Below are 144,179 nucleotides of genomic sequence, written 5' to 3'. Positions count from 1 at the left end.
AGCTGCCTGTCACTACGGCTAATTGGCCATCTCTCACTAAATTGAGATTGGCCTTTGAGGTGGAAACATTCACATCAATGAATTAAGGAGTTGATCAGAAGGACGAAGTGGAGGACACACTATATTTGGACCAGGATCAATTTGGGAGACCTTTAAGCTTTCCAAAGAAAGACAGAAATAAAAATAATTCTATTACCACCACTGAACTCTTGAAGGCACCATTTATTTTTATTTAGTACATTGCACCAGAAGTAATCTGGGTTTTACTCATGATATCACGTGACATCCACAATCCATCCCCTCAAAGGCAGCTGTGAACAAGTCAATACTTGCATCACTGGCAATTTCTCAACGTCCAGCGTTCAAATGAGGACATCAGGACGTTCAACTGATTGGCCGCCAAGGCAGCTGTCACCTGCCCTAAGTGAAAATGCTTTCATTCAAAAGTAACAAGCTGCAAGCACACGATGCCAGAAACATGATCAAGCCCATTTCTGTAACACTTTCAGCACTGCCAGCAAACAGAGCACGGACTGGATGATGAGACAGACATTAGTAGCAGTCTCATTGTATTTACGAAATGGCTTAAGAATGTTTCTTTTAAATTGCAATTCTTCTAATTGCTTAATTCAATTATGCTGATCATGATATGAGCCCTTGCAAAGGAATGCATAACAGATTTTCCAAATAATACTCAGCTGATTAAAGGGGAAGTTCTCTTTTGAAAAGTAATGATAGGTTTAAACTGTTTTCGGTCTCATTCCACACACCACGCAGTGGTACTGCAGCTCATTTCACCAAAGAGAGAAAAGAATAATGTAGGTGCACACTTTTCTTTCAGAAATTAGACACACATTTAAACAAATGGACTGAAAACCTAGGTGCCGTTCAGCTCGATTGGCGGTACTCTTCCCAAATGGAAAGACTTCAGGTTCAGACCCCTCTGGACTCAAACACACTTTAAGAAGTTGCATCAACAAAGAACAGCTGCAGAGGTATCTCTTGCAGAATATGCTAAACAGAAAGCACAAGTAACTGACCAGATGCACTTAAAACATCTGGTGATTTTTTTTCCAATAATTGTGGTTAACTTCTACTTACAGACAGAATCTCAGATCTACCATCTCAAAACAGATTCCTGACTTTTGCTATTTGTGCGATTTTGGTAAACAAAGGGGCTGGAGAAATTACTTCTCAAAAAAACCAATACTGCATATCTAAAGCAATCCATATGAAAGGATGGCCGAGGGCTATGAAGTGCACCACTTAAATGTACATGTTTTTTTAACAGCAGGACAAGAAGTCATTCACCCTACTGTGTCCTTACTGATTGAGAACCCTATCAAATCTCAACTCTAAAATTACTCTCCTTTACATGGAAAAATAAGATTTCCTTGTCGATCTCCTGTGAGCATAAATAACTTCACTCACCTCAACACTGAACTGATTCCATAACCTATGGACTCACTTTCAAGGACTCTACAACTCATCTTCTCAATATTATTTTTGACTTATTTTTATATTATTATAATTTTTTTGTATTTGAACAGTTTGTCTTTTTTTAAGCACATTTTGCTTGTGTGTATTTTCTCATTGATTCTGTTGTATTTCTTTCTTCTACTATGAGTGCCTGCAAGAAAATGATTCTCAGTGTATTTTGATTATAAATTTACTTTGCAATTTGTACTATACCCTCAACTGAAGTCCCTCATCCCTGTAACCATTCCAGTAAATCCTGTGGACTAGAGCATCCATTCTAGGACACTAATGCCAGTTTACAGACAGGACACAGTATTGAATTGGTGCTGAAGCAAAGATTTACATAGGTTCAACCTAACCTTCTAGATCTCATGCCCCAATCTTCTACGTATGAAACCTGAAAAGCCACAGGCATCTCTCATTCCCCTCCCCCAGTCACTTTATAATCTTACAAAGACGGACGGGTTAGGATTAGTAAATCATGGCCATGCTATGATAGTGCTGAAGTGTGGCTGCCCCCAAACAACACCTCAGACTGTGTTAGTCATCGATGCTAAAATGACTCATTCATTTCACTGTACATTTTGATGTTTTGATGTATACGTGACAAATAAAAGCTAATCGTTAACCTTTCAAAGATTTACCCGCGTATTCTTGGTCTTTCTATTCTTGCAGCTTCCTTGGAATCTTACTCTTTATATTATATTGCTTCCTTCAAAGTTCAAAGCTCAAAGTAAGTTCACAGTAAGTTTATTATCAAAATATGTATGTGTGACCTGAGATTCATTTTGTTGTGGGCATTAACAGTGGAACAAAGAAGTACAATAGAATCAATGAAAAACTACACACAAGGATTGACAAAAAAAAGCAAAAGAAGACGACTGTGTAAATACAAATAAAACCCTATGGATAAATAAAAAAATAATATTGAGAACATGAGTTGCAGAGTCCTTGAAAGTGAGTCCATAGGTTGTGAAATCAGTTCAGTGTTGAGCTGAGTGAAATTATTCACTTTGGTTCAGGAACCTGATGGTTGAAGGTTGATAACTATTCCTGAACCTGGTGGTGCAGGAACCCGAGCCTGCAACCTCCTTCCCGATGGCAGCTTTTTAATTTTCCAAACAAAATCTAGCATCAACCACTCATAAATTAAATCTTATATGCCATATATCTGTCTAATCCATTTGCTTATTTGTACCCTTTATAAGTTTATCACTATACTTCACTTATAAATTTTGTGTCATCTATCTATACTGAAAGGATCTCTTACTCTGGTCCAAGTGATCAAATGATAAGGATTTATTAGTCTATAGAATTCATACAGAGTAGAGGACAAATGTTGATTTGACCTTAAAACATCAACCAGGTGGCAATTCCTCTGATTTACTGAACAGACGATCCATTTACAACTCTGAAATTGGGCCCCACACTACAAAAAGATGTATGCATTCTTAAAAACATGCCTGAATGAGCAAGTTTGTGGTTTGACAATGAGGTGGAATTAAAACATTCTTTTCTACAAAATTCAGAGCAATGGTCCTTTAAATCTTGGTGATACTTCATGTGGAGCTTCAAGATGTGCATGACGAATTGTTAATAGATCTGCCAAAGTAATTAAGAACAATCAGTCCATTTTGACTTGCTTACAATGACTAGAAAGAGCAGATGTTTGCTTTAATCAACAAAATTGCTTTCAAAACCTGAAGCGTTCAAAACAGCATTGGCATCAGTGTGGTCAGCTACATACATTGCAAAGGAGCTGGGAATGCACTGGATTGTGGAGCCATGTGGCACACTGTTCTGCAATTATGACACGGAGCATACAGTTCACAAATTATCATCCGACATGGATAACATGTGGTTCAGAAGAAAATAGTTCAATCAACTAGGATTTCATTCCCAGGCAATATTAAATAGGGGATTTTCTTCCCACAGATGCTGGCTAACCTGTTGAGTATTTCCAGCATTTTTTGTTTTCATATTAGAGTGCAACCACCAGCATGCTTAGAATCTGGATTCTTTCAACTGATTCACAGAAAAACATTGCTTTCAGTGAAGTGTATTTGGTGAAGACACAGTTGAAGAATCATGGGGTGACCATTATCACAATGTAATATGTACCCATCTAACTTGCATCAGAATTTCTTCAACAGCTCACCAATCGTACCTAGAGAAAAAGCTTTTGCATTTGCTGATCAATTGTGGTAGAAGTCTTGGTGATCTGGTTGATTTCAAAGTTCAAAGTTCAAAATAAATGTATTATCAAACTACATATATGACACCATACACAATCCTGTGGTTCATTTTTCTGCAGGAATATTCAATAAAATCAATGAACAAGCACACCAACTTGCAAACAATGTGCAAACACACACCAACCAATGTGCCAAAAGGGCCTGTATTGTGCTGTGGGCTTTCTATTTATGCTTCTATGAACAAATAATAATAATATTGTTTTAAGTATTTTTATTATTCAGAAGTTTTCTGATAACTCTGCCATAGTTGGATGCATCAGCAGGGGAAATGAGGCTGAGTACAGGGCTACGGTGGGAAACTTTGTCACATGGTGTGAGCAGAATCACCTGCAGCTTAATGTGAAAAAGACTAAGGAGCTGGTGGTGGACCTGAGGAGGGCTAAGGCACCGGTGACCCCCGTTTCCATGCAAGGGGTCAGTGTGGACATGGTGGAGGATTACAAATACCTGGGGATACGAATAGACAATAAACTGGACTGGTCAAGGAACACTGAGGCTGTCTACAAGAGGGGTCAGAGCCGTCTCTATTTTCTGAGGAGACTGAGGTCCTTTAACATCTGCCGGACGATGCTGAGGATATTCTACGAGGCTGTGATGGCCAGTGCTATCATGTTTGCTGTTGTGTGCTGGGGCAGCAGGCTGAGGGTAGCAGACACCAACAGAATCAACAAACTCATTTGTAAGGCCAGTGATGTTGTGGGGGTGGAACTGGACTCTCTGACGATGGTGTCTGAAAAGAGGATGCTGTCCAAGTTGCATGCCATCTTGGACAATGACTCCCATCCACTCCATAATGTACTGGTTAGGCATAGGAGTACATTCAGCCAGAGACTCATTCCGCCGAGATGTAACACACTGAGCATCATAGGAAGTCATTCCTGCCTGTGGCCATCAAACTTTACAACTCTTCCCTAGGAGTATCAGACACCCTGAGCCAATAGGCTGGTCCTGGACTTATTTCCACTGGGCATGATTAACTTAATATTATTTAATTATTTATGGTTTTATATTGCTATATTTCTTCATATTCTTGGTTGGTGCGGCTGTAACAAAACCCAATTTCCTTCGGGATCAATAAAGTATGTCTGTCTGTCTGTCTGTTATTGTTGTTGTATTTTTAATTTTTCTCAGCTCAAGCTGATAAACCCGAGGTACGGGCATAGCCAACTAATTCATTTCTCAATTTCTAAGAACTTCCAGACTATTCTAGTGGTGTTTAGTATTGTGGCTTTCTGGAGATTTACCTAAATATTTCTGTGTAGGCCTAGTTGTTTAATGCTATTGTGTAGTGACTTTGGGATGATACCAGTTGTAGGTATTACTATTGGGACAAAGTATACCCTTTTCATGTTCCATATTCTTTCAATTTCCTTTTAATTCAGCATATTTCTAGTGTCTTTCACTTATTGATTTCTGTTAGTTATGTGTGTTTGGAATGGCTATATCGAGCCAATTACTGTGGATTGCCCTATCAGTAATAATGGTTCGGTTGTAGTATAATTTGTAAGACTCTGACTCTAAAACGGTATCAGACTTGTTTAGTGTCTTATATGAGTTTGTATTTTAAAGCAAGATTTTGGTGGATGATGATTGCCACTTGATTGTGCCTGAGTAAGTAATCAGATTGAATTAACCTGCTGTAGAACCCTGTAATGTGTTGGATCGTATCTGGTTTCTCTTGGCATTTTCTGCATTTATTGTCTTGAATTTGTTGGTCTTTTGTTATGTATTTTTGATATTTTTGCGCTAAACAGCTGGTCCTGTGTTGCCACAAGGACCAGTTTGTAAATGTTCTTTGTAAGTTGTCCAGATCGGTTTCAAACCGAGATAATATGCCAAAAGGATACGTTAATATGGTTTATGGCGGCCTATCGCTCACTGTTGCTGGGTGTAGGCCTCCACTTTCGAGTGGCGCCTCTTTCTATCAATGCTATCAAAGGATGTTACTGAGGTTCTGAGCAATTGGATTATGTACTGTGGAATTTTTCAGTCTTATGGTTTTTATACTCTGTGCTTTTGCCCACTCCTTCTCTGTTGCCGGAGGGTAGGCCCCTGCGTTCAAGAGGTATCTCTTTCTCTTGATGTCGTTGGATGACGTTACCGAGGGTTTTCTGTTTATGGATTGAACTGTGGAGTGTTGATCTTTTCAGTGGGCAATAAACGGTCGACCCTTCATCAGGACCGGAAAGGAAGGGGGGGGGGGGGAGAAGCCAGGATAAGAAGGTGGGGAGAAGGAGGAGGAGTACAAGCTGGCAGGTGATAGGTGAAGCCAGGTGAGGGGGAAGTTGGGTGGGTGGGGCAGCGGAATGAAGCTGGGAGGCAATAGTTTAGAAAGGTAAAGAGCTGAAGAAGAAGGGATCTGATAGGAGAGGAGAGTGGGCCACGTGTGAACAAGAAGCAGGGGGCCCATCAGATGGACGAGTGGGGAGCCAGAACGGGGAATAGAAGAAATAACCAGAAATTAGAGAATTGAATTCTACCCTCCTTTTTCACTCCATCTAGTCAGTCCATGACCTTCTCTACTGCCATGATGAGGCCACTCTCAGGTTGGAGGATTAACATCTCGTATTTCATCTGTGTAGCTTCCAACCTGATGGCATGAACATCGATTTCTCTAACTCGTATAGCTAAGGATAAAGCAAAAGGGATGGCTTTCTGTTTTATTGTGACCTGATCCAATGCTCGACAAGGCACAATAATTTCTGTTGTAAATTACTTGAATTGGATGAAAATTACCTTTGATGTAACTATCCAGGCAGCCAATAGAGCATGATAGGCTGTTAATAATTCATTCACTGAAGGCAGTAGGTTAAACAATGCCACAATGTTACTGTAGAAAGCCAGCACATAAGCACTTAAGCAATGCACACAAAATACTGTAGGAAATCAGGTCAGGAAGTAGGAAATGAATTGGAAGTAGCTGGAAAAAGTTGATGTTATTGGGCCAAGACCCTTCTTCAAGACTGAAAAGGAAGCGGGTAGCCAGAATAAAACAGTGGGGGATCGGGAAGGAGGATAGCTAGAAGGTGATAGGTAAATCCAGATGGGTAGGAAAGGTAAAGGGCTGGAGTTGAAGGAATCTGATAGGAGAGCAGAGTGGAGCATAGGAGAAAAGGAAGGAGGAGGTGACCCAGGGTAGGTGCTAGGCAGGTGAGAAAAGGTAAGAGACCAGATTGGGGAATAGAAGAAGAGGGCTGGGAGAGGGGAATGTTTCTTTACCGAAGGAGAAATTGATATTCATGCCATCAGGTTTGAGAGTACCCAGATGGATTAAGGTGTTGCTCCTCCACTCTGAAGATGGCCTCATCTTTGCACAAGAGGCGGCCATTTCACTCAATACCTCTTGCTGTTTCGGGAAGTAGGACACTTTTAAAAATGGACATTGCAGTGCGCTGTTCTCACATTCATGTCATTAATTTGTTGTGTTTTCTTGATTGTGTAAGAGAGCAGATAAATATTGAGCCAGTTCAATGAATGTTACAATGGTGTTACGATACGGCAACAATGAATATAGACTCCTGCGTTACAGCACAACTGAGTGAAGATGAACCCACTAAGGAAAATAAATCACTTAATGTCAAGTTTGCAAAAGACTTTTACAAAACTACCACAATCATAAAACATTTACTATATTGCAAGAATAAGCACAAAGTTAGCAGTTCACTATTTTAACTATTTTTGTTGACAAAATCTTTTACTAAACAAAATACCCGTTGAATTTCTGGTGGTTAATACTATTCATATTTTGCTATCTATCACATAATTAAAACTAGACCCGTAGCTAAATCAGATCATACACTAAAGCAGGGGTTCCCAAACTGAGGCTCGCAGACCCCTTGGTTAATGGTGGGGATCCGTTACATACAACAGCTTGGAAATTTCTGATCTAAAGCCAACCTGATGAATTCTCAGAATCTACATATATAAAAATAACCTGGTGGACGAAGGTAGGCAATAGTATACAAAGTAAATCATTATCAAAGAATGTATAAATTAAACAAGCTTGAGATTTGCTTGCTCACAGGTAGTTGCAAAGTGAGGAACCCGAAATAACCCAATTTTAAAAAAATACAGACCAACCCTCATTGCACACAGAGAAAGAGAGAAAAAAACAAATCACGCAAACAATAGAAGCAAGCAACAACAACAACATTGCAAACCAAAATGAGTTCTTAGATTCAAATCCCTGGAGTCGGTCCAAAGCCTCTGTATTCAGAATCAGAATCAGGTTTATTATCACCGGCGTGTGACATGAAATTTGTTAACTTAACTGCAGCAATTCAGTGCAATACATAATCTAGCAGAGAGAGAAACAAAATAATAATAAATAAAATAAAACATCATAAATAAACAGGTAAATTAATTATGTATATTGAATAGATTATTTAAAAATGTGCATAAGCAGAAATACTGTGTATTAAAAAAAAGTGAGGTAGTGTCCAAAGCTTCAAAGTCCATTTAGGAATCAGACAGCAGAGGGGAAGAAGCTGTTCCTGAATCGCTGAGTGTGTGCCTTCAGGCTTCTGCACCTCCTACCTGATGGTAACAGTGAGGAAAGGGCATGCCCTGGGTGCTGGAGGTCCTTAATAATAGACGCTACCCTCCTGAGACACCGCTCTCTGAAGATGTCCTGGGTACTTTGTAGGCTAGTACCCAAGATGGAGCTGACTAGATTTACAACCTTCTGCAGCTTCTTTTGGTCCTGTGCAGAAGTCCCCCCATACCAGACAGTGCTGCAGCCTGTCAGAATGCTCTCCATGGTACAACTATAGAAGTTTTTGAGTGTATTTGTTGACATGCCAAATCTCTTCAAACTCCTAATAAAGTATAGCCGCTGTCTTGCCTTCTTTATAACCATATCGATATGTTGGGACCAGGTTAGGTCCTCAGAGATCTTGACACCCAGGAACTTGAAGCCACTCATTCTTCATTTCATCATATTAGCAAGGCAAATTACCGCAAAGTTCGCAGTCACAAAGCACGGTAACCGGGGGCAATCTCACAGCTTCAATGTCACAGGGAGCGGAGCCCTCAGTGTGGTGAACTAGATATACCTGTCTGGACTGCTCCTGTGGCTCCTCCCACAGACCCCTGCTGACTGCTTCTGTGGCTCCTCCCACAGACCCCTGTATAAAGGCGATTGAGGCCTGATGCCCGGCCTCATTCTCCAGGATGTAGTGTTGTTCATTCTTCCAGTCAATAAAAGCCGATATCTCGCTTCTTACGTCTCAGAGTGAGTTATTGATGGTGCATCACTCAGTCTATCTCAGCCAGCGCTTAAATTGTCTGAACAGCCAATCGCACCTCATTAATTGTAGCATCTCTACAGTGGCAATGGTGTAACTTTATCCATTAGAACAAAGAGGTGATTATACCACACGGTTGTGCTGTTTGCTCCTCCATTGTTCAGCCCATGCATCTCAGGATCATGAAGGTAGCGGCTCTGATTCCCACATGTGGTAGTTATCTGTTTATGCTTCAGAGAACCAGAGACTTGCTTCCATCAGGGACAGGTGTCTTTAGAGAACTTTCAGCAATGACCTATAGGAAACTCCTTCCTGCAGCTCAAAAAACAGAATTGAGTGCAAGTACAGCATTTAGCTACTGTTAAAAGCAGCCATCGCTGTACATGGTGTCTAAACTGTCACAACAGGATAATGGGACAGCACATTTCCCATATCAACTTGCCTGCCAAAGGGGCATCAACTGAAAATGTTTCCATCGAAGATGAAGGAATTGGAGGTAAAACATACGCCACTAATGTATTTCCTTTTCAAAAGGAAACACCGTCTAGAAAGACACAAACCCTATGCTGCAAGCAAATTCTTGACAAACAGTTTAAGATCAGATGCTTAACCCATCCACACACAATGAATTCTTTGTCAGTATACAACATTGACATCTGCTAACAATCTACACAAGCCACTTGGAATTAATTTGACTAACCACTCGATTCCAGGCCACAGGAATTCTAGGCAATGGGTGGTATTCACTGAGTGCTCTGTTATTTCAGGTGAGATGAGGAGAAGTCTAGCAGAATGAAAACAGCAATGTGATAAATAGAAGTCAGGCTAATCTATTCTTGTACTTCCAGTGAATGCAACAGCCAAAAAATGCAGCATCCCAGCACATTATCAAAGGCTGCCTTATATTAGGTACAGTTCAGGTTACCATTGGACAGGAATTCTAAGCATCCACATTACCAAATACGTTTGTAAAAACCCCGGACTTGTTACACTGGCAGTACATGAAGAGAAAGCAGGCAAGTGCAGGTATCTTTTCAATCTTTGGAGTATTAATCACATTGCCAACTGCAGTTGTTGCATGAAAGAAACATTCCTGGCCCAGCAGAGAGTATTTTAAAAGATTAAAGATTAGTGTTATTTGTCAACATTCAAAATAAATGTTATTATCAGAGTACATATATGTCACCATATACAATCCTGAGACTCATTTTCCTGCAGGCATACTCAGCAAAACTATAGAATAGTAACAATAATAGGATCAATGAAAGATCACCCAGAGTGCAGAAGAAAACAAACTATACAAATGCAAATATAAATAAATAGTAATAAATAAGGAGAACTGGAGATAATGAGATAAAGAGGCCTTAAAGTGAGAACATTGGTTGTAGGAACGTTTCAATGATGGGGCAAGTGAGTTTTGTTATCACATTTGTATTTGTTACATGTGTATCGAAACATACAGTGAAATTAATCGTTTTTTTCTTCAACAATTCAGTCTTATAGGACGGGGTTGGGAGGGATAATAAATCAGCCATGATGGAATAGTGGACCAGACTGAATGGCTTGATTCTGTTCCTAGTTTTATATTCTTACAACCAACACAGTCCAAGGATTGCGCTAGCGGCAGCCCGTTAGCGTTGGCACACTTCTGGCATCAATGTAGCACCAACCCTAACCTGAGCTGTCCGTCTTTCGAATCTGGGAGGAAACCGGAGCATGTGGAAGAAAGCCATGCAGTTATGGGGAGAATTAACAAAGTCCTTATAGAGGCTGTGGCAGTTTCTGGCAGGTGCCATACGGCTACAGTTGGAGAAAAGTTAAAATGTGAGCAGAGAGCTGGCAATCAAGAACTTGAATCCACACTCTCAATCCTCCTCCTTTCTCCTAAAGGAATGTATGAGTACAGCCGCTCATTACAATAGAAGGGATGGGCAATTGACGACAACCAAAATATTCTTCAGGTTTTAAGCACCTGCAAAGCAATAAAGATGCTTAGCCTGAATCTAACACAGTAGGTGCAGTAGATATTAGAAAACCACAGATGCACAAAATCAGAGAATACTTTAGTCTGAAACATCAACTCTGCTTCTCTCTCCACAAGTGCTGCCAGTATCTTCTGTCTTTATTCCAGTAGGTGGAGCTATAGTGCAAGTTATATCAATGTTGATATGCAAGCTTTTTTCACTGCCCCTATCTTTTAATGTATAAGCTACATTTCTCAAGCAGCTAAACAGAGCATGTAGTTGCAGTAATTTAGAAATAAACAGCACTTCCATTTGCCGGATCACCTGTCCCAGTATCTGAACCATGACCTGAAGGGTCAACAGCAGCCTTTTCCTGTGGTGTATTTAATATTTCAGTAATATTGCAAATATATTGTTTGATTAAGCTTTCGTTGTTTGCATAATTCATTATGGTTTACGTGTAAGAACTACGGAATAGCGTACGTCATCACGCCACCGCATCATATGTGAGCGCCTCACTAAAGGAAAACTAAGTAGAGTACGAAGTAGAAAACTAAGTATAGTAGTCAAGGGATACGGGGAGAAGGCAGGAACAGGGTACTGATTGTGGGTGATCACATTGAATGGTGGTGCTGGCTCGAAGGGCCAAATGGCCTACTCCTGCACCTATTGTCTATTGTCTATAGACAGATATCTCGCTTCCTGTGTTATTCTTTCAATTAGTTTCTAGAGTTTCAAAACATAACAGTGGTGATGAGGAAGTTGTAAAACAAATCCAAGACAACCACCTAGCTGTTGAATCCTCAGTGCAATTTTCTCCAGAAGGGAGAGACTGTTGAGTTAAATAAAAGGCAGAAAGTAACAAGCAATGAGAACAGCCATGGGTTGATAAACAGTGTGTACCAGGTGATAATAATGATACATTTTAAAAAAGCAGAAATGGCTGGCTGTGCAGGGAAGATAGACGTACTTGACTGCACAAGAGACAAATTAATCCTGTATACTAAGCAAATTGAGCAGTATTTTAAAGCAAATTTAATAGTCAATAAAAAAATGAGCACCAGTGTTGCTGAGTGAAACAGGTGGAAAAGCATTTTAGAAGTTTGACTGCTCTAACCAAACCAGCCGAAATGAGCTTTGCTGATACATGGTTCTAAGTGGAAACAAAAGGAAGGGGGTCCAAGCATTCTTAGTTCAGTAATGGGTAGAATGAGAGATCTCTTAGTTTGCGGAACCTTACAAGGAAGCATTCAAAAATGCACAACTTACGTTTAAAAGAGTAGTTAAAATTACTGTATCAAAGATAATAGCAGCCTGAGACAAAAGTGAGTTTATTTATTTATTGAGATAAAGTGTGGGGATGCCCTTTCTGGCCCTTCGAGGTGTGCTGCCTACCAATCCCCCGATTTAATCCAAGCCTAATCAGGGGTCAATTTATAACATCCAATTAACTTACCAACCGATACATCTTTGGACTGTGAAAGGAAACTGGAGCATGTGGAGGAAACCTACGCGGTCACAGAGAGAAACTATAAACTCCTTATAGGCAGTGCTGGGAATTGAACCCAGGTCACCTGTACTGTAAAGCGTTGCGCTAACCACTATGCTACCGTGTTGCCCCAATTGTCGTTGTAGTCAGGAATGAAAATGAATGTGAACAAAATTGCAAAGTCTAAACAGAAACTGGCCTGGCCAAACAAATTTATGTTACTGTTATGGCAGGGGCTTATATAACCCACATCAATGCTGATTTAAAGATGAAACTTGTAGAAAATGCACCAAAGTAGAACAGGTACAAAGAGCATGTCAGGCGGACAAAAATAAATGGATTGCACAGGGGAGAGACATTGTGAAAACGAACAATAGACAAGCAATATGGCTTACACCAGGAATGAGCAGCAAATTAATTAAAATGGAATTGGACACTGGCTCAGCTGTTTCACTCATAAAGTGAATTTGAATGGGATTTCAAAGATACTGCACTGAAGCCTGCAGATATCTGACTGAGAAATTATACTGGAGAAAAGATAACTTCTGCAGAGTGACATTCATAACAGCGAAGTACAACAACCAACAAGCCACAATGGGCTTGTATGTGGTAACAACAGGAGGGCCAATATTGTGGGGCCACAATTGGCAGAGACATCTACAAACTGATGGAGATCCGTCCACCATTTGCATGCCACATCCCCTGCAATGAAACCAACTGAAAGCAAATTAAGAAGGATATTGGATGCTGCCACAGCAGTGTTCAAGGACAGTATTGGAAAACTGAAAACCTATATCAAGGGTAAAATTGTATTGAATGAAAATACTACACCCGAGTTTTGCAAAGACCTCCCAGTTGCTTATACCATCTGTAATAAAGTAGGCAGCGAGTTAAATCGCATGGGTGCTAAAGGAATTCTTTCCAAGGTTGAGTGGAGCCCAATGGCAATGCCAGTGGTCCTGGTAGCCAAGAAGGATGGGTCTGTCAGAATCTGTGGTGATTTAAAGGTCACTATCAACCCAGAACTGAAAGGAGATGAATACTCTCTGCCCAGGATACAGAATATCTTTGTAATCCTTTCTGGAGGAAGGCCTATTGACAGATGGAGATGGAAGAAGAGGTCGAAGTATTTCTCACCATAAACGCTCATAAAGGGCTTTATTGGTGTAATAAAGGCATGTTTTTGAGTACCATCCGCACCTGCACTCTGGTAGAAAGTTATGGACCAGGTGCTGCAAGACTGCCCAGGGTAACTTTATGGTTACCGGTGAGGATGACAAGAAACACCTCCAAAATCTCAGGACAGTGTTAAAAATATTAGAAGATTAATGGCGCAAATCATGATGCAACAAGTATCAATTCTTTGAATGAAGCATCACTTACTGTGGTCACACCCTTGACACACAAGCATTACACAAATATGCTGAGAAAATTCAAGCAGTGATGGATGCTCCAAAGTCCAGGGATGTGTCACAGTTGTGTTCCTTTTCAGGATTTGTCAATTACTTAAACAGCTTCCTGCCAAACATGACTAGAGTGCTCCACCCCTTGAACTCAACACTACCAGATTGGGAAGAAATGGCAATGGACAAAGTAGTGATGGTGGTTCTCCTAAAGGCAAAGAAAATGGTGACGTTGGACATTATACTCACATATTATGACCCACGTCTTCCAGCGAAGCTTGCCTGTGATGTTTCATCTTATGGTACAGGTGCAGTCATGTCACATGTATGATGGAAGTGAACATCCCACGGCTTTTGCATCATCTTCTTTTACATCTGCAGAGAAAAATCACACACGGATTGACAGAGTGGCTTTGAGTCTGGTTAGGCGGGTAAAACGTTTCAACCAGTACCAGTGTGGGAGAGAGTTTACCCTAATGACTGATCATCAACCACTGGTGTTCATTTTCAATCCACAGAAGGGTGTTCCACTAACCGCAGCCGGATAACTGCAGAGACGGGCTCTGTTTCTCGGAGGACGCAATTACAAGAGAGGACTGTTACTGTGAGTGAAACAGCCAATGCGCATTGGTCAGCTGACAAGCAAACTCAGGCTGGCTTTCACAAATTGATCATTGTTCTAATCAACATCTTGATTGTTATTTGTCTAAGCCATTTAATTAGTCGTGGTTGGGGTTTTGTAGATTTTGAGTTTTGAGATTTTGTACTTGCGTGAATGAAGGAGTATATTTTGTTCTGTCATTGTTCTATCAGCTGACTTCGAGTCTCGTCGGTAGTTGTAGGAGAGTGAACGCAACAAATTGGCGACAAGATGTTCTATTATATCAACATGGCAATTTCAGCAGAAGACTTGGGCACAATTCTGAAACACAGTGAGCTCAATCTGAGGCCGCCCGGCTGAAGTTAATTGAAACCTTGACCAGCAGCTTATGAGTGAGTCCAACGACATTGGTGCAAACACCAAACAGAAATCACGTGAGTAAGTTTTTGCATCTATTACCAATTTCCTGCTCGACGCTGCTACAGGCATTGTATTTAAATCATGGTTTAAAAGTTACAAAGATCTATTCTGAGTCGAATTCAACAGTAAAGACGGCAGCTGGAAGATATATATTTTGCTCCGAAAATTGGGTACTGCTGTACATGAGTGTTGATTCAACTTCATTCTGCTTAAGAACCTTTGTGACCTATAGTTTGACGAAACTGTCCTACAGCTAACCAGCATTTTGGAGAGCAATCATCGCTCTTCAGTGTTCATTACCAGTGTCTAAAATTCATTAAATACAATGCCAATTACTTCATCACAAATGCTGGTGTTGTCAATCGCGAATGTGAAAACGTTCAAGCTGGGTAATGTGACTGAATCACAGCTCAGATGTCTGATTTTATTTGCAGACTTCGGACACCTGGCGATGTAGACATTCGCAAATGGTCAGACTGGAGCAAGACCCTGATATGACTTTGCAAGCTATCACTCAAGAAAATCAGCATTTGATCAAACTGAAACATGATACCAACTTGGTTGAGCAGAACCATGTAAATGCCGTTTCCTATGGCCATATCGAATTACACCATATCCAGGCCTTGAGGGAAAGTCACCAGCTGAAGCACTTTTGCGAATCTGCAAAGGGAAAAAGACAGTGATGAAAGTTATATACAAGCCTTTGAACAGTAGCCAGGATGCGGGCTACAAATTACAATGGGAGATTAAAAAAGTCATATAAAAAGGGCAAATTATAATATGCAGGTAGATTGGGAAAATTGAGTTAGTGCTGGATCCCAAGAAAGGGAATTTGTATAACGCCTACAAGATGGCTTTTTAGAGCAGCTTGTGGATGAGCCCAGTAGGGGAAGGCTATTCTACAAACGTTTGTAGATTAGGTGTCGTGTAATGAACTGGATTTGATTCAGAAGTTTAAGCTAAAGGAACCCTTAGGAGGCAGTGGTCATAATATGATAGATTTCATTCTGTAATTTGGGAGGAGGAAGATAAAGTCAGTTGTATCAGTATTACAGTGGCGTAAAGGGTACGAGAGAGGAGCCGGCCAAAATACATTGGAAGGGGACACTAGCAGGGATGATGGCAGAACAGCAATGGCTGGAGTTTCTGGGAAAAATTCAGAAGGTGCAGGATAGATACAACCCAAAGAAGTACTGTAAAGACAGGATGATGCAACTGTGGCTGACAAGGGCAATCAAAGCCAACATAAAAGCAAAAGAGAGGGCATTTAAGAGAGCAAAAAATAGTGGGAAGTTAGAGGAATGGGAAGCTTTTAAAACCCAACAGAAATTAACTAAAGAGTCATAAGGAGGGAAAAAAATGAAACATGGAGATAAGGTAGCCAATAATATCAAAGAGGAAACCAATTTTTTTTTCAGATTTATAAAAAGAAAAGCAACAATAGATATCAGACCGCTGGAAAATGACACTAGAGAGGCAGTACTTGGGGACAGGGAATGGCGGAAGACACCAGACAGTATGTCAGAAGTTTGAGAGTGTCAGGAGGCAGTAGTGAGTGCAAGTGCTATTACTAGGGAAAATTTGCTTGGGAAGCTGAAGGATCAGAAGCCAAATAATTCACCTGGACCAGATGGACTGCACTCCAGGGTTCTGAAAGAGATAGCTGAAGAGATACTTGGAGACATTAGTAATAATCTTTCTAGAATCACTGGATTTTGGCATGGTTCCAGAGGACTGGAAAATTGCAAATGTTACTCTACTCTTCAAGAAGGGAGGGAAGCAAAAGAAAAGAAATACAGGCCAGCTAGCCTGACCTCAGTGGCTGGGAAGTTGTTGGAGCTGATTGTTGAGGATAAGGTCTCAATGTACTAGGAGGCACATGATAAAATGGGCCAAAGTCAGCATGGTTTCCTTAAGTGAAAATCTTGCTTGACAACCTGTTGCAATTCTTTGAGAAAGTAACAAGCAGGATAGAAAATCAGTAGATGTTGTATACTTGGATTTCCAGAAGGCTTTTGACAAGGTGCCACACTTGAGGCTTCTTAACAAGATAAGAGCCCATGGTATTACAGGAACGATACTGGCATGAGTAGAAAATTAGCTGATTAGCAGGAGGTGAAGTGTGAGAATATAGGGAGCCTTTTCTGATTGGCTGCCAGTGACTGGTGGAGTTCCACAGGGGTCAGTGTTGAGACCGCTTCATTTTACATTACATGTCAATGATTTTGATGATGGTATTGATGGCTTTGTGGCCAGATTTGCGGATGATATGAAAATAGTTGAAGGGGTAGGCAGTGTTGAGGAGTCAGGGAGGCTGCAGAAGAACATAAGCAGATTAGGAGAATGGGAAAAAAGTGGCAGATGGAATACAGTGTTGGTCATGCACTTAGGTAGAAGGAACAAAAGTGTAGACTATTTTCTAAATGGGCAGAAAATTCAAAAATCTGAGGTGCAAAGGGATTTGGGAGCCCTTGTGCAGGATTCTCTAAAGGTTAACTTGCAGGTTGAGTTGATGGTAAGGAAGGCAAGTGTAATGTTAGCATTCCCTTTGAGTGGACTAGAATATATAAGCAAGGATGTAATGCTGAGGCTTTTAAAAACATTGCTTGGACTTCACTTGCAATTCTGTGAGCAGTTTTAGGCCCCTTATTTAAGAAAGGATATGCTGACATTGGAGAGGGTTCAGAGGAGGTCCACGACAATGATTCTAGGAATGAAAGTGTTACCTTATAAGGCGTGTTTGATGGATCTGGGCCTGTACTTGTTGGAATTTAGAAGAATGCGGGGGATCTCTTTGAAACCCATCGGATGTTGAAAGGCTGAGATAGAGTGGATGTGGAGAGGATGTTTCCTTAAGTGGGGGAATCTAGGACCAGAGGGTACAGTCTCAGAATAGAGGGATATCCATTTACAATGGAGGTGAGGAGGTGCAGGAGGATCTGTGGAAATTGTTGCCACAGGTGGCCGTGGAGGGCAGATCATTGGGTATATTTGTGTCAGGGGTTGAGAGGTTCTTGATTAGCCAGGGTGTGAAATGTTACGGGGAGAAAGGATGAGAAAGGGGTTGAGAGGGAAAATGGATCAGCCATTCTGCTCATAAGGAAAGAAACCAACACACAGTGTTGGATGCAATGCTGCCACAGTGCCCAGTATCAAAGACAGCAGATGGTCAGGTGCACAAAGGCAGCACACAGATCTTGGTCGATGGGTGAAATCAGTCAAGCCTGGAGCTACAGTATGTGTCAGACAGTCTCCTGAGTGCCAGGTCAGATTATCAAAGAAAGGGGAAAGTGCTCTACGAAATTATCATAGATGGACATCACTAGCGTTGCCACATCAACCAAGTTACAACCACGTGTTCCCAAAGGCAAAGCAAGTTCATCAAAGACAGAGGTGGACCTTCACCTCCTCCTGGAAGAGTTCAATCTACCCTGATTGAACCGACCACCAGTGCCAGCTCGGCTATAAGCAACATTGTGACAAGAAAGTGACAGTGTGAAGGCACTAAGAAGGACTGATAGGTAGCGTAAGCCGGCTGTTCCAATATAAATCAACCCTCGGCTCAAAGCCCAGAGGCAATCTTTTTCAAGATGGAGGTGTTAAGGTGAGCTGATAGTCAATGACTTTTGGTCAGCTGGCATCTAATCCCATGCTGACTTTTACTAATTGAACATTGTTCTATCAATGTCTTAAATCAGAATCAGGTTTATTATCACCGGCATATGTCATGAAATGTGTTAACTTAGCAGCGGCAGTTCAATGCAATACAGAATAATATAGAAAGAAAAAAAGAAAATATGTAACTAAATGAATTACCGTAGATATATATATGTATGTTGAATAGATCAAAAATAGTGCAAAAACAGAAATTATGTATTTTAAAAAGTGAGGCAGTGTATATCGGTACATTAGACCATAAGACCAGAAGATATAGGAGCAGAAGTAGGCCATTTGGCCCATAGAGTCTGCTCCACCATTCAATCATGGGCTGATTCAATTCTTTCAGTCATCCCCTCTCCCCTGCCTTCTCCCCATACCCTTTGATGCCCTGGCTAATCAAGAACCTAGCTATCTCTGTCTTCTAATGCCCTTCCCTTGGATAACATTGGTGGCGTGGAGAGGGGAGACTTGCAGCTTGAGCAACTGCTGATCTTCCTTAAAAAGAAACCTTGCCCAGGCTTGCGCCCTGGAAACTTTCCAAGGCACAAATCCATAGTCTATCGTGACTAACGGAGGCCTATCTATCGCTGCCTTAAACGTATATATATAGCCTCTTTCTGTACTGCTGTTCTATGATTATTATTTCCTGATATAACAATCTTCAGTTTATAAGCAAATCAATCTTTCAGACTTGATAAGTTGAGATGAACAGAATTATAGCATATATATTATCATTTCTAAAAAAATCTTGTGCAAAATTAATTCTTCACATTAACTTTTTCAGTTGAACAGAAAAACAAAAATGGTACTTATATGTCAACTAATTTTGATGTGAATGAAGATCAGTTTACCAACACGTAAGCACACAAATCCTATGCTGAGATTCGGAACTGGACACTCACGTGATTCTGGACAAAAGGAATGGCAAGAAGTTTTCCTGCTCATGTGATCCAGTTTGGAATTTGAAGTGAAATTTAAGACCTTGAAATACACAAAAGGTTTCCTGCGCAGCTGAAGAAATTAAAACGAGGGACAGAAGTTTAAACAGTGAAAGTTGATGGAGAACTAATTGTTTCTCCCATTTTCATTTTATATTCAAACAGAAATTATGTATTAGCTAAACTGAAATACTGCTGCTCTTTGTTGATGGGATAAAATAATTACATTTTGCACTTGGAGTTGCTATTTTAACATGGCATTGAAAATGCAAAATTAAAACATCTGGTTGTGGTCTAATTGCAGACATGCCTCAATTCTTCCTTTCTCCCCTCAGGCCACATGATGATAGAGGTTTTTAATAGGCTAATAAATAAACTAAAGGCTAGAATAACACATGGAAAATCGAGGAGTGACTCAGCAGGGCAGGCAACATCCGTGGAAAGGAATACACAGTTGACGCATTGGACCGAGACCCTTCATGAGGGCTGAAAAACGTCCTGATGAGAGGTCTTGGCCTGAATGTCAACTCTTTGTTCCTTTCCAAGAACACTGCTGGGAACGCTGAGTTCCTCCAGCATTTTGCGTGTGCAGCTCTGGATTTCCAGCATCTACAGAACTGATTATGTTAACAAACAGCCAACTCTGGGCATTCATGTCTCACATCTGTTCTGCCCTCTTTCTAACCTCTGTCTCCACTGAAGTTCAATGTAACTAAAGGAACCACACTAAGCACATTATTATCCTTCTATACTGAACACAGAATTCAACGATTTCAGGTCATCTTCATCTTGACTTGCTCATAGTACAAATCTCTCTCTTCTCCTTTAATATCATTAAGGACCTCACCCTCACAGCTTTCGCAAGGATCACAAGTGTTTACAGAATTCAGAAAGAATAAACTCCCCCTTATCAGTTTTAACTGGCAATTGCTTATTCTGAATGGGTGCAACCAGTTCTGAATAATCCCACTGGTTTTAGTTTTAGTAACGGTTAATTGGTTTATTTTTTATCACATGTACTGTGAAAAACTTCTGTTTGCTTGCCATTCTGTACATAATTACATTGAGGTAGTACAAAAAAAAACCCAGAATGCAGAAGATTGTGTTGTAGTCATAACGAGAGAGTGCAGTGCAGGTAGACAAAGCTCAAGGCCTTCAATGATCGATTAAGACCTCTTCTTTACTGTATGAGAATAGACAATTCTGCTTAAGAGTTTAATAAGACCAGGGTAGAAGCTGTCCTTGAACCTGATGGTACGTGCTCCCAAGTTTCAAAACCTGCCTGATGGTCGGTGAAGAAGAGAGTATAACCTTTGAGTTAATAAGTCTGCTGGACTTTCATTCCCAATGATTAAACAAATCAGTTGGCACAAGAGTTGCATGATTTTCAGTCAGATGGTAAATTGTTAAACTAAATTGGTAAATTGTTTGATAATCGTCATGTGTAATGAGGTATAGTGAAAAAGTTTGTTCTACATGCTATTTATACAGATTATTTCATTACAACAGCAGAATGCACAATGAAGCATTACAGTTGCAGAAGAAGTGCACGTCAGGTGGACAATAAAATGCAAGAACATGGTGGACTGTGAGGTCCAGAGTCCATCTCACCTACGTTGTAGGCTGCTGGGGTGGCAGGGTGCGAGCAGCTGATGGCAAGAAGATCAATAAGCTCGTCAGGAAGGCAGGGTCTGTTCTGGGGGTGGAACTGGATCCCTGCTGGTTGTGCTTGAGAGGAGATGCTACAGAAGCTACAGAGCATGATGGACAATCCCTCTCACCCCTCCATGACATACTGGACAAATAGAGGAGCACCTTTAATAACAGACTGATTCCACTGAGCTGCATTACTGAATGCCACAGGAGATCCTTCCTTCCCGTGGCCATAAGGATCTACTCTATTTTGCACCCTTGCTTTTTAATGCACGTTTTTTTTGTATCAGAATGTTTACATTTTGTATTTTAAAGTATATATTTCTGACTGGACAACCTTGCAACAATAATTTCTTTTGGAATAAATAAAGATTTATCTTATCTCATCGTACTAGGGGACAGTTCAACAGCCATATTACGGCAGATAGAAGATGGTGTTACATGTTTTCAGGCTTTTGTATCTTCTGCCTGATGGAGGGGAGAAGACAAAGAGCCCAAGGTGGGTGCGTTCTTTATTGAAGTAGTGAGATGTATAGGCGGAGTCCATGAGAGAAGGTTGGTTTCCATAAGGCATCGACTTGTGTTCACAACTCTCCGTGGTTTCTTGCAGTTCTGAATAAAGCAGGTCATATCAAGCCGTGATGGATGAGTTGGCATATTTTCTATGGTGCATCGATACAAGTTGTTGAGGGTCAATGGGCAACATACTGAATTTCTTTGCCTCCTGAGGAAGTAGAGGTGCTGGTGAGCTTTCTTAGCTGTGGTATTTACATGGTTAGACCATGGTAAGCTATTGGTGAGGTCCACTCCTCAGAACTTGTGGCCTTCAACCCTTCCATCCACAGTGCCATTGATGTTAATAGGAGTATATTCACCACCTCTTCCAAACTGTGCTGACATTGAGGGAATGGATTTTGTCATGACTCAAGTCCAGTGACTCTCTATCCCCTTTGTGTACTCCAATTCAACATTATTTGAAATATGGCCCGCCTGCAAACTTGTAGGTGGAGCTAGGATAGAATCTAGCCATGCAGTTTTCAGTGCTCAGGGAGTAAAATAGGGCTGAGGGCACAGCCTAGTACCAACAATTGCTGAGGATAATTGTGGCAGGTTCTTCCTAGCAGGTAAAGAACCGCTGAACATTTCATAACACAGTTGAGCAAGATGTCATAACCAAAGGATCACAGAGGCTAGTAGGGCCAGAGGTTACAAAGAATCCTGAAGTGATTCACTGATGTGCGGACTTCGAAAAGTGCCTTATAAAATGATCCCCCATTGGTTCACGATCAGTGATGCTGAGAACAGACTTGACATTGACAACTGGAAGTTCCACCTTTTATTCCACCATATAGCTTACAAGACGAGTCAATGGAATTTATTTAATGATAAACTTAGTCTGAGATCCGAGCAACATTCCATCTAATTTTTTTTTTTTTTTACAGCTGTGCAGACCAGTCGTTGCTCTGGGCAAGACATTTTTTACGCAGCCTGAAATCCACGCAGCACTTCAAATGTTTTTCTTTGTAATATGCATATCAAACAAACATAGACCACAACTTACAAGTAAACGATAAAAATAAAATGTTTTGTCTAGACGGCGTCGGCGCTCAGCAGGCTGGCAGTTTATTAACAATGAGCTATCGACTTCCATTCTGTTATTTGTAATGAATTGTAATAGTGTTGTAAATTAAAACACTATGTAAATACACTGAAGCGCTAAAATGTTTCAAAGTAAATATTATGGTACGTTCATTATTTAGTAAAATTATGGATTCATATTCATTAACATAATTAACTTCATAATTATATTAACATATATTTCAAATTATATTCACATAATTTCAAAAATATATTAACGTTATATAAAATACCAGCTGTGTGGCAACAAAGGCTATGTGTGTGGATGATTTCAGTTACTGCACGGCCGTGCACCCACGCAATAGACAATAAGTGCAGGAGTAGGCCATTCAGCCCTTTGAGCCAGCCCCGCCATTCAATGTGATCATGGCTGATCATCCACAAGTTCCTGCCTTCTCCCCATATCCCTTGACTTCGCTATCTTTAAGAGCTCTATCTAACTCTTTCAGAATTGGGCGCCACTGCCTTCTGAGGCAGAACATTCCATAGATCCACCATTCTCTGGGTGAAAAAGTTTTTCCTGAACTCCATTCTAAATGGCCTACCCCTTATTCTTAAACTGTGGCCTCTGGTTCTGGACTCCCCCAACATCGGGAACACACAGATTACAGGGAACAGTGAATTCGAGCATCAGTGATGAGGCCAACATTTAGTTTCCATTTCTAATTACACTTTTGAGAAGCTGTACAATTTTAGAGGGTATTTAAGATCTAACCTCATGGGTTGGAGTCACCCACAAGTTGGAGCACACAGGGAGGCAGATTTCATTCCCTGAAGTATGTCAGTGAGGCAACAGGTTTTAAGACAATCCTTAACTTTAGTAGGCAGCATTACTAATGATTTGCATTTTACAATTCCAGATTATTAATGGAATTAAAATATCACAGCAGCCTTAATGGGGCTGGGATTTGGATTTTTGGAATGTTGGTTTAGCTTGCCAGCCTGTTAATTTAACTGTTGTGTCACCAGCATATCTTTACAGTAAATAAGTTTTCAAGAATTAGGAACATACTACTCTCAAATTTAGGCATGTCCCGGAATTTGAGATCGGTTGTACGTGAGAGAGGACACATGGTAAGGAGGAAAAGGGACTTGTTTTGCTGATGAAGGGTCTCTGCCCAAAACTTTAACTGTTTTTTCACTTCCATAGATGCTGCCTGAGTTTGTTCCTCCAGCATTGTGAGTGTTGCTCTGGATCTCCATCATCTGCACTTCCTTGTGCTTTTGTTTTGCTATTGTTGATTGTATTGTTCTGTGGACGTGATGGGCACGCTGGTGCCTGACGTGCAATGGCTCTTGTGGGCCGCCCCCAGCGTGTGATTAGGCTGTTCGTTAATAATGCAAACAGCGCATTTCACCGTATGTTTTGATGTACGTGATAAAGAAACTAATCTGAATCTGCATCAGTTAAATAAATAACAGAGAGCACTTCCAATGAATAGCAAAGTTTAGAATACAAATATTAGTCAAGGTTTTGAGATCAAGAATAAGGAAGTTTCAGCTTTAAGAAGCAACATAACTTCCTACTCTTGACCTCGAAACCCGAATAGCATCTGGAGTATGGTATTCAATTCTGGTTGCTCCATTATAGGAAGGGTATGGAGGCTTTGGAGAGTAGTTCACCAGCATGCTGCTTGGATTAGAGGGCACGTGCTACAAGGAGAGAATGGGCAAATGTGCTTATTCTGTGTGTGGCGGAGGCTGAGAAGAGACCAGGCGCAAGTTTCTCAGATTATGAGAGGCATAGACAGAGTAAAGCAGTAGTATTTTTCTCTCAGGGTCATAATGTTTAATACCAGAGGACGTGCATTTAAGATTGGGGGGAGGAGATGGCTGGGTCAAGACATCTAGGGGCTCATAAGACGAGCACATGAATATACAAAATATGGACAGATATGGACAAGTAGGCAGTTTGGTAGGCTTTTAATTATTAAATTAGTTTGCACATCATGGGCTGAAGGGGCTGTCCTGAGCTAAACTGTTCCATGTGGGATCTCCATTCTCCACCACCTTCATGTTCTGGTTTTCCAGATTAACATCTAACAAAACATTTAGGCCCACAGCACCTGACTAAATTCAGCCTCGATGCAAAGAGTTTGGGAAGAGAGTGCTGGTTAAGCTCAGCAGTTTCCTCATTTCATTTTTTTTTGTGGTTCTAATGCAGGGTCTTGGCCTGAAACATCAGCTGTTTATTTCCCTACATTGATGCTGCCTGACCTGCGGAGTTCCTCCAGCATTTTGTGTGTGTTGTGTTTTGTTTGCAGCTTACCTTGTTCAGCTGTCTTGCATCTCCAGTTTGATGGAAAAACATATTAACCTGCTCTGGCGTAACAACAGCAAATGAACAGAACGCCGGTGACAGCAGCCAGAGCACACTTTAGCAATACCTGGCTTTCATACAAGCACAAGTAATAGTTCCCTCGATCTGGATACAACATAAGTACATTGTGTTCCACAGTCAAAACAGTAATGGACAATTGTGATTTTTTTGGCTAAGCTGCAGCAAAATCTTGGACTCACAACATTTCACTGAGTCTCCAACATCTCAAGGACAAGGCAGAGAGTTTAAATTCTGCTGAACGGATCAGTGGGAAATGAACAGCCAGAACCAAATATAAACCAGAACTACATGAAGTGTTCAGATGCATAACTTCTACCTGAGAAATCTTTCCCAGAATACAAAATAATATGCTGATCATAAATATAGCCCTTAATCAATTCTCAGGTAAAAATTAATGCAGAACTGACAAAGAATGGAAACACTTGCAATTTACAATATAAGTAGCCTTTATTTCACATAAATTAATGTAAATAGCAGGCATTTTTGATAGTAAAACCCATTTATACAATTTCTGTTTATTAAAGCAACTATTGTTCGCCATCTCAACAGAAAACCATTATTTTGTAACGTAGTTTGTTATTTTAATCACTGAATATTTAGAATATGAAAACTGTAATGCCTTATTTAAGTAAATACATTATCTAGTCACATCAATTTATCAGCAATTGAGTAAAGATAAATGCTATTACTTTGTAAATTGATTAAGGCCTTTGCTTTGCATTTTTTAAAAATCGTGCCGGATATGACATCCTGCACACAATTCCAGGAAGCTGAGTTCAATCCTGTGCTATCTGTGTGGAATTTGCAATTATCAGCCAAGGTGTGCATTTCCTCCAGTTTCTTCCCATATCCACAATGATGTGTTGGGAGGCAGATTAATTGACTGCTGTTAATTGCCCCTAGTGAGTGGTAGAACTTGAGGAAAGAGTTGTGGAGTATGGGTGAAGAATCTAATATCAGTTGGGGAGATGGTATTGCTCTGCAAACTAGGACACACTCGATGGGCCAGAAGGACTCCTTCTCTATTCTATAGAATTACAAGAATATGAGTCAGTGCATGGGATTCTGGGCTTTCCAGGGAAATCCTCACTGCTGATCATCAGAAACTTCTCCAAATACTCACTGAGTGCTGCTAAATCCACCAGGCCCCGGTGATAGCTACTTACCACACGCTCAGAGACTGATATTGAAACAGGTTATTGCAATGTCAAAAGATTGCAACGTCCATGTACCCTAGTTTCAAAGGGCGAGTGGCCAACGAAGGAAACTGATCACAAGGAAAAGCTGCTGGCAGAGGTTTTACAAGGACACAAGGCAGCACAGGAAAATCTATTTATCCAGATCAGTAGTTAGCAACCTAGACTTCAGGGTGATGGAGATAGATTCATTTGTGGAGTTTGAACGAGAAAAATAAAAGCACAGGAATGGGGAAAGGGCACAGGGCTGGGTTTGATTGCACTGTTCTCACAGGGGGCTGTCTTGCCCCATAGGACCAATGGTCTTTAGATTTCCATGTAGGGAGCGGGAAGGGAATGGAGGGGAGGGTGGTGGAGAATGACAGTGCTGACATTGGTTCCGTCGGACAAAAACCTCAACTTCCAGTATCATTCAGTGCCCTTACTAGAATGATGAGGAGTTGTCTAAATTCTACTCATGAAAATGACACCATTAGAGAGAATGGCCTAGCTGACAAGAGGTTGACGGCCCACATGTCTGCACTGAAAATCTTCAAATGGAAAGTGTGAAGTCAGAAAAAGATAAATCAGCATAGCTGCTTAAACTGCCACAAGCAAAATAAGAAGCATACATTTCCCAGACAGAATAACTTGAAAGTTCTGAATGTACACAGATCCTGATCACCAACCTAGAAATTATACTTCTATATGTGAAGGTGCTACACTGGTCTGTCAAACCGACTGAGATGTAACAAACACCAACCTAGAAATTATACTCCTATATGTGAAGGTGCTACACTGGTCTGTCAAACCGAATGAAATGTAACGAGAGTCATACGATATAAAATGGGTCTTTGACTCAGAGTCCACGTTGACCATCAAGTACTCCATTATACGTTTCCCATTTTGTTCTCTCTACATTCCCATCAACTTCCCATCTACCATTCATCCACATCCTCTGAATAATGTACAAAGAGCCAAATATACTCCTAGCCCACGTCTTTGATATGTGGAAGGAAACCCACACAGAGGAAGAATGTGTAAACGTGACAGAGCTTACAACGAAGGTCAGGATGAGACTTGGGTCACTGTAGCTGTAAGTCGACAGCCCCACTGTGTTGGCCTTGTGGAACAGAGAGGTGAGTGAATGGGATTGTTCCGAGAGCTGACATCAACTCAATGGATTGAATGACCTACATTTATGTCATAAAGAAATATTTAAAAAATCTAATTAGCTTAGAGCCCTTACAATGAATGAAGAATTGATAGTATTTAATGTTTTTAAATTTTAAGTTTTCATTCCAGAGTTTGTGTATTTTCCAGGTTGGATTGCCCCAATGTCCGTCAGTGCAGTTTGCTGTTTGCAGATTAAAGAGAAAGGGGAGAGTGGACTTTCTGAAAAATAGTTTGAAAACTGATCGACACAACAGATTCTGTAGACACTGGAAATCCTGAGCAACACACACAACATTCTAGAGGAACTCAGCAAGTCAGGCAGCATCTAAGGAGGGAAATAAACAGCTGATATGTCAGGCCACCTGATGAAGGGTCTCCATCCGAAACGACGATTTTTTATTCCTCTCTAAAAATGCTGCATGACTTGAAAACTGACCATGCTTTTAATTTAGTTAGTATTACAACTTAAAGACCAGTTATAAAACTGAAAGAAAGCTGCAAATATTCAGTTGTTTTCACATATAAATTTTATAAAGTTGCTCACAAGAGTTTAGAAATTAGCTGCGGTTTCTTCCTCTGTTAATGTCTGCAGAGTCCAGCCATCCTTTCACTGACTTCCCAGAGTTTCCTGGCCACTGCGTCATCACGTGCATGAGGAAAGACCTTCCGAACCTTACAATCAGCAAAATACCTGCCACTGAATTTCTCGATCCCTTCTTGCACAGCGCAGTAAATGGTCGTCTGAGCCCCATCCATTGGAGTTCGAAAGAAAAGGAAAGCAACAGGGACAAACACTAATTTAATCAAGAGTCTGAAGTCACGAAATGCATCAGTGAACGCAAAACCTGTGAAAGGGAAAGAGAAAGAATGCATTAAATCCAGATTTTGTGATGAAATGTTCTTAACTTAGAATCAATGCATGTACAATTAAGAATGATTGCTAATTATTCATCAATTTACAAATTGCCATGTAGTAAAGGAATAGGGAGAGCTATGTAATCCCTCCACAGACAGACATTATGACAAACCAATTTGAAAAATACATTTTATATGAACTCCTGAATGAAAACTTCCCCATATGTAATATATTACCCTGTCCCACCTTTGTTAGGCTCGTCAGACTAACGCGATGCTTCCATCCAAAAATTTGAGGGCTAATCTATCACATTTTCACATATCCACTTTCTCCCCCATTTAGCTTATACCTCAAACATTTTGTTAGCTTCATCTCAGAGTTGCTTGTTTTATGAAAGAGTGCTCCAAATTTTTAATATTCCATGTCCACAGAAATCTTTCCCATCTTCATTCCTGATAGGGTTGGCTCTAAGCTATAGACTAAAAGATATAGGAGCAGAATCAGGCCATTTACTACCTCATTCAATTGTGGCTGTTTTTTTCCCCTCAACCTCATTCTTCCACTTTTCCCTAAAACCCTTAACCCCCTTATCAATCATGAAATTACTTGTGTCTTAAATGCACTCAATGAATGCTGTAGATTCACTGTCCTCTGACTGAAAAAATCCTCATCTCAGTTCTAAAGGGACACCTCCTTATTCTGATGCTGTGCCCTTAGATCCTAGACTACTAATGGAAACATACTCTCCATTTCTACTCTATACAGGTCTTTCAGTATTCGGTAGTTTTCACTGAGATTCCCACTCATTCTCCTGAACTCCATTGATTACGGGCCCAAAGACATCAAACTTCCCTCATACATTAAACCTTTCATTCCTGGGATTATTCTCATAAATCTCGTCCAGACCCTCCAGTTTGATTTGCGCCTTGGAAGGTTTCCAGGGTGCAGGCCTGGGCAGGGTTGTATGGGAGACCGGCAGTCGCCCATGCTGCAAGCCTTCCCCTCTCCACGCCACCGATGTTGTCCAAGGGAAGGGCACTAGGACCCAAGCAGCTTGGCACCGGTGTTGTCGCAGAGCAATGTGTTGTTAAGTGCCTTGCTCAAGGATACAATGCGCCGCCTCAGCTGAAGCTCGAACCAGTGACCTTCTGATCACTAGCCTGATGCCTTATCCATTAGGCCACGCACCAACTCCAAAGGATAAGCACATCACTTTTAGATACATGGCCAAAAGTTTCTCATAACATTTCAGATCTATTTAGGCTCTTGAACCAAAGCGGATAACTTCACTTGCCCCTTTGAAATGATTGTTGAAATGTTCCCACAACTATTGGATTCACTTTCAGGATTCCATCTCGTGTTCTTGATATTTGTTGCTTATTTATTGTTTTTAATTCTTTCTTTTCATATTTGCACAGTTTGTTGTCTTTTGCACACTGATTGAATGCCCAAGTTGCTGTGGTCTTTCAAAGATTATATTATGGATTTATAAAGTATATCTGCAAGAAGATAATTCTCAGGGTTGCATATATGTACTTTGATAATAAATTTACTTCAAACTTTTTAAAACTTTACAGACCATGTGATCTCTTCAACCTACGGATCTGGTTAAAATTTCAGGAACACAGCTCCAGGTCCCAATCCTTTCCTTTCCCCTTTCATTGAGCTGATGCTTGCTATTGGATATTGTTATTCAGCATTTCCCATTCCTCTTGAATTAACCACAGGGGTTCATAGGATTTGCTTGTGGTGGTGGTGGGGCAGGTGAGCAATGAAAAGAGATCAGCCTAAACTCACAAGAGTTTCAAAGAAGGGGAGGTCTAGTTGAATCATTCTAGATTTGGAGAGATGGGCAGGGTGCTTGTAGTCCTCTTCTTGGTCAATGGTCCTACAAGGGACCAAGCTGAGAAGAAATTTCTTTTTAGAAGATTACAAGCTTTTGGGACTTATTGTTCTGCATCATGGTGGATGCTTAGCTGTTGAGGAGATGCAGTGGATTTCTGCAGACAAAAGGTAACGGTCAAGAGGTAGAAGTGTGGACAAAGCACCATGATTGGTCATTGTGTTACTGAACAGTAACATCTGCTCACAGGATCTTATGGCAAGGTTCAGCCTCCATTGCTCATATTGTGCCCTTGTAGGAGATGAATCACATACATCAACAACTTGTACAGACCATTTAATAGTTACACCGTATCTCTTGGCCCAACTGGTCCAGGCCAACCCAGATGCTCCATCTAAGCTCACCCCATTTGTCAGTGTTTGGCCCATAACCTGTAACTGCCCAACTGTCTTCTAAAAGGACAGTGAAAACTAACCTGGATCTATGCACCAACCACAGAAGACACAGATTAACAAGAGGATTAATGATTTCAGCCACTTGCCCCCACCCTACATTCCTAGATCATAGTGAAGATTGACACATAACATCAGCATAAAACTATAAGACATGGGAGGATTAGGCCATGCGGCCCATCTAGTTTGCTCTGCCATTCCATTATGGCCGATGCATTTTCTCACTCAACCCCATTCCCCTGCCTGATCCCCATATCTTTTCACGCCTTTACTAATCAAGATCCCTTCAACCACGGCTTTAAATATACACAATAATTTGGCCTCCACAGCCACCTGTGGTAATGAATTCCACAGATTCTCCACCCTCTGGCTAAAGAAATTCCTCATCATCTTGGTACCTGGATGCACAACGTAGCTTGTGACATTTGTTCCCTCCAGACGATTGGCAAGTTCCCTGGCAAAGAGTATGTTGCAGAGCTTGCTGAGGCTGTAATTGCTGAGTTCTCTGAAAAAGCCTCCACCAGCAATGCTCAGGTTACTGAAATCTATTCTGCTTATGCAGTAAGTCAAAGAGGAGAGGACAACAATGCGGCTCGGGGCGCACTGTTTCAGCCGCTCCAGCAGCAGGTTAGTGAGAAGGAAGTGGCCCAAATGGTTTACTCCCCAAGCCATGTTGAATCCATCAACTGTCTGGCCACTGGATCCAGTGCCTGCAAGTGAAAACATTACCATTAATTCCCAATTAGCTTTTGTGGGGTAGCCAGATGTTTAGGTGGAACCCTGGTCCACTTTGTACTGATAGGAATGGTGGAACATTTAGATGGAACTTCGGTCTACTCTGTACTGACTGGTGGCCAGCAGTACCCCGGAAACCACCAAGTTGCAGAGCACAGGTCAGCACGGTCCCAAACAAAACCACATCATTAAGCGTCGGACTAACCCCAGCGCACTACGACCCCCTGGCCCATTACAACCTGCTGGAAATCTGAAATATAGGCTAGGCAGTATTTGAAACAGAGTTACTGTTTCAGGCTAATGACTCTGCAGCGGTTTTGATACTGCAATCCCAAAATTTACTGAATACTTTGGATTTTCAAATAGCATTTTGTTATACAACGACGTAACTTGTGTATTTTGGAGGTATGGTTAGTGATCATCAACTTCTTGAACAAACCCGAGAAACCCCAACACTATATTGGTCTGTATTTCTCTTTATCTCACACAACTTACTTTAGTTTATTTTGTCATGTAAATTATGCATACTTTATGTTAATTCATGTTTTATGTTAATTTATGTAAAATGCTAACTTTCATGCCATTTATTCCCTAAGGATGGACCTGCTTGAATTTTCAGTGTCTGATTCATTTCATGGCTATTCATGTTTTAATTACATAATCTCTGTTCGAGTGTTGCGAATATGTTGACCTTTGCAAATATGCCAGGCCTGTGGGCTAGAAGTTGCCAACTTCATCTATTTCTTCAGCGGCATAGGTGGGGATAATGGGGAGGGAGAAGGGGTTTTCCCACCCTGGTCTTAGCTTCTGAGCAACCAATGCATGCCCTTTCTTTAGTGGAAGACCTGTAAGCTGCTTTCAATCATCTGCATTTCCTGTGGGTAACCATGCTCTGTTGTTTTCAGAGGTGATGAATGTAAACATGAGTTTTCATGTGCTGTGACCTCCAACGGGGACAAACATCAGACCTGAACTTCCGATCCTGTTCAGTTTCATAGGCTGACAGAGCGATATACCTTAAAGGCACGCTCTTCCGCCTAACAGGACCTCTTCAATTATCGGGCACTCACTTCACGCTAGTGCAATTTCAATAGGCCCACCAGGCCCTAACACATGAGGTAATTTAGTGGCCAATTAGTTTATCAAGTTTGGGAAGTGGCAGGAAATCAAAGCACCTGGAGAAAACCCACGCAAATGCCACGAAGACAGTTCTGGAAATCGGGATTGAACCGAAGCTGCCGGAAGAGTGAGTCAGCAGCTCCACTGTGTAACCTGATGAATGAGCTGAACGTCTTTACAGAAATGATGAATCACACCAAATCTCAGGAGGCTAAATAGAGGCAAAAATGTGAAGCATTTTACACAATGACCCCATCTCTTAACTGCTCTGGGACAAAAACACTGACGGTTTTGAGATTTACTAATTAGGCTTTTAACTTACTTACTGCCCGTTACACTGCTGGCATTTAGGACAGCAATGAAGGCACTTCATCTCCGCTTGTCCGTATCGTCACACACTGATACAGAAGGATTCTTCATTGCTGTTTCTGTAACAATTATGTTTTACCAGTCAGGGTTGTAAGCCCTGAGCTGAAGCCCCGAAAGTGGGGCACTAGTAGACCACTTCCAGTCTGGCCTCTACCCTTTGACCTGTTTGGCATGGGTGACCCGACCAAGAGCCAAAGAACAAGGCCCTGAACCTAGCCAACATAGCTCCAGAGCAATGAGATATGCAAGCCTTCAGACCCTACAACAACGTTGTGGTCCTCTTGGAGGCTAGGTTTTAAGTATTAATCAATCTCTCAGAACACAGGGAGTAACCACCTTGCATAGAAGGCCATAAAAGGCCCAGATCAAGAGAAAAGCCAGACACTTTTTCCTAGGGCAGGAATGGCTATCAGAAGGGGGCTTAATTTTAAGATAACACATAAAACATCGGAGGTCAGACAGCATCTATGGAGAGGAATAAAAAGTTGACATTTCAGACCGAGACCTTTCATCAGGACTAGAAAGGAAGGGGGAAGATGCCAGAATAAAAAAGATGGGGGGGGGTGGGGAAAGGGGAAGGAGGACAGGCTAGACGGTGACAGGTAGAGTCAGGTGGGCTAGGGAAGGGGTATGAAGTAAGAAGCTGGGATGTGATTGATGGAAAAGGCAAAAGGGCCAGAGAAGAAGGAATCTGATAGGAGATGAGATTCAACCAATGGGAGAAAGGGAGGAGGAGGAGGGAGCACTCAGGGGGAGTTGATAGGCAGGTGAGGAGAAGAGGTAAGAGGCCAGAGTGAGGAATAGAAGAAGGAAGGGGGAGGGTGGCAGGAAAATACCTGAAGGCAAATTTGAAGTTCATGCCGTCAGGTTGGAGGCTACCTAGACGGAATATGGACGGCCCATTTGAGGCAGATGAGGAGGTAATGGACTGACATGTTGGAACGGGAATGGGGATAGGAATTAAAATGGCTGGCCACCGGGAAATTCCACTTTTGGTGATTGGAACAGTGGTGCTTTACAAAGCACTCCCCCTCTCCCCCCCCCCCCCCCAATTATGTCGGGTCTCACCAACGTAGAGGCTGCAGTGGGAGCCCCGGATGCAGTAGATGACCCCAACAGGCTCACAAGTGAAGTGTCGCCTCACTAGGAAGGACTGTTTAGGCCTCCGAGGGAGGAGGTGAATGGGCAGTGGTAGCACTTCTGTCACTTGCAGGGATAGGTACTAGGTGGGAGACAATTGGGAAAGGATGAATGGACTAGGGAATCACGTTAGGAGCGATCCCAGAAGTAAGTGGAGAGTGGGAGGACGGTGAGCGGGAAGAGGCAAGGATGGGTTTGGCGGTAGGATCCCATTGGAGTTGGTGGAAGTGGCAGAGAATAATGTGCTGTGTACAGCAGCTAATGGGGAGGTAAGTGAACAGTATCCTTGTTAAGGCGGCAGGAAGATGGGATGAGCGCAGATGTCTGGGAAGTGGAGGAGATGCAGGTGAGGGCAGCATCAATGTGGAGGAAGGGAAAAACCGTTCTTTGAAGGGGAAGGACATCTCTGATGTTCGAGAAAGGAAAGCCTCAATCTGGGAACAGATGTGGTGCAGACGAAGGAACTAAGAAAAGGGAATAGCATTTTTACAGGAGACAGGGTGAGAAGAGGTACGGTCAAGATATCTGTGGGAATTGAAAAGTTTATAAAAGCTATCAGTACAGTTTGTATCCAGAGATGGAGACAGAGAGATTGAGAATGCGAAGAGAGGTGTCAGACATGGACCAAGTGAATTTAAGGGCAGGGTGGAAACTGGCGGAAAAGTTGAGGAAATTGATGAGCTCAGCATGGGTGCATGAAGCAGCACCGATACAGTCGTTAATGTAGCACAGAAAGATTTGAGGAGCATTACCAGAGAATATTTGCAACATGGACTGTTCCACATAGCCAACAAAACGGCAGATATAGCTGGGGCCCATGGTTACCCCTTGAGTCTGGAGAAAGTGGGAGGAGCTGAAGGAGAAATTGTTGAAAGTGAGGACCAGTTCCGCCTGAGGGAGGAGGTTGGCGGTGGAGAAATGGATTGTCAAGAAAGAAGCAGAGAGCTTTAAGGTCTACTTGGGGGGAGGGGGGATAGAAGTGTGCAGTGAGTGGACATCCAGTGAAAATAGGGCAGTTGGGCCAGGGAACTGAAAGTTGTTGAGGAGATTGAGAGCATGTGAAATGTCACAGATATTGGTGTGGAGGGATTGAACCAAGGGGGGATAGAATGGAGCTGAAGTGTGCAGATGCAAGCTCACTGGGGCAGGAGCAGCCACAGACAACGGGCCTTCCTGCACAGTCAGGTTTGTGGATCTTGGGTAGGAGGTAGAAGCAAGCAGCATGGGGTAAGGGGACTATGAAGTTTATGACAGTAGACAGATCATCTCCAGAGTTAATGAGGTTAGTGATGGTCTAGACTGGGGTCCTTTTCAAGGGGCAAGTTAAGAGGAGATGTCTGAGGGTTGCCATCTGGCCTCAGCAAGGTAAAGGACAGTCTGTCCCACTATAACAGCACCCACTTTGTCTGCTGGTTTGATGGTGAGGTTAGGATTGGTGAGGACAAGAGTAAAGGACAGTGCATTCAGAGGACGGTTGGGGGAAAGGTCCGAGGAGGAGACAGGAGTGCTGAAATTGAGCCGGTTGATGTTTTGTTGATGTCCTGAGATGGGAGAAGGCATCATCAGTGCAGGGCGGGGAATCCTTGCCAAAGAAGAGTACCCAAAGAGCCTGGCGTCGTAGTGGGCACAGAGCTCACTGAGGTGTGGGCAAGAGAGGACAAAGGTAAGGCTCTTGCTGAGGACACACAGTTTTGCCTCGGGGAGGGGAGGGTTGGAGGGAATGGTGATGACACAGCTGGGAGGAGAGTGCTGGCGTCAGAAGAGCGGGGAGAAACATAGAAAACCTACAGCACAATACAGGCCCTTTGGCCTGCTGTGCCGAACATGTCCTTACCTTAGAACTACCTAGGCTTACCCAAAGCCCTCCACTTTTCTGAGCTCCACGTACCTATTGAGGAGTCTCTTAAAAGACCCTATCATTTCCGCCTCCACCAGCCCATTCCACAGGGTTGAGGGAAGGTAGGGTGGGAGGAGGAGAGTCTCTGAGGACCTAGGAGGTGATGGAGGACCCTGAGAGATCCGGGATTGGGGAACGATGGTGGGGGAAGGGGAATGCAGGGGCCCAGCAGGAGCAAGGAAGGTGTCAGTCTGGAGTGGAGGTGGCCAAGTTCGGGGTGAGAGCCGGAGCTACAGGCAACGTCAATCTTGTTCTGGAGATGCCCGGGGCCATTTGAACCGGAGATGGAGACAGCAGGATATGCAGTTGAGCTGAATCGAGTTCTGAGCGGGAGGCAGCTGTGTCGCAGTCTGGAACAGGCCACCCAAGTCGTTGTCCGAGTGGGAAGTGGCCGGGGCCTTCGAGCTTGTCCTCCTTCCCCTCCCCATCTTTTCACTCTGGAATCTTCCCCTGTTCCCTTCTGGCCCTGATGCAGAGCCTTGGCCCAAAATTCTGACAGTTTATTCCAGTCCATGGATGCTGCCAAACTTGCTTGAGAGCTCCTCCAGCAAGCGTGTGTTGCTCTGGATTTCCAGCATCTGCAAAACCTCTTGTGTTTATAATTTGAAGGTGATTGGAGGAAAGTAATAAGAGGGCAAATTAATGTTTGCTTTTAAACACGGAGAGTGGGAGGTGCATGGAAAGCCCAGCCAGAGGTGGTGGTAGAAACAGGTACATTAGGGGCATTTAAGTAACTCTTAGATGGGCAGATGGATGATAGAAAAATGGAGGGAAGGGTTAGCTTGATCTCAGAGCAGGTTAAAAGGTTGGCACAACCAAAGGAGGTACACTATGCTGCACTGTTCTATGTTGTTTACGCAAATATGTGATCATTAAAACTTGAATTACAATTACAGTTTAATAATACAATCAGAAGTACTGAAAATACTCAAAAGGTCAGGCTGCTGCTGTGGAGCTAGAAATAGATGCCTTCTATTTTCTGCACTGTATTTTATTTCAAATTTCCTGCAAGGTTTTCCTTCAACTTGAGACACAACTACATCATCAGTAATTTAAAGTCACAATTTCTGTCCAGCCGATATTGCCTTGAGAATTTGCCTTCTTTGTACACGTAGTGGAAATTGTCCAGGTGATTTGCCACAGCATGGCTGTACCTGGCTGATGCAGTGGTGCCCCTGCTAGGAATAGGTCTAAACACACCACAAGATGTTTACACAGACAGTTTCCAGCAACACAGTCCACAGGGGAATTTGTAATGGGCAAAACAAACAGAGGTGCTTGAAATACAGTAATCTTCCTAGTTTATTTTCTGATCAATTTTCACCACAGCTATTACTTCTGAGATACTGGCAGTATCTTCTTCCTCTGAGCAAGAGGCAATGACAACGCAATCTATGAGTATTTCAAACACTCCAACATACCTTTTTATTGGTCTTTTCCCTGAAATAGGAACCTTAGACACAAGTGGTACAGAAGATGCTGGAAATTCCATCACCTCCCTCTGGTGCTCCTTCCTCTTCCCTTTCTTCCATGGTCTTCTGTCCTCTCCAATCAGACTCCCCCTTCTCCAGCCCTTTATCTCAACTTCCCAGCTCTTTACTTCACCTCTTCAACCAGTTTCACCTTCCACCTGCCACCTTGAAATTCTTCCTCTCACCCCCCTCCCCTTATTGTGACTTCTTCCTCCTTCCTTTCCAATCCTGATGAAGGGCCTCGGTTCAAAATGTCGACTGTTTATTCCCGTCCGTAGACGCGGCCTGACCCGATGAGCTCCTCCAGCACATTGTGTGTATTGCTGCCAGAATCTCACTAGCAGCAGAGGTTGAAAAGGGAATGGATTTTTTTTTTGTGAGAACATAGAAGGCCATTTGGCCGACTGTGTCAGCTCTCCCTGCAATCCCATGCCCCCACTTGTTCCCCTACTCTCTCTCACAGACCAACAACTCTATCCTCCTACACCCTAGAGGTGTGTGGCCAATCACATGCATGTGGGAACACAAAGCACAGTACAGGCCCTTCAGTTGTGCAATTAACACCCAACTTACCAAGAGGATGTTAGAAGAAGCCAGAAAATCTGGAAGAAATTCATGCAGTTCCAGAGAAACCCTTCAAACTACACACTGTCAGCACCAGGCTCAAGGACACCTTCTAGTGCTTTGACATAACACTCTTGACGGACTTTTACGTTGAATATGAACTGTTGACATCACAATCTACCTCATCAAAGCCCTTGCATCATTTTTGACTCCCTGCACCGCAGTTTCACTGTACCCATAACACAATATAAACACATGTGACTCTGTAGATGCTGGAAATCCAGAGCAACACACACAAAACGCTGGAGGAACTCAGCAGGTCAGACAGCATCCATGGGAGTGGACAGATTGTTGACGTTTCAGGCCGAGATCCCTCCTCAGGACTGGAACGGAAGGGGGAAAAATGTCAGAATAAAAAGGTGTGGAAGGGGAAGGAGGATATTTGGAAGGTGACAGGTGAAGCCAGGTAGGCGGGAAAAGTAAAGGGCTGGAGAGGAAGGAATCTGATAGGAGAGGAGAGTGGACCAGGGGAGAAAGGGAAGGAGGAGGGGGCACTAGGGAGAAATAATGGGTAGGTGAGAAGAGGTGACGGGCCGGAGTGGGGAATAGAAGAGGGGAGGGTGAGTGAGTTTCTTTTAAGTCGGAAGGAGAAATCGATGTTCATGCCATCAGGTTGGAGGCTGCCCAGATGGAATAGAAGGTGTCGCTCGTCCACCCTGAGGGTGGCCTCATCGTGGCACAGGAGGCGGCCATGGGCTGACATGTCAGAATGGGAATGAGAAGCTCTGCTCTTCTGCATTCTGTAACTGGTTTTCCTTGTAGAACTTCAAAGTACTTGCGTGTGTTTTATAAAAAATCATCTCTGTGCAGAGCTTGCAAATCTGATTTTTTTCACTGTATTTTGGCACCCGCGGCAATAGGAAACCAAAACCCAAGGTCAGGGCTGAACCCGTTCCACTGGAGCTGAGAGTCATCAGCACTAACTGCTGCACCACTGCGCAGCAGATTATTCCGACAAATAGCTAGGCAAGTCTTAGAAGCTGGTAAGGTAGTTTATACATCAGCTGCTGGAAATCTGGCGTTAGGCAACTAATTATGCTGAACACATCCCAGCACAATGGTTAGGGTTTGTGCAATGGGCTGTAAATTCATAATTATTTATTAAAAATAAATGAGCCAGTTAGTTCGGATAGAATATGGATGCTCAGTGATTTTAGTTCATTAACATGAACATGGGCAAGTGTTGGCGTTCGAGATTGGTTACAATATACTTTCCTGCATTATTGATGAGCAAGTTTAACTGGGGCTCTGATCGTAGAAAGGTCTCTGCAAAAGCCCGCACCGATTTAAGACTCGCAAGATCAAGGTGCATATAGATCACCTGGTTGTTGCCGCTCTTCTGTAAATGACAAATACACAGTGTTAAACCATCTTGGATATCATGACATTACACAGGGATTAAAAAAAAACTTTTTCAAACCCCCCCTCCCAACACACAGCCACAAGAAGCCATCTCTCCACAAATGGTTCCCTTTCTCATCTCCTTTACCCATCAGAGTTCAGCATTGCTCCTTGCGTTTCTTCTTGTAAAGTTTAAATGGCGGAGGGCAGACCAACAGAAGGTGCATTACCGTCACTAAGTTGGAGTGTGGAGCAAAGAGACACAAAGTACATCCCCTCTCCCCCAAGAAACTCAAATATCAAAAAGTCTAATGCTTTTCAGAAAGTTAAACACCTACTGATATATGTTACAATGACAGTGATAGTCTAACAAACTTTCCATGTGGAACCATGTCTGTCCCAACAATCTCAATTTAGCAATGTTTCTGTTCACCTCATAGGAACTGCATTCAAATGTGCCACACTGCTTCTCGGCAAGAGCACTCCCTATAGGTGCCGTATCATGCATATTAATTCTGAACACTTACACTCATTGGCCACTTTATTAGCTACACCTGCTTGTTAATGCAAATATCTAATCAGCCAATCAAGTGGCAGCAACTCAATGCATAAAAGCAGGTGGACCTGGTCAAGAGGTTCAGTTATTGTTCAGACCCAAACATCACAATGGGGAACAAACGTGACTGACTGTTCGTGCCAGACAGCGCTTGAGCATCTCAGAAACTGCTGATCTCCAGGAATTTTCACGCACAGTTTAGAGTTTACAGAGAACGGTGCAAAAAACCAAAAAAAAAAGGCCAGTGAGTGGCAGTCCACTCAATTCCATTTTGCTGATTAAAGTGTCGAGGAAGACTGAGACCAACTCGGAAGGTGAGCGAGAGTTCAGCATGGACTGCCTTCCTTTTGATCACTGCTGAGGAGGAGTCTGATCGCTGTGTTGTTTGCTGTGGCAGGCGGGTAGGCCTCGTGTGGTGCCTCTCTCTTTCGATGAATGCCGGTGATATTGTAGGATGGTATCATGGTCCTGCGTTTATGGATTGGACTGCTTATGGACTGCAGACTTTTTCCAGACTTGTAGCTTTTATATTGTGTTTTTAAAAAAAAATAAATCGCCAGTTCCTATTCTGTGTTGTCGTGCGAGGGGAGGGGAGTTTGGGGGTTGATGTTCTGTTAGTTTTAGTGCAGGGAGGGGTGGTTTCTTGGGGGGGGGGTCAGTGCTTCCGTTTTGATTTGTGCAGGGGAGGGGAGTTTTGGGGGTTGATGTTCTGTTAGTTTTAGTGCAGGGAGGGGTGGTTTCTTGAGGGGGGTCAGTGCTTCCGTTTTGATTTGGGGAGGGGAGTTTGGGGGTTGACGATCAGGATGCCATTCTTTTTTTGTGTGCGTGTAGGGGGTGGGTGGGTTTGATGTTTCTCCCTGAACGACACTCATGTTCTTTCCTTGTTCCATGGCTATCTGGAAAAGACGAATTTCAGAGTTGTGTACGGAAACGTGCTTTGATAATAAATGAACTGTTAAACCAAAAGAGTTGTGTAAATTACGGCTCACACCAGCCTGAGAATGCTGGTAATACAAGGCTTTATCAGGGCCAGAGAGAATTCCAAACTGTGATCTCCCCCAAACATTACTTTCTGAGAGCTGACTTGGACATTTCTTAAGTAGTGGCTTCATTTGACTATTTGGAAGCACATCGTCTGAACTCAGCTTCCACCACAGCACAGAGTTGTCATCCAAAGAAGATGACAAACCCAGACCCAATCCGGTGAACCAGGGTAAACTATTCCCACTACATTAATGTAACAGACAAAGGAGTTTCCTCTAGTGTCCTGACCAATATTTAGGCATCATTTATGACAAAAAAATGTTGATTATTTGGCCATTGTCATATTACAATCATGTGATCTTGTTATGCACATATTCAAGAGTATTTTGTAATGACAACACTGACTGCAACAGAAATTTGTAACATTGGCCCCAGTGTGTCTCAAGAGAGCTCGAGGTTGCAAAAAGAATTAGTTTTGTTTACCTTGTAGAATGTAATACAGAAACTTACCACCCAGAAGAAATTAAACCTCTTTCAGTTCAAACGTCCAATTCAATCAAATATTTTCTTTTAATTCATGGAAACAGCTTCCATTTCGAAAGCCACATTTACATCGTTTAAAAATCATGGTTCAAATACCGCACTAAAATACTGTATCACAGAATAGACCAAGCGAATCCCGCCTTCATACAGCGCCTTTCACGTCCCTATCAGGAGACTCGATAACGCAGATAAAAGTGCGTTTGAGACGTAGTCACTGCGCATTGGAAACTCAATTCAAAATTCTTGTAAATTTTTTAAAAAATTGTGCACTAATGCCAGCTGTAAAAGAATACATTTACATGGCGCCTTTTATATCATTTCAATGGCGCCAGCTGAAGTTCTTGCAATATGAGCAATCTATTGACCAAAATAAAAGTCTGAAATCTTTTTCAAATTAAAATTCCTCCTTACGCAGACATTACTTAAATTCTTTTGGGTCTCCAATTTAAGTTCTCTCAACTCAAAGCTTCTGCGAAAGAAACCAGGACTTTTAAACATGCGTTGCTATTGCTCGGGACAGTTTGTACCGGGAGTTGGATCGTTACCTTCCTGATGTCGAAGACCGCCGGCTCCGCTCGCTCTTTGCTCCTGCAAGCCAGTATTACCCGGGCACCTCGGCGAGCAAGATCGAGCGCCGTGGCCTTCCCCAAGCCCGTGTTTGCACCTGATACACACAGACAGAAGTTCAATCAATACAAGAGTTTAACCGCACCGGAAAAGTCGAGGTGAAAAAAAAACAAACAATGCTTCCAGTGAAAGAAACACGAAGCCTTTTGCCTGGCCACGATGTTTAATCTTAGTACATGTACAAATAAAACAGAGTTTACACAGATAGATAGGATAGCCTGGCAGATAGTCGGCTCTGTTCACAAGAAAGCGATGTGTACCTGTGACTATCGCCGTCTTTCCTTTCAGCGAGGTGTCACTCCGACATGGAACCCCCTTCAGGAAATTGTAGTAGATTAAAATATACAAGGCTGTGGCTATTGCTGAAGCTATGATCCATGAAACCATGGCTGCTCCTGTAATCTAATTTTTCTTTAAAAGTTGCACGCTTGTTTACTGAGCTGCACTTGAAATTTGCTACAGAAAAGACAGTAATCCAGTTTAACAAAAGGAACCAAAGCTTTCCTGTTAAACATCTGACGCCTCCTCTGCAAATTGCTCTCTCTCCGCTCAGTGGCAAGGAAAAACAAACAGCCGCCCCCTTCCGGTTATGTGTGAAAATAAACTGCTTCATTGACATCTTTCGTTCCAATGGTAAATGAATGCCAATTTATTATGGAAATAGTTTATTTTACACATTCTTTTGCTATGATACAATAAACAATATTACATTTTCCTTTCAATCTGTAGACCATTTCTCCCTTGTGTATTTCTTTTTCACTCGCACTCCAATCCCTTTAATCTAATTTAATTTATTCTTTGCAATATATTTAGAGCATTCAAAATCAAGATACCAATTTTAATCACCCAGATGGATGGATTTGGATTGGGTGAAATTGCAGTTTACCATATTTTAGCACATGGCAAGGGCTTTTGTAGTCTTTTCCAATTCCCCATAAGCAGTTGGCAAAAGTCTGCAGATGCTGGAATCTTTAGCAGCAAACAAACTGTCTGAAGACCTCAGCGGATTGGGCACCTGTGGAGGGAAATCGTGTTAATGCTTTGGTGCCTGAGGCTTCATCTTGACTCCCACGCGAAGTACAGGGCAGTATAGGCCCTTTGGTTTCATGATGTTGAGACACAGAACCGAATAGGTCCTTCCGGTCCTTCGAACGACGCTTCTCAGCAACTCCAAATCATGGTACAATTTACAATGGCCAACCAACTGGTACATTTATGGACTGTGGGAGGAAACCCACACGGTCACAGGGAGAACATGCAAATTCCGCACAGGCAGTGCCATGAATTGAACCGTGTCGCCTGTACTGTAAAGCTACCCTGCCACCCTAAAATATATAAACTTAATAAACAAACAATCTAACCGTCCCTTCCTATATAGTCCATAAACCTCCATTTTCCCTGCACCATCTGTTAAATGTCCTTATGGGCATCACCCTATAACACCATCCCAACAGTGTTGAGTGAATACTAAATTTAGTATACTAAAAACCATAGCCACACATCTGCAATTCATCCTTGCACCCCGCAGGGGAGAAGCTGCAAAGTCACACACACAAATACTGGAGGAACTAACCAAGTTGGGCAGCATCTCTGGAGCAAAATAAACAGGTGAGGTTTTGGGCCATGACCTCTCATCAGCACTGCCACTGGGAATGTTGGCCTGGTATAGCAGGCCTGCATTTGGTTAGCTTATCTTGTCGAACTGGAAATAGCCAGTCTTGGTGTATTTGCCCAGTAGTTTGAGATGGCTGATTTTTAAAATTGGTACAATATAGAAATTATCCATGGTCTGGCACCCTGCTCTGCCTTGGACCTTATGATCCTAACCAATGGGTCCACTGTGGAACTAATCAATGATGTAGGAAGAATGAGTGAGGAGGTTCTGAAGAGTGAGTATCGAGAGCTTGGTAGGAAGTTAAAAAGCAGGACCTCAAGGGTGATAATCTCGGGGGGGGGGCAGGGTTTCAGATTTCAGGATCATTAGGACCTCTTCTGGGGCAGGTGGGACCTGTACAAGAGAGACGGGTTACACCTGAACTACAGGGGGACCAATATCCTTGCAGAGAGGTTTGTTAGTACTATTGGGGGGAGGGTTTTAAACTAGATTTACAGGGGGTTGGGAATCAAAGTGCCACAGTAGATAGTGGAGTGGGGGTGAAAATATAATGATGTTAAAGTTTCATGCAAGGTCACAAATAGAAGGGTTGTGTGTGGTGGTAATAATCTTCTGAGGAGTGTCTATTTCAATGCGAGGAGTATTGTGGGAATGTTGACCAGCTGAGAGGGTGGATTGACACGTGGAATTATGACATTGTAGCCATTAGTGAAACTTGGCTACAGGAGGGGCAGGACCGGCAGCTTAATGTTCCAGGGTTCCGATGTTTCAGACATGATAGCAGCAGAGGGATGAAGGGTGGGGGGGGGGGGGTGGTGGCATTCCTAGTCAGGGAAAATGTTACAGCAGTGCTCAGGCAGGACAGATTAGAGGGCTTGTCTACCGAGGCCATATGGGTGGAGTGAGAAACAGGAAGGTATGACCACATTAATGGGGTTGTATTATAGACCACCCAATAGTCAGCGAGAATTGGAGGAGCAAATCTGCAGAGAAATAGCAGACAACTGCAGGAAACGTAAAGTTGTGATAGTAGGGGATTTTAATTTTCCACATATTGAAGGGATAAAATTGGTCCTCTTGAAGATCAGAGTGGTCGGCTATGTATGGAACCAAAAGAAACGGGGGAGATCTTAAATGGGTTAGATCTTAAATGGGATTTTTGCTTCTGTATTTACTAAGGAAACTGGCATGGAGTCAATGGAAATAAGGCAAACAAGTAGTGAGGTCATGGAATCTATACAGAATGAAGAGGAGGAGGTGCTTGCTATCTTGGGGCAAATCAGAGTAGATATATCCCCAGGACCTGACAGGGTATTCTCTCGGACTTTGAAGGAGACTAGTGTTGAAACTGCAGGGGCCCTGGCAGATATATTTAAAATGTCAGTATCTACGGGTGAGGTGCCAGAGGATCGGAGGATAGCTCATGTTGTTCTGTTATTTAAAAAAGGCTCTGAAAGTAATCTGGGAAATTATAGGCCACTAAGTTTGATGTCGGTAGTAGGTAAATTATTGAAAGGAGTACTAAGAGATAGGATCTACAAGTATTTAGATAGACAGGGAGTTATTAGGGAGAGTCAACACGGCTTTGTGCGTGGTAGGTCATGTTTAACAAATCTATTAGAGTTTTTCGAGGAGGTTACCAGGAAAGTGGATGAAGGGAAGGCAGTGGATGTTGTCTATGTGGACTTCAGTAAGGCCTTTGACAAGGTCCCACATGGGAGGTTATTTAGGAAGATTCAGTCGCTAGGTATACATGGTGAAGTAGTAAATTGGATTAGACATTGGCTCAATGGGAGAAGTCAGAGAGTGGTGGTGGAGGATTGCTTCTCTGAGTGGAAGCCTGTGACTAGTGGTGTTCCACCAGGATCAGTGCTGGGTCCATGGTATTTGTCATCTATATCAATGATCTGGATGATAATGTGGTAAATTGGATCAGCAAATTTGCTGATGATACAAAGATTGGAGATGTAGTGGACAGTGAGGAAGGTTTTCAAAGCTTGCAGAGGGATTTGGACCAGCTGTAAAAATGGGCTGGAAAAAATGGCAGATGGAGTTTAATAGAGACAATTGTGAGGTATTGCACTTTGGAAGGAAAAACCAAGGTAGAACATACAAGGTAAATGGTAGGGCACTGAAGAGTGCAGTAGAGCAGAGGTATCTGGGAATACAGATACAAAATACCCTAAAAATGGCGTCACAGGTAGACAGGGTCGTAAAGAGAGCTTTTGGTACATTGGCCTTTATAAATCAAAGTATTGAGTATAAGAGTTGGAATGTTATGGTGAGGTTGTATAAGGTATTGGTGAGGCCGAATTTGGAGTATTGTGTGCAGTTTTGGTCACCTAATTACAGGAAGGATATTAATAAAGTTGAAAGAGTGCAGAGAAGGTTTACAAGGATGTTGCCGGGACTTGAGAAACTGAGTTACAGAGAAAGGTTGAATAGGTTAGGACTTTATTCACTGAAGCGTAGAAGAATGAGGGGAGATTTGATAGAGATATATAAAATTATGATGGGTATAGAGTGAATGCAAGCAGGTTTTTTCCACTGAGGCTAGGGGAGAAAAAAAAGAGGACGTGGATTAAGGGTGAAGGGGGAAAAGTTTAAGGGAACATGGGGGAGGGGTTCTTCACACAGAGAGTGGTGGGAGTGTGGAACGAGCTGCCAGATGAAGTGGTAAATGCGGGCTCACTTTTAACATTTAAGAAAAACTTGGGACAGGTACATGGATGAGAGGTGTATGGAGGAATATGGCCCAGGTGCAGGTCAGTGGGACTAGGCAGAAAAATGGTTCGGCACAGCCAAGGAGGGCCAAAAGGCCTGTTTCTGTGCTGTAATGTTCTACGGTTCTAATCCTGGTACAGGCTGGATCAAGCAAGGTTGAGTTATCAATCCAGCTTTTCGCAGTCTTTCTTAAAAGCTTGAAAAGGGCAGCACAGTAGTATGCTGTTTAGATTAACACCATTATAGTGCCAGTAACCCAAGTGAATTCTGCAACTGCAAGTCAGGATTTTATAATTTCTCACTATGACCGCCGGGGTCTCCTCTGGATACTCGTGTTTTCTCTTGCATTTCAAAGATGTATGGATTAGTAGGTTAATTGGTCACGTGGGTGTAATTGGGATGAGCTTGTTGAGCCAGAAGCTAAAATTATCACATCTTGGCAGTCCTCGTCCTTATGTGTCAGGCTTAGAAGAATTAGAGTGAAGTTAATCATCAAGACAGATGGAAAATGTTTGATGGTCACTCCTTCTGAAGAGCGCCCATTGTCAGTCATTAAATTACAATCCACAAATTATGTTTGTGTACGCTCATACTGAGACCAAGTTCTAGACCACTGGTGATTCTTAAATATTACAGTAAACATCTGGAAGACAAGCTCCTCCAACAACCTAACCCTGTTACACAGAAACACCCCACAATCAAAATCTGTGGCAAGACCCTGGAAATAGGATCACTTTTCAACCGCCTCAGTAAAGGTAAACATCAATGATAAACTCACCAGTGTAGCAGCATAGCCTTGTGCTGTCTGAGGGTAACAGTGCTTGACTATCTTGAGACATCTTGGATGAGTGGCCAAATGGTCTGTGTCCATGCTGTATAACTCTATGACAAAGCCTGTAGCAATATTTTGGACTAGAGAGCACCTCTGTTGATAAACCAGTTGGTACACAGCATTATACCAAAAGCCTACTGGAAGTCTATTGATTTCATCTCCCTGACCAACTCTTCCTGTGACCTCAGCAAAATCTTCTATCAAATTAGTTAAGAACAATTTACTCTTTACAAATCTGTGCTGGCTTGCCTTAATTAATTCAATTATCTCAAGATGATTGTCAATCCTGTCACAATTTAATGTTTCTAGAAGTTATCTAGTACTGAGTTTAGATTGACTTCTCTGATAGCTGGGTTTATCCTTACTCCTTGTTGTTGAATAAGGGAATAACATTTACCCATCTTTTCTAAGGGTCACTCTTGTATCAAAGATCATTGAAGATTTAATGATTAATTTACACAATCTTCACTATTTCTAGAGTCACCTTCATCCTTATTAGTAAATATGGAATGTTCATTTAGTATCTTAATGGAGCCTGCACAATCTATTTTGGCCTTAAAGAAATCCCTCATTTGTGTACCATAACTTTACTATTTACACATCTAAAGAATATTTGAATTCCTATTTATGTTGACTACTATATATCTGATATGGTCACTTAACCCATTTTAATTTTCATTTTTGCTCTGATTCTTTATAGTATTAAGGTAAATTAACTTTGAAGTGAATATTACTTGCTTGCCCTCTAGTCACTAGATCTGTTCATGACTTAACCCTGTTCAGCAAAGATTTCTTTTCATTTTGGTGAAAAAACACCAAGAATTTTGCTTTAAGGCATGCAATATGACGAACTATTTTCCATTATATTTTCATTTGCATGTGGTTAGTAGTAAATAAAGCAGGTAATATGTCCCTTTATAGTGTTCATAGTGAAGCTAGACAAGTCACAAACAGATCCAACGACTAGAGAGAAAGCAAGAAATATTCACTTAAATTGGGTTACAAAAGCAGCAATTCTAACCATCTTTCCCATCAGATTCATTAATGATAGCCCTAACCACGAGGAAGAGTGTGGGAGATTTCAAGTGTCTGTTGCTGTTAGCTTCAGAAGCAAATAAAAAGGAGATAGACTCTCATGGTGTGGACATTTTGAGAAGTGCTGTTTTAAGGTCAGTGATACTGCTGGTTGAAGTAGAGGCTTCTGTGAACTTTGGTGAGGAGGCCAAATGGTAAAAAATGCAAGGGAAAGGCAGGGCTTTTCCTCTCCTCCTCCCACTAAGTTTATTAATGGGGTAGACTGTCAGTCAGTGGAGTGGTATACCCTTCCTGGTCAGATACTAGAGATCAGGGAGCAGTCTAGTGACCCTAACAACTGTTTGCATGGTGTGTCCAGTTATACTTGATAAGGAGCATACAGGAGGCAATGTCAGAGATAGTACTTTCAGGGAAGTGGTTACAATATAGATTCAGTCAGTTAGGTGTATGACTGCCAGGAGGTGCAAGAGTCTCCAGCAGTTATACCCTCTCAAACAGGTACACCAGATGGGGGCTGGGGAGACTGGTGGGTGGGGGAATGGCTTCCCTGGGGAGAATATGTACCACAACTGGCTCTACTGTAATGCAGGGTAGTGCAATGTCTATGCAAACACAGATAGCTTCTTCTGTGGCTATGAATGGGTCTCCAGGAATGATGCATTGTCTTCCTGGTGTCAAGGTCAAGGGAGTCTTTGTACGTTGAGGTCACAGGCCATATGGGTGCACAACATAACCATGAAGAGAGAGTGGAAGTTGTGCAAAGGAAATTTAGGGAGTTAGTAAATTAAAGCACAGTACCCTCTAGGATTGTAATCTCAGGATTAATCACCATGCCACAAACAGTGGAAAGATGGTATAGTTAAACGAGTGGCAAAGGAGCTGGTGCAGGAGGGAAGGCTTCCAGTACATGGATCAATGGGCTCTCTCTCAGAACAAGTAGGACCTGTACCAGAGGGATGGATAGCATCTAAACTAGAGGAAATCTGATGAGATTTGCTCATGCTACTTGGGTGGATTTAAATTAGACCGGCAGGACTGTAGAACCCAAAGCAGTAGTGTGGCAGTTGGAAATTGTAATTAAAGTGAGCAGCTTTTAATTTGATCAGCATATCTGCTCTTGCTGGCAATCATAAGATTTCTATATCTGTAAGTTATTATTGAAATGAGGACAGATTTCAGCGTAATCAATATTTTTCAAAGATCCCCATCTTAGAATTAGTCCCAACAACTGGTATTGTACTGCCTAACTACACGAAGAATGGAAATCTCATTAAAATGCTTCAATCTACTTTTCTTCTTGCTCTGGAATATTTTTCCACAACTTGAACCAGCTCTACAGTAACCAAGTACTTTTATAGCCAAAAGACACAAAAGACATCATCAGTGCAGCTCAGATTTTCGGATCGTTTCCTTTATAATGGCTTTTTAACTTCCATGAAATCGGAAGAATAACTGCAAGACATAATCACAATGGCCTTCCGGGCAGCAACATCCACGGCCATTAAAATCTGATGACAAGACCATCCTCTGTATTAAAAAGTATAAGATAACTAAAAGTTAAAGATAATACCCAAAGTAATTTTGCAAGTTAATTGAGGTAGTATCAGGGAAATCAAACAATAACATTGATCAGAAAAACCAAAGACATCACAAAGACATATGGATCACACATGTTAGGAAGATAAATACTGAAAAGCTGTGCCTTTCATTTTATGGAAGAAAATGGGTGATAATGACTCACAATAGTAAAATGATGTTAAAATATTCAACTACAACAAAAGTTTCTTTAAAAAAATCTGATGTATTTACAGTCATAATAGACAGGCAGAGACAGGAACTTGGAGTCAAATTTTTATATACAGAATACATGAAAGTGTCTGTTGTAAAATCTGAAACAATACATTAACTATTTACATTTAAACTACTGTGTGAAAAAGGACCTTAACAAGCTTACGACAAACTTTTACACTACAATACAACACAACGGCAGCAGGTGCCATACCACAAGTTTTTAGCGTGTTACACATTTAAAAACCACTGGCACCATTAAAAGGTGCATTGACACAGACTCTACTTTAATACTTCTCCTTTCTCAGTCAAATAAAATACCATTGATATTTGAAAGATTTTTTTCCTCTTTAATCAGTACACAGCAGCTACTTGTAGTGCAAAAGTAGCAGAAAACATCTGGGTCATAGGATTCCAGATACATTAAATAAAACAATGATCAGAGTAGATAAACATATCCTTTTATGAAAACTTTGCACATATTTATAAAAACTATTGTCACTGGCACAAAATATAACAAGTCTTTGATTATTTGTACATGTTTAGGGATGCAGTCTGAACGTATCCTAGGCTTTTCCAGTTTGTTCTACTTAGGGCTTTGCCATGACCTTCAAACAGAACTTTTCTGCCTCTTCCCATTCAGTCAACATTTACAACTATGACAAGTTACATATTTAAAAGAGAAGTCATTATACAAATTCTATGTGCAACTGCCCACAAAATCTGAGCAAAAAAAAGGAAAAAAATGCTGAAGATATTTCATTCCATGCAATATAAAGACAGCTTCTTCGGTTCATGGTTCCCTGTTTAGTCCTATGTACACTTCAGAAACCCTCATGGAACAGAGTTGGATCGTAACACTGGAACTTGATGAAGTTTCATCAAATGCTTCTGTTCTAAGTCAGCTTCGTGTACCAGGGTTTCCTCTTCTTTTGGCTGCTTCAACGCAAATTCCGTGATACTGAAAACAAACTGCAGGCAACCAAGCTTGATATAACTCCCATGATGCAACAACGCTGTCCCTTCCCAGCCTGCTCCACTGCCACCTATTAGACTCGAGCTGCTGGCCTTACAGTTACAGGTTTTGCCATGCAGTCCCTGGCCTTGTGAACTCATGACCATCTCTTCCTGTTCCTCCTCTTCCTTTCTGCTCTTACAATATTCTGCAGAGAAATCAGAAAATAGTTACAGTAAATAAAGTTGCTCAGCGTGTTCACAATGTAGGAATATACAAGTATGCAAGAAAATTCCATTTGAAAATCACCTTTAATCCACAAATCATTATGGTACAAATCTGTTTGAGTCAATTCCATGTGCATGAAAAAATCTGCACATCATCCAAGTAAGGCTTTGCTGGCAATATCTATAGTGAGCAATCCTGTAGTTTATTCTCTGCTGCAATAACATTTTGGAGTAGAACAGAACAGGAGGAGATGGCAATCACTCTATAGGAGGTTCCTTTGTCTTTGTTTCAACAGGGGCTTCAACTAAGCTGAAATGGGCTACATTCCATCTTAACAGTTTGAACTCAATACTTCTGCAACTGTTCGCCAACATAATTAATCTTCTGTTGCCTAGAGCACAGCAGTATACTTCATACTTCCATTTCTTTATCACTTCCATGGTTTAAAAGGCTTAATTAAAGGGCTGACTGGCAATCAAAAATGTTGTTCACAGTTTCAATTTTCATTTATTGGTCCAAAGGGAAATGAACTGCCTTAATAACCTCTAAAGTACACAAGTTAAATTCCTCACCGCGCTCAAAACAGTGAACCTATCCCAAGTCCTGTATCCTCCTCTAGTCATGTTGGCACAAACAGGACTGCCTTCACCTGTGCGGAGGCTGCTGGGAGGAGACCAACAATGCTGCTCAATTCAGTGAGTGTGGAGACTGGGGTAGAGAATGTGTTTCTTTTGGTGTGCCATTGCCATGTTGACATGGGGGTGGACCTATCCAAGATTTAAGAGCATGCTAGTACTTGGTAAAGAAGGGGCGGCCTTTGGTCTACAACATGTGTTCCCGCAGTCATATTTCTGTAAACATCTATTTAATCTTGCTTCATTCACTATTAAAACATTTAAAACATTTGTGACCACATTAACATTTCCACAGCCCTACCTGATTATATTGCAAAACTGCTCAACAATAAATATGGATATTTTGTTTACAGGGACAGTTTTGCAGCTCGTCTGTCCCATATTTCCAGAGAGCTGGGCTGCTCAATCCTGACATCTGGTGGTATAGTGTGGAGTTTACACATTTTCCCTGTGACTGGATGGTTTTCCTTCGGTTTCTCTCATTTTCTCCCACATCCCAAACATGTGGATTGGTAGATTAACTGGCCCCTAAATTTCTCCCAATAGGTGGGTGATAGAATCTTGGAATGGATGTTGGGTGAACAGGGGGAGAGAAGTTGATGGGATTATGGGGAAATAGGAAGAATAGGTCACAGGGAAAATTTGAATTGATAGACTGAATGGCCTCCTTTATAACATAACAAAATCAAAGCCCAAAGTAAATTTATCAAAGTACATACTATATGTCACCATATACAACCCTGTGATTAATTTTCTTGAGGGCATACTCAACAAATCCAATAACCATAGTAGAATCATTGAAAGACTGCACCAACAGGGCAGACAAGCAGTGTGAAAAAGAGTCCATAGGTTGTGGGAACAGGTCAGAGATGGAGCAAATGAAATTAGGTAAAGCGAACTCTCTGGTTCATGTGCCTGATGATGATCGAAGCATAATAACCATTCCTGAACCTGGTGGTTCAAATCCTGTACCTTCTTCTTGATGGCAGCAGTGAGAAGAGAGCATGACCAGGTCCTTGATGATGGATGTTGCTTTCCTGTAACAACACTCCATGTAGATTGCCTAATGGTGGGGAGGGCTTTACCCAAAATGGACTGGGCCACATCCACTACTTTTTGTAGGATTCCTGTTCAATGGGATTGTGTTTCCATAATAGACTGTGATTCAGCCAGTCAAACTCTCCACCACACATATATAGTTTTAGATGTCATGCTGAATCTTCGCAAACTCCTAAGGAAGTAAGGTGCTGCCATGGTTTCTTCTTAATTGCTCAGGACAGGTCCACTGAAATTGTAAAAGAACTTAAGGTTGCTAAACCTCCCTACTTCTGATTCCCTGATGAGGACTGGCTCATGGACCTCCAATTTCCTCCTCCTGAAGCCAATAATCAACATCTTGGTCTTGCTGATATTTATTTAGAGGTTGTTGCTGTGGCACCACTCAGCCAAGACTTTCAATCTCGTGTCTACGTGCTGATTTGTCACTACTATTGATTCAGCCTATGTGAGTTGTGTCATCAGCAAATTTAAATATGGCATTAGAGTTGTGCTTAGTCAGTCATAAGTGTAAAGCAAAAAGCACAGGGGGCTAAGGACACAGCCCTGTGGTGCACCTGTGCTGATAAGAGTTTGTGGTGGTGATGTTGTTGCCAATCCAAACTGACTGGGGTCTGCAACTGAGAAAATTGAGGATCTAATTCCACAAGGAAGTATTGAGGCCAAGGTCTTGCAAGACTTTTGGTTAGTTTTGATGGGATAATAGTATTGAACGCTGAGCTGTAGACAATAAAGAGCACCCTGAAGTATGCACCTTTGCTCTCCAGATGTTCCAGGGCTGAGTGAAGACCCAATGAAATGGCATCTGTTATGGACCTGTTGTGCCAGTAGGCAAATTGGAGCAGATCCAAGTCACTTCTCAGGCAGGAGTTGATGTGTTTCATCACCAACTTCTCAAAACACTTCTTCACTGTGCTACTGGATGGTAGTCATTGAGGCAAGTTACCATGTTCTTTGTAGGCACCAGTATAACTGAAACCTGTTTGAAGCAGGTGGGTACGTCAGACTCAAAGCCACACACACAAAAGACTGGAGTAACTCAGTAGGCCAGGCAGCATCTATGGAAAAGAGTTAACAGTCAATGTTTTGGGCTGGAGACTCGTGTTTGGGGGTACCTCAGACTGCCAAAGCCAGAGGTTAAAGACATTGGTGAACACTCCAACCACTTGAACAGCTCAGGTCTGAGCTGGATGCTTTTCATGTTTTCATTTTCCTGAAGAATGCACTTACATTGGCTTCAGAGATCAAAATCATTGGATCATTCGAGGGCTATGGGAACTTGTGTGACGATTCCACCATGCTTTTACAGCACTGAGTTCACTTAGAAGCGAAACCCTGTTGTCACCAATGCCATTTGATTTCACTTTGTATGAGGTGACAGTATCTAAGGCCTGCCACAAATATCAAGCATCTTTCATTGATTCAAGTTTAAATAAGTAGCAGTAATTATTGTATATTAATTTAAATTACCTTTGGGAAATACAAAAAGAAAATGCTTACTTATTACACTTTGTACTTTGGCAACAATACTGCTTGGTGGAGTGGGAGTAGTTTTCTCAGAGAAGTCGCATGAATAGAGTACGTTGTCAACAGTTGTCCCATGTTCACTGTAGTTCAACAATTCATAGTGTTTTGTGTTCTAAAATCAGATAATATAACAAAAGTTTAAAATGTCAGTAATTCTTTGTTTTAAACATTACATATTGTAACTCTGATATTAGTAATTCAAAATAAATTTATTATCAAGGTACACGTATGTGACCATAGCACCACCATTTAGTTAAAGGGTTCAATGGTTTTTGGAGTTTTGTACCCAAAGTCTCCCTTCGATTTTTATGGATTAGTCCATATTTAACTCCAGTGTGAGCTCATAAAAAGCAAAAAGGAGAAACTTCAGATAAACTAATGCAAACAAGAATTGTTTTACTTATCTATAACTTATAAATGGTGTATTGAGAGCTTTAACTTGCTCTGACCAAACAGAAGTGATATTTATACACAATAAGTTACTGAGTGGAACTTTGTCAAATATTTCTCAACCTCTTTACTGCTTCAACAGCAATTTCACTTATCAGTTGAAGTGCAACACCAGGAAAAAGGTAAATGCTTATATTTTCTGCCCCTTAAAACTTACTTCCTGACTAAATTCAGAGTCATACAGTTTAAAACAGGCCCTTTGGCAAAGTTAGTCTGTGTTGATCATCAAGCACCCATCTAAACCAATCCCATTTTTAGTCTTTATAAATACACCCAAACAAAATCAGAGCATTCTCATGCAATCACACCATTTGTTTCACACTGCCATGAAAACAAATAGATACTGGGAAGTCTTAGTAGAAATTTTGATTTAAAAAATTCAAGACTAAGGTTCCTGATTAATCTAGGAAAATTGTGGTCACTTCTTAAAAAATGAACTTCACTTGACTCCACAGAATCTAATAGCTTTAAGCCTTTTTCCTTTTTAAAGTAGGTCAACTTATTACTAGAATTAGATCTTTTAAGCTGCATCAGTTCAGCTGCTCACATTTACTTGAACTTTGAAAGATTACTGTAAATCAAAATTAACCATATTCTTCACTCAGCCAATGACAATCTAATTTAATTTAATTTAATCTAATTTAATTTATATAGCTCTGCAAATATAACATAATAAATAATTTATTTTTTTCATCACCAATCAATCTTCACTAGACAGAAGGGAGGGTTATTCATTAGTTTAAATAACTTATGTAGGCTCCCTCAATCTGAGAAGTAGTTAACAATCTATTTACTAGGATATAAAACTAATTCAGCATAAGAGACCATTCTATTCAGCATACCTGTGCAAGAGTCAGTTTCTCAGTGAGATAAAAGAGAGACTGAAGGCTCTCAGCTCAAAATGTCGACTGTTCAATTCCCTTCATAGATGCTGCCTGAACTGCTGAGTTCCGTCAGCATTTTATGTTATTTTCAATGGAGTAATTTTCTTTTAAATTTCTTCTAGAGTTACTGCTTAGTTTTCTTCACTTCAACAGGCAATAGAGCAAAATATATTTCATATTCTATTCTAATATATTACATTAAAATTCTACTTCTGTCCTTTACTATTTAATCTTCACTGGCCTCAAGGTAACCCTTCTTTATCAAATCTACCACAACGATATACAGTGGCATGCAAAAGTTTGGGCACCCCTGGTCAAAATTTCTGTTACTGTGAATAGCTAAGCGAGAAAAAGATGACCTGATTTCTGAAAGGCATAATGACACATTTCTTTAATATTTTAAGCAAGATTACTTTTTTATTTCCATCTTTTACAGTTTCAAAATAAGAAAAAAGGAAAAGAGCCCAAAGCAAAAGTTTGGGCACCCTGCATGGTCAGTACTTAGTAACACCCCCTTTGGCAAGTTTTAGAGCTTGTATACGCTTTCTGTAGCCAGCTAAGAGTCTTTCAATTCTTGTTTGGGGGATTTTCGCCCATTCTTCCTTGCAAAAATCTTCTATTTACGTGAGATTCTTGGGCTGTCTTGCATGCACTGGTCTTTTGAGGTCTATCCACAGATTTTCAATGATGTTTAGGTCAGGGGACTGTGAGGGCCATAGCAAAAGCTTCAGCTTGCACCTCTCGAGGTAGTCCATTGTGGATTTTCAGGTGTGTTTAGGATCATTATCCTGTTGTAGAAGCCACCCTCTTCTCATCTTCAGCTTTTTTACAGATGCTGTGACATTTGCTTCCAGAATTTGCTGGTATTTAATTGAATTCATTCTTCCCTCTACTAGTGAAATATTTCCCGTGCCACTGGCTGCAACACAAGCCCAAAGCATGATCGATCCACCCCCATGCTTAACAGTTGGAGAGGTATTTTTCATGAAATTCTGCACCCTTTTTTCTCCAAATATACTTCTGCTCATTGCAGCCAAAAAGTTCTATTTTAACTTCATCAGTCCACAGGACTTGTTTCCAAAATGCATCAGGCTTGTTTAGATGTTCCTTTGCAAACTTCTGATGCTGAATTTTGTGATGAGACACAGGGAAGGTTTTCTTCTGATGACTCTTCCATGAAGGTCATATTTGTGCAGGTGTTGCTAAACAGTAGAACAGTGCACCACCACTCCAGAGTCTGCTAAATCTTTCTGAAGGTCTTTTGCAGTCAAACAGGGGTTTTGATTTGCCTTTCTAGGAATCCTACGAGCAGTTCTCTCAGTAAGTTTTCTTGGTCTTCCAGACCTCAACTTGACCTCCACCGTTCCTGTTAACTGCCATTTCTTAATTACATTATGAACTGAGGAAACGGCTACTTGAAAACACTTTGCTATCTTCTTATAGCCTTCTCCTGCTTTGTGGGTATCATTTATTTTAATTTTCAGAGTGCTAGGCAGCTGCTTAGAGGAGCCCATGGCTGCTGACTGTTGGGACAAGGTTTGAGGAGTCAGGGTATTTATTATGCTTTGAAATTTGCATCACCTGGCCTTTCCTAATAACGACTGTGAACAAGCTAATTAAGATCTGAGACCTTGGTAAAAGTTTTATCAGAGCTCAAATCTCTTGGGGTGCCCAAACTTTTGCATGGTGCTCCTTTCCTCCCCCCCACTCTAAAATTATACAAAACAAAAATAATACACTAATCTTGCTTAAAATGTTGAAAAGAATGTTTCATCTTTAAGACTTTTGGAGATCAGTTCATCTTCTACTCGCTTAACTATTCACAGTACCAGAAATTTTGACCGGGGTGCCCAAACTTTTGCATGCCACTGTATATTTTTAAAATCATGGTCTACCATCTAACCTCTTGCCAAGGATAAGAAACCACAAAATGAGCTACATTTGGATGTAAAGAACATTGCCTGCAATAACAATTTACAAGAATCAGAAATACTAATGTTAATCACCTCCAAAAGAAGTTTCAAATGTTGAATGGATATGATTACATTCACCAACAGCACTTATTTTTTGTGCCGAGAAATATGCAAAACTTAACATTTACTTTCTGCACTATTTAGTGTTTCTTCTCATGATAAACTACACTTCATTATTCTAGTAGTCAGCTGCATGTGGTGACTATTTAGTGCAGGGCTTAACAGTTATGTAGCTTCATTCCACTGATGAGTCAAACCACAAATATTTCTGTTTTTTCTTTATCACTACACAATCATTTACCTTGTTTACCAATATTTTGCCATTAATTCTCATTTTCCTTAAGATGACTGCTATCAGGCAGCTTGGAGAATGTCCAGTTGAAAAGCATCAGTTATGGCTAGGTACATCAGCATTATACTTATGTTCTGCAAGATTTACAAGCTGAGTGGAGCAATCTTCAAGCTTTTGAACAACCCAGTAAGCACTTCAGCGGTATGAAACTTCTAGGTAATTTGGGGTATTTTTTCAGAGAGAGAATTGCAAAATTAAGTATTTCTTTTTTGGGATAGGGTACGAACCTTACCTCATCATAGAATATGCAGGCATGTTTGCCTGAAACATAATTACAATAACCATAATTTGTAAGGCACACATCCATGTCAGCACCTGAAATGAAAAAGAAAAGCAAATTTTCAGTTGCAATAACCAGCTTGTATTTTACCATCTGCCCTCAAATTATTTGGAGCACTAAAGGTTAAAAGTTCCCAGGAAAAGGAGAACATTTACCTGAAGATTGGAAAACAGAATAAAAAAGAGCTAGATTACCACAAAATGATGGCAAGTTGCATACATACCAAATAAATGGAACAGAAAATATAAAAGGAGAGCACAAAGAAGAAAAAAGGGAGGAATAATGACAGAGAGACTACAAGTAGACAGCTGTAGACCAGGAAAGGAAAACTGAGAAACAGCTGCTGGCATTAGGGAATCAGTATGTCAGCCAATTATGGTGTGAAAGGGGTTGGGGAGACAGTAAGAAAGCTTGAGGCAGCTACGAGCAGAGAGGGAGACTGAAAATGTGAAAACACTGCAGACAGCAGCTAAAAACAGTTGATGTCTCAGTCAAACTGAAAAGATCAGAATTCAGAAAGGAAGATTTAAAGGGAGGCACAAGCAGAAAGATAGATATTTTACTTTTCTTTTGCATGCCACGGGTGATCATTTAGTCAACAATAAAATACATGCTGGATGTGCTGTATTTAGCTGAATTTGATAAATCAGGCTTAAACTAAATCAGTGTAAAAAGTGACCGATATGATAGGTTATCAGTTTCTCCAGTGATCTCTTTGCTTCATATCAGTCAAATAACATCAAAGAAAGATGTGTCTCCAAGCTCCAGAGGAATTGTATGCAGCTCACTGTTTTTGGCTTTAGCAAGTGGAGGAAATGCTTTGAATGCCCAATAAATCAGCAAAAGTTTTCAGTTGAATGCAAATATTACCTCAAAATATATTCATCTGTTAAAACATTCACCTCTCCAAATTAAACCAGGTGCAACAATTAAACATTTCTACATTTCAAAGAGATTTAAGCAATGGATTTCAAATAACACTTGTAAATGGGAGAAGTCAGCACAATGTTGCACAGCCGTATTCATCTACTTGCAAAGATTATTATTAGTGAACCATTAACAGATGGTTTTCGCTCACCTGTTCCTATATAAAGTGTTCTGTAGCACATATTAACAGCTTGACCTTTACCCGTTAGAGGATAAAACACAGCTCGTGCCTGAACTTCTTTCACTGGAACTGGAAAACAAAATATTTTAATGTTAGAACCTGCAACGCTTGTCCTTTGTATCAAACAGGAAATACACCTTAAATTCAAGGTTATTTGAAAGCTAACAATTTTATTATTTAATGATTGAAAAGTAACTAAAAAAGGTGACAATACTATGTTCACCAAGTATATGACAAGCTGTAATTGCTGTGTGCATTCTGGACAGGTTACACTTATAACTCAACCTCATCTTCACTGACATGTGCTGTCAAAACAAAGACCAACAGAACCTTTTATATGAGCATTAAGAATCAATCACATATTTCAACTAGGGGCTAACATAAGCCAGATCAGGTTGGAGTGAAAATTCCCAAAAGGATATACGGTGGACTTACTTTGTAGTCATCCCAAAAATTACCACATTCATTGGCAACTAGGTTCATAACTTGCTGAAACAGAATTTGAATACAAAGCTCTGGCCTATAGTACCTTTCTAAGGTGTGTCATGGAATCAGAATGCACCTAAAAGGCAACCACCTAAGAATTCTCTAGAGATCTTATCTCTTCATCACTGCCGTTCCAATCAATCACGAATGCTGTTTCTCTTTCCACAGATGTTGCTCGACTTGCTGAGTGTTTCCAGCAATTTTTAAATCTCACACTTCCAGCATTTGCAGATTTTTGATTTTCTATCACATTCTAATCCTGACCAACAGCAGGAACTTGCACCAATTACTTGTAACATGCTGTAAGGTTTCACTGCTAATGTAATGGCCTCTATGTAATGCTACGGCAATGGTTTCTCTGTAGCAACAATATTTGGGCTAACGGGGGCTTTGGAACGTGTGCTATCCAATGAGAGGCATGTTGTTCTTTCTTGTGGGTCTGGGAGCAGGGGTTTTGTGGTCTTTTGTCGGCGAGAGATATAGAGAAAAGACGTGAATGGAACGAGTTGGTAGACTGCCGGACAGAGTGGACTTGGAGCGAGGGTCTGACGGTCAGCGACGCTTGGAGGTCGATGGGGAACGAATGGACAAATCCGTGAGCTCCAACATTCACATTAGACTGTTTCAATAAAATGGGCACTTTTTCTTTTAATTTTCTTTACTAACCCTATAGTATTATATATTTATAATAGATATATATAGATTTATAAAGTTCAATTGTTCAAACTGCATATGGTGTAACTGTGATATTTTGCGGTTCAAATCTGTAACCAGGCAACACATCAGGCAACATCCACACAAACGAGATTGCTCAATTTGGCCGGGCAAGAGGATGTCTTCCCCTAGACAAACGCGTGCTGGCCGAACCTGAGGGTTACATACTTGAATGTAAGAATTGCCAAATAATGTACAAAAGTCTCAGACAAATGTAAATTCTGTAAAGCAAAGATGGTTTCAAAAATAATGAAAGGTTTCTAAATATCAAAAAAATTACTATAAAGCATAGTAAACAGTAAAAAACTAAGATCTATATACACCAGGTGACACACACAAAACGCTGGTGGAATGCAGCAGGCCAGGCAGCATCTATAGGGAGAAGCACAGTTGACGTTTCGGGCCGAGACCTGAGGAGTCCTGACGAAGGGTCATTGTCCTGCTGCAGAATGAAGTTGGGACTGATCAGATACCCCCCTGATGGTATTGCATGATGGACAAGAGTAGGTCTTGTACGTCTTAGTATTGAGGATTCCATTAATTCTGACCAGGTCACCAACTTCATTTGTAGAAATGCAGCCCCAAACTTGCAGGGACCCTTCACCGTGCTTCACTGTTGGCTGCAGATACTCATGCATGCAGCGCTCTCTAGCTCTTCTACGGACAAACTGCCTCCTGTTTGAGCCAAAATCTTCTAATGTTGATTTGCCAGTCCAGAACACTTGCTACCACTGTTCAGCACCCCAGTCTTTATGTTTTTGTGCACAGTTGAGTCTCTCGGCTTTGTTTCCACTACAAAGGACTGGCTTTTTGGCAGCAACTCTTCCATAAAGATCACTTCTGACAATTCTTCTGGACTGCTGAGGGATATACTTGGGTTCCAGTGGTTTCTGAGAGTTTAGAGCTGATTACGGTGCAGGACTTCTTCCGATTTAGAAGGGACGTTAGTTAGATGAATCTCTCGCCTGTTATGCTCAGTTTCTGTGGCCAACCACTGTGTTTCCGGTCATCAACCTTGACTGCTTCTTTGCGCTTCTTCAGAAGATTGGACAGTAGATATTGAAACTCCTGTCTGCTGCAAAATTTCTGCTTGGCAGAGACCTTGCTGATGCAGGATGACCACATTGTGTATTGTGGCTATGCTTACTCTTGCCATGGTGTAAGAATTGATGATTTGAAGGTTAAACGGTCACATCTGCCACACCCTCACCTTCTAGTTTGGTTGCCTTTTGCCCATTCCTTCTACTGTACACCCATTTCTGTTTCAGTTAATCAGTTTAGTTTACTCAACTCATTTTGTCATTGATCACTGGAAGCTGTTTGATATTTCCTTAATCATGCACTAGGTTATAAACCTACAAAGTAAACAAGCTCTTATTTAAAAAGTGGTCTATTACTTAAATATACTACTTTCTTTAACAAAATACAAAAATTTCCCTGTCATTTAATTTTTTGGAAAACGAAAGTTTGAAAACCTAAAATTTGCTCTTTTCTACTGATACACTAAAACAGAAGATGAAATAAAAATCTAATATAATATTTATATTAAAAAAATCTAGGGTGCCTAAGACTTTTGTAAGTTTAGCTTTGAAAGAAGTGAAACACACAATCAAGGAGATGCTGTGGAGTATCTTAAAGTTGGAGAAGAGGCATTCCGCTGGAAATTCCAGAACACGGTAGACTTGCGACCAATTTCTGAGGAGAAATTAGGGCATGGGGTTGGAGAAAATGAAGAGAGGGAGCAATAAGACTTATTGTGCAATAAGACACAAAGATAAGAATTTTGAGCCCAGGAACTACTTCAGTTCAATGAGCAGAGGGAATGCGGTAGAATGGGAATTGGTGCAGAATAAGTTACAAGCAATGTACTTTGGGCAAGCTGATGTTTATGAAGATCTGAGGATTATAAGGTGACCAAAAGAGCACCTGAACCTGAAATGATAAAAGGTACGACCAGGACGAGATGCGCTGAAACAGTGACAGAAATGAAAGCGCGGCAAAATAAATACATACCTTCAGTCTGTGTTGTTGCAGCACTTGTCTGGGTTTTTGAGTTGCTAAGTACTGATGGTAAAGAAGATGCTTTGGGAGGAAACAGCTGTTGAATTCTCTGCCAAGCTAGTAGCTGGATCAACTTTTCATCAAGCTTACTAAGTTCAATCTCTAGAAAAGACAAAAAAGAAAAAAAAATCGACGTTTCACCAAAAAACTTTCTAACATATTTTACAGTTAAAAATACAAACGACATGGAGAAAAATAGTAGTGCGAAGACAAAAGGTAATTAATTGGAGATATTAAATGTTTCTCACTTAGTGATAGCTGACCTGCTGAGCACTTCCAGCAATTTTGTTTGCATTCCAACTTTAAACTCAAACCGATTATCACTACTGATATCCTTGAGTCATTCAAAGTAAATAACTCTGCAAACATATTTGATAGAACTTTCCCCTTCCCACCCAACATGGTGTCCCGTCACCTTCACTGACAATTATCAATTTAAAACAAAAAATAAGTTTTCATTACAACTTTTCACTATCACTGAGCTGCCATCAAATGCAATGTGAAATTTAGTTTCAGTACCCTGTTGCACATAAATATTTGTGTATGCATCTCATAATTTAAAATACAATGAAGATTGTTTGTGGAGCTGATGAATACCTCACTTTTGTTACGTGTACAATTAAATTAATTGTGTTTTCAAATTAAAATAGGAAACTAAAACAAGTCAATTGAGATCAGTAGAACAATGACTTCCCAGAAGTAGAACTTCAGATCAAATGGAATTGGCCTGGATCTCAAGTTTTACAGCAATAATTGATATTATTTTAACATAATAGCAGCTTAACAATAAGCACCATCAGAATAAAATCATAAGTTGAACAAAATTATCAGCTATGTTCAGCTGGGTATTCCATAGACCAAGTGTAAATAATTGCCAACACAGAATCTATGCATGTCGCAATTTCTGAATAGAATGAGACCTGACATTCAAACCAGGTTAAATGAAGTGCAAGGGCAAAGCTCAAAATTCAACCCTCAGAAATTAATACATTGATGAATGGCCTCAGAAGTCTATTTATTAGTCCCAGTTACTTGTGCCAACAATTTCTAAGGACTGCTAGTCCTTTCTGTTGAATAATGCAAGCACTTGAGAACCAAGGAGCTGAAGACACAGATGAAGAGTTTTGATATTAAATGTTGACTGCCAATTTTCCTTTAGAGGCACTGCCTGACTTGGTGAGTTCCCCCAGCACCTGGTTTTTCCTTCCAAATTTTAGCATTTCTACTCTCTTATTTCCTCTAAGGAACTTCTCTTACTTCTGGCTTCTTTCAATTTAACATACACATATTTTAGCTCTTCATTGAGATCAGAGGCATGAAGCACCTGGCAAAGAATAATTCCTCGATAATTCAATGGTGGAACAGGTAACTTGCATAGGTACTCTGAATCCTAAAGGCAGGCTGAAGAAAACAAACCCAACAGATTTTAAGTTTCTGGTGAAATACATCACTAAAGTACAATCTTCAGACAACCATGAATCAAAAATGGAATGCATGCAATGCAATCTCAAAGTTCAAAGTAAATGTATTATCCAAGTGCATATATGTCATAATAACCATAATGGAATCAATGAAAGACCGCACCAACTTGGGCGTTCAAACAGTGTGCAAAAGACACAAATTGTGCAAACACAAAAATAAATAATAATAATAAATCAATAAATATTGAGAACATGAGATGAAGTCCTTGGAAGTGAGTTCAAAGTTTACGGAAACATTTCAACAAAGAATTGAAGTTATCCCCTTTGGTTCAAGAGCCTGATGGTTGAGAGGTATTAACTATTCCTGAACCTGGTAGTGACAGTCCTGAGGGTCCTGTACCTTCTTCCTGATGGCAGCAGAGAGCGTATTGTAGGTGGTTCTCAATGATGGATGCTGCTTTCCTGTGACAACGATGTGCTCAATGGTGAGGACGGCTTACCTATGATGGACTGAGCCGTATCCACTACTCTTTTCTAGGATTTTCAATTTATAGGCATTGGAGTTTCCATACCAGGCTGTGATGCAGCCAATCAATATACTCTCCACTACACATAAAAAAATTGTCAAAGTTTTAAATGTCATGCAAACCTTTGCAAACTCCGAAGAAAGTAGAGGTGCTGCCAGGCTATTTTCGTATTTGCACATACATGCTGGGCCCAGGATGCGTTCTCTGAAATAGTAACACTGAGGAATTTAAAGTTGCTGACCCTCTCCACCTCTGATCCCCTGATGAGGACTGGCTTATGGACCTGTTTCCTCTTCCCAAAAGCAATAATTAGCTTCTTGGTTGTGCTGATACTGAGTAAGAGATTGTTGTTGCACCATTCAGCTAGATTTTCAATCTTCCTCCTATACTCCGAATCATCACCACCTTTGATTCGGCCAGCAGGAACATCAGCAAACTTAAATATGGTATTGGAGCTGTATTTAGCCTCACAGTGGGGGGTGGGTTAAGTATACAGCCAATCTGAACTGACCAGAGTATAGAGGCCAAAAGGTCTTAAGCTTCTTGATTAGTTTTGAGTGGATGATGGTACTGAATGTTGAGCTGTATTTGATAAAGAGCATCCTGGCGTCCTGGCGAAGGGTCTCGGCCCAAAACGTCAACAGTGCTTCACCTTATAGATGCTGCCTGGCCTCCTGTGTTCCGCCAGCATTTTGTGTGTTGTTTGAATTTCCAGCATCTGCAGATTTCCTCGTGTTCATCCTGGCGTGTGTATCTTTGCTGCCCAGTTGTTCCAGGGTTGAGTAAGAGCCAGTGAAATGGCACCTGCTGTGGACCTGTTGCTCCCGTGGGCAAAATGGAGTGGATCCAGGTCCTTTTGCAGGCAGGAGGTGATATGTTTTATCATCAGCCTCTCAAAACACTTCATCACTGGGAATGCAAGTGCTACTGGACGACAGTCATTGATGCAGGTTACTATGTTCTTCTTGGGCACCGGTATATTGAGGCCTGCTTGAAGCACGTGGGTACCTCAGACTGCCAAAGCGAGATGTTAAAGATCTCAGTGAAGACTCCAGCCAGTTGACCAGCACAGGTTTTTAGTACTTGGCCAGGTACCCCATCTGGGCCGGATGCTTTTTGTAGGTTCACCCTTCTGAAGGCACGCTGGTCTCGGAGACTGAAATCACAGGATCGACGGCTGTGGGAGTTTCTAGTATGGCTCCTCCATACTTCCACGGTCAAAGCAAGCATTGAAACTCTGCAACAAACTTAAAGATCAATTGGTAGGAATGATATGCACAAAAAAACCCTCAAAACTTTTCATCAAACAGAAGGCAAAACAACTGGAGAATAATGTGTTCAGACAGAGGAATTTTCAAAACATTTACCTCCACTTCCTTCCATAGCTGCCTGGAGAGAGTTGGCAAGGTCAAACATAACTGAAGTATTTAATGGAGAAGTTAAGGTAACTGGTTTGTTTCCCATTGACACACCTGTAGACAGCACAGTTGGACTCACTTTACCTTATGAAAAAGAGATATATATTGGTTATAACCATTTTGGAACACAAACTGTTCAAGTTCAGTCACAATCAACACAGCTGGCACTGCACATCTCTATTTTTGAGTAAAATTATTAACTATAGTTGTACCCAGATAAGAAAAATAAACCAAAGTTCAACCTTCCATATTTGGTGTCCAAATCCATTTTCAACTCCTCTTGCTTCTACAGATGACAATTGAGAGCAATAGCTCTCACATTGACCATGTATCAAATCGTCGACTCTTAAAGTCAAATTCAGTGAACAACTTTCAATAAAGGATGAATGCCCAGCGCAAGACTCAGAAAAAAAAGATCATGTTTGCTCTATCATTCACCCAAAACCTACTTCACAGCTCTGAAAATAATACCAGCAGGCTGAGTAAATGATTGAAGTTCAATACTATGAATACCTGCACAGAGGATTTAACTAAAAAAAAAGGCAACTTCAGTCTACTTCACCATTTTCATCACATTTGGGAAACCAAATTAAGGAATTGGGATACAGACGAATGTCCACTTTTTAATGTTCTAAAATTTGTACACTGTAAAATGTAAAACTATATTGTATTACAAAGCCAAACTCACAAATGATTTGGGAAACCACCAAATCTAATTTGAAGCAACATTAAACCTGAACACCACAATTCTGTAACACACATTGCTAGCAATATGTTTTGCTCTGATAGGATAGCCTCCAATTAGCTTCACTACCTTCCAACGGAAAGAGAATGGCACTAATCTGAGGCAAACAGCTGAAGCTTCCCTGAGTGCACAGGAGCTCCTAACAGACAAATTAACAATTCATCAAGGTAGAACAGCAGTTAATGCTGCTGTCTCATTACTTCAGGTACTGAGGCTTGATCTGACTTTGCACAATTCCATTGTGACTATGTATTTTGTTGGGTGCTCCCGTTTCATCCCACATTTGAAATATATGCTGGCAATTTATAACAGCTGATTGATGTACTACTCAGTGAAGGTATGTGGCAAAAACAAAAGGGGAAATGCATGAATATTTGAGGGAGAACACAGGCTAAAAGGGGACATAGGTTTACCCTGTTGAAAGGTGGGATGAACCCAATAACCCGCGTGACACAAAATACTTGTGTGGGTATCGTTAAAGAAGAGTAATCATTGCAGATTTTCAGCTTTTAGCAAATAAAGTCTCTAATGACTGGTCAAATGTCATGAAATTAACTGATCACCACAAAAATAATTTCATTGTAATTGTTAGCTTGTAAACAGCTGCTAAACATATAATTTACAAACAAACTGGATAAAGAACATGATATCCACCTGTAGTTGCTGGTGAAATTAAGTTCCTCGAAGGTCCCAACAGTGTTGATACACTATCTACCACTGCTCTCGGTGGTGTAATAGCCCTGGCTATAGCAGAGGATGTCGTAACAACCTTTGCCATGAACGTGGTGGGTCGTCCAGCTATCTGCACAGAGGCGATGTTTTTAAGCTGCGAGCTGCTGGTGATCTCAGAACTGGCACACAAAGTAGATAGAGAAGCGGGAACACTTGTCACACTGACAGGAATTCGCTGCAAGCATGAAACAGGTCCTCCTGGATTCTCTGTCTTGACTACTGTGCCCACAAAATGGTTTTGAAGGTTGCTGGCTGCTGGTGGCGTAGCTGGTCTCAGCTGAGAATGCAGCCATGCTTGTCCAGATACCTGGCTTGGCACCTGTGTTAAGTGTCCCTTTGGTCTCTGTGTATCTGCCAGCTGTCTGGACGGTTCTGATGAAAGTGTGCATGGGAAAGGTCTGTTTACTTTCACCTCTGCTGACAAAGGTCCATTTGAAGTTCCACTGCTAGAAGACTTGCACGAGGTCTCAGGATATAAAGTACGGGCATTTTCTTCCTGTGCAATTGCAGCACCAGGCTGCTGTGATACAGAGGAACCTGAAGAATTCTGGCTATTGGTCCATGAGGTGCACGTAACATTGCACGATGTCAGAGAAGGGGATGATGGTTTCTTTCCAGCTGTCTGATGCGCACTGCTTAAAGAGCTGTCTGCTGAACACTGGGCTGCGATGCATGGCTTAATATCCGCTTTCTCAGTGTGTTCAGTGTCCCAAAATAATGGCATCTGCTTAGCAGATAAATGTCTGAAAATGCTGCATTGAAGTGCAACAACACTACGAAGCCACTGCAGGAAATGGGAGAAAAAGATTTTATTAAAAGGAAGGGTAATTAGTTTAAGAAAGGTATTTTAAAAGTAAGCATATCATCGTTTCTGAACAGCAAAAATAAACCTATTCTAATACAGGGTTCAAAGTATATTTATTATCAAAGTACATATATGTCACCATATTCTAACTTGAGATTCATTTTCTTGCAGGCATTCACAACAGAACAAAGAAATACAATAGTCAATGAAACAGACTGACTAGCAACCAATGTGCCAAAGACAAACTGTGCAAATAAAAGTAAATAAATAACACTGAGAACATGAGTTGTAGAACCCATAGGTTATTATGTGTCATTTGTCAAGCACTTCAAGTGAAATCTCTTCAAATTCAGAGTCAGCTATATGATGTAGAGATAGGTTTTCATCCCAATTCATTCACGTTGAGCAAATTCCCATTTCCCTGTGTTTGGACCATATCCTTCTAAACATTTTCTATCTATCTAACTGTCTAAATGTCTTTTAATAGTATCTGCCTCTATCACTTTTTTGGTAGCTTATTCCAGATACTCACAGCACCATGTGAGTATCTTTAAGATTTAATATTTAAGAGTTCTTAAATCTTCTCCTCAACTTGAACTTATGTCTTTTAGTTTTAGACTCCTCTATCCTGGGGAAAAGACTGATCATTTGCTTTACCTATGCCTTCATAACTTTATATATTTCTGTAAAGTCACCTTTCAGCCTCCTACACTCAGTTACCAACAAGAAAATCTGATAACTGACCAAAGAGATTTATTTTGATTTTTTCAGCATGAGCCATTTTAGCCATTTACTTGCTAAAATATTTCCAAAAGTACTTTCATGACCCATTCACACTCTATTTTCCCTTATTACCTCCTGTTGTTCTTCTTCAGTAGCAAAGTGCTCATAGTTGGAAAGGTGCTTTTGTGACTCAGAAGGAGTCTCATTACATATCAGCTCTCCATCACGGATGCCTGCCGGTGGAAGGAGAGGTGGTGGATACTGGTACTGGGCCTTAATTGCTTCAGGAACCTTCAGAAAACGTAAATAAAAACAGTTATCTATTGGAACTTAAAGATTAACCAAATTAGAACTATAAAATTCAGATTTATAACATCAGCTGTTTTTAAGTTAGCCATGAGCATGTTGGCACTGGAAACTATATAGGCAAACCATTCGAGTATCTCTAAAATAATTAATTCAACTTTGTAGAAACACAAAATCCACTTCAGGCAATTCAAGTCAAACACCGTGCCAAGATATTTACATTTATACAACCATTTAAAGAGTACTTAATTTACACCAGAATTCTTAGTTATCTACCACTTTAGGAATAACACATTCACTGATCTTCAATCTAAACATACCCCAAAGATAGCATGAAGCTCTTCTCTAAAAATAAGGAGGCAAGAAGGCAGCTTCTATTACCAATGTGCATGATCAAATGCACAATTTTGGGCAACATTGATTTTTCAAGCTAATCAATATTAGATTTGGTCTAGTGAATCTTCAAATGTAAGTTTCTATCATGAGCACTTCATGCATAACACACATGGCACAAGTTTCACAGCTAATTTTCACTGTGGATTAACAATCACACTTCAAAAATTATGATTAATTGATCATGAATGAGGGAGGAGTACTCTTCAGAGGGAATCAAGTCTTATTAATTAAAATATTGCAATTTTGCTCCATCTTTAAGCAATACAAATTCAATTATTTCCCACACATCTAACCAATATCTGGCAAAAAGACCAACTAGCAGAAGAGATTAATATTCCAATTTCAGAAAAATCTTAATAGCCTCATGTAAATTCACTATATGCCAATAAGTTAATTGGAAAATTAGAGTTAAAACTTTCAAATGAAAATGATATTTGGAGATAAACTACATGTCAGAGAAACCTACTCACTCCTTTTTCGTTCCTCTGGTAAAAGCACTCACTTGGTTAGGCAACCTAACTTGGAGTATCTACCCTTGCTAAGAATCATTGCTAGACCAATTACACACAGCTCAGAATTAATATGTAAATTCTTCCTCTTGTGACTGACATCCTAATCTAACTAATTATTTGAGGGGGAGGAAGAGAAGGGGACTTACACAGGACTTTTTGTCCTTGATCACTTACCCATAATTCTTAGCAGGAAAAATGTCATGGCAACCTGGTAGCCTAAATAAATGATCATAGAGTGCTTAGATCAGAGGAACAATAATTAAACATTCACAGTAACTGAATGGAGAAAATATTAACTGCAACAAAAGGAATTCCACTCAGGCATTTAGTTCCTCTGCCAATGTTAGGATCCTTAAAATGATAAATAACACTGAAGAATCCAGTATTTGCTTAACATCAACAGAAGTTTCTAGCCGACTCTATTCTACTTGAAAATTATAGGTGATTTCTCACAAAAAAATGGCTGATCCTACATTATTAAAGCTAAAATACACATTTTATAAACATTCAGCAGGCACAGAATTATCAATTGGAAATAGTGCAACTGAATCTTAAAAAAAATCTGAGAAGTGTAATGCTAAATCTGAAAGAAACCTAGCTTCCGCCTTTTAAGTGTACTGGCCAATCGATATTGAACAGTATGGGACAAGAAGCCACAAACAAGAATGGTCCACAGATTCTTGCTTTAACTAGGGAATCCATACTTCAATTTTTCTTTTGCATAAAGCACTTCAAAAATAAAGCAGATCTAAAGGAAATGCAGTCTTACTGCATTTATCGAGCAAATAAAATATTAGCTTCCAGATGTTTCCAGCTGTTGAAGCCAATGGGTAGAAGTGCCATGCTGACTAGACAGTCCCAGACTAAACTGCTGGTCAGTGCAGAGTCTGAGCTTATATGTATTAAAAAAAAAAATTCAGTGTTCATTGCATAAATTACTCCTCTACATTTACTGCACTTTAAGGGTATGAATTAAACTTTTTCACATACTCTTAGAAGAAATCAATCAGTTTTCAAATGGCACCAATCATGCCAAAATGAATGTAAAATAACTCAAAACAGAACTTTAACATCTCTATTGAACAAGGCAATTCAACCTAGATGGGCACAATATGGATTGTTTAATTTTATAACATTCATTACAAAGTACACTATAAAAGATTCCTATCACAATATCACATACCTTCATGTTTTTCCTCTTTACTGCTTTTGAAAGTCTGCGATTGGGTGGATGCTTTCTGTGGATCTTGTTTAGAAAGTCAATCTTAATTGCATGCTGTGATATTCGGTCTTGAAACTTGTCAAATATCCTGCACCTGTTGCTCAACGTCATGTTCTTTTGATTAAGCTGAATGATTAAGAAAACAAAATTGAAGCAGATCCTTTACATAATTTATCAAACATCTACATTTTTCCAATGCATTTGTCATCCACTATTAAAGTACATGAAGTGCATACACAAATTGACAAGAATACTTTGATAACACAAGTAGAACAATCCTGCTCTTGGTTAGTCCCTGTATATATTAGGAAGGACAGTGTCATAGCATCAGCTATTATTGAACTGTACTTCAAAGTTTCCTACTCCTAAAATGCCAGGAAAATAAACTAATGGACTGAAACGTTCTCTGTTTAAGAATTAAATCATGAACGATAAATTTGGCACAATGCATAGCATCATCCACTGGGAATATATTTTGAATCTTATCATTAAATGAAATCAACACATCATAGTACTACAAAGCAAAGTGAAGGATGTTGAAAAAAAAACTTTCTCTAATCACACTGTCCTGAACTGAATCAGAGTGCGATAATGGCCAACAAAAGAGGAGGACTGGAAGAATTATTAGCTCAGAGAAAATCAATTGTACCAGCGTTATAAGCTCTCCAATTTGTAGATTTTTCGGTGAGACTAATTTGTCTCAAGTAATTTATCAGAAGTGCACCTATAGTAGGGTGTTGGAATGCAAATATAATGGGACTGCAAAAATAATGTAACAAAGCTAAAACATTAGGCTGAATTTTAATAACTGACAAGGTTTAAGCTTTGTTTTAAATATAATGTAACTACTCGTCTTTAAAATAAATCTATTACTTCCTTTATTCCATTGTGGAATACAGACAATTCACACCGCAAATAACAAATAATCATTGCACTCTATACAACATGGTGGAATATTAGATTAACATAAAGACAATTCTGGTGAGAACAGTTTCTTGAATACAAAATTACTTACCACCACATGTTCAATGTGATTTGGACACATCCACCTTCCCATTGGCATTGCAGTAAGAGGTGGGTCCAGGCAGTCCATGTGAAACAATAATGGGCAGTAATCACACTGGACAAGAGGCGCCACTCTGCAACTCCTAGAAAGCAGTATTATATCGCTATTGTCATTTCTTCATTGTAAACAGAAACAAACAAATAAAAAGGTATACGTTCTCCTCCTCTTGTACTTGCAGTGAGAGATTATTGGTCAAGGTTGAAGCATATATACAACCAAATCAAAGTCAGAAAAAAGTGGTACTGTAACTTTTTTTGTCTACAGCTTTAAAATCTATTTTCTTAGAAGTTTGTGTAGTTTCTGCATGTCACCAAAAACTGATAAAACTTCTAGAGATGTACAGAGGTGAGTACGCTAACTGGTTGCATCTAGTCAGGGTGAAGAAGCACCAATGCCCAGAAGCGAAAAAGGCTACAGAAAATGGTGGGCATAGCACAGTCCATCACAGGGAAAGCCGTCCCCACCATTGAGTAAATTTACACGGAGCACTGCCACAAGAAAACAGCATCTATCAACAAAGACCCCCGCCATGCAAGATCATGCTCTCTTCTTGCTACTACCATTGGGGCAGGAGGTACAAAAGAATTAGATCCCACAGCAACAGGTTCAGGAACAGTTATTCCCCTACAACCATCAGGCTCCTGAATTGGCGTGGATAACTTCACTCAACTCAAGTCTGAACTGATTCTACTATCTGCAGACTCACTTGCAAGGACTTTTTACATGTTTTCAGTGTTTTTTTGCACAGTTTGCATTCATTTGCACAATAGTTATGGTTGTTTATCAGTCTTTATGCATAGTTTTCATAAATTCTAAGGTATTTCTTTATTTTTCCTGTAAATGCCTGCAAGAAAATGAAATTCAAGGTAGTATTAGGTAACATATGTACTTAGATAATAAATTTACTTCGAACTATTTGAACTTTGAAAATTGTTCCTGATCTTGAAGAGTGAACTTTTTTTTTGCATGCTTCAATCAAATGACAAAGAAGAACATCTGCTCCCAATTATATGGCAAATATTTCGTGAAGTTATCGTCCGGAAATTATCTAGATACTTCGAAATTAATTCAAGTCACATACTTATTTTGTTGCATGACCAAGACTGCATCTAGAAACAAATAAATAAAAGGAAATCTTTTGCAACAAGTGGCTTAAGTAGTCTGATTGTAACCCAATTTATAAATACAGTGCACCTCTCAAAGTTTAACCATTGCATAAGAATCTAAGAGGAAAAAATTCATAAATCATGTATTCATCAGTTATTGAATATTAAATACTATACTCAGTTTTTCTGCTTCAGTTTGGATCTGTTAGAAAACATTTCAAATATAATTTTTGGTTTTGCTCCCCTAACATGCATTTACCAAGCTACTGACATTTCTTAAAGCTGTTTTAAATAGTTGGTATAGATTGCAAAGCAGGCATAAATGAAGATGACACTTTGGTTTATGAAAAGTTACTTTTAACAAGATACTGATTTTGTCTTATGATTTAGCACGCAGCCATTTTTAAAAGAAGTTGTCTATCTCAAATAACCTGTCATCTCTAATATTTCATCCACTGGTCGTATTTCACCATGAGAAAAATCTCCTACACTAAAACTGCTCTTTGTAACACAGGCACTGCCACCTGTTTCAATTTTTTAAATATTAACTTTTGCACAACAAGGTACTGCACAATGTTGAGCACTTTCAGATGCAGAATTCCAGATCACAGTGCAACAGAAAGATATTTCCCAAAAGTCAAGCACTCAGATCAATTATTCCAAAAAGTGACGGATAAGCATAACAGAGGCAAATTAAAAGTAGCAACATTCACCCCACTTGAAGAAAATGGCATAGAGATGCAACTGCCTGGGATATTATTTTCAAACCTGGGTTGTATAGGGTCTCGGCTCAAAACACCGACTGTTTACTCTTTTCCATAGATAGTGCCTGGCTTGCTGAGCTCTAGCATTTTGTGTGTGTGTTGCTTTGGATTTCCAGCATCTGTAGATTTTGTCTTCATGTATTTTTAAGCAAGTTAGATTAATAGTAAAGGATTCATGAACATGTTACCGCTTAAGAACTGGTGGAGCCTGTAGCTATGCATCAAAACTAGAAATTAAATAATTTCCATCATCTACAACTTTTAGCCTGTACTCAGCCACAAGACAGCAAATAAAAATAAAGGCACATCAGTGTTCCTTACAGTTAGTAGTTTCAGCTCCATCGATTTATTTGATAAATTGCACCATTGTTACCCAAGTAATTAACCACTAATCAAACATCCTCAAAGAGTAGCTACTATTGGAATAAAGGGGCAGAACAGATAATTTAAACGGCAAGGGACCCAAATACAGGGATGCAATTATGATGAGTGTTTTTAGTGATGGTGGCAGTGATGAATATTGGCCAGAATACAAGGAAGAGTTTCTGGGAAATAATGCAGAAATCCCATGTGGGTGGATTTTGAAATTAATATGTTTTGTGTAAATACTGGTAAAATTGCTTTTAGATAATACTGATTGAAAGAAAAATTGCTCAGAGCAATAATATTACTTGATCTCCAAATTCATCTGATCAGAATTTAATTATTTCTGAGTTGAAATAACAAACAACCCAGTTCTCCTTTTAAAATTACTTCATTTGTTGGGAAGAGAATGCCATTTAGCAGAAAATCCTACAAAAGGTAGTAGATTCGGCCCAGTACCTCACAGGTAAAGCCATCTTCCCTCCCCAATCACTGAGCACATCTACATGAAATGTTGCTGTAGAAAAGCAGCATCTATCATCAAAGATCCTCACCACCCAGGCCATGCACTTTTATCGCTGCTGCCATCAGGTAGAAGGTACAGGTGCCTCAGGACTTGAACCACCAGATTCAAGAACAGTTACTATCCCTCAAATATCAGGATCTTGAACAGAAGGGGAGAGCTACACATTTAAGGACTGTCATATTGTTACAGATGGATGTTGTATTGTTATTTCATGCTCATTATTTATTGCTATTTATTTATATCTGCATTTGCAGTTTATAGTTCCTGATGTTTACAGTTTACCATTACTGTTCTATAGATTCGCTTAGTATGCCTGCAGGAAAGAATCTCAGGGTTGTATGTGGTGACCTATACTCTGATAATAAATTTTACTTTGAACTTTGAAACCCAAATATTTACCTACTGGGCAGAAAAGAAAATACTGTGGTAGGCCACGAAGCACTTCAAATCTTCAGCACCATTTAGTACAATCACAGACCATCCTCTATCTCAATATTGTACTTCAGATACTTCCTGATGCTCTTTGTACCTAGAAATGCATCCATCTCCCTCACCTTGACCTCCACCAAAATATAAACATTTTACAGGCTTAACACGAAGTACAAAAATGCAGACAAGTATTCAAAGTATTTGTCACCTTAGCTGCTTGCTTTCATTGATTGGTGTACACTGACATCAAGGTCCCTTTGTACATTATAATTCCTCATTCTATCACAATTTAAATATTATTCTTTGTTCTTCCTATTAATGTGAATAACTTTACACTTACCTTTGTTCACTGTATCTAACACATACTACATCTGTCCAGTCAACATATCTCACTTTGAAGCCTGCACGTTTTTTTCACAATGCTCAGAAAAGTTTGCGTCATTTGCTGTCCTTGTCAAAATCACCAATATTTGTTGGGAATAGCTGGGGCCAAGCATCGATCCCTGCAGCTCCTCACCAAACACCAATGCCTCCCGAGAAAATTCCATTTCATTTTTCCAAGCTTCCCACTAGTCAACTGATTTTCAACTCCTGCCAGTCTCCAATCCCCATCTGCTTTTATTTTGTAAACTAACCTCTTGCAATGGACTTTATTTAAAAAAAGTCCTGACAATCAGAATGTATTTGATCCACTAGCTCCTCCCTTTAATATTTTGTAACATTCTCAAATAATTTCCAGAGGTTTATCAGTTTTCTTTTCCACAAATCCACACGGATAATTTCCAAGTGTCTGATCACATTTTAATACTGTTGTTGGACTGGTCAATCCATAGTTCCCTGTTTTTGCTACACTCCAACCTATTTAGGAGTGAGGTTACATTTGCTGCACTCCAACCTGCACGATATGTTCCATTATCTACAGAATTTGGAAGAGGATAACCATTTTCGAGGCTACATCTTAGTACTCCAGGATGTAGTTTAAACAGGGTCTGCGCATTTATCAACTTTTGCACCATTGTAATTTCCCCATCATATTTTTAAAAAATTTATTACTTTTTATTAGTGTCCTTGTTCCCCAGAATTTCTAGGACCTTCTTTTTTAGGTGAGTTTCTCATTTACTTGCAGGTGTCCTATATTGGTGGCCTATGATTGAAAGCAATACACTTCTCCGCAAAGTTTCCAAAGATCAAGAACTTTGGGGTTTGTGTGGAGAATGAGTGCAAAATATGTGGGAATTCTATAGGAATTCTATAGGAATGCTAGTGTAACTCAAGAACTGGATATCCATAGTTTAATTTTCTAAGTGTGTGATTTGATTTGCACATTGAAAATAGATTTAACACAGATAAAAGTCAAAGGCACAATACTGAAAAAGAACATAAGCGATGTGACTGAATATCTGGGGTACAAGTTTGTAAGCTTATATCTCTACAAAGCACCAGATCAAGTACCTGCATGCAACTGAATTGGGCAAATGGACAAATTGGAATAACTGCATAAAAGTTGATCTGTACTGTACAAATAATCACTGAAGTTACTTCATAGCCCAAATTGAAATTACACTGTATTCTCAAAGATATCAAGGACCAGACCAATTGTTCAATGCCCTTTATTCATGTAAGAATATCTAAATTTTAAATGAATGTAATGAAATTTATTGATGGTTGTGAGAAAAATATAAAAGCATCATAAAGATTGACAATATTTACAATATATTAGAAAGCCAAAATGTAGATTTTACTATTTTCATGTTTGAATATTGATGTGGACACTCAGTTTTTTCCTCTCACTGCTCCAACTTCACATATTCAACTGAGGAAAAGAGCAATACAATTCCTCAGAAAAAAAGCAAACTAGGTGAATAAGGATCACAAAGTTTACTTTTAAAATTGCAAGCTTTGTTCATTGCAAAAATTACTTGAGACCTCTTACCAAGGCATTTTCAAATTTTTGCTGATACCAATCAGCAGTTCTGGGAAGCTAAAACTAACGTTCCGTATAATGTTGACATATATCTTTTAACTTTACTAAGGGAATGTGTGGTGCAATTCTGCCTAAACAGCGCAGCAAAACAAATGGTGTCATGGAGTTTACATGCCCTTCCTTTGGCTACTTTAGGTTTTCCCTGGGTACCCTGGTTTCCTCCCCAATCCAAAGATACTGTATATTGGTTGGTAGGTCAACATTCCACTAAATAGCCAAGTGTATGTGGGTCGCATAAGAACCAGGGCAATTTAGAGAACAGAGTACAGGAATACAAGGAGAAATGGAACTGCCATCAGATTTCTGAATGGACTGCAAATGCATGAATGCTACCTCAATATTTTTTGCTCTCTTCTTTGCACTACATATTTCTTTTTGTAATTTATTGCCTATTTTATGTATTCCCTGTACTGCTGTCACAAAACAACAAATTTCAAAATGTATGTCAATAATAATAAACCTGATTCTGGGATTGTTTTGTGAGCTGGCATAGACTCAAAGGGTGAAAAATCCATCTTCCACCTGGTAAGGAACAAGAACAATTTTCAGCAACTAAACAATATAATTATTCTTACTTTACTACTTCTCAGCTTTCAAATTTGAAGTTTAAGCATTTTCCTTTAACTTGCATTTATAAATTTGCAGAGTTAAGATGGCACCAAGTGGCTGCCTCTTCGAGCTCATTGGCAGAAACAGCATAAATTCCTCTCTTTAATGTCTTTTTTTTCCCCCTTTCAAGGTGGGTGGGCTTCTATTGAAGTCCTGATCTGCAAATGGCACTCGAACTGCAATTTTTTAAAGTATAAAACAGCAGATGAGTTCCGTTTCAGGAGTTCTCCAGCCGACCGTTTTCCAACATACTCCAGCGTGGCTTGGAATATGGCACCTTCAGAGTACGGCAAGAGATGGAACATCAGGATTTTGCTGTGTGTGGACATATGGATGGTCTCTGTCACTGAGCAGTTGCGCTCTCTCGATGGTGGAAGAGTTTGCTACTAATTCTCAAGTCTGAGAATTTCAGAATAAAAAGCGACACTGCAGACTGTAATATCATAACAGCAACTGTCAGACTCTCTTTTTGCTGTGAAAATGAGTGATATCCCTCTGTCCCTTGTTAGTAAGAGAGTGAGTCCCTGTGATACGTAAACAATAGTTTTTGTTGAATGTGGTGCTTGCTTGGCTACTGTTTGTTGGGTGGAGGGCACTGACACTTTTTACTGAAACAGGTGGGGGGGGGGGGAAGAAGGTTGATGCTTGCTGCTGATTGTGCAGGGAGGGGGGAAGGGGGGCTTTGAGGTTCTAACATTTTTCTGTCTTTCTTTGTTTTGGGGTTCTTCTGTTTTTCGTGGATGAAACTGCAGGTTGTACACTGCATACGTTCTCTGATAATAATGGAACCATTTGAAATTTTTTGCCAATCTACCGGCAACACATTGGTACCATTTTACTTTTTACAATGCAATCTCAAAGTCACACAGTGAGCACGGAAACAATTCATTTAGCCCATCGAGTGTGAGCTAAACACCCATTTGCACTAATCCCACATTAATTCTATTGGGTGCTTTTTTTTTTATTCTCCCCAGATTTTACCAGTTCCCCACACATTAGGGAGAACTTAAATTGGCCAATTAAGCTCTCAAAGAACACTGAACAGTATCGCACAAGAATGAGCCTTCTGGCTCAAGATGCCTGTGCTGAATACAATGCCAAATTAAACCAAGTCCCTTCTGCCTGCACATGATCTGTATCCCTCCGTTCGCTGCACAAACAGCACAACTGCATCTGATTTCAAAGTGGCACAGTAGCAAGGCGGCTAGCTTAACACTTTACAGCGACAGCTGTAAGATTGGTATTCAATGCCCACCGCTGTCTGTAAGGTGTTCATACATTCTCCTGGTGACCATGTGGGTTTCCTCTAAGTGCTTTGGTTTCCCCCCACATTCTAAAAAGACATACAGGCCAGTGTTAGTTAGTTGTGAGAATGATATATTGACGCCCAGAAGTATAGCAGTGCTTGTGGGCTCCCCCCAGCACAGCCACATACTGTGTTGGTTGTTGACACAAACGATGTACATATGACATATGCTCACTTCAGAACAAATGGCTCAGTACGACTCCTCCTCTACTTGTTTCCATACATATACTGTTTCACGGAACCATCCCCAATGCACTGAAAAAGATCAGCCCCATCCAAGTCCCTCACACTAAGGAAGTTCTAGCTAATTCCGGGGAAGTCAGCCACCATGACAAACTTGTTACAACCAACCATCACATCTTTGGGATGTGGGAAGAAACTGGAGTACGAAAGGAAATGTATGCAGTTACAGAAAGAATGTGGAAACCCCATAAAGACAATGCCCAAAGTCAGGAAGGTACCTTGCTTCTAGCACTGAGAGGTGGTGACTCTACCAGCCATGCAACCTGCTCTCACTGGCCTGTAGCTTATAAAGGCAACACGTTTTGAAAATCTACCCGTTGAAATAGTTAGACTAACATGCACACATGTGTGCAATCCTTGTAATTTAAGACAGCCATGAAACTTTATCCAAAGCCAGTCTGACCTTAAGCATGAAGAAGGCAAATTAATCATTCTGTTTTGTATGCTTCACATTATTTTCATTTATCTGCCAAAGCATTTCAGCCCAAAACATCGACTGTACTTTTTTCCATAGATGCTGCTTGGCCTGCTGAGTTCCTCCAGCATTGTGTGTGTGTTGCTCGGATTTCCAGCATCTGCAGATTTTCTCTTGTTTGTGATTTTTATTTAGCTATTTAGAAAGTGGCAACCAAATTTTCTCCATCTTTCATTACCCAAGGTTGCCACCAGCAAAGATGCTTTACTTCCAGTATGACATAAAAAGCCTTTCAAATTTAAAACTAAATGATACTTGTCATGGCCTTGGAGGGGATGCAGAGGAACAAAGGAAAGCAGGTGAAGTAATGCATATTCATAGCAATGATGAAGAGGATCTTCAAACTATATAAAGGATCCCAGGAGCAAGAGATATCGTGAAATTATAAATATATACCACAAGAATCTTGCAGAATCAGTCTCATTTAGTCAGTGCACAAGGAAAATCATAGAATTCTCTATATTTTTCAGACACCACTATCATCCAATTTACCTTGCTGTTCAATTTAGACCAACTTTATCAATGAAAAAAATGTATTGACTAGTGTCGAAACACCAGAACGATGAGAATGTGTAGTTTAAAGGGTTTGACCTAGATAGAATATATAAAACGAAGGTCCATACTGGAGAGTTAAAGGGAAGCACGTGCTGTAGTAGAACTCAAAATAAAGCAAATTAACAACAATGTTTTAAGATATCTAACTTATAAATAAGTTGATATAATACTGCAACTGAAAGGATGTTCCAGATAAAGATAAAAGTCAACCCAAAATGATACACAGTTCAATCCTTTTATGTTCAATCATGTTCCAGATTTTCAGCCAGTCTTATGTTACAGTATATAGTCTACTTCTTCAAATAAAGAATTCTCAAGTGTTGAATGTCCTGACAATGGACTAGATTGTACAATTTGGTAATGTCATTTACCTTTATTACTTTTGATACAAGAAAAAAAAATCTAGAGTTCAAAGATACAGGAATGGGCACCAAATCTAAGGGAAACTTGATGTTGGTCTTTATTAAAGGTAGGTCTTAGGTGGAGAAGTTGGTGGAGTGGATTCAGGAAGAAATTCAAGGAATGAAATTTTGATAATTAAAGCAGCTACAGTGGGACTTAAGAGTAATGTATTCTTGGCTAGGCCAACTAACTGTATCCAGTCAACTGATATATCTGGCCCGAAACATCGACATTGCTTCTCCCTATAGATGCTGCCTGGCCTGCTGCGTTCCACCAGCATTTTGTGTGTGTTGCTTGAATTTCCAGCATCTGCAGATTTCCTCGTGTTGAACTGATATATCTGTAGCTACGACACCAAAAATATAATTAAAGCATGGTTTATAGACATTAGGTGTAGGAGTAGGCTGTTCGGCCCTTCGAGCCAGCACCGCTGTTCAATGTGATCATGGCTGATCATCCACAAGTTCCTGCCTTCTCTCCATATCCCTTGACTTTGCTATCTTTAAGAGCTCTACCTAACTCTTTCTTTAAAGCATCCAGAGAATTGGCCTCCACTGCCTTCTGAGGCAGAGCATTCCATAGATCCACAAGTCTCTGGGTGAAAAAGTTTTTCCTCAACTCTATTCTAAATGGCCTACCTCGTATTCTTAAACTGTGGCCTCTGGTTCTGGACTCCCCCAACATTGGGAACATGTTTCCTGCCTCTAGCGTGTCCAATCCCTTAATAATCTTGTATGTTTCAATCAGATCCCCTCTCATCCTTCTAAATTCCAGTGTACGCAAGCCCAGTCGCTCCAATCTTTTAACATATGACGGTCCTGCCATCCCCGGGAATCAACCTTGTGAACCTACACTGCACTCCCTCAATAGCAAGAATGTCTTTCCTCAAATTTGGAGACCAAAACTGAACACAATACTCCAGCTGAGGTCTCACCAGGGCCCTGTATAACTGCAGAAGGACCTCTCTGCTCCTATACTCAACTCCCCTTGTTATGAAGGCCAACATGCCATTAGCTTTCTTCACTGCCAGCTGTACCTGCATGCTTACTTTCAGTGACTGATGAACAAGGACACCTAGATCTTGTTGTACTTCCACTTTTCTCAACTTGACACCATTCAGATAGTAATCTGCCTTCCTGTTCTTGCCACCAAAGTGGATAACCTCACATTTATCCACATTAAACTGCATCTGCCATGCATTTGCCCACTCACCCAACCTGTCCAAGTCACCCTGCATTCTCCTAACATCATCCTCATATTTCACACTACCACCCAGCTTTGTGTCATCTGCAAATTTGCTGTTACTTTTAATCCCTTCATCTAAATCATTAATGTACATTGTAAATAGCTGTGGTCCCAGCACCGAGCCTTGCTGTACCCCACTAGTCACTGCCTGCTATTCTGAAAAGGACCCGTTAATTCCTACTCTGTGTCTCCTGTCTGCCAACCAATTTTCTATCCATGTCAGTACCCTACCCCCAATACCATGTGCTCTAATTTTGCCCACTAATCTCCTATGTGGGACCTTATCAAAGGTTTTCTGAAAGTCCAGGTACACTACATCCACTGGCTCTCCCTTGTCCATTTTCAAAGTTACATCCTCAAAAAATTCCAGAAGAATAGTTAAGCATGATTTCCCCTTCATAAATCCATACTGACTCGGACCGATCCTGTTACTACTATCCAAATGTGCCGTTATTTCATCTTTTATAATTGACTCCAATTGAGTTTATTACTATTCTTTCATTTTTGTACTTTAGTAAACAAAATTTCCAATTTAAATTTGGCATTCTCTCATCTCCCAAACTTTCTCATTACTAAATTCTCTCTAGATGGCTGAACATAGTTCTTGTTGGAAACTAGTCCTAATGGATGAAACTGGCCTGTTAATTTACTTAACCTAATGGAGTAAAATCCATGTAAAAATGGAACAGTCGAGGCATAGACTTGGTACAGCCAATTAACCTTTGAATGCCATTGCTTAAGTGAGAACAAAGAAGTAACTCAAAGTCAACCTTATCCACATTAAGTCATTCTTTAAATATCCTTTGAAAGTTTCATGAGCTAATTACTTAGTATTGAGTAAATTGTATATCCAGGCATTTGCACTTTAGAAGGAGTACAATACCTAAAATCACCCATAATTTAAACAATTAAGGCAGCTTAGAAGGTGAATTATCCAGTGAAAGGAAATAATCATTCCTTTCACGCAAGTTATTTATCAATAAATCAACTTAAGACTAAAGCAGCAAAAGCTCACGTTCAATACAAAGTTACTAATTTATCTGCACCTAGAGATCAAACAGATTTCACTAAGTAAAATTAGCAACAGTGGTTAGTTAGAGAATACGAACAGTTTATATTAGGCACAAGATGCCTGCTGTAATCTCACACCAGCAATCCTGAAGAAAGCAAGGTTTCAAGGACGATGTGGAGGTTCACAAGAATGGGTGCGTGTTCTTTTTAAAAAAATATATATATGAAAGCATTTAGTTTAATCATCTTCTAGCAGTTTGTAAAGCCAAGTTTATTTCTCATCCTATCAGTACAGTGAAAAGTCTACTTTGAGGTTATAATGGGATGGGGCAAGAGTAAAACCTGGCATTTGTCTCACATTATAAAAGAGCAATCAATCAGATTGATTCTCTGAACATTACTTCATGGACACAATCTTGAACTGGTGAGCTATTATCATGCAACTGAATTTAATTCAGTTACAGTTGACAAGGGATCATAGAAATTTTGCACACAACTTCAAAATATCCAAAGCATCATGGCCACCAAGGTTAGATGTCTGGTTTAAGGGCTCAAAGCAAAATGATTTGACACCTATTTTACTTATGTGGTCAATTTTGTACCTGGAGAGTCACCTGCTAATATGCAAGCAAAGATGTAGAAATGAAATCCCCACCTGTTACAAGTGAAGCAAACTTTGACAGGCAATGGGACTAGGCCATTGTGATCTAGTTCATGCTGTGCCCTCTTCACATTCTTCCCCGTTGTTTCTTCCTTTCTTCTCCTTTTACTGGTACCTGCATGATATAGTTTGTGTCATTATCTGCAGCAAAAATTGGCTTTATTAACACGTCTACTTCTAATCCTATGGTTGAATTTCCTTTAACTCTTACTCTAACATTACAAAATGAGTTGAGACAAGCAAATAGAAACAGGTACTCATTTCTATAGATTGTACTGTTCCTTAAAAAGGTAGCAGAAATCTTCCATTGACATACAGCTGATGATTTAGTAGTCAGTACCCCTGGAATGCACATTTACTATCAAAATAGGATACTTATCTTCGCTGCCACCTTAACATGAAACTACAGAAATAAACCAGCATCCTTTCTATTTCATTATTGAACACACACTACTCCAAACTTTCAATGCAAGTTAAACTTAAAGGTTCAATTTAGACATCTCCATTCCAGAATCACTGACAGATTCCAAAAGGAAAATATCTACATTTAAATTCATTGTTAATGTTGATATTGTTAACATTGCATTTAATGAATTGGAATGAAAAAATAATTCAAAACATGCATTTTTTTTCCCCAATGAGTTCCCATAACCAGCACTAACAAATTAAAACAGATCATGGGTCACTGCTTCCTGACACAGACGTGCATCACTAAACGCAGTAAAGTTTTTACCCTAGATCTTCAGATAAGGACTTGCTCCATTAATAACTAATGATGCATAGAGTCAAAGGAAACTTGTCTGCTGACAATTGTCAAATATAAACAAAATTGTTATCAAAATGACTCGAACGCAATCCCCAATGAAAAATGTTAAGCAACTGCTGGCTGCTGTGTTGCAGCTACTTTTTGAGAACAACAACATAAAATAATTATGTTGTGGCCAGATATTTCAGTTCTCTTCAATGATTATATTGCAATACTTCAACTTATATCAAAAAAGCTCCCCTAGTTTTAAAATGTAATTGTACAAAATGAATCAAACTTAAAATTCATTTATATTGAATTTAAGTGATTTGGTATACATACTATTGAAAGGAACATATGGGGTAGATAGTCAAAATCTTTTTCTCCTCCATGTAGAGGTTTCAAAAACAAGAGGGCAGAGTTTTAAATTGAAAGGTGCGAGCCTTAAATGGATTTTAAGGTCAAGTCCCCCCATCCCTCCAACACACATAGTGGTTGATATCCGGAACAGACTGCTAGAAGAGATGATGGAATAAAATTACAATAATTAGATATACATTTAAGTAAAGCACAGAAGGATTTTCTTCTTATGTAGATAAATGGGATTAGTGTAAATGGTCAAAAGGGACCAGTTCTGTTCTGTACAGCTCTGTGAGAATGAACAAGAGCATAATGCGTTCTAGATATTGTCATGGGTTCTAAATGCCCTTAAGAACTGTCTTCAATTTCAGTCGCATCTTTAATAGTTTTTCTCCCGCCTACAGTTCAGACCTCAGGAATAACCACAATTTGTTTTGGCACTTATGGTTAAGGCAGCACATGCAGAGTTGACATTGGTGCAGTTTGCCTTTTAGAAACAAACTTTTCATACTCTTTGACAGAGAATGGACAATCAGGTGAAGTACAAATATGTACTTTTGCCCAGTGTTTTTAGGAAGTGGAAAGCAAAGCAATATAATCAAAACACCGATCTCTAACTTGAAGTAATTCTCCCCTCGATCCCTTCCCTCTTCCTCCATTATTCACCCTGGCCACCCTCATATTTCTTCTCGTCCTCACCTGCCTATCACCTCCCCAAGTGCTTCTTCCATGGTCCACTCTCCTCTATCAGATTCCTTCTTCTCCAGCCCTTAGCCTTTTCCACTTAACCCCTCCCAGCTTCTTACTTCACCCCCAACCCACCTGGATTCATCTACCAACTTATACTCCTTCCCTTACCCCCATCTTCTTATTCTGGCTTCGTCCTCCTTCCTTTCCAGTTCTGATGAAGGGTCTTGGCATGAAACGTCAACCGTTTATTCCTTTCCATAGATGCTGCCTGACCTGCTGAGTTCCTCCACAATTTTGTATGTGTTACTCAAGAAAATCAAATGTGCTAAATGGGCTGAAAAAGAACAAGTCCACTGTTTTGTTACAATTATTGCCAAAGCAATTTTTTTTCCTACAGGTGTAATATTTGTTATGTAATTACTTTTAGTATTTTGATTTTCAAAAGAGAAAGCAGAAATAATGCAGTGTGACATACAAATTGAAAGAGAATTAAATGTTTAGGAATGCTCCAAAGTAGTCTTTCCAGTCTGCCCCTTTTCAAACTTACACTAGGTTTTGATTCAACTCTACACCCAATGTTCTATTATCATGTATTAATAAGCTATTTCTCAAAACACAAGGTCTACAATAGTCACATGTTATTATATGCCTTTCAACACAAAAGTCTACTGGATGTTATGCATGGTCTGTGTCTAATATTTAGAAATTACCAAGGCAGCAAAGTTATCACCTCAGGCAAAAACACATAACAGCACATTGTTGAGTTTTATGCTTCCATCTGGTACCTCACACAAATTGCCATACAAGAGACATGTCAAGTACTGGTTGGTTGCTAAGGGCAGAGTCATGCAAGAATTCCTATCATCAATGGGTAGTCAAATGCACGTGTACCTTTGGCATTCATAAGCAATCTGGAACACATGAGTTTCCTCCATCATCCCACCCAACATAAAATTTGGCACCAGCACAACTAAGCAGCGCCAATTTAGCATATCAGGACATCCTTCTGTCTTTTCAAATTGAGGGGGCCAATAGGATAATTTTGCACATCAATCATAATCATATAATTCATGAAATTAAACAATCAACCACCCAAGGTTTCAAAATCAAAGAGGTAGGCAAAAAAGTTGAGTAAAAATGTATTGACAACTAAGCATGCCTGAAAACTGAATTAAAGGAAGGGAGAGTAGTTAAAGGTAAAACTCCACAAGATATAATACAGTGTAACATTTCTGATTGAGAATGTAGGACAAGATTACCTCCCATGATTTTAAACTAGTGATTAGGGCTTAACAACTGAAGACTATTGAGAAAGATGTCTGGTTACAGAGATGGCCTGTCCTGGGTTTGGAAGTGCACTTGTGTCTGTGTGGGTTTGAAGATGGAGGAGGAAAGAGGCTTATTCAGTTAAACACTATGAGCATGCTGTATTGGCACCAGAATGCATGGCAACACTTGTGAGCTGCCATCATGACATCCTTTGGTTGTGCTGGTTGCTAATGCAAACAATGAACTTCACTGTACTGGTGATAAATAAATCAATCTGAATCTTATTTTGTGCGCTGCACTTGCACTGATGGAAGACAAATAGTTCTCTGATATCAGGTAGAATGCATTCCAACATCTCATTAACTAACAAAGTATTTAATCTCATTCATCAATGACAGACAACTGCTGCTAAACCCCAAAGACATCAAATAGGCTAAGAGTCTATTTCCTCCCTTTGTATCAGTTACTATTTAATAACAAACTAGTCGATAGCTTTAATTTGATGCAAAGCAAGCCCACACTTGGGTTCCTTCCTGACCATCAATGCAAAGATGTGGCAAACAGACAATTATAGCTCACCACGCAGTTGATTACATGGAAAATTTACATTTCCTCTTTACAAGGAATTATAATCAGTGGAACAATAGTCAATTCAACATTTTAAAGTTTGTGCTGCTTCAGAGCTGTGTGTCAGATATGGCTATAAGCAACACTGGGGTCCCACAGGGAACAGTACTGGTGCCCTTCCTGTTTACCACGTATACCTTAGACTTCAGATACAACATCGAGTTATGTCATCTGCAGAAATTCTCTGATGACTGAGAAGGGACGTCAAGAGGATGAATACAGGGCCCTGGTGGAGGACTTTGTTAAATGGTGCAAGCTGAATCATCTGCAGCTCAATCGTAAGATAAAGGATTTGATGATGGACTTCAGGAAGTCCAAGCCTGCACTGCTCTGTTATTATTAATGGTGAGGACCTACAAGTACTTGAGGGTGCACCTGGACAACAGAATTGAGTGGAGCACCAATATGGAGGCTGTGTACAAGAAGGGCCGGAGTCACCTCTACTTCCTGAGGAGATTGAAGTCCTTTGGAGTATACAGGCCTCTCCTTCACATGTTCTATCAGTCTCCTCTTTTATTGCTGCTGTTTCAAATACTTATACTACTGTCTGTTTTATTATAATAGTGCCAGTAACATTATTTGTCTTACATAAACATGCGCCTTGGACTTTATGTCAGCCTGTCAATCAGGGATTTAGGGGCTTCTGCTAAATTATAAATTTGGATGTTACTATTTTCTGTTATTTAGAACACCTTTTTATTCTAATGAAGAAAATTTGCTAAGCAAATTTAAAATGTTGAGCACCTGGCTGACTTGTTATTCTAATCCAAATACAGAACCAATGCTGAATACAGAAAGATTCACCATTTTCACTGCCTTGCAGCTGTGGAGTAAGCAGTCCTTTCTTGACAGGAAATATTGAGAAACAAGATGGAAAATACAATAAAATCACAATGAAGTTCTCATGACAGGTGTCAGATTTTAATAAATTTCCAAGGTGTTGAAATGTTTTAATCTGGTCCACAACACTGATAAAAAGCAGGAGCCTTTCATTTAACGGTATTTTAGCAGAAGCTATGGCTGGGAGCCTGGGGAGGCACATGGGAAGATAATTTGGAAGTACAGATGGAGGGTGAGACAACGAAGAAAATGGACAGTCTAAGTTGAATAACAAGTGGCAAGTTGAGTAACAAATAGAAATCTAGAGGTCTGATTCAATTAACCTCATTAATAATACATCTCTTTACAAACTATGGATGATACTGACCTATTGAATATATGCAGAAACCAATGAATCTAAACAAGCTTTCCATGTTTACTATTGTCTACTGCCCAGCTGCAAAAATTCAAGCTAATTAGTTTCAAATTATATAAATTGAAGGAAACAAGGTGCCCATAACCTAATCACAATACTTAAGGATGCACCCAAGGTTTAATAGTTGTGGCCTTGCACACTTCAACTCAAATCCAAATCTGCAAAACCATAAGACATTGGTACAGAATTAGGCCATTCAGCCCACTGAGTCTGCACCGTCATTTGATCATGGCTGATCCATTGCCTCTCAATCCCATTCTCCTGTCTCCTCCTGTAACATTTCACACCCTGACTTATCAAGAATTTATATACCTCCAGCTTAAATATACTCAATGATCTGGTCTCCACAGATTTACCACCTTCTGGCTAAAGAAATTCCTCATCTCTGTTCTAAATGGATGCCCCTTTATTGTGCCCTCTGGTCCAAGACACCCCAACTACAGGAAACCTCGCCACATTCACTCTATCTAAGCCTTTCAACATTTGATTGGTCTCAATTAGACCACCTGTGGCGACCCACTTCCTAGCGCACTCGAACCGGCTCACAAATAGCCAGCGCGCAGGCACAAAGGCCAGGTCCGCAACAAAGGGAAAAAAACCTGCGGGGGTTTGTGAGTACGTGTCCCTTAGAGCATCCGCGCCCGGGGAGGGTGGGATGAGGGAGGCTTTAAAGCAAGGCTGTGAAGTTTGAACAAAATCATCTTTAATTGCAGTTTACCGACTCCGTGTCGTTATTTTAGCGCTGCGTGTAGCACACCGCTACACCTGGTGACCCCGATGGTCCAAACGATTTTTGGACCGAAGATGACCAACGCCGCATCTGTTCATGCGGTTTCGTTGAAACTGCCAAGCTTCTGGATGCTGCAACCTCACCTATGATTCCAGCAAGCAGAAGCCCAATTCCACATTCAGCAGATAACCTCAGAGGACACACGTTACTACTACGTGGTGAGCTCCCTCGACCAGGACACAGCGGCCCAGGTTGCGAAGTTTGTACAGTCTCCCCCGGCAGACGGCAAATACACGGAATTCAAAGCCCTGCTCCGAAGGACTTTCGGACTCTCACAGCGCGAGCGGGCTGCCCGCTTACTGCACCTGGATGGCTTGGGAGACAGACCTCCATCGGCTTTAATGAATGAGATGTTGTCTTTGGCCGGCGGACACACACCCTGCCTCATGTTTGAGCAGGCATTCCTGGAGCAGCTGCCCGAGGACATACGCCTGCTGCTGTCTGACGCGGATTTCAGCGACCCCCGGAAGGTGGCAACCCGGGCGGACTTGCTGTGGAACGCCAAGAAGGTGAGTGGAGCGTCCATCGCACAGATCAACAGGCCATGCTCCCAGCAGCAAACCAGTCCAGGCCCGGCTACAGAGCCCGCTAGCCCCAGAGGCAGGGGTGGGGAGCCCAATGAACACTGGTGTTTCTACCACCAGTGGTGGAGCGCAGAAGCCCGCCGTTGTCGCCCGCCCTGCCAGTTCCTGGGAAATGCCAGGGCCAGCCGCCGCTGATGGCTACGGCGGCTGGCCTTCGGGATAGCCTCCTGTATGTGTGGGACAAGAGGTCAGGACGCCGTTTTTTGGTCGACACTGGTGCCGAGATCAGCGTCTTACCTCCGACGAGTTACGACACCAGCAACAGGGCACCGGGTCCCCCCCGAGGGCAGTGAACGGCAGCACGGTAAGGACCTACTGCACCCATACGGTGCAGCTACAGTTCGGCTCCAGCCGGTTCACGTGGGACTTCACACTGGCCGCCGTAGCCCAACCGCTTCTGGGCGCGGATTTTTTGCGGGCTCACAGCCTGCTGGTCGACCTGCCGAGACCTTTCAGACGTTCTCCCTGGGAGAAGCCCAGTTGCCAGCCCCACACCTCGGCTCCATCACGCTGTCTGACAATGACTTCACCAGAGTCCTGGCGGATTTCCCATCGGTTCTGGCACCGCAGTTCACGGCAGCCATGCTCCGACACGGCGTACAACACCACATCCCGGCCCAGGGACCACCCCTCCACGCCCGTGCTCGGCGGCTTCCCCCGGACAAGCTCCGACTGGCGAAGGAGGAGTTCGAGGATAGAGGAATTGGGGATGATCCGGCGGTCCGATAGCCCATGGGCCTCCCCCCTGCACATGGTGCCCAAAGCGACAGGGGGCTGGAGACCGTGCGGCGACTACCGCAGGCTGAACGAGGCTACCACACCGGACCGCTACCCTGTGCCGCACATTCAGGACTTTGCGGCAAACCTGCACGGCGCACGGATCTTCTCCAAGGTAGACCATACCATCAAATCCCGATGCATCTGGACGACGTCCCCAAAACGGCTCTCATCACCCCGTTCGGCCTTTTCGAGTTCCTCCGCATGCCGTTCGGCCTGAAAAATGCCGCACAGACGTTCCAGCGGTTAATGGACGCGGTGGGACGCGACCTGGATTTCGCATTCATCTATTTGGACGACATCCTCATAGCCAGCAGCAGTCGTCAGGAGCATCTGTCCCACCTCCGTCAACTCTACGCCCGACTGAGTGAATACGGTCGAACAATCAACCCGGCCAAATGCCAGTTCGGGCTCGACACCATTGACTTCCTGGGCCACAGGATTACTAAAGACGGGGCAACCCCTCTGCCCGCTAAGGTAGATGCGGTCCGCCATTTCCCCCAACCCACCACGATCAAAGGCCTTCAGGAGTTCGTAGGTATGGTCAATTTCTACCACCGCTTCCTCCCTTCAGCTGCCCGAATCATCGCCCTGCTGTCGGGTCCGGGCAAGGACATTGCCTGGGACGAGGAGTCCGCCGCCGCTTTCATTCAAACCAAGGAAGCCTTGGTGAACGCCGCGATGCTAGTGCACCCCAGAATGGACGTCCCTACCGCCCTCACAGTGGACGCATCTAACACGGCAGTCGGTGGGGTGCTGGAACAACTCATCGAGGGGCGCTGGCAACCCCTGGCGTTTTTCAGCAAACACATGCGGCCACCCGAGCTCAAATACAGTGCTTTCGACCGGGAACTGTTGGCGCTATACCTGGCAATCCGGCATTTCAGGTACTTCTTAGAAGGTAGGCCCTTCATCGCGTTCACGGACCACAAGCCGCTTACCTTTACGTTCACGAAGATATCCGATCCTGGCCAGCAGCGCCATCTGTCCTACATCTCTGAATACACAACGGATGTCCGGCACATCTCGGGTAAGGACAATGTCGTGGCGGACGCGCTCTCTCGCCCTAACATTCATGCCCTTTCCCAAGGGGTAGACTTTGAGGCGCTGGCAGAGGCGCAGTAGGCAGACGAGGAGATCCCGAGTTACAGAACCGCAGTCTCCGGCTTGCAGCTCCAGAACCTCCCCGTAGGCCCAGGTGAGAGGACCCTACTCTGTGATGTCGCCACCGGCCAGCCCCTTCCTGTTGTCTCGGCAAACTGGCAGTGCCGTGTTTTCGACTCCATTCATAACTTAGCGCACCCCTCCATCAGGGCAACTGTCCAGCTGGTAGCCAACTGGTTCGTTTGGCACGGACTCCGCAAGCAGGTCAGTGAATGGGCCAGAACGTGCATGCAGTGCCAGACGGCCAAGGTGCAGCGGCACACCAAAGCTCTGCCGCAGCAGTTCCACCTCACCCACCGGCATTTCGACCACATTCACGTGGATATTGTGGGCCCCCTGCCAGTGTTGTGAGGAGCGCAGCACCTCCTGACTATCGTGGACCGGTTCACAAGATGGCCAGAGGCGATCCCGCTCACGGACACCACCTCCGAATCTTGCGCCCGGGCACTGATCGCCACCTGGGTGTCCCACTTTGGTGTACCGGCCCACATTACCTCCGACAGAGGTGCCCAGTTCACCTCCAGCCTGTGGTCAGCTATGGCCAGCCTTTTGGGGACACAGCTGCACCACACCACTGCCTACCACCCACAGTCGAACGGTCTAGTGGAGTGTTTCCACCGTCACCTAAAGTCGGCTCTCATGGCCCGCCTGCGAGGAGCTAACTGGGCTGACGAGCTTCCCTGGGTCCTACTTGACATCCGCACGGCGCCCAAAGACGATCTACACGCCTCGTCGGCCGAGCTGGTGTACAGCGCACCCCTGGTCGTCCCCGGGGAGTTCATACCAGCCCCAAGGGGGCAAGAGGAAGAACCCGCAGCAGTCCTGGGCAGACTACGCGACAGGCTCGGTGACCTGGCCCCCATACCCACTTCGCAGCATGGGCAGAACCCGACCTGCGTACCCAAAGACCTGCAGAACTGTAAGTTTGTGTTTGTACGACGGGGCAGGCATTGGCCACCGCTGCAACGGCCCTACGAGGGGCCGTTCACGGTGCTCAGGAACAACGGGTCCACGTTCGTGCTGGATGTTGGGGGGAGAGAGGAGGTTTTCACGGTGGACCGACTCAAACCGGCCCACGTGGACCTGGCGCAACCGGTTGAGTTTCCGGCACCGCGGTGCAGAGGCCGACCTCCCAAACAGGGTCCGGCCCAGACTGTGGACATTGGGGGGGTGTATCGCCGGTTCTGGGGGGGGGGGGGGGTGGGGTTATGTGGCGACCCACTTCCTAGCGCACTCGAACCGGCTCACAAATAGCCAGCGCGCAGGCACAAAGGCCAGGTCCGCAACAAAGGGAAAAAAGCCTGTGGGGGTTTGTGAGTATGTGTCTCTTAAAGCATCCGCGTCCGGGGAGGGCGGGATGAGGGAGGCTTTAAAGCAAGGCTGTGAAGTTCGAATAAAATCATCTTTAATTGCAGTTTACCAACTTGTGTCATTATTTTAGCGCTGCGTGTAGCACACCGCTACACACCCATCATTTCTCTAAATTCCAGCAAGTACAGGCCCAGAGCCATCAAATGCTCCTCATATGTCTTTTTATCTCAGAATAATTTTTGTGAACCTCCTTTGGATCCCCTCTATCTTCAGTACATCCTTTCTTATACAAGGGGCCCAAAAACTGCTCGCAATACTCCTAAGTGTGACCTCACCAGTGCCTTATGCAGACTCACCATTAAATCCTTTCTCTTATATTCTAGTTCTCTTGAAATGTATGCTAACACTGCATTTGTCTTCACTACCACCAACTCAACCTGCAAGTTAACCTTCTCCAGACACTGTATTCCATCTGTCACCTCTTTGCCCATTCTCCCAATTTGCAGCCTCCCTGCTTACTTAACACTACCTGCTCATTGACCAGTCTTTGTACTGTCTGCAAACTTGCCCACAAAGCCATCAATACATAAAAAGCGGTCCCAACATCGATCCCTGTAAACACCACTGTTCACCAGCAGCCAATCAGAAAAGGTTCCCTTTATTCCCAATTCAACCAATACTCTAGCCATGCTGGTATCTTTCCTGTAATGCCATGGGCGCTTATCTTGCTAAGCAGCCTCATGTGAGGCACCCTGTCAAAGGCTTTCTGAAAATCCAAGTACAAAATATCCATCGATTATTCTTTGTCTATACTGCTTGTTATTTCCTCAAAGAATTAACAGATTTATCTGGAAAGATTTTCCATTAAGGAAACCATGCTGTCTCTGGCACATTTTATCATCTGTCTCTAAGTACCCCAAAAACCACATCCTTAATAATTGACTCCAACATCTTCCCAACCACTGAAGTCAGGCTAACTATTCTCCACAACTTCTGCCATCTCCAACGGGATCCCACCACCAAGCACCTCTTCCCGACCCCCCCACTTTCTGCTTTCCACAAGGATCGCTCCCTACACGACTCCCTTGTCCATTCATCCATCGCCACTGATCTCCCTCCTGGCACGTATCCTTGCAAGCAGAACAAGTGCTACACCTGCCCCTACACCTAGTCCCTCACTACAATTCAGCATCCAAAACAGTCCTTCCAGGTGAGGTGACACTTCACCTGTGAGTCTATTGGGGTCATATACTGTGTCCGCCACTCCCTGTGTGACCTCCTGTATATCAGTGAGACCCAATGTGGATTGGGAGACCTTTTCACCAAGCACCTACCAGATAAAGTGGATCTCCCAGTGGCCACCCATTTTAATTCCACTTCCCATTCCCATGTCTATTCTGATGGTATGAACATTGTTTTCTCAAACATCAGGTAATGCCCCCCACTTCACCATTCCCCATCCCCTTTTCCCCCTCTCACTTTATCTCCATGCCTGCCTATCACCTCCTTCTAGTGCTCCTCCCCCCTTTCTTTCTTTCATGGTCTTCTACCCTGTATTAGATTTCCCCTTCTACAGCCCTGCATCTCCTTCACCAATCAACTTGCCAGCGCTTTACTTCACCCCTCCCGGTTTACCTATCACCTCATGTTTCTCCTTCCCCTCCTCCCACCTTTTAAATCTACTGATCTTTTTCTCTTCAGTCCTGCTGAAAGGTTTCAGCCCAAAATGTCATCTGTTCTCTATTCCATAGATGCTGCCTGGCTTGCTGGCTTCCTCCAGCATTTTGTGCGTCACTTGGACTTTCAGCATCTGCAGATTTTCTCTCGTTAGTAATTGGCCTATAATTTCCTTTGTTCTGCCTCCCTCCCTTCTTGAAGAGTGGAGTGACAATTGCAATTTTCCAGTCCTCCAAAACCATGCCAGAATCTAGTGATTTCTGAAAGATCATTACTAATGCCTCCACAACCTCTTCAGCTATCTCTTTCAGAACCCTTGGGTATATAGTCCATCTGCTCCAAGTGACTTATCTACCTTCAGACCTTTCAGTTTCCCAAGTACCTTTTCCTTTTCCCTAGCAATAGTAACAGCACTCATTTCTGTGCCCAGACATTCTTGGACTTCCAGTATATTGCTCCCCCCACCCCCCCAAATACCTGTTCAGCAGTCTGATATTTACTCATTTGCTCTCGCCTCTCTTTTACTCTTTACACATCTGAAAAAGTATTTGGTATCCTCCTTTTGATATTATTGGCTAACTTACCTTCATATTTCATCTTTTTGTTCCTCTGGGCTTTTTAGTTGCTTTCTGTTGGTTGTTGAAAAGCTTCCCAATCCTCTCCAACTTCCCACCATTTTTAGCTCTAATACATTTCCTCTCTTCTTTTTGGCTTTGACTTCCCTTGTCAGCCACCGTTGTGTCATCCTGCCTTTAGAATACTACTTCGTCTTAGGGATGCATCCATCCTGTGCCTTCTGAAATGCTCTTAGAAGCTCCAGCTATTGCTGCTCTGGCGTCATCCCTGCAGGTGTCCCTTTCCAATCAATTTTGGCCAGCTCCTCTCTCATGCCTCTAATTTCCTTTACTCCACTGTAATACTAATACATCTGATTTTAGCTTCTCCCTCTCAAATTGCAAAGTGAATTCTATCATATCATGATCACTGCCCAAGAGTTCCTTCACCTTAAGCTCCCTATTCAAATCCAGTTCATTACAACACCCAATCCAGATTTGCTGATTACTTATTGGTTTTAACCACAAGCTACTCTAAAAAGCCATCTTGTAGGCATTCTACAAATTCTCTCCTGGAATCCAAAATCAGCACCAACCTGATTTTCCCAATCTACTGGCATATTGAAATCTCCAATGACTATGGTAACATTGAAAATGCATATCAAAAAAGCAATCTTCCATTGTAATTTGTAGCCCACATATTGACTTCTGTTTGGAGACCTGTATGTAACTCCCATCAGGATTTTTTTTATCCTTGTAATTCCTTAACTCTACCCACAAAGATTCGACATCTTCTGATTCCATGTTACCTCTAAGGATTTTTTTAAAAATCAGAGCCACCCCACCCCATCTGCTTAACTGCCTGTCCTTTTGATACAATGTATATTCTTTGATAAGCTCCCAACTATATTCTTTCAGCCATGACTCAGTGATGCCCAGAACATGATACCTGCCAATCTCTAACTGCACTACAAAATCATTCACCTTATTCCATAAATTGCATGCATTCAAATATAACAGCCCTGTATTTGTCTCCATTTGATTTTTCTCTGCAACTCATTCCACTGACTACAATGTTGCCCCATCATTTGCCTTTTCTGCCTGGCATTGCCTGTTTGTATACCAGAAGTCCCATCACTCCTTATCATTCAGTTCCCTCCACCCACTCCGCCAAATTAGTTTAAACCCTACAAACAGTTCTAGCAAACCTGCCAGCAAGGATATTGGTCTCCCTTGGTTTCAGGTGTAATCTGCCCTTTTTGGTACAGGTCAAATCCAAAACCCTGCCCTCTGCATCAGAAAATATGCCTGAAAGCTTTCCGTACTTTCTAATGTACTGAAATCCAGAATATCACTCACTTTTCTAACTACACGTAATGGTACTTTCACATTCAGTTGCTTAAGATATTCATGAATACTACCTAAACTGGCATTGTTGCAATATCACACCAACCAAGGTGCTAGATCCTTACATTATATGAAAAGTATGCCACTAATTCTGGATCAACCATTTTGTTATATAGTTCCTTTGACAACAAGCTTAATTCCCACTAATCCACCGTTGCATAATGCAGAATTTGATCAATCCTACTGTTCAGATAAAAGCAATAAATAAATAATAAACAAGGCAATGCATATGCAAAAATGTCCTTAAAAGCACCACTGATTAAAATAACCCAAACCACATAGTGCAAGAGGTAATCTTATTGAATGAGGAAGCACAATTTCAAGGGGACGGTCACTTAAAATTAAAGGTAAAAATTTCTTCTCAGATGGAGAAACTCTACCCAAAAGAGGTGAAAGCTAGATAACCAGAGATATTTAAAAGGGAGGTAGTGGCACAGAAAAGGTGATAAGGATGGGGACAGATCAGCCAAAATCATGGAATGGAAGACCATTAATTCAGACACCCTTCTCCAGCTCCCCTTTTGTGTCTTCACTGTTTGCACATGAAAATTGTTAATGAGTGCTATATGACAGCTGTTCAACTTTTCCTAAAGACAACTGCGTTCAATGAGGATGGCATCCTTCTGAATATTCAGCAAGAATGTGGGAATCAAAGACTCTATACTCATTAAGACATGTTATTTCAGCAGTTTATATTTTTGCTCAAGATTCAATAACATGTTGTCTAACAGATGGCTCCTTATTTTAAAATGCAAGTAGTCTAATCTTGAACTTCAATTCTAGTTTGTGTGTTGGAAAACCAGTATCAGTCTAAATTGTTTTAAAGACTTAAAAGTTGGACAAATTTAGAAATTTTAAATATTGCATATAAAAGGCTGGGCATTACAGCATAGGAATTAGTGTAACATTATTACATTGCCAGCGACCTATGTTCAATACCACCACTATCTAAAAGGATTCTGGACGTTTTCCCTGTGACTATGTGTGTTTCCTCTCACACTGCAAAGTCGTACAGGTTAGTAGGTTAATTGGCCACATGGGTGTAATTGGGCAGTGTGGGTTTGCTGGGCCAGAAGGCCTGTTATCGTGATGTGTTTCTAAATTAAATTAAAAAGTGCATATCTGACAAATGAAGAATCTCATCAACTCAAATGTATCCTTGTTAAGAACCAAATGACCAAATAAAACACAAACACAAGGAAAATACATGGAAACAGCACATTAACTCAAAATTATTCATACAACTCTAAACCTCAACGTGGCAATTAAATTATTTATCAGATTAATAACCAAGTGGTTTGTACAAACGTAATAACGCTTGCACTGTATTTGTTACAGATTGCAAGTGTGTTTTTGGAACTCAGAAGATGAAGCATTGATGTTTCTCATTAAGAAAAATAAGTATTCTTTGTGTAGTTACACTGATTCCCTCACCTGGAAGTGCTGTGGTACACGTCAGTTCATTTGGAAGTTGAAATTGAGTTGGATTTCGCTCCATTGCTGCTGCTATAAGTATTTCAAATGGATTCCTTATTTGCAATTGTGAGCAGTCTATCTCCATGGCAGCATTTTCATCGTCCACATCAATCATGTCATCGTCCACATCATTCTGCTCAGAGGTGGGCGTATCAGTGCTTGCATTAGATGTTGGTGTGCCGGGCCGGCTAATACGCCTTTCCAAATTTTTTGCTTGTGCAAATGCTCTGCAGTTACTGTCCACCCTGGAATCCAATGCTTTATTATGGGACTTGTCTGGGTATTCCATGTCCACAGTAGGAGAGGCTGTCCTTTTAACCGACTGTTTGTCCATAACTCCATTTACTTGGCCTAGTCTTTCCTTTTTCTCTTGCTTCTAGTAAAAAGAATATTATTCACTAGACACTACAAAATATAACATAATTCACAGTACAAGTAAAAGCAAATACTGTTAAGCCAAACAATAACAGTTAAAATAGCTTATATATGAAGTTTTTAAAAAATCATCTTGAATTGGGAATGGTGAGGGTATAAATGACTTTCCTTTGGAGGTTTATGGGCCAAATTCCTGATCCAATGTCTTTACGGCTAAATGAGTCAAAAACTTCACGTAAAAATATTACAAAATGCCGCATAGCTAAAGGGAACCTGGCCATCTGAAAGACAATTACCGGAATTAATGCACGTGCTAGGATCCAGCGACATGCAAAAATTAAGAAATTCTTAAAGAGCTCCATGCAAGAACAATTATTGGTTTGAATTAGCAGAGCTACAAATTTCTATTAAATTGGCCTTTCAAGAAAATTGGGAAGGTACTATGTATTCTGATTTAAACTAATTATGATATAGAAAAAAAGATTTACTTACTTTTCTACGAACTGTGCACCTGTGACACATCCAGTCCCCAGGTGGAAGCATCTCCTCACTGAGGGGTGGGTTACTGCAGAGATACAAAAAAAGACACTGAGCTCATAGTGCCTTGAATTTAACAAAATCTAATTATTGATTTTAAATACATTTTGGCATTCTTTGTAGATTAGAATATGAAATTTTCTGTTATGTCTGTTAGACTACTGTTGATGCCATGCAATGTTAGAACTAGAATTACAGCACATTCCAATCAATGTAGTACTCAATAGAGTAAAGCTTTAGGAAAGCATTACAGAAGACATCTTTTCCAATCTCAAGTTGACACTTTGGATTATGAAGAGCAGCTGCAAATCTAATGTTACGTGGGTGGGGGTGGGCACAGCTTAAAGTTCCATCATAACTAGAACATGCATAATTAATTTTGGATTTCTGCACAATAATGATGGGATAAAACCTTGCCTAATGAGATATTTCTCACAACTGGCAAGGTTCTGTGACATGATAAAATGCCCCATAAACTTAATTTTCAGGATGAAGCAATCCATCACAAACATACCCTGTTAAAATTTGAATAAATTTTACTGAATGACTGTAGACTGTCTGCAAAACTGATATTTTTGAATCTCTCAAGGCCATCATTTGAGAACTGTGATAGCAAGTATCAGGCCAATTCTCCAAAAGATCTAGTAGTAGTAGGACTCTGTTAGTCTCGATAGACCATGGATTTGCACCTTGGAAAGTTTCCAAGGTGCAAGCCTGGGCAAGGTTTTTTTTAAAAATGGAAGACCGGCAGTTGCCCAAGCTGCAAGTCTCCTCTCTCCACGCCTCAAATGTTGTCCAAGGGAAGGGTATTAGGACCCATACAGCTTGGCACAGGTGTCATTGCAGAGTAATGTGTGGTTAAGTGCCTTGCTAAAGGACACACATGCAGCCTCAGCCAAGGCTCGAACTAGCAACCTTCACATAACTAGACGAACACCTTAACCACTTGGCCACGCGCCAACACCAAAAGATCTACATTTTTAATGATTACCAATAAGCACAATTACATTCAATATCTTGCTCTTTCCAACTCAAAAAAATACTGAAGAAAATTTGTGCACTCCAACCAATGAAATTTCTGAACTCAGCAGAGATCAAAAGTGAAGTTTAGAACTTGCTATTCTATGGTTTAACCACTGAAGAGAATCAATTATTTCCTAACTGGAATTCTAAAAGCCCTTAGCCAAGCAGCTTCCAAGTGTCAAAATACACAATTTCTGTTGGAAATGGTTTGAACTCTTGGAGACGCATACCTGTATGCAAGGTATACAATGTGTTGTGCAAACGGGTAGGACAAATGAAGAATAATTATTTGTGAGAAATAATACAGAAAATTACTTGAGATAATGCCAGCTAACCTTTATTGCTTTACGAACCTTCTATGCACAATGTAGAAATACAGCTGTCCCTCGTTTTTCAAACGTTTGCTTTATGTTAACTCGCTGTTATGAAACTTACATTAGTTACCTGTTTTCGCTAACAAAAAGTGTTTTCACTGTTACGAAAAAAGGCAGCGCGCGTCGAGCAGCCAAGTTCCTCCTCCGGAACTGCATTCTAGCCGGCATTGCTTAAACGCATGCCTGTGAGCATCTGTGCTTTATATCGATTTATTTCGTGCATCCGTTAGCAAGATGAGTTCTAAGGTATTGGAAAAGCCTAAAAAAGCGCGTCAGGGTGTTACATTTAGCGTAAAACTAGACATAATTGAGCATTTCGATCGTGGTGAACAAAGTAAAGACATAGTTTGGCTAAGGGCTTGTGGAAGTTGATGAAGAGGATGTTGAAGAGGTTTTGGCATCCCATGACCAAGAACTGAGAGATGAAGAGCTGATGAAGAGGAAAGGATAACAACTGAAGCCAAACACAGTAGCGAAGTCGTCCAGGAACTGAACGAGAAGCAATTGCATGAGATTTTCGCTGCGATTGACAACGCTGCAATGATTGCAGAAAAGTATGACGAAGGCTTAGGGCATATTTGCAGGATGGTTTGAATGCTTACAAAGAACTGTATGATAGAAAAATGCGTGAGGCTAAGCAGTCAAGCATACTGTCGTTTTTCAAGCCTTCCACATCAGCCACAGCAGACAACGAAACTCAACCTTCGACATCGAGGCAGGCAGACATAGAAGGTAACCTGCATGCCCTGATGGAAACAGACACCTCAGTCTCCCACCACCCCAACCTCCAACAACTCAGCCTAACACACCATCATCAGTTTCCTCATTGTCTTTCCGATTCCGGTAAGTGAAACTACACTGGGCAGACATTATTTCTACTTTATATAGGCCATGTATTTTTATGTGTTATTTGGTAGCTTCATAGCTTAAAGGTTACTGAGAAGAGTGCTTCTGCTAGGAGCGCTTACGCTGTGTGTTTCTGCCGGAAGCGCACGTGCCGTGTGTTTCTGCCGGGAGCGCCTGCGCTGCGTGTTTTTGCAAGTGCTGCCGAGAGCACTTGCGTGAGATTTTCCCTGCGGTGGACAGTGCTGCAATAATTGCAGAAGAGTATTCCTACATTATACAGACTGTGTATTTATCAGATCATTCCTGCTTTTACTATATGTTACTGTTATTTTAGGTTTTGTGTTATTTGGCATGATTTGGTAGGTTATTTTTTGGGTCTGCGAACGCTCACAAATTTTTCCCATATAAATAAATGGTAATTGCTTCTTCACTTTACGACATACCAGCTTACGAACAGTTTCATAGGAACGCTCTACCTCCAAATAGGGGGGAAACCTGTGCTAAAGTCAGGATCGTTAGAGAATTGGACTCCAATATTAGAAATTGAAAAATACATTCTGACATGCCTCGGCTTGATGATCACATTGCAGCTACAATGCTTATGGATCCACAATGGTCTTGGAACAAGTTCAGAGAGGAGCTACAAGGATAACCTTTGTTTCAACTCTAATCAGACAAGGTTTAGAACATTGTATATTTTCAAATTAATTTAGACTATAAAGATTAGCAAACTTCAACACAATGATGTGATGTGCGCCCACACATTTTCTAGAGTAAGTTTAACTGGTTCTTGTCTGGGACAGAAATCACTCTATATGATGGGTAGTTTTAGTAGACATCTTTTGATCTATGTGACTTCAAAAAAAAACTGGCTCCAATTGCCTGAAGGGTCCAAAGTATTACTTCCGTTGTCTTTGGTTACTTTTCTCAGAATTGGATGGGACCAAAGAATTTAATCATGAAGAGCTGGCTATTACTGTGAGGAGCAAGAACCACCTGGCAATGTTTACTGACCCCATAACAAGTCATTAATATGATGAAGCTTTCCCCACTTTAATTTTGAAACTTTACTACATGGGGTTGGGTTATAAAAGCTCTGCATTGACAAGCATATTTACCAATCGCGCAGATGGTTTCACTCTGTAAGCAAAACATGGCAGACGTCACCAATACTGGAGCTTAATGTGCACCACTAAACTCAGGGCAGCTATGTAGATCCAAGTTTTTTTCTGAACTGTGAAACTAAGCAACTGCTATTCCTTGCCTTTGTTTCATTTATGCAATCTGTAACTGTTAAGCATTCATTTTGTTTTGAAGTGAAATGTACAACCTACTTAATTAAATAACTTGACCCGAAATTATGCATATTTCAATGCATTCATAAGGCAAACAAAACAAATAACTGTACAGCAATCCACTCTGCCAGGTCATTTCCTGAGTAATTAACTATACAACAAGCATCTGTAACAAGTTTTACATTTAACAAGAATCCATAAGGGAAGATAAGGCAAGCTAATAAAAAGTGAAAAAGGATGGGTGCCTAGCACAGTGTGCACAAGAATCAGTACCTCACTCATTTTAAAGTACGTTAGTGAAGGATGGAAAGAAATAAGACTAAAACTACAATAAATTGCAATAAACATTATAAGGTCAAAATGATTCAAATCAGGCAAATCAAGCCAGAGGAAGGTGCTGCTAAAGCTGAACTATCAACTTCCTATATATATTAAAAATCTCAGATGAAAATAAAGCAGCATGTGTGGGTAGAAAAGATTACTGAATTAAACAGCCTGCACAGGACAACAAAACCAAAAATAAAATAAACACCTCAAAGCCAAGAATGTAACGAGACACCATCCCATTACATTAAGGAAATGGGATTCCCATCTGAACAAAAATTCATACTCAGAAAAAAAAATCCATAGAGATTGAAAAGGTGAAAGCTTTCCTGGTTCTGAGTAGTAGTAAATATAGATACTAATCTCAAGTAAAATGAATGCTTTCTGACTTGTCCAATTGCAATCAGGAAGTAGCCATTTTGACACTTCCAGCATTTTAAAATTCCAGGCTCGAATCCAACACTAGCATTGTGCACAAGCACACAAAGAATGACCTGGCAAGGGCTTTCTGTGCTTGATCAAAGGAGCATGCAAGACTACATTCTGACCACCACAACCATCCTCTGCCCAGCACTAATCTGCAATTCTCAATTTACTTACTCAAGTCTTCAGGGAGCACAAATCAGTCCACAAATTATCAAAGCCAAAAAGGTATAACTGATACAATTATTTTTTCCATTAGCCTGTCTAGTCAGGGCCTTGCTGGATAAATGTGTATAAATCTCACTCTAGAGTAAATAAAAAGGAAAAATTGAGTGCAAAGTCTTAAAGATAAGATTCCCTTGCTAATTCAAATACAATTTATTACACTAAAATCAAAATTTACATGTACTTAACTTAATGACAAAGGCTAAATATTATTTGCCTAGTGGCAAACATTTTCATTTCTGTATGCTGAGGTATCCATAAAGAGCAAGTGCAAGAAAATAAAACATTAGAATTATCGCCAACTATCCCCAGGCACTGATGGATCAGCACATTGATAGGAGGTCCATTTCTGTACAAACAACTCCTCCTGCTGGTTAACCTAAACCAGAGTGCAAGAGTATAATAGTACATTTTATACTGAACCCTGCCATCTTTGGGGACTAAAAAAAATCTACCTGAGCCACCTTCAAATTCTCCCTACAATGCAATTTTTATTTTTCTCCAAAATTAAACAGCTGCCCTGCTGTTAACGATGTATTTCAGTAAATTTTTCTAATTAGTAATGGATCGGCTATTTTCTTTAAATCACAATGACTCCCTGAATAATGAAACAGCACAGGAAAACAAGTCACTCAGAGTAGCAAACTATCCAGGAAGACATCTTTAGGATGTACTCTCAGCAGGGTTTTGCATTAGTAGGAGCTGTTTTTCACACTCTGCACAATTAAATAAGTTATCTACACTCAGACATTTGACAAAGACAGGAACCTGGAAAAAAATTACTTAAAATTAGCCTGGAGTCTGATACTTGAAGCTTAGAAACAAAATAGTCTGCTGCCAAACTACATTTTAATATCAGCTACAGGTAGGGTGGATGATTAGCACAAGCCAACTGCTATAATTACACATTTTTATTAAGAGCCTTTGAAATGCAGCAGAAATAGCAACCCAATAAGCAGTTCTCAAAACAAAGATCTGACACCATACTTCCATTACCTTCTCAAAAAATCTAGTTGCCTATTAATTATGTTCAAATACACAAAGAATTTTCCCCATGTACACCGATACATGTACAGCTAAACCGGAAAGCATTACTATACCATGAAATGTAATTGTTTAATTAAACAAATATTGAAGAACTGTAATCACCAAAAATGTTAGATAACTTGGAATTGGAGTTAATGACTGCACAGAGCTTCAACCTTAATGTTGCCATACATAAATGTAGGTATCAACAGCCACTTTGAATTTATATAACATCTTTCACAGGAAAAATACTTCAAAATGCTTAGCCTAGGTTAAAGGAGAAAGGAATTCAAAGACCATGGCTCTGATAAAAGAGACATTAAGAATTTCAACACCAGACGAATGGGTTAGGATAGTGCTATGACAATTATATACATAGCCTGTTAAATGTTAACCTTTAGTTGTCAAATATAACTTAAATATTATGCAGTATCAAAATCCTTTTCTATTTACGTAGTCATTTCTAGATAGTCAAACTAACCCACCTCTAAGTGATGGACATATTTGTCCATTCATTAGTGACTATTCTAATGCAACTGCAATAATGGCAATCTTGCTTAAATTTTGTATCATAAATTGTAGCTTTTTCGAAGTAAAAATGAAAATTACGAAGTTGATCTTCATAAACTTTCAAAGATAAATCAAGGTCTTGAGTGAGAATACAGAGATGCAAGTTTCTTGGGTCCTCCTGAACTCAATTTTATATACTTCAAAGTATTCTTTGAACTTCCTTTCATACAGGAAAGGCTTTTTCAACATCAGTGTAAGCGAGTAAAAGGCACAAATTTATAGATCATGACATTAACACTAATTAATTGAATAAACTTTGCCTTCAATATAAGTTTAACTATGTAGTATTCTTCATATTACATTACAATATTATGCAAATAATTCTATGATCATTGTTAAATGCATAACTGTTCAGACTTTTACAGGATAACAGATGAGATTAATAGCTGAGTTCCTTCACTACTCCAGTCAGCACTGTGATGAAGTGCTTTGAGAGGCTGGCCATGAAGCACATCAACTCTTGCCTGAGGATTATTTGGATCAGCTCCAATTTGCCCACTATCACAACAGGTCAATAGCAGATGCCATTTCATTGGTTTTTCACTTGTTTCTGGAACAGTGAAGACGCATACAAATGGATGCTCTGCATTGACTACACTATCATCCCCTCAAAATTAATCAATAAATTCCAAGACCTAGGCCTCGAGGCCTAGTGTGCAATTGGATCCTCAAATTCCTCACTTGCAGACTCTAGACAGTTCGGACTGGCAACTTATCCACAATCACCATCAACACAGGTGCACCACTAAGCTGTGTGCTCAGCCTCACAGTCCTAAGCACGAGGGCTAAGTACAGCTCCAATACCATACTTAAGTTTGCTGATGTTGCTGTTTCTGGACTAATCAAAGGTGGTGACAAATCAGAATATCGAGGGAGATTGAAAATCTGGTTGAATAGCATCACAACAACAACCTGTCATTTAACATCAGCACAGCGAAACCAAAGAGCTGATTATTGACTTCAAGAGGAAGAAACTACAGGTCCATGAGCCAGTCCACATTAGGAAATCAGAGGTGGAGAGGGTCACCACATAACTCCATTACAAAGAATGTGCCTCTACTTCCTTAGAGATTTGTCCCGATTTTCATGTCATCTAAAACTGACAAACCTCTATAGCTGCACAATGGAGAATATCCTGACTGGCTGCATTACGAAAACACCGGCACCCAAGAATGAAAAAACCTACAAAAAGTAGTGGTAACAGCCCAAAACATTACAGGAAAATTCCACCCCCCCCCCCCCCCCCATAGAGCACATCTACAAGGAGTGCTGCCACAAGAAGGCAACATCCATTAGGGGCCCCCTACCACCAGGCTGAAGAACAGCTATTATCCTTCAACCATCAGGGTCTTGAACAAGTGTGGATAATTTTACTCACCTCAATACTGAACTGATTCCACAACCTCTAAACTCACTTTCAAGGGCTCTGCAATTCATGTTCTCAGCATTATTTATTTATTTTTGTATTTACCGGTTTGCCTTTTTTGTATATTGGTTGTCAGTTTTACATTGATTTTACTGCACTTCTTTGTTCTACAGTGAATGCAGAAAATGAAACTCACAGTTGTGAATGGTGACGTTTATGTATTTTGATAACAAATTTACTTTTGAGTATTCCAGCCTTCATATTCACATATCGATATCTTCAAAACAACTCAATTTGCAACATACATCCATTATGTTCTATTTCTTATCCTCTCATTTGAAATTCTGGAGAGGCCTAGTAGCTCAGGCAGCATTCATGGAAGGAAAGAAATAGTCAACATTTCAGACGGAAACCCTTCACGAGTCCCGATGAAGCGTCTGAAGCATCCACTGTATATTTCCCTCCATAGGTGCTACTCAACCTGCTGAGTCCTTCCAGTATTCTGTATGTAATAATTAAAATTTCCTGCATCCGCAGAATCTCCTGTCTCTGACAGTCATACTTATGCATTTAAATTTCCCAGTCAGCTGAATTATCCAACTGTACTTGACAAGCCTCTGACATAACAAAATCTATTGGTCAAGCTGAAAATTTATGGTGGGGTTCAACATGCCTCAATTTCCTGCTATATGCATTTCCGCTTACTGAAAAGAGCAAGATGTCTTGCTGTACGCATTTAGTGGTCTGCCACACAAGAGAGTATTGGTGACTGTGACAGCATGCAATCCCTCTTACCTTCTGGAAGGGCAAAACATGGAGAGAAGTGATATTTAGCCAGACAGAGTTTGTATTTGCCCGTTTGAAAGTTTAGCCCTTGATCTGCACTTACTTTGGCAGGATGAGACAGTCCTAATGCGCTGGTTCCTTGACATTAAGTACAGGCTCAATGACAACAAAGACTTGAGAGATCCCACTCCGAAACAGCTGGCAAAGTTTCAGGCAAAGCTTAGATAACTGTAAAAGTTACAGGTTTTTTAACAGCTTTAGCGTGCTTCGAATGAAAGGCATGTCATGGTTTGAACAATCTGCAAATGACTACTTAAACAGAAGAGGATGTTCAATTCAGTGAAAAAATAATAAAACAAAAATATTAATATATAGAAACAAAGGTCAACTAAAGTTAACCAAACAAAGCACCTGGAAACAACTGTAAGAACTGAATAGTAACTTGGCTTGCCTTTACTTCCTAAACCTTGGTCTGCAATTCCCAATGTAATCTGTGCAAGTGCTGGCTTAGTGCAGGACTGAAGTCAGAAGTTCTGCCTGGAACTACATGGGGCAAATTGCTAACAATCTGGTCCACTGCTTTCTGCCCATAGTACTGATCTCTTGCTTACATAAAATTAACAAGGTACATAAAAAAAAACTTTAAAATAATCAGATGCAAGCAGCCATATTTAGGATCATGTCGGAAATCATTTGATGCAAACATTTCACTTGAATATTGTAGCTCCAGTTTGGTACGGATTTTCAGCAGAACTGGGATTATCAGCAGTCTGCACTTAATAAACAGGTCAATGAACTTGCATTGGGAAGAATCATTGAGGAAGCAGTTTAACATATATAAACTACTAGCAGCTGTGGCAGTTGCCTCATTTGTTCCCCAAAACAATAAAACCAAAGGCTGCTGCTATAAACAGAAAGAGAAAAGGAAAGAAACTACTTTGAGCCTCCTGAAGATTTTTGGTCAAAACCCATCCCAAAAATGGACAACTAACCAAAATCATAAATGCAAGAAAGACTGCAAATGCTAGAAAGCCAAAGCAACACACATAAAATACTGGAGGAACACAGGAGGCAGGTGGCATCAATGGAGATGAGCAGTTGACATCCCGGGCCAAGACCATTCTTCAGGACTGAAATGGAAGGGGGAAGATGCCAGAATAAAAAGGTGGGGGGAGGAGGAGAGAGACTAGATGGTGATAGGTGAAGCCAAGTGGGCGGGAAAGGTAAAGAGCTGGAGAAGGAGGACTCTGATAGGGAGAGGCAAGTGGACCACAGGAGAAAGGAGGAGAAGACCCAAAGGTAGTGATAGGCAGGTGAGTAGAGGTACAAGGCCAGAGTAGGAAAGAGGAGAGAGAAGGGGGGAGGAGAAAAAAACCTACCAGCAGGAGAAATCGGTATGTATGACATCAAGTTAGAGACTAACCAAATAGAATACAAGTTTTGCTCCTCCGCCCTGAGGGTGGCCTCATCTTGGCACAAGAGCTGACCATGGGCTGACGTGTCAGAACAGAAATGGGAATCGGAATTACAATGTTTGGCCACTGGAGTGTTCTGCTTTTGGCAGATGGAGCGGAGGTACTCGATAAAGTGGTCCCCCAATTTTGACAGGTCTCACCAATGTTGAGGAGGCTGCTTCAGGAGTACCAATAGCCAACCCCAGCAGATTTGCAGGTGATGTGGTCTGCTTGGGGCCCTGAATGGAAGCGAGAGAGGTGGTGAATTGCACCACTTGCAGGGACAGTGCCGGGAGGGATGAACGGACAAAGGAATCGCGAAGGAAGTGATCGCTGCTTGTGTAGGTGACATGATACAACATGCAACAATTATAAAGTATAAGAATTACATTAAAAATAAAGGTAGGAGGTTAAAGTACAGACATGGAATAATTCTTGAACTTCCAAAATGATTGTCTAAATTCTGCAAAGCAAAAATAGAATTAGTTTTGGAGGGAATATCTGTGCTACTGGTTAAATTAAAGAGCTATTGTGTACATATTTAAATCAATTGTATGGTATACACAGGTACTGTGTATCCAATTCTACTGCTAATCCACATGCTGTGCTATAATCATATGGGCATAGGACTGTTCACATCCATTTATGTAGAATTCAATTCTGGTCATTCAATTGAATTCATTGCAATTTTTAGCAACAATACTTTAAACCAAAGTTGTGCAGGTTTAAGTAATAACGCGCAAGTGGCACAGAACATTGATTAAACTGGGGCAGCCCGCAAGTGTCACCACACATTCTGGCGCCAACATAGCATGCCTACCATATTCAGAGCAACACAAGGGCAGCAAAACAAACTGCTTACCCACATCCCTCTCCCCACCACACACAAAGACAGGTCACCTCCAGTCCGTGGCCTGGACTTGCAGACTTTTCCCTTCATTCTGCAGGCTGCTTTTAAGGAGAGTAGAAAAAGAGTACTCAAATCAAGGTGCAGCAACAATAACAAAGAAATGAAGATTGAAACCAATCTGACCAAAACGAGTGGAGAAAGGAGTTGTATAAGAACTGCTCCAATGATCCATCTAGCCTAGGCAGTGATGTAAAAAGTATCCTTTAAAAAAAAAAGGGGTCGTTAACTACATGGTCAATATCAAACTAGATTTTTGTTTTTGGAAAAAGTACATTTCTTTTTTCCTCATTCTTCAATCTGTGAAAGAAAGCATATCTACCTTTACAAGTTATTGGTGTGCACCAAACTCAACCAGATTCAATCCTCCTACATGAGGCTTAATGAAGCTTTTACCAAACAAGGCAAAACCGTCATTAGAAGACCTAGAGGTTGGTCTTAATTTAACAGGAACATCAATTTGGGAGGTCAGTCTCTCCTTCAAAGATCTAAATACAAAATTTAGATCAGTATTTTGGTTCAGTAACAAAGAACTGCTGCAGCGGTGTTAACCTTTGGATGAGAAAGTGAATCAAAGGCCTGTGTACTTTTCGGATTAACTTTAACTGGAATAAAAACTCAGCTCAACTCCACACAGAGAGCCAGAGATTTCCACATCGAGGTTACACAGAACAAGGGAGGTTGGTCAGTTGTATACTGCGATAATCAAGTACAGAATTGATTAATATCAATAAGTTGTAACAGCAAATGAGCTAGACGATAGTTGAAAAAGGCCAAGTCAAACAAGTGGAAATAGAATTATAATCATGATGTGCTATGCAATTCTAATACAAAAGTTCCTAATATGCTAGTTCAATTTCAAGAGCTCATGGTTTGTGGTGGAAACCTTAGCAATGGTCATGGAGGAAAAAAATTCTGCTTATGCAACTTAATGGATCTCCATACCACATGAGAAAACTGATGGCTGTTATCATTCATTCCAGTAATTGGCAAATATGAATAAATATTCATAGTAGATTTGTCTAAACTTTAATACCATGCTTCAGTTGTTAAAAAGGTTTCAGCTGAATTCGCAGTAACAACATAAAAACTAAATGCTTAAAAATCAAATAGTGTTAACAGCAGTCATTTTTAAAATTTAACATTAAAATCAAATTCCCAAACTAAATGCTGTTCACCTAAGTGTTATACACTATTTTTAAAACCTGCAACTTACAAAATCTATTAAACTGTACTTCATTAGGAGAGGAGTTTGAAGAGATTTGATATGTCAACAAAAACACTCAAAAACTTCTATAGATGTACTGTGGAGAGCATTCTGACAGGCTGCATAACTGTCTGGTATGGTGGGGGGGGAGTGCGGGGAGGGCTACTGCACAACACTGAAAGAAGTCAGCTCCATCTTGGTTACTAGCCTACAAAGTACTCAGGCCATCCTCAAAGAGAGGTGTCTCAGAAAGGCAGTGCCCATTATTAAGAACCCCTAGCACCCAGGACATGCCCGTTTCTCTTTGCTACCATCAGGCAAGAGGTACAGAAGCCTGAAGGCACACACTCAGCGATTCAGGAACAGCTTTTTCCCCTCTGCCATTCGATTCCAAAACGGACCCATGAACACTAGCTCACTTTACAATATACATCTGTTTTTGCACAATTTTTAATCTATTCAATACACTTATACTGTAATTTATTTATTTCTTTTCAATGTTAGAAGTGGCAGATGGAGTTCAACCCAGATAAGTGTGAGGTGGTTCATTTTGGTAGGTCAAATATGATGGCAGAATATAGTATTATAGTAAGACTCTTGGCAGTGTGGAGATCAGAAGGACCTTGGGGTCCAAGTTCATAGGACACTCAAAGTTGCTGTGCAGGTTGACTCTGTGGTTAAGAAGGCATATGGTGCATTGACCTTCATCAACCATTGGCTTGAGTTTAAGAGCCAAGAGGTAATATTGCAGTGATATAGGACAGCTTTATAGGACTCTGGTCAGACCCCACTTGGAGTACTGAAATCGCATCTGGTCACCTCACTACAGGAAGGATGCGGAAACTATACAAAGGGCGCAGAGGAGATTTACATTGATCGTGTGAATGGTCAGAGGCTTTTCCCCCAGGGCTGAAGTGGCTAGCACGAGAGGGCACAGTTTTAAGGTGCCTGGAAGTAGGTACAGAGGAGAAGTCAAGGGCAAGTTTTTTTTATATAATGCAGAGAATGATGAGTGCGTGGAGTAGGCTGCCAGCGATGGTGGTGGAGGCAGATACGATTGCGTCTTTTAAGAGACTCCTGGATAGGTACCTGGAACTTAGAAAAAATAGAGGGCTATGGGTAACCCTAGGTAATTTCTAAAGTAAGTACATGTTCGGCACAGCATTGTGGACTGAAGGGCCTGTATTGTGCTGTAGGTTTTCTATGTTTCTATTACATATTGTATTGAACTGCTGCTGCTCAGTTAACAAATTTCACAACACAAGCAGGTGATAATAAAACTGATTCTGATCCTAACTGCATAGAGTGGCAAACTTCAGGAACGTGGAAGTTGGCACCGAACAAATGCAACACATCCTCTGATTTTTAAAGCATATTTGCATAAACTTTATTTACCCTCTGCAGCTACCTTTGCATAAAGTACACCAAACAGAGATGCAATCAACTTTTTGTTATGGCAGAGCTTGGAAGGGTGTGGAATTTGGGTGACGGATATCCATGTGGCCATATGTACTGAGAGAGAGCAGGGAAGCATTCATAACAAATTTTACAATCAGTCTGGTCATTATAACATGAACAGACAATATTGTAAATAACCTGAGCATGGAAATTACCTCTGAAATTTACTTTTCAATGAGATTTTCATATATCCTTTAATTAAAAGCAATGTTGGCTTTCAACAGCAAACAACAAGTAGTCTAAATGTATATGGGAATTGCATTTAATGTTTGGAAATAGTAAATCATAACACAGTAGAATTAAACCCAACAGGTTATATAAAACAATTTAGTTACACATGCGTCTGCAGTCTAGTTTCCAACAATGCTAGACAAGAGATAACAGAAATATAAGAATGCCTGTAATAATGAACTTGAGGACATTCAAAATTAAGTAGGCGATACTTCAATGCAAATTGCATTTACCTGTGAAAGATAATCAGGCAATTGGGCCTACAATGTATAACAGATTATAATGATATAACAACCAAGAACAGCAAACTAAATGTTTGCAATTGAAATGTTTGTCAATTCCAATAAGGATGTTGCACAAGCAGAATAAACATCTGCTGTAACCTGTGGAGCCATTAGCAAGGAACTTCAAAAATGACAGGATACCAATGACAATAATAGGCTTATGTGTGCTCAGTTGTCTCCTGACAAAGCAATTCGATATAATTTTTGGCAACTGGGTTAAAAAAAAATCTGTACACGGGGTCTCAAAACATGGTAGTTTGTGAGGTACTATAAAAAAGAAGCACAGTTAGGGTATTCAGCAACTCAAGCCTACCTGCTATTCAGTATGGTCAATGCTAAACTTCAATGGTAATTCTTCAGAATGGTTATCCACTTATCCCTAAAGGAGTCCCTTGTTTCCATGGCTGGAAAGTCTATAAGTGTTACTCAGCAAACTCCCCAAAGACAGGTTTCAATCAGATCACTTTTCATTCTTCTAAATTCCAGAGACAAAAGGCCCATTTCTATTCAATTTCTCTTTCTAGGACAGCTCCACTCTCCTCAGGAAGTTGTTGAGCCTTCATTGCACACCCTTTCCTTGGATAAAGAGATCAAAACCACTCAGTATTGCAGGTGTGCAGTCTTTGTGCATCTGCAGAAACACTTATTCATACCCTACTCAATGATAGCTAATGGCCAATTTGCTGCTAACTGTATTTTATATCTGGATGTTAATCTTCTGTAATTTATGCATAAGGGTGCACAATTCCCTTCATATCATTTACTCACCTCTTAATTTTTAAGAATTATACTTTTCCAATCTCCCTACCAAAGTTGATAATTTGGAAAGCATAAAATCATATTCAATTGACTGTCCTTCATCCACCCACTTCAGCTTTAAATGCTTCTGCAGTTTTAAGAACCTTCTCGTTTTACTCTTCGTTTTCCAGATGTGTAGGGACCCTGCATAATGTGTCTATTTATTTGCACTACAGTTAAACATCAGAAATATAAGCATTAACATATATTCAAACTTAGCAATTCTGCTTGTTGTGGAGAGACTTAGTAAAATAAAATAAAAACAGGCTGGACCCAACAACACTATGATATCATGCAACAATAGATAACTTTAAAATTAAAGGATAGCTAATGAAGTTACAATGGAATTTGTTTCTATGATAAGCTTTACAGGAATTAATACACAGAACAGTTCACCAAATTACACAAGACCATAAGATACAAGATCAGGATTGTCCCATCTAGTCTGCTCTGTTTTATCATAGCTGATCCATTTCCCTCTCAGCCCCAATTTCCTGCATTCTCCCTATATCCATGCCCTGACTAATCAAGAATCTATCAACCCCTGCCTTAAATATACCCAATGATTTTGCCTCCACAGCCAATCTCTACAGATTCATCTCTCTGGCTAAAGAAATTCCTTCTCATCCCCGTTCTAAAGGGGCACCCCTCTATTCTGAGGTTGTGTCCTCTGGTCTTAGACTCTCACCATAGGAAATATCCTTCCACATCCACTCTATCGAGGCCTTTCAACATTCAATAGCTTTCAATTAGGTCATTCTTTTGAATTCCATTGAGTACAGGACCAGAGCCAAACACTCCTCATATGACAAGCCTTTCTATCCCAGAATCATTTTTGTGAACCTCCTCTGAACCCTATCCAATGTCAGCACATCCTTTCTCAGATAAGGGGCCCAAAACTGCTCACAATACTCCAAGTGAGGCCTTGCCAGAGCTTTATAAAGCCTCAAAAATGTTCCACCATCTTTTGATAAGGGGCAGAATATCATTAAAAGATAATGAAAGTTCGAGGATGATGACTAAACAAATTGTGGCAAACTTTTCTTCACTTTCAATGCTGAGGTCTCTGCACATAATCAATGTTGCCTACTTCCAGATGCTGATTTAAAACAGATTGCCCCATCACTGCCTTCAGCTCTCTGGATTGCAAGATCTGTAACATTTACCTTAAATCTCTTCACTCAGTAATCAAAAGAAAATACTTAAAACATTGCTTTGCCAAACATTATGACCACCTGTTCTGGTATCTGACTTGGTGTCACCTTTCGCTTCATGTAGTTCCTATGAAATATCTTGCACGAAGCACTGTTCATGTAAAAGCTTAGTATAAACTCACAATTGTTGTAAATGAGTTAAATTACAACCCATTTGAAAAATTAAACTTCAGCTCATAGTCCTTTTGCTGTGACACAGAAAAGTAAAAAGCAGGGAAAGTAGGAACATATTGATCTGAATCAATGTGATCGAAAACATGTAATTGCCGGAACTTGATTATTCAGATTTTACTGGTAAATAAAACCAGAAACCAGCAATGCACATCCATCTGAGCTGTTAGGATATTTGCAGCAGAGCTTAAACAGTATAGTAGAAAAGTCTCAATTTGAGTTCAGCAAATTAATTAAATAAAGGCTCTAATAAAACATCTTTACTTCATATTAGTCAAAGAACACCATTTAGAAAAAAAACTTAGTCCACACATTTGTCCGTGATCATAATCTTGTACAAATTTCCTCAACATATTGACTGCTACTATAAGCAATTAAGATTTTTTTCAGCCTTGTTCCATGAGAGATGTTAAAGATATTAAATTCTGGTCCCATACAATTAAAACATTTTAGTAAATCTGGATGGAAATCCACATCGTAACTAGTTCGCAATAGAAAAATGAAAAAGCACTTGCGCAAAACCATCAGGAATTCACCCCCATACCAAATTCATAAGAAAGGATTTCCAAACAATTAGTCTGTTCTTTGGCAATAAGGCCTATGATACAGACAGCAGCAAATCTTGGGGAGTGATGTCTTGATTACATTAGGCTTCCATTTATCTGTAGAAATTTTTCTTTGTTCAATTGTCTTCAAATTCTCAAAACCTACTTCAGAAATTGAAGACACCAAAACTGCCTATTGCACTATCCAAAGATACAGCCTTCATACATGTAGAAATTCAAAGCCCCGTCTTGGCCCAAAATGTTGACTCATTATTCCTCTTCATAGATGCAGCCTGACCTGTTGAGTTCCTCCAGCATTTTGCATGTTACTCTAGCAACTCAGTCATTAGTTGCACAAGAGTCCAACATTGCAAAGGTGAACAGGAAATTTTGATAGTCATCAAAATTCGTTCATGGGAAATGGATAGGAAGCTGTCATATCAATATGGAGTCAGGCAATGAACACTTCTTGAAAAGCCGAGAAACTAGCGTTATGCTTTACTTTGATGATAAACTGGCCTAAAGGATGATAGTAGCATTATTTGGAAAAATTAATCAAAACTTCAACACAACAAAATTAATCAGAACTTCAGCACATAGTCTTTTTGCTCTTGTAGGTAGGATCACCTTAGTAAATAATGGCAAGGCAGTAACACAAGTAATAGTTACCAACCTGACCAACATTCTTAACTACAATATCTTATTTGATTTGACAGAGGTTATGCAGATACATAATAGACACTGCTTTTACTGATTTTTATTGCTCTCAAATGCCATGTTGCAACATATGCTACACAATACCCAAAGTTACAATAATTAAATCAAAGGACATGTTCATTTATAAGGTCGCACAGTACGGAAATATTGCACTCATTAACATTATTCTAATCTCCATCAACCCATTAGCCTACCAGCCAGCACATGGGATGTAGAAGAAACTGGAGTTCCTTGAACAAGGGGGAAATGGAATACACAGACAACTTGCAAACTAGACAAACAGTATGCAAGAGCAGAACTGAACCCCAGTTTCTGTATTTGTGAGGCAGTAATGCTAACTGGAGCATCATTATGCATAAAGGACAGTTGGGTACAAGACTAAAATTAAACAGTCAGACAAGACAGTACAAGTCTTCAACGGAAATTCAACACAACTTTTATATAGAGTTGATGTTAACACCATCAATAATGAAAACAAATCTATTAATATTAATACAATGTTCAACAAAAAATTAAAAACCAAAGAGCTGACAGCAGAAAATGCCCTCAGAATTTCATTGTATATCCCAGAACTAAGCATGGCTCATAACCACAGAAAAGTAGTAAATTAAAGGAACAAGACAACTGCAAATGATGACCTTTTCCAAATCAATATATTAATGACAGATCACACAAATGAATCACTGGATACAAAGCATCACTACCTTTCTATATCTCCACACTGCAAAAGCTGTTTATTGGCCAATTATTCTCCGAATCCAACACTCAAAACTGAGGCAATCTTGCTTTTATAGACTCAGAAACAACCATTTCTTTAACAACTCTAACACACTTATTCTTGAGTTGGAACCAGATGCTGTTTGACGAAGGGTCTAGGCCCGAAACATCGACAGCGCTTCTCCCTATAGATGCTGCCTGGCCTGCTGCGTTCCACCAGCATTTTGTGTGTGTTGCTCAGTTTAAAGACTACTTTTAAAGCTGTACTATAAAGGCAAAGAACAAACCGGAGTTAACTCAAACAAAATCAAGATTAAGAATGTGGAAAATGAAGGCAAGTGCAGCACTTTTCAGTTTAAACTAAAAAAACTGAAGCCACAGTAATACAGCTCTGTCTCAAATATCATGCACTGAAGGAGAAAACAATATGCCAATCCAGAACCGATAGTGCAGGAAAAGTCTAAAGCACCCAAGTCTTATTTTATATCTAAAGAAAACTAGATTTTTACTTCTGCTCTTTGAGATTGTATCTAATACAGTGTTAGAAGTTATTTAACTTTGATCACTTGCTATAAAATCGCATTAAAGGGTTAGTTAACTATAAATAAGCATTGTCTTCCACCAAAAATGCCAGTAGCTACTTAACAATGAGAAATCATTGAGTTGAAAATAAGTGGCCAAAACCATAAATTGAAAACCTGACCTGATAAATAAACTTTCCCTAATCAGGCAGGATTGTTAATTGGACACAAAATGATTTAGTAAACTTCCCTTAAAGAAAAGCATTTATCAATTTGATATTGAAAATGACATATACTCTCCCTGGAAGCGATGTTTTAAGTCACAAGATTAGCTAAAACCATTAGACGTTTGTTCATGTTTTCAATCACATTATTTTAGTCACTCATAGCTCAATCAGCATCACCTGTCTGCATCAGAACATTAGAAATCCAAATTCAACTCCAGGATTTTAAGCCCCAAATTTTGTAGTGACGAAGCTGATTTTCACTCTTGATATTAAACTGCACCACTTATGCTCTATCGGGTCATAGAAGGAGCGGAGAAGTTATCCCTGTTAACTTCAACCAACATCACAAAATAGCTTATCAAGTCGTTATCACACTGTTATTTGTGAAGTCTGCTGTGGGCAAATTGGCTGCTGGGATTGCACTTCAAAATGTATTTAATCAACTGTAAAAATGAATAGGATGTTCTGAAAGCAATACAAAGGACACTGTATAAATGGAAATCTATTTTTCCATTACGTAGCAACTTAATCACATCAATCATTATGGCTAAACTTCAAAAAGTAGCACTTGCCAAATAAAGTTAATGAAAATATTTGAATGAAAAAGGGATAGATTAGTCCTTTTGTTACACAATTGCTTCCAATCAATTTAATTTTAACTTGAATATTAAGAATCATGATTAAGTTCAATTTATGGATAATGTTTATGGACAAGGTTTAAAAAAAAGACAAAAACATGCATTGCTTTTTCCCCCCCTTAAACTCCAAAGTCAAAACAAAGATAGCTTTCTCAAAATTCAACTGAAATTGGACAAATAAACTTTAAAAGCAATGATACAATGACAACCATACTACTTTTTCCTCTCTTCACTTCTACTACTTCGGTGCATTCTATTTCATTTTAAAAAATGGTGGCCAAAAGCAAACTTTTCCTTACGTCTCTGCAAAAAAAATCACAAAGTTTATCTCAACTCTTAGAAAAAAAAGTTTCAATTGTAACACTTACCAATGATTACAGTTTTTAAAGACTAAAAACTTCAGTTTTGAAAAATGATACTTATCCCACTTGGAGATGAAAAGATATAAAGAGTGGCAGCACACAAAGCAACTTCACAACACAGTTAACCATTTCTGTCTCAAAGACCTGTATTAGATTGCCATCTTTGTGGCACTGTTCAAAATGAAATAATGAACTTAATTGGGGAATAAATCTTAACAGTAACCAAACGACTACAAATCACAAAATTAACCCTTCAAAAGATAAACCACAACAGGCCACAAACATAACAGAAAATGTTGTTAAATAACAGCACAAGAACAACAAAGAGCTTTCAGACAGGTTGAATGATGAAATCCCAAACATTTTCTCTTGTTAGTCCATCTGGAATTTTTAAACATCAAAGTTGTTCCACTAGAATAGATTCTCAACCCAAATTGGTAACTCTGGTGGAAGTTCAAAAAGCAAGAGAAATGAAATGGATTTGACAAATACGGAGTACTATGGAAGCTCTATGGTAGAAGCCACACACAAAAATAAAATTTGCTTTCCCTCACATTCCAATCTTTCTCATCACAACTTCTGTCAACAATCTGCACAGCAGATTCATTTCCAAAAGCATATATTTAAAATGGAAATAATAACAGTTACAGAGTCAGACCAAATTTTTTTTCCCCTCAAGTGTTTAAGACTTGAGCATCTGGCTGCATAATTTTGTTACAATTGCAGTTCATCTAATTACAGTGAATACAAAAAAGTGAACTGGAATTACTGTAATATGTACCGAGATACAAACTCTACTTTAAAAGATTAGCTTTATTTGCCACATGTACATAGAAACATACTGTGAAGTGTGTCACTTGCGTCAATGACCACAGCCCGAGGCTGTGTTGGAAGAGCAGTTCGGAAATGTCACCACGCTTTGGGTGCCAACACAGCATATCCACAACTTACTAACCCATACGTCTTTGGAATGTCGGAGAAAACCAGTCTCAGGAGAAAACATACAAATTCCTTACAGATAGTGACAGAAATTGAACCCCAATTGCTGGCACTGTAAAGATTTACACTAGGTGCTACCATACCACCTATCAAAAAGTTTTAGATGCTGTTACTAAACTGACAGTTTTAAGACTATTCCCAAATACTTCAAGTGGTTAAAATATTTCTCCATGAAAATCACCAAAAATATCAAAAACTAAATTTACTTTATGTATTTCACACCAGTGATTAGTTTCTAGTCAGAAGATACATGTTAAGGAACTTCAGTGGTCAAAATTAACTTCAAGCTTCCAATAAATTGAAACAGCAGCAATGACAGACTGCAAAAGAGAAATGCATCTGCCAAGACTACAGAAAGTCAAGTTTTCCAGACATTATATCACTGCCTCAAAGCTCTATTGCTTGCAGCATTGAAGTTCTTTCCCACTTCAACAGGTAAAGTTTGAACATTCAAACTTTATTGGCCAACAGCTTGATAAACTGTACTTAGAAATCACATATGTATAAAAACACACACCTTTTCAGAAGCTGGACATTATCAAGGCTAGCATTTAATACCCATTTATTGCCCGAGGAGACGATGGCAAACAAATTTGAATCGCTGGAATCTTTCTCGTTAAGATACCCTCACTATGCTGTTGGGGAGTTGAAGGATTCAGACCTAGTGATGAAGGTACAATTCCAAGTCCAAATCACATACATGCTGGAAGGCAGACACCCAAGGTACTGGCTCACCACCAATTACTGCAGTTCTCTAAAGACTACATTGAATGGGAACTCTAGGACTTAAACTGAACAACTGAAATATATTAGTATTTCATTTTCAAATCAGTGAATGCAATTGTGAAGTGGTCATGGTTCAGCACAGGTGCAGTATCTTACTGCTCTTAATAGTAGAGCTCATGGGCTTGGGAGTTGCTGCCATTATTACAAAGTGTTGTGGTTTATTATTGTCATATGTACCAAGATGCAGTGGAAAAACTTGCCTTGCATATTGTTTATATAGATTATTACACAGCTTGAATAAGGTAAAATAATAACAACACAGAATAACGTGTAAAAGCTACCAAAAGAACGCACTGCAGGTAAATGACAATGTGCACAAACACAGGATGATTTGCGTGGCCAAGAGTCTTTTGCCCAATGGAATGGCGGTGAAGGGAGAATGTCTGGGGCAAATGGGGACTTTAGATTATACTGGCTGCTTTACTGATGAAGTGAGAAGTATAGATAGAGTCCACAGAGGGGAGGCTGGTTCCTGTGATGTGCTGAGCTGTGCCACAACTCTGCATTTCCTTGCGGTCATTGCCACACCAAGCTGATCTTGTACAAAGTATTTCCATGTATGTCCCAAGTACTATGCAGTTCATACATAGAACACAATGGTACCACTGTTTTCAGACACAAAGGATGGTGGATAGGGACTGCTTTCTCCTGGATGGTGCTGAACCATTGAATACTATTGGAACTGCATACATAATGGGATACGTAGAGTAGCACATCACATTACAGCCTTACAGATGGTGGTAAGTATTAGGGCAGGGAGTGTTAATAACATAAACTTCAGGTCATCTAGCCTCTGACTTAAGTTTTAAGGTACAGTATGAATATGGCTGGTTCAGAAGAGTTGATGGTCAATAGGATCCCCAGGATGCTGACGGTAGGCCACTGATTGTGAAGATTTGGTGGCAAGCCTCATTTGTGAGATGCACTTTCTAGCACTTGTGTTTCAAATGCTATTTGTGACTATGATATACAGGACAGCACTTTGGGAATGACTTCTAATGCAAACTTATTCATCAACAGAACAATACTTGTACAAGTTGTCTGTGGAAATCTGCAGGCCAGTCTTAAAACATTTGTATTGTATATTTATTTCAAGATTTGGCAAAGAAATCATGCCTTCCTGCATGAACCTGCATGCCTTGGAATCACAACAAAATATGCAAACAATAGAACTCAGTAAAGCAAACTTATTAAAACTCTTGCCTATCTCAAGTATGTCATGCATTACCTCAGATCTTATACACCAATGCATGACTTATCACCTCCTTTCAGTACAAAATACATCAGCTTAAACAATAGTAAAAAGTTTTAGAAACACAAGAGTGTGTTGGTTTATCAAAACTTTAAAATCCAATCAACATAACAATGAACTAGCAGCTGCCTGAAATAACATCTCTTCCCTCTCTTACCGCTGGCTGATCCTCTGATTTCCAGAATTTTCCATAGTTCCGATCTAGCATTTGCGCAAGGTGCACTGCTTTTAAAACAGCATCTTAAAAGCCAATGACACAGCTGACAAACCACATCCTCTAAGAATACTGACAAATGCAAAACAGTACTATAAACCATCAGATATAAATGAACTTCGGATCTAATTTCATCAAGAATAAAACCATGTTGACATTCTGTAATGTCATGCTGAATATAATCCGATAAATGTTAAAATTAGGAAGGAATCCAACTAATGAAGTTGCCACCAATGAGTACACGAATACTGCGATACTTTGCTGATAATGAATAATTCTGCGCACCACTAATACACAAGTTCAATGCATTTTGCCACCATCTTCTCAAAGCAACTGATAAAAAGCAAAAAGGTAGTCGAGGAATGTTTGCCAATCCAAACGCCTTTTCACCCCCAAATGTCTCAAAAGAATCAGCGATTTAACCACAGCGACTTCTAACTACACTACACCTTTGTAATGTAGTGCACCATCTGAAGACACTCCCAAGGACTGTTACCAAACAAAAATTAATTTGGACTGTATATGGAGTAACTAGGGAGTACCAAAGCTCGACAAAGAGTCAGGAGTAATACGAGGGTGCGCAGCTAGTGCAGAGAGACGTGAAAAATACCAAGGTACTGTATAGCCTCTTGCATACAAACATCTACTAAACAGCAAAACAAGCAGCCAAACTAGTTGAAGGACGTGACGATGGAACAGCATGCAACTTTGAAATTGCTATATTGATTGAAAATCCATGATTAAAAGGTGATGAAAACAAAATAGATGTTAATGATATTTTATTGCATTTACCAGGTAGTCTGTTGTATTATGTGTATGGTCAACCAAGCTTCATAAAGAATCGTGAGTCTTTGAAATAGTAAAACTGACATTGTTTAAGAGCATATAGTCTACTGCAAAAATATAACAAACTGCTTGGCTGTAAAGTAACTGAGTTAAAGCCAATGGGAGGGGAAAAATTTGAATCATAGAATAAAACTATGAACTGAATCTTTAAAACAGGTCACACACAAAATGCTGGTAGAACACAGCAGGCTAGGCAGCGTCTATAGGGAGAAGCGCTGTTGACATTTCGGGCCGAGACCCTTCGTGTTTTGGTCAGAAACCATACACATGGTGTATAAATGATACTTCCAACATCTAGCAAATTCCCTTGCATAATACTAAATATGAAAACATTGAATGTGACTCCCATTTAAGGAGGGAAGGAAGTAAAAGACAGAATTATGGGGCAGTTAGCCCAAACTCAGTAGTTTGTATGATTTTAGAGTCCATGAATAATGAAATGTCAGCGTACCTGGAAGTACATGACAAAATAGGGCAAAGTCAGGATGGTTTCATTAAGGAGAGATCTAGCTTGACAAATCCGATAGAATTCTGAGGCAACAAGCAGGTTAGACAAAGGAGTCTGTGGAAGTGTGTGACTTACTTGGATCTTCAGAAGGCCTTTGACAACATGAAGCTACTCAGAAGGGCAAGAGTTGATGATGTAAGGCAAAGTACTAGCAGATGTAGAAGATTAGTTGATAGGCTGACGTTGGAGAGTTGGGTAAAGGGGAACTTTTCAAGACAACAGCTGGAGACTAGTGAAGTTCTGCAAGTCAGTGTTGGGACTGCAACTTTTCACTTAATATTTATGATCTGGATGAATGAAATTGATGGTATTTTGGCCGACTGCAGATGATGCCATGATACACGGAGGGACAAAGACTGCTTCAAAGGCTGAGAGTGTGCAAAAGGACTGCAGATTGGGAGAATGGGCAAAGGTATGCCGGATGGAATATAGGGAAGTCTGGCATCATGCACTTTGATAACAAGAATGAATGGGGAGAGGATTCAGAAATCAGAGGTACAAAAGGGTTTGGGAATAATTCAGGATTTCCTCAAGGTTAACTTGCTGGTTGAGTGAGCAGTAAGAAAGGCAAATGCTTGTACTTATTTGGAGAATACTACAATATAAAAACAAGGATGTACTGTTGAGGTTTTAGAAGTTGTCAGCCAGACTGCATTTGGAATATTGTGAGCAATTTTGGACTCCATACCCAAGGAAAACATGGGGCGAGAGCGCCCAGAGGAAGTTCACAAGAATGATAATCAGGAATGAAAGGTTCAGTGTATGAGTATTTGATGACTCTCAGTCTATACACTTGAGTTCAGAAGGATGAGGGGAGAATTACATTGAAATCTATCAAATACTGAAAGGCTGGAGAGAGAGGGGACATGGAGATGATGTTTCAATTAGTAAGAGAATCCAGAATCCAAGGGAACAGCCTAAGAAGCTTTACAACTGAGATGCAGAATTTGCTGCCACAGAGTGCAGCGAACTCAAAGTCACTGGATGTATTTAAGACAGACTGATAGGTTCTGATTGGTAAAAACGTTAACTGTTATGAGAAGGCAGAAGAGTGAGACTGAAAAATATCAGCCAAGACAGAATGACAGAACAGAACCGATGGGCCAAATGGACCAACACTGTTCCACTATCCTATGTTCTTCCGGTCTAAATGAAACCATAAAATCTAACCCTGCATTTACATTTTGTAAATGTAAATCTAACATTTACAAATGATGAAATGGCACAATGCTGCACAAATTGAATTGACATGCCCAAAGTTGCGAAAAAGAGAAATTTCACAAAATTTTACTTTGGCTCAGTCTTTAGTCTCTCATCAAAATGGGATTGGTGAACATATGAAAGGAATAGAGAACATGCTGAGGAATTGGGAAAACAAGCCAACCTATATACCAGATACAAGAATGGATAAACCTCAAGTTATTGATATTTTCAGGAGCAGCACAAATACTCCAAAGGAAAATATATTTCATTTAAAAAATTGATTAAACCTGCAGATTACTGGAAAGATGAATGTGTAAATCAGACATAAGTTCCAGCTGATCAGAATATAGGATAAAGCTGATATGTAGGAGGCTCTTAAAAATCTACCAAATCAATTTACAAACAGAGTGTGTGTAGTGGGGACTAGTTCTGTCATCTAGTAGATTATTCAGGCATCAAATTATCCTAACTGAAAACAAAAGTCTCTTCCCCTGGTTTAACCTGCATTACAGTACCCAGCAATTATCACTTGCCCTCCTGGATACAAAATATTTTGAAGATAATGAATTTTGATGTCAGTTACATCAACTGTACTCTCAAAGTTTTAAAAAATCTGCATCAGGATCAAAAATTAACCGATGAGTTTACATCAACAAGCAGAAAGAAATGTCTGACATTAAACTCCCAACTAAAATGATGCACACTGCACTAAAAGATGGAACACGAGTACTTCCATAGAAATATTATTTTGAACTAAAATAGCTTTGCTGAGATGGCTATCTCAATAATGGAAAACTAGAGTCTCCGACCTTCCTCAAAAGTCCAGCACTTCCTACCAAAATCATTAAGAATGCTGCCAACTCGGTCCAAATCTGACAGTAACTACCCGAAACGAGAAGTCAACTAAAATGGCGCTGTGAATCGAAAATATAATTTAAACGGAGGTCGCCATGTTGCGTATTTGCAAACACACAAAGTGAAGGAAAGGAAGGCATCCGCCTCGGTGCAGAGAACAGTGCTCAGGGACCAGGCCCGTGAGCACAACAGGAAGCAATCTGCGACTACAAACAAGGCCGGGAAGAAGAAAAACAGACACGAGAGGTTAGTAACAACCTCCCCCCCCCCCCCCCCCCAACACCAAAGCACACACAGACACAACCCGTTCCTTGCAACCCTTGTTTGCAAAGTCAAAAGGAAGGCCTATAGATAAAGATATCCCCATAAGCAGCTCCTTCCTGAATAATGGACTTGGCTCTACATTTAAGTATTGCCAGACTCTTACACTTAAAGATCAAATGGGGGCTCCAGGTTTCATTCCGACCCCCAGTGACAAGAGGTTAGAAAACGAGCCAAGGAAACGCAGGAAACTGTGCAGAAACCAGCCACCCAATGACACAAGTAGATTTCGAGTCCAAGCCTTAGGTAGGACGAGTAAGGGGAGAAAAAAAAAACCAAATTAAAACACACAACCAGTACCTAAAACATCGGGGGTGGGGGAGAAGACAGGCCATTGCAACAGGATTAACCCTCTACTGAAAGGCAGGGCTGCACAAGATAACAAACTGCATCGCTAAGGTTCTGTATCGTCACTGACCAGCACTGAAGGTGGAAGGCGGCCGGGCAGTGATCGCAGCAGAGCAGGTCGCCTCCCTCCTTGCAGCTATCGCAGGTGTCGTGGTTGGTGGCCCGGCCGCTCCGCCGCGGCTCCTTCTCCAGCTTCTTCGCCTTCTTCTCGCTCTCCTCGCTCTTCGGAGGGGCCAGCAAAGCTTGTATTTTCTGCGCCCATGGCGAGGAGCAGCAGGTCGGGTGGAGTGGTTGAACGGGAGAGAAAGGAGGGAAAGGAAAAATTAAAAAAAAAAATCAGCAAGACGGCCCAAGATTACACTGAAAGGTTCATTTCACATCCTTTCCTCCCCACCTTATAAAGAGCTGGATATTTCCAGTATCCGTAACAAAAGGGCAAATAAGAAGATCGATGCCATTTGTGCAAAGGTGGATTTTGCAGATTGTAATTATTTTCATTTAACCCGGGGGTGCACGGCTTGTTTCGGCGCGATCAAGAAGGGGGTGCGGGGGGTGGGAAGAAAGAGCGTATCTCACCTCCATCAACCCTCCGGAGGTATCCAAATCGTAGACGATGGTCTTGGTCTCCATTTTATCCCACATTCAACACACGGTGGCTTTTCTTCACTGTGCAGAAGCCGAGGGCCCCGTGATGGAGGCAGCCCCCCGAGCCGTCACAAATACCCACAGAAGCCGTCACGGCGAAGGCCCGCGATCCGCTCGCCGACCAGCCGATCCGAGGCGGCAGCAGTAGCAGCAATAACAACACACACACACAGAAAGGGAGGTCTAAACGAGTAAATCCAGGGTAATCCCAGCCGATCGCATTCAGAGGAGGACAGCAGAGCCAGGCCGCAGCCGGGGCCTAACCGACATGAAGCCTTCCCTGGGCGACAACAATATTCGCGTCGAACCGCTCGGTTTCCATCCGTGCCAGAAAGCCCCAGAGACACAACCATGAAGTAGGTAATCCCGCCACTGGACGGACGCTCGGCAAGCACGGGCCGTCAGATGCAAGGAGGTCGCTTCCTCGGGTGTTGGAGCTGCCTGAAGCCCGCCAGTGCAGACACAAACACTCGGAGCCGAGGCTGCTCGCTTTACATTTTTTTCTGCCTCCAACTTGGCGCAAACTTTCCACACACATCACACAAAACGCGCAGGCGTCGCACCGAGGGGGAGGGGTGCGGTGGCGGTGAGGGGGGGGGTGGAAACCAGACACCGACTGCGCAGGCGCAGTGGCATTCGCGACTGCCACCGACCGCGCATGACCGAGGTCCGCACACTCCGATCGGACCCTGCAGCTGCGCAGTTCCACTCCACCGCAAATTCCACCCCCCTTCCCACCGGACTCCAAATGCGCATGCGTCGCAGTGAAGCGTGCGCGATTTGACGTCATAGCCGAATCTCGCGGCCAATTGGTTGCCTGATCCACAGCCCGCCCCCGCCTCCCTGCTGACGCCGCTGCTCGGGAGAAGGGAGCGCACCCTCAACTCCGCAGGCGCAATCCGCCGGAAATGAGACTTGTTCACTGCGCATGTCTTTCGTCTCAGAAGCTGGACAAGATATGATGTAATTGGTTCCTGGGAATCGAGGAATTTTGGGAGTTGTAGTCTTCGTGACGAAAGCCACCGCTCAGAGCGTGCAAGCTGCAGCTTTTGCAGAATTGGCGGAAGATGTTATGTAAATATTGCCACTAGCGTCACTTAGTATCTGTTTACTTATGCATGAAGATTTGTTATAAAATTCATAAATTCTCAGCAATTTTTGTTCTAATTATGTTCTTCCTCGTAAAAGTTGTGTAAATTTTTAAAATAATTTGTTTTTTTCTCGTGAATGCTGCCAATTTCACGCTATGTGCCTGTGATGCTGTTGCAAGTAAATGTTTCATTGTACCTGTGCATACATGCACTTATACAAATGACAATAAACTCGAATTTGATTTTGGCTTGAGGCAGAATTAATGAACGCTCATTGACTTGAATGTTAATTCTCTTTCTCTCTTCACAAGTGCTCCCCCAAACGACTGAACAATGCTGTTGAGTATTTCCAGCCTTGAATATGATTAGTGACTCAATATTTACAGCTCTATGTTGAGGGAAGTAATCTCTGTTTGACTCCGTTTTAAATGGCAAGCCCTAATTGTGAACCATGTTTCTTAGCTTTATAATCCCTGGGAGAGAAAACATTCTTTCCGTATCTACCATGTCATGCCCCCTCAGAATTTTATGTGTTCCATTGAATCATCTCTCATTCTTCTAACTTTAAATGAGTGGAGGCTCAAGCTTTCCGCATAAGAAAACATCAGAGAGCAGGAATCAGCCTGTTGGCCCTTTGAGCCTGCTGCTCCATTTATTCCCGTTGCTGATCTCATTGTCATTTCCCTTGACTATTCAAAGGTTCATTTATTATCTAAGTATGCAACTTGAAATTCTTCTTCTCTGGATAGCCAGGAAACCAAGAAGGAAAAGAAAGCTAAACCCCCCAAAAATCCCCCCCCCCTCCACATACAAAAAACCAAAAAAACAGAACACATACAGGTCGATCTTTTTTGAACATCTAGAATTTCTATTTTGAATGAATTGGATTAGTGAGTCTCCATAGACATCATCAGGATAAACAATTCCAAAGATTTGCTAGCCTTTATGAGATAAATTTCTTCCAAATTTCTGTCATAACTGATCAAACATTGATTTGGGATGGTGAATCCTGGTCCTAGACTCCTTTATGGGGAGAACATCTCTCCCTGTGGGAATCTTGCATTTTCTGCATGAATTTTAGCAGCTTCAACAAGTTCTCACTGCACTCTTTGGAACTCTAGGGAATGCAGACCTAGTCCACTCAATCTTTTTTTCAGAGGGTAACCATCACCTCATAACTCCCCTTCCCCATTCCCACCTGCCAACTTGTCCCTGTAACAAATCATGTGAATTTTTGCTACATTCCCTAAGCGGAAAGTATTCTTTTTAACTAAGGAGATCAAAAGTAGACAAGGGGTGATCTTGCTAAGGCTAATCATGTCATATGGTTGCAGTGAGATGCCCTTACCCCTGCAGTCTAATCCTCTTATAATATGGAACAACATTCAACTGTCTTCATCATCCCTTGTTGCACCTGTGTGCTGGAGTTTAGCAACATGGATACATAGACATCTATAGTATATCCCTTTGAAAATCAATATTACCCAATCTTGAGTGAATTAGGACCCTTGGTTCAATGGTGCCACAACAACAACCTCTCCCTCAACATCAGCAAAGCTAAGTAGCAATTTGATAACCTCAGCAAGCCTAAGTAGGGCAAATGTGCTCCAGTCCACCATGGGGGATATAGGTAGTGGAATGACTCAGCAGCTTTAAATTTCTGGGCATTAACATGTCACATGGCCTGTCTTGGGCCCAGCAGAATAACACGGAAAGTGTGACAATGCCTTTACTTTCTTAGACGTCTAAGGAGATACGGCATGTCACCAAAGAACCTACAAGTACCAATGTACTGTTGTAAGGATTTTGACTGGTTGCATAGCAACAACACTGTGTAGGCATGTAAGAGATTAGGTACATCACAAGCACATCCCACCCCTCCACTGGTAGTATTTATAGGAAGCACTGCCTCGGGGAGGGCACCACCTATCATCAAAGATCCCACCATTTAGTCCACGTCGTCTTCTTGCAGTTTACCATTAGCAGGAGGTACAGGAGCCTGAAATTACACACCACTAGATTCAAGAACAGCTACTTCCCTTCAACCATTTCAGTTTTTGACCCAGCCTACACAAACCCAATCACTACCTCAGTATTGCAACAATATCAACACTTTTATCATTTTGCATGACTTTTCCTATTCTACTTGTGTGCTTTATTGTAAAAATATGCATAATTTATGTTTTTCTTGTGAATGCTGCTTATCTGAAGCTATGTATGTGCAAGTAATTTTTCCATTGTACTTGTGCATAGATATACTTGTGCCTTTTACAAGGATCTGTCACCATTTAAAAATAATCTGCTTTTCTGTTTTGTGCACCAAAGTGGATAACTTAACATTTTTCCACATTATATTGCATCTGCTATGTGTTGTCTACCTTCCCTTGAAGCCTGTCTACATCTTCTTACCCATTCACAATCCCATCAAGTTTTCGTCCACAAACTTATAAATACAGTATGACATTGGGTTCCCTCAGCCAAATTATCATATCGATCCCGAGTAGCTCACTAACTTAAGACATACTCTTACACCTTGATTCATCAAAATGAAGATTTTCATTATCATTTGTTTCAAGTTATGTTTATTTGATTCCCTCTTCTGGTTGCTACCATCAGGGAGGAGGTACAGGAGCCTAAAGGCACACACCTTCTTCCCTTCTGCCATCAGATTTCTGAATGGACATTGAACCTTTGAACCCTACCACACTACTTGTTCTTTTTTTTCACTCTTATTACAATGTACTGCTGCCACACAACAGCACATTTCATGACATATGCCAGTGATATTGTCTGATTCTGATGCTTTAAATAGGGCATTGTGTTTATCTCATCACAAACAAGAGAAAATCTGCAGATGCTGGAAATTCAAGCAACGAAATGCCAGAGGAACTCTGCAGGCCAGGCAGCATCTGTGGAAAAAAAGGGTATCATATCCACCGTGAAAACAAATCCACTTAATGTCACATTGGCACAGCTAGTCGAGCTCTTACATCCTGACCTCTGGTTCTATTTGTGTAGAGTTTGCATATTCTCCCCATGGCTGTGTGGCTTTTCCCCTCTTTTTTGCTCCACATCCCAAAAATATTCTTGATCATAAACTGGCCCCTGTAAATTTGAGTATATGGGTGAGTGGTAGAATCTGAGGGGAGTTGGGAGGGCAAGATTGATCAGCTGATTGGATGGCATTGTGAAAACTTTGTACTCAGTAAGCCAAGGGACTAACTTGAGAATCAAGAAGTCAGGAGAACACACACCTGGTCCTCGGCAGTGGAAAGGTTGATCAGCTTCAAGTTCCTGGGCGTCAACATCTAAGAGGATCTATCCTGGGCCCAACATATTGATGCAATCATGAAGAAGACACGCCAGTGATAAAACTTCATTTGGAGTTTGAGGAGACTTGGAATATCTCACCAAAGGTTCTAACAGATTTCTACAGATGTACCGCAGAGAAATTGCAATCAGAACCTTGTAGGGAGGTTCCAATGCACAGTATCAAAAGGGGCTGCAGAAAGTTGTAGACTCAGCCAGCTCCATCATGGGCATTAGCCTCCCCTCAATCGAGGACATCTTCAAAAAGTGATGCCTTAAGAAGGTGGCATCCATCATTAAGGATCCTCACTACCCAGGACATGACCTCTTCTCATTACTACCATCAGGGAGGATGTACAAGTGTCTGAAGACCCACACTCAATGTCTTAGGAACAGCTTCTTTCCCCTCTGTCGTCAGATTTCTGAATAGTCCATGAATCTATTAACACTACTTCACCATCTATCGATCTATTTATCTTTCTGTCTGTCTATTTATTATTGTAATTTATAATCATTATTAATGTTTTGCACTGTGCTGCTGCCAAAACAATACATTTATTAACATCAGTGATAACGAACCTGATTCTAACTCTGACTCTGAATGTGGAGAGAATAAAATGAGTCAGGGTAGAATTAGCCTGTAAATGGGGATGTGATGGTTAGTGGGAACATAGTAGGACAAAACATCAGTTTCCAAGTTGTATCCCTCTATGAATATCATTTCTCCATGATAATCATTTTTCTGTAAACTTAAATGACCCTATCATTTATAATATTACTCTAGCTCTTAAAATATTTACACAAGCTTTGTTGTCATATCAGTTCAAAGATTGAGCAGGAGAAAATAACTAATTACTGGAGCAGTAACTTCCCAGCAACACTAAAATAATTTGCATAGCATCTAGATATGTTTGTTGTTTCAGTGGAAGCCAGTTTCTTATTTATGTGAAAATTAACCTAAATTGGTGCTTCAAAGCTTTGAGCCACTGAGCAATTGGGCATGCCTATTATTTCCAAATCTTGCTTGCCATGAGGGTCAGGTACTAAATGAATGCTTTCAACCTCCTAACAGGAAAAAGGATTGCGTTGAATCAGTAAGTGAACAATTAATCTGGCCACTTCTAAACAAAACAAGAACATAGTTGGTTTACAGCCAGTTCATTTCTGCACACTGACTGGTTTAAAGCAGTACCATTACCAAATAAATGACTTCGGTTGGACTCTTAAGCTTTGACACAAAACAAAATGGATGAATTAAGGGCAGTAAGGAGAAATAAATAAATCTAGTTTGATGGTCTTTACAGCTGCAGAATGACCTAGAATGGGGCTTGAATGCAGATGGGCATGTGACATTTAGGAAGGAGAGGGTAGCGTATCTATTAATTAATGTAGGTCTTAGTGTAATAGAGAGGAAGGACCAGCATGTGGAAGCATTTTGGGTAGAGGTGAGAGAAGGAAATTATTTGTGATAGTGGTGTCTAGACAGACACCCTAATAGTAACCACACAGAGTGAGCATAAAGAAATAAATAAAGGCAGCTTGTCAAAAACATATGGTGGATTTCATTGTGCATTGTGTAGTGAGACTGTGAGGAATACCAGGCAGATGATAGGGCAAAATTGAAAAGGGTGATGAATACAGGAGTGAGGGTGGTATATTTGAATGCACGCAGTATATGGAATAAGGTAGATGAACTTGTAGTGCAGATGGAAGTCAGCTAGTCTGAGGTTGTGAGTTGTGGCTGAAGGAAGATCATAGTTGGGAGCTTAACATCCAGGGATACATCTTGCGTAGGAAGGACAGGCATATAGACATAGGGGCTGAGGTTGCTCTATTGGTAAAAAGTGAAATCAAATACTTAGAAAGAGGTGACTTGGGACAGGAAGATGTTGAATCCTTGAGGGCAAAGTTAAGAAAATGAAAGGGTAAAAAGACCCTGATGGGAGTTATATATAGGCCTCTGAACAGTAGCCAGGATGTGGGATAAAAGTTACAATGGGAGAAAGAAAAGACATGTCAAAAGTGCAAAGTTATGATAATGTTGAAGGACTTCAATGTGCAGGTAAATTGGGAAAATCAATAGTGCTGGATCCCAAGAGCGAGAATTTGTAGAATGCCCACAAGATGGCTTTTTAGAGCTTACAATGGGAAAGGCAATTCTGGATTGTGTGTTGTGTAATGAATCAATATTGACTAGGAAGTTTAAGGAAATGAGCCCTTGGGAAGTAGTGATCATAACATAATAGAAATCACCCTGCAGTTTGAGAGGGAGAAGATAAAGTCAGAGATATCAGTATTACAGTGGAGTAAAGGGAATTACAGAGGATTGAGAGAGGAGCTGATCAAAGTTGATTGGAAGGGGACACCAGCAGAGATGATGGCAGAATAGCAATGGCAGGAGTTTCTGGGGGCAACTCAGAAGGCAGAGGAAAGATACATCCCAAAGATGAAGAAGTATTCTAAAGGGAGGATGATCCAACCACGGTGCTCTGAAAGAGGTATCTGGAGAGACTGTGCAGGCATTAGTAATGATCTTTCAAGAATCACTAGATTCTGGAATGGTTCTGGAAGACTGGAAAACTGCAAATGTCAGACGGCACAGTTTCACAATAGAGGGATGCCCACAGAATAGAATTGAGGAGGAATTTCCTTAGCTAGCAGGTGGTGCATCTATGGAATTCATTGCCACAGATGGCTGGAGTGGTCAAGTCATTGTGCATATTTAAAGTGAAGGTTGATAGGCTCTTGATTAGTCAGTGCATGAAAAGTTGTGGGGAAAGGCAGGAGAATAATAAAACAGCCAAGATGCCTCAGGATTCACACCATCAGTTTCATGAACAGATATTACCCCCTCAAAAATCAGGCTCTTGAACCAAAGAGGATAACTTCACTTGCCTTATCACTGATCTGTTCCCACAAGCGATGGACTCACTTTAAAGGACTCTTCATCTCATGTTTATTTATAGCTTATTTATTATTATTATTATTATTATTATTATTATTATTATTATTATTATATTTTTATTTTTTTCTCAGCTCAAACTGGCAAAACCTGAGATATAGGCATTGCCAAGCACACTCATTCCACAATTGCTAGGAACTTTCAGACTATTCTAGTGCTGTTTAGTATTGTGGCTTTCTGAAGATTTACCTAAATATTACTGTGTAGACCTAATTGTTTAATGCTATTGTTGTTGTGCATTTAATGTTTCAGTTATATTAGAGCAATCTTGTATCTATATTGGTTGATTAAGCATTTTTCTTCATTTAAATAATTCATTATGGGTTATATGTATAAATGCATGAATTGTATACATCATCACTCTACCACATGATACGTCTCACGTAAAGTAAACATAAAGTTAGAATCACATATCAGTCTCCTCTGCCTTCCTTTGAATTAGCTTAATCCTTTGAAGCTACAAAAGATGACAGTGGCGATGGGCTATTTTTAAAATGGACTGAAGATGATTACTAACCTGTTGAAACACAGTGAGACGATCAAACTAAAAAAAATGTAGCAAGGAGCAGTGGGTAACAAACACAGCCCAGCACATGTAGAGACAGCGTGTTATTAAAAAAAGCAATGTAACACACTTCTTCGGAAGTGAAGACACAGTCGAGTTTTAAAAAAAATATACAACACTACTTCCGACGGCCACCGTCCGTATTATATACCAGTGACCCCCCCCCGACTGGGACTCCTCCACCCTCACTGGGTGCTACCGCGGAAAAAAATTCCTGGCAGATATCGAGTTTTTTTAAAGTCAGTAAATGGAAGAATTCAGGGGTTCATAAAGAATGAGTACTGGGTGATAATAATCATTAAAAAAAAGAGCAGGAATGGCTGGCTACATCAGAAACATTGGTATGTTTGACTCCACAGGAGATAACTGGCTCATGTGTATTGAGCTAATTGAACAGTATTTTGTAGCAAATGAATTAGTCAATGAGAAATGAATACCAATTTTGCTGAGTGCATTGGGTTTAAAAGCATTCAAAAATGGTCTCTAATGGAAGCACAACTTACATTTAAAATAACAGTAAAAATTGCTGTATCAATGGAAACAGCAGAGAATTGAGTTGCAGTCAGGAATGTAAGTGAGCATGAACAGAATTGCAATGTTTCATCAGAAACCAAGCACATTATGTTACTGTTGTGGCAAGGGTACTCATACACCAGATCAATGCAAATTTAAGCGTGAAACTTGCAGAAAATGCAACAAAGTAGAACACGTACAAAGAGCATGTTGGGCAGGTAAAAATTAATAGACTGCACAGAGAAGAGAAAATGATAAAATGTCAAGTTGTAGTTTCCAAAAGAGCACTAATCTGCATGCTGTTGTTGAAAAATCTGATAATGATGAGAGTGTCCCAGGACCGTGTAGCCTTTTACTTACAATATGAAAACTAACAACAGACAAGTAATATCAGAAGTGAACAGCAAATTAATTAAAATGGAATTTGATACTGGCACAGCTATTGCAGTCATCCACAAAATGTAGTTGACTGGCATTTTAAAGATACCAAAATGAAGTTTGCAGATATCCAGCTAAGAACTTATCATGGAGAGAAGATGACCCCTGTGGGAATGACATTCATAACAGAGAAATAGAAGCCACATTGAGCTTGTATGTAGTAACAATGGGAGGACCACTGTTGTACAGCTGTGATTGGCTGAGACAACTACAACTTGATTGGAGATCCATCCACCATTTGCAAGCCACATTCCCTGCAATGAAGCCAACTGAAAGAGAATTAAGACAAATATTGGATGATGCCACAGCAATGTTCAAGGATGGCATTGAAAAACTGAAAAATATATAAAGGATAAAATGGTATTGAATGAAAATGCCACATCTAAGTTTTGCAAAGCCCACCCAGTTCCTTATACCATCTGTGGTAAAGTAGCCAGTGAGCTACATCCTATGGAGGCTGAAGGGATTCTTTCCAAGGTTGATTGGAGCCCATGGGCGACACGTAGTCTCAGTAGAATGGGTCTGTCAGGATTTGTTGTGATCTTAAGCCTACCATCAACTTACTATTGCAAGTAGATCAATACCCTCTGTCCAGAATGGGGGGGGGGGGGTGGATATCTTTTCAAATCTTTCTGGAGAAAAACACTTCAGCAAAGTAGACTTAGCTGAGGCCTACTTGTAGATGGAGTTAGAAGAAGTGTCCTAAGTGTTTCTCACCATAAACACTCACAACGGGTTTTATTGCTAAAATAGGCCTATTTTTATAGTAGCATTTGCACTTGCATCCTGGCTGCAAACTGTGGCCCAAGTAATGCAAGGCTGCCCAGACAATCACTGTTCCCTGAATGACATCATTCTTAATGGTAAGGATGACGAGGAACATCTCCAAAACCTCAAAGTAGTGTTAAAAGATTAGAAGATTATGGGCTCAGAGCATGGTGTGACAAGTTTGAATTCTGTAAACCAAGCATCACTTACTGTGGTCACACCATTGATGCATAAGGATTACACGTGTGCTGAGAAAATTCAAGCAGAGCTGGATGCCCCAGGGCCAAAGAGCATGTCACAGTTGCAGTCCTTTTTAGGATTTGTCAACTACTGTAACAGGTTCCTAACAAACCTGGTTACTGTGCTCCACACCTTGAACTCATTACTGCAGAACGGAAGGAAATGGCAATGGACAAAGCAATGCGAGGTAGCTTTCAAAATGGTAAATGAAATGGTGATGTCAAACACTGTACTCACATATTATGATTCACATTGTCCAGTGGAGCTTGCCTGTGACCCTTTGCCTTATGCTATGGCTACAGTCATGCCACATGTTATGAGTGATGAAAGTGAATGCCCCATAACCTTTGCATCACACTCCCTTACCTCTGCAGTGAAAAATCATGCACAGATTGACAGAGAGGCTTGAGTCTGGTTTGGGGTGTAAAACATGTCAAACAGTACTTTTATGGGAGAGAGTTTACCCTCATTACTGATCGTCAACCATTAGTGTTCATTTTTAATCCACAGAATGGTGTCACATTAACAGCAGCAGAACAAATGCAGAGATGGGCTCCGTTTCTTGCTGGATACAATTAAAAATTCAAATTCAAGAGATATCTAATCATGGAAATGCTGATGGATTGTCCTGTTTACTTTTGGAAAAGGAGATACCTGAAAAGTGTATATAAAAAAAAGATACTCCTCTTGACCTATTCTCCCTAACGCAATTGAAGGTTGTACGCAGAGATGTTCCAAAGGAAACCCAGAAAAGACCCCACACTGTCTCAGGACTACATGGTTCCCCAAAGTGGTTGGAATGTGCAGTGTAAATCCCAGATCTCCCATTTTTACCAGTGCTAAGATGAACTTTCCCTTGACGGAGGTTGCCTTATGTGGGGATTGAGAGTTGGTGCACCATCCAAGCTGAGAGCTAAAGTGTTGGAGCTGCTATTCGCCAGCCATCTAGCCAGCATCTAAATGCAAGTGTTGGCTCTATCTCTCCAATAGCCTCCACTGCAGCCTCACATTGTTGATGTGTGGAGAAGTCTCTTCGCATGACTGGGGTTCTAGAACACTTAGGCTACGTCCACGCTAGACCAGATAAATCCGTAAGCGAAGCTTTTCCTCTTTGTGGAATTGATTTTAGGAGCCAAGGGGTAATGTTGATGAAGGCCAATACACCATATGCCTTCTTAACCACAGAGTCAACCTGCTTTGAGTGTCCTATGGACTCGGACCCCAAGATCCCTCTGATCCTCCACACTGCCAAGAGTCTTACCATTAATATTATGTTCTGTAGTGACTTGTACATTGGGACAATGTATACCTTGCTCAAGTTCCAAAGTCTTTCAATTTCCTCTTTTAATTCATCATATTTCCGGTCCTATTCATTTACTGATTTCTGGTAAGTTATGTGCATTTGGAGTGCCTATATCTATTAAATAAGTTGTTCTTGCTTCTTTATCCTGTATGATTATATCTGGACAGTTATATGGATTGTATTATTATTACCATTATTGTATTTTTCTCTTTTGTATTTGCACCTTTGTTGTCTTTTGCCCATTGGTTGTTTTTCCGCCCTGTTGGGTGCAGTCTTTCATTATGGTTCTTGCACTTACTGAGTATGCTCACAAGAAAATGAATCTCATGGTTGTATAAAATGACATAAATGAATTTTGATAATAGTGTTATTTTGAACTTTGAACTTTGAAGTATGAATGGGGTATTTTTGGTTAACGTTGTGTGATAACCAAGTGTTTGACAAGGCCCTAGCTGGAGGCTGGTCCTCAAAGTTAAGGCACGAATGATCAGAGGTACTTTGGCAAACTGAATCCAAATAGGCTTGGTGTTAGAAAGCAGAGGACAGTGGTGGATGAATGCTTTTCTGTCTAGGTGTCTGTAACGATTGATGTACCACAGGGATTGATGCTAGCAACATTGTTGGTTGTAACATACACTCAGTGACCGTTTTATTAGATACAGGAGTGGAACCTGGTGTGGTTTTCTGCTGCTTTAGTCCATCAATGTCAAGGTTCAACATGTTGTGCATTCAGAGATGCTCTTCTGCACACCACTGTTGTAATGCGTATATATTTGGATTACTGTCACATTCCCGTCAGCATTAACCAGTCTGGCCATTCTCCTCTGACATCGCTCATTAACAAGATGTTTTTGCCCACAGAACTGCTGCTCTGGATTTTTTTTGTGTTTTTCACACCATTCTCTATCAATTCTAGAGTCTGTTGTGCATTAAAATGATAGGAGATCAGCATTTTCTGAAATACTCAAACCAACCCTTCTGACACCAGATCATTCCACAGCCAAAGTCACTTGGATAATACTTCTTCCTCATGTCTGAACAACAACTAAATCTCTTGAAAATGTCTGCATGCTTTTTTTTTCATTGAGTTGTTGCCACGTGATTGGCTGATTAGAGAGAGCTTAGAGGAGAAAGGCCAAACTGCTTCAAGCTGACAGGAAGGCAACAGTGACTGAAATAACCACACGTTACAACAGTGGCATGCAGAAGAGCACATCAAACCTTGAAGTGGATGGGCTGCAGCAGCAGAAGACCATGAACGTATACTCAGTGGTCACTTTATTAAGTACAAGTGTGAGTATGTTAATAGTATATTAGAAATATATCTAGTTGACAGAAGTACAATGTTAATGATGAAAGTGGCAACTTGGTATATTGTCACATGTACCAAGGTATGGTGAAAAACTGGTTTTTGCTATCCTTACAGAACATTTCATTACAACAATGCATTGAGGTAGCATAAGGAGAAACAATAAAAGAATGTAGAATAAAGTGTTATAGTTACACACAAAGTGCAGTTTAGGCAGACAATGAAGTCCAAGGCCATAATGAAGTAAATTGTGAGGTTAAGAGTCATTTAATTGTAGTAGGGGACCATTCAATAGTCTTGTAACAGTGAATTTAAGGTTGTTATTGAAATGGAGCTTTTGGGTTTTTCTATTTAATGCCTCATGGGAGAGAGGAGATGATAGAAACCAAAGACTTAATTAACTGAAGAATTTAAGCTAATTAAGAAAAGCAGATTTGTATTAAATTTCTAAAATGCATTATTTAGAATGGCAGCAAGAGTATATTCAGAGAGGTAATAACTGTATTTTAGAAATAAAAACACAATTAGATTTAAAATGAAAAGATCTAACTTACAGAGCTCTTCTTTTGATTGGGCTTTTGACCAACAAAGCATAGAGTTTTCGAATACTACAGCCACAGAAACAGGCTCTTCAGCCTGTTTAGTCCATGATGAACAATTAACTTGGCTAGACACATGGACCTGCACCAGGACTATAGCCCTCCATACTCCTCCCATCCATGCACCTATCTACATTTCTCTTAAACGTTGATATAGAATCCATATCCACTGCTTGCGCTGGCAGTTTGTTCCCCACACCCAACCCCCTCTGAGTGAAGAAGTTTCCTCTCAAAATATTTCACCTTTCTCCCTGAACCAATGAGCTCTAGTTGTAGTCTCACCCAACCTCAGTGAAAAAAGCCTGTTTCCATTTATCCTGCCTGTACCCCTCATAATTTTATACAGCTCTAACAAGTGTTGCCTCTGTCTTCTACTTTCTAGAGAATAATGTCCTAACCATTTTCAAATTTTCCCTGAAACTCATATCCTCAAGTTCTGGCAACATCCTTGTAAATTTACTCTGCACTCTTCCAGTGTTATTTACATATTTCCTGCTGGGTGACGAAAACTGCACACAATACTCCAAATCAGGCCTCATCGATGTTTTATTGAATTTCAACATGACATCCCAGCTCCCGGACTCCATGCATTGACTTATGAAGTCCAATGTGCCAAAAGCTTTCTTTATAATCTGATCTACCTGTGACACAATTTCAATGAATTATGGATTATCCCTCTGTTCTATTGTACTCCTCAATGCCTTGTGGCTCACTGTGTAAGATCTACCCTAGTTGGTCTTCCCAAAGTGCAACACCTCATACTAGTCTTCATTAAATTCCATTTGCCATTTTTTCAACCCATTTTTCCAGCTGGTCCAGATTCCGCTGCAAGTCTTAATAGCCTTCCTCGCTGTCCACTACACCCCCAATCTCAGTGTCATCCATAAACTTGTTGATTCACTTTATCGCATTATCATTTATATCATTGATGTAGAGAACAAACAACAAGGACCCAGAACCGATCCCTGCAGCACACAGTTGTCACAGGCCTCCAGTCAGAGAGGCAACCGCCTACTGCCACTCTCTGGCTCCTTCTGCAAAGGTAATCTCTAACCCAATTTACTTAACTTGAATGCCAAGTAACTGAACCTTCTAATACACAAAGCCATATTGACTATCCCTAATCCATCCCTGTCTATCCAAGTACTTATATATCCAGTTCATTAGAATAACTTACAATAACTTTCCCACTACTTACATCAGGCTCACAAGCCAATAATTTCCTGTCTTATTCTAAGAGCCTTTCTTAAACAATGGAACATTGGTTATCCTCCAAATCCACTGGCACCTCACATGTGCCTAAAGGTGTTTTAAATATCTCTGCAATTTCAGCACTAGCCTCCTAAGGGGTCCAAGAGAACACCTTCTCAGGCCCTGGGGATTTGCCTCAGGACAGCAAACACTTCCACCTCTGTGATTTGTATGTGGACCATGACTTTGATGCTGCATTGCCTCACATCTATATTTGTCTTCCAAGTAAATACAGATGTAAAAAATTTTCACTTAAGATCTCTCCCATCTCTTTTGGCTCCACGCATTGATTCCCACTCTGATCTTCCAGATGGCTAACTTTGTCCCTTGCTATTCTTTTGCTCTTAATGTATCTATAGAAGCCCTTGGGATTCTCCTTCACCTTGTCTGCTAGAGCAAACTCATGTCTTCTTCTAGCCCTCCTGATTTCCTTCTTAAGTGTTCCCTTGCATTTTTTGTACTCCTCAAGTACCTCATTTGTTCCTACTACCTATACCTGCTATGCACCTCCTTAATTTTCTTAACAAGGGCCTCAATATCTCTCGAAAACCAATGTTCCCTAAACCTGTTATACTTGCCTTTTATTCTGAAAGGAAGATTCAAACTCTACTCTCACTTCTGAAGGCCTCCCACTTACCAATTACACTTTTGCCAAAAAACAACCTGTCCCAGCCCACACTTGCCAGATCCTTCCTGATACCATCAAAATTGGCCTTTCTCCAATTTTGTATCTGAAACCGAGGACCAGACCTATCTTTTTCCACAATTACCTGAAACTAATAGCATTATGATCACTAGATGCAAAGTGTTTCTGTTCAGGGCCTGTCAACTGCCCTGTCTCATTCCTTAGTAGGAGATCTACTATCATACCCTCTCTAGTTGGAACTTCTATATACTGATTAAGAAAACTTTCTTGAACACATTTGACAAATTTTTTCCCATCCATCCCTTTTACAGTATGGGAATCCCAGTCAATATGTGGAAAGTTAAAATCACCTACTATCGCAACCTTAAATCCTGTGGACTGTTGGCTGATCTATAATATAATCCCATTAATATGGTCATACCTTTCCTATTCCAGCGACAGGTTACTATCGATGCAATGCTCCTCAGACAGGATGAAGAGGTCAATACTCCCCAATGCCATTAGGCTTTACAATTCTACCGCCAGGACTTAAGAACTTTTTAAAGCTATTATTAATGCTTTTTGAGATGGTGATTTAGATGCATATCATATTTTTTTTACTGAGTTAAGTATTGTATGTAATTAGTTTTGCTACAACAAGTGTATGGGACATTGGAAAAAAGTTGAATTTCCCCATGGGGATGAATAAAGTATCTATCTATCTATCTATCTATCTATCTATTCCTCAATTAGCATAAAGCATTACTAGCCAAGCTCTCTGGTCTGTCCTGTCTGAACACTGCCATGACATTTTCCTTGATTAGTAATACACTCCCTTTAAACCCTCACCCTATCAAGTCTAACACAATGGAACCCTGGAGCATTGAGCTGCTATTCTGTGCCTCTGAGTAATGGCTACAATGTCATAATCCCATGTGCTGATCTATGTCCTAAACTCATTCGCCTTTCCTACAATACTGCTTGAATTGAAATATATTCAGCTCAGAACTTCAGTCCCACCATGCTCAACTTTTTGATTCCTGACTTTATATGTACTGTAGGCTTAACACCATCAACGCAACCCACCCCCCCACACCTGTACAGCATTAATAAACCATCCCGCTAAGATATTAGTCCCAATCCAAATCGGGTGCAAACCATCTCTTCTGTACCGGTCCCACCTTCCCCGGAAGAGAGCCCAATCACCTAAAAATCTGAAGTCCTCCCTCCAGCACCATCTCCTTTGCCATGTGTTAACCTGTATGATCTTCCTATTTCTGGTCTCACTAGCATGTGGCATGGGTAGCAGTCCTGAGATCACAACCCTGGCAGCCCTATCCTTTAACTTAGCACCTAACTCCCTGAATTCACTTTGCAGCACCTCATTGCCCCCACCCTCCTACTCATGTCATTGGTAGCAATGTGGACCATGACCTCTGGCTGCTCACCCTCCCACTTAAGAATGCTACGGACTCAACCTCGAGATGTCACTGACCCCGGCACTTGAGAGGCAACATACCATCTGGGAATTTCATTCTTGCTCGCTGATCCTTGATCATTTTCAATACTAATAGTAATAACATGGCTCTCAGCCCGAAGCCACCAGTGGAGTGGACAACCGTTGATATGAAATTCTTTTTGAACTATTATGAATTATTTAGATGGGCCGAA

The 144,179-nt window shown here is 40.7% G+C and overlaps 2 protein-coding genes across 3 annotated transcripts; both read right to left on the bottom strand.

The window, feature by feature from the left end:
• Window positions 1-25,520: 25,520 nt before the first annotated feature.
• On the bottom strand, window positions 25,521-42,546 carry LOC140731719 (dehydrogenase/reductase SDR family member 13-like). Its single transcript, XM_073053435.1, has 5 exons — window positions 42,257-42,546; window positions 41,915-42,033; window positions 39,166-39,284; window positions 30,988-31,304; window positions 25,521-28,283 (listed from the first exon to the last, which is right to left on the bottom strand). The coding sequence occupies exons 1-5, from the start codon at window positions 42,381-42,383 to the stop codon at window positions 28,018-28,020; spliced, it is 948 nt and encodes a 315-aa protein (XP_072909536.1). The 5' UTR covers window positions 42,384-42,546; the 3' UTR covers window positions 25,521-28,017.
• A 7,437-nt stretch (window positions 42,547-49,983) lies between these two features.
• phf12b (PHD finger protein 12b) lies at window positions 49,984-128,123 on the bottom strand. Of its 2 annotated transcripts, none has more exons than XM_073053434.1 (15): window positions 127,467-128,123; window positions 126,961-127,142; window positions 99,805-99,877; window positions 98,896-99,310; window positions 84,246-84,366; window positions 72,522-72,654; window positions 71,468-71,632; window positions 69,203-69,361; window positions 67,465-68,326; window positions 66,015-66,149; window positions 62,652-62,801; window positions 59,409-59,507; window positions 58,283-58,365; window positions 54,365-54,503; window positions 49,984-51,153 (listed from the first exon to the last, which is right to left on the bottom strand). In XM_073053434.1, exons 1-15 carry the CDS (start codon window positions 127,530-127,532, stop codon window positions 50,825-50,827), a joined length of 3,111 nt encoding a protein of 1,036 aa, XP_072909535.1. In that variant the 5' UTR covers window positions 127,533-128,123; the 3' UTR covers window positions 49,984-50,824. The 2 variants fall into 2 exon arrangements, with proteins under 2 accessions (XP_072909535.1, XP_072909534.1); XM_073053433.1 differs by having other exon boundaries at window positions 98,896-99,313; window positions 127,467-128,122.
• Window positions 128,124-144,179: the final 16,056 nt, after the last annotated feature.

Source organism: Hemitrygon akajei, chromosome 8 (assembly GCF_048418815.1).
Source record: "Hemitrygon akajei chromosome 8, sHemAka1.3, whole genome shotgun sequence".
Classification (NCBI taxonomy): domain Eukaryota; kingdom Metazoa; phylum Chordata; class Chondrichthyes; order Myliobatiformes; family Dasyatidae; genus Hemitrygon; species Hemitrygon akajei.
This window is presented reverse-complemented; position numbering and strand designations above follow the sequence as displayed.

Excerpts from the sequence above, each read along its gene's own strand:
- LOC140731719 (XM_073053435.1), bottom strand. The coding sequence starts at position 42,383 with ATGGTTTCATGGATCATAGCTTCAGCAATAGCCACAGCCTTGTATATT. Across the intron at positions 42,034-42,256 it reads AAAGACGGCGATAGTCACAG|GTGCAAACACGGGCTTGGGG; the intron begins GTACACATCGCT and ends TGTGTGTATCAG. Across the intron at positions 31,305-39,165 it reads TTAAACTTGCTCATCAATAA|TGCAGGCACTGGATCCAGTG; the intron begins TGCAGGAAAGTA and ends AATGTTTTCACT.
- phf12b (XM_073053433.1), bottom strand. The coding sequence starts at position 127,532 with ATGTGGGATAAAATGGAGACCAAGACCATCGTCTACGATTTGGATACC. Across the intron at positions 69,362-71,467 it reads TAAAGAGGAAAAACATGAAG|GTTCCTGAAGCAATTAAGGC; the intron begins GTATGTGATATT and ends CGTTTTCTGAAG. Across the intron at positions 54,504-58,282 it reads CCTGCATATTCTATGATGAG|AACACAAAACACTATGAATT; the intron begins GTAAGGTTCGTA and ends ATCTGATTTTAG.